This window comes from Salvelinus sp. IW2-2015, linkage group LG13, assembly GCF_002910315.2.
Source record: "Salvelinus sp. IW2-2015 linkage group LG13, ASM291031v2, whole genome shotgun sequence".
NCBI classification, from domain to species: domain Eukaryota; kingdom Metazoa; phylum Chordata; class Actinopteri; order Salmoniformes; family Salmonidae; genus Salvelinus; species Salvelinus sp. IW2-2015.
In genome coordinates this window covers 38,878,852-38,980,903 of record NC_036853.1, presented here as the reverse complement: position 1 = coordinate 38,980,903, position 102,052 = coordinate 38,878,852, and the positions used below count along the sequence as shown (strand labels likewise).

At 43.2% G+C, this 102,052-nt stretch overlaps 5 protein-coding genes across 10 annotated transcripts in view; 3 read left to right on the top strand and 2 right to left on the bottom strand.

Annotated features, from left to right (window-relative positions):
- Positions 1-3,665, top strand: part of LOC111971512 (transmembrane 4 L6 family member 1) — a 23,745-nt gene extending 20,080 nt beyond the window's left edge. The window contains exons 2-6 of one of the 2 annotated variants that reach the window (XM_023998325.2): positions 869-1,071; positions 1,269-1,445; positions 2,292-2,363; positions 2,963-3,105; positions 3,429-3,665. In XM_023998325.2, the coding sequence (XP_023854093.1) occupies positions 1,269-1,445; positions 2,292-2,363; positions 2,963-3,105; positions 3,429-3,627 (591 nt within the window). In that variant the 5' untranslated portion in view covers positions 869-1,071 and the 3' untranslated portion in view covers positions 3,628-3,665. Of the gene's footprint in view, positions 1-868; positions 1,072-1,263; positions 1,446-2,291; positions 2,364-2,962; positions 3,106-3,428 lie in introns of both variants that reach the window. The other variant, XM_023998324.2, reaches the window with a different exon arrangement.
- Positions 3,666-17,186: 13,521 nt separating this feature from the next.
- On the bottom strand, positions 17,187-41,447 carry hps3 (HPS3 biogenesis of lysosomal organelles complex 2 subunit 1). Its single transcript, XM_023998205.3, has 18 exons — positions 40,859-41,447; positions 39,385-39,740; positions 39,029-39,203; positions 36,278-36,455; positions 35,818-35,900; positions 35,461-35,650; positions 35,263-35,344; positions 34,169-34,323; positions 24,843-24,951; positions 24,404-24,681; positions 23,998-24,175; positions 23,637-23,870; positions 19,913-20,098; positions 19,595-19,789; positions 19,015-19,122; positions 18,659-18,865; positions 18,375-18,465; positions 17,187-17,925 (listed from the first exon to the last, which is right to left on the bottom strand). Exons 1-18 carry the CDS (start codon positions 41,073-41,075, stop codon positions 17,798-17,800), a joined length of 3,150 nt encoding a protein of 1,049 aa, XP_023853973.1. The 5' UTR covers positions 41,076-41,447; the 3' UTR covers positions 17,187-17,797.
- A 649-nt stretch (positions 41,448-42,096) lies between these two features.
- On the bottom strand, positions 42,097-48,292 carry si:ch211-284e20.8 (CY domain-containing protein). The gene is given in 8 exon segments (XM_070446001.1): positions 42,097-42,241; positions 42,473-42,585; positions 42,818-42,984; positions 43,143-43,227; positions 46,681-46,756; positions 46,758-46,777; positions 47,257-47,269; positions 48,183-48,292. Coding segments are annotated over 8 exon segments (729 nt in total).
- Positions 48,293-53,720: 5,428 nt separating this feature from the next.
- On the top strand, positions 53,721-63,293 carry LOC111971429 (tripartite motif-containing protein 16-like). Of its 3 annotated transcripts, none has more exons than XR_011480796.1 (7): positions 53,721-54,327; positions 54,768-54,863; positions 58,155-58,388; positions 58,587-58,746; positions 58,864-58,923; positions 62,017-62,832; positions 62,967-63,293. XR_011480796.1 is itself a non-coding variant. In XM_023998201.2 (6 exons), exons 1-6 carry the CDS (start codon positions 53,746-53,748, stop codon positions 62,523-62,525), a joined length of 1,641 nt encoding a protein of 546 aa, XP_023853969.1. In that variant the 5' UTR covers positions 53,721-53,745; the 3' UTR covers positions 62,526-63,293. The 3 variants fall into 3 exon arrangements, 1 of the variants encoding a protein (XP_023853969.1); XR_011480795.1 differs by having other exon boundaries at positions 62,938-63,293; XM_023998201.2 differs by having other exon boundaries at positions 62,017-63,293.
- Positions 63,294-73,705: 10,412 nt separating this feature from the next.
- LOC111971427 (sentrin-specific protease 5) lies at positions 73,706-92,461 on the top strand. Of its 3 annotated transcripts, none has more exons than XM_023998198.1 (10): positions 73,706-73,811; positions 82,335-83,542; positions 83,624-83,729; positions 83,870-84,017; positions 84,177-84,224; positions 84,367-84,444; positions 88,211-88,348; positions 89,780-89,863; positions 89,952-90,002; positions 90,102-92,461. In XM_023998198.1, the coding sequence occupies exons 2-10, from the start codon at positions 82,645-82,647 to the stop codon at positions 90,210-90,212; spliced, it is 1,662 nt and encodes a 553-aa protein (XP_023853966.1). In that variant the 5' UTR covers positions 73,706-73,811; positions 82,335-82,644; the 3' UTR covers positions 90,213-92,461. The 3 variants fall into 3 exon arrangements, with proteins under 3 accessions (XP_023853966.1, XP_023853967.1, XP_023853968.1); XM_023998199.2 differs by having other exon boundaries at positions 73,747-73,816; XM_023998200.1 differs by lacking the exon at positions 73,706-73,811 and adding an exon at positions 73,823-74,216.
- Positions 92,462-102,052: the final 9,591 nt, after the last annotated feature.

Below are 102,052 nucleotides of genomic sequence, written 5' to 3'. Positions count from 1 at the left end.
GGGACCTTCAATACTGCAGAAATGTTTTGGTACCCTTCCCCATATCTGTGCCTCAACACAATCCTGTGTCCGAGCTCTACGGACAATTCCTTTCGACCTCATGGTTTGGTTTTTGCTCTGACATACACTGTCAACTGTGGGACCTTATATATAGACAGGTTTGTGCCTTTCCAAATCATGTCCAATCAATTGAATTTACCACAGGTGGACTCTAACCAAGTTGTATAAACATCTCAAGGATGATCAATGGAAACAGGATGCACCTGAGCTCAATTTCAAGTCTRAWATGAACGGGTCTGAATACTTTTGTAGATAAGGTTTTTTCTGTTGTTAATGTGTAATACATTTGCAAACATTTCTAAAAAACTGTTTCACATTGTCATTATGGGGTATTGTGTGTAGTACATTGATGTAGATTTGATTTGATTTGATCCATTTTAGAATAAGGCTGTAACGTAACAAAATGTGGTAAAAGTCAAGGGGTCTGAATGCACTGTATATTCTTTGTGATGGTCAGTTGACTTGTTGGTTAACGTTGCCAGGTTGTTTGCTGCCCCTGCCATAGGGGAGTAGGCTCATAAGGAAGGGTGGATGTTGAGTGCAGCGTAATCCAGAAAATTTTTGTGCAGATTCTTCACAAAACATGGAAAGAGACTCTTTTGTCTCTGAAGTAGCAGGTTTTGAATGCAGTCTGGGGCCCAGCTGCCCAGCCCAACTACCTCTGCCTCTCAGATTGGGGTGGGTGTGGAAAATAGACACACATACTCTCTATCACTATGTGTATGTGTCTGTCTTTCTTACTCGCGCCCTCTCTTTCTGTCCCTCCCCACTCTCTCTTTCTTTCTCCCCCTCTCATCACCCCTCCCAGTTCCTGAGGGATTTGTCACCGTTTTTCTTGCTGAATCACTTGCAGGCCCTGAGGGATTGGTTAGGGCTCAAGACACTCACCTCTCACTCTTCCTGTGGCAACCCCTCCACTCAGCCCCTCGCCGTAAAACGGAACTGGTTGCGTGATCAGCCTCAGTGTGACTGGCAGGAGGTGGAGGGTTTAGCTAAAACCCTACACACTAGGTAAACCATTCAGTTTCCTTCCTTGATTAAAGCTGTGAACAGACCCCAGACCTTCATATCTCTCTCTCTCTCTCTTTCTCTCTCTCTCTCCATTGTTACTCTCCATTCCTCTCCCCCTGGTGATACCGCTCCACTCCTCTCTGGTGCTCCACACCTCTACTTCTCTCCATTCCTCCTCATCCTGTGTGGTAGGGCAGATGTGCTCCATAGGTTTTGCGCGGTCGCTGGGCTTTGCCCTTCTGCCCCTGGCTGTGTGCTGTATCATGGCCAACATCCTGCTGTTCTTCCCTGGAGGAGAGATCCAGTATGTCCAACAGGAGAGACTGTCCAGGCTGATCTGGTTCATGATGGGAATCGGAGGGGGAGGTGTGTTGGTGAGTAGCTATATGTTACTCTATTGTTACTACACAGGCTACAGTAGTATTATCGAGTTGATGGTTTATGGGTCAGATTTACAGGCTGTTCAGGGAATGAATGGTTGATTAAAATATAAATATAAAGAGAACTTTCAATGGTCAAACCAGTTGGTCTTGTAACAGTTAGTCTTGTGTATATATATTCTTTTGGTCTTGTATTTCCTTTCTGATAATAACAGGTGGTAATCTGACACAGGTGCAAACACTGACAATGAATGTATCTTGTGCTGTTTTTGTAAGAGGGCAGTTTGAGTGTGTGGCTAATCTGTATCCTGTATGTGTGTGTGTTTACCTTTCTGATAATGGGGACTTGCCTCATGGCTGTTTTCCTTACTGTGGAGATACTATAGGAGACAAAGGAAAACGGTTGTCAGCTCTTCCTCCGACATGCTACCCCAGGAGTTTTACTTTCTTCTTTTGGAGGATTTTTCCAGAAACCCATTGTAGGAATTAGCCACCATTTTATGAAAATGCTCTACGGACCATATTTTTGTTATTCAGCGATGGTTGTACAGTGCTACAACCACAGAGCTCTTGATTGATTAGATAATTAAATGTTCGCATTTAACATCGCACACACAACAAATTATTGAAGATAAAAACACTATAAAGCCTGTAGGCTTATTTACATTGTGGTCCACATTGCGCAGTGCGATACTGGGCAAGACTGACACTTTAGATGCACTCAACGTGATTAAAATCAACACATAGCAGTCTCGAGGATATTGTTTTATATAGATGGTATACTCTGAAATGTCATACTGTGACAGACCCTGAGATCTCCCGAATTGTGTGTCTCTGTAGATGTTCCTGCCTGCTGGAGTGTTCATCAGCCTGGGGAAGTGTACAGGCTGCTGTTGGAATGAAAGCTTCATGGTGAGGACTGATGCTTTGGTTACTTATTGTGATTTCAGCCAGTGATTCTATTACTGTGCAAAAAGCAACGGTGACAGGTCCGCCTTGATGTGTTCTTCAGCTCAGGTTTTTTTGTTTGTTTTTMTTGTAAACCGTCAAAGTAGGTTAGTGGATGTTATTTGGTTTGTTACACAAGGCTTTGATCCTATTAATAAAAGTACAGATGGTACAAAGGACTATTCTAACACTGTGAGGGACTATGCTAAGCTAAGACTCATGAAAGGTAGGCTATGCCTAGCTAATCATACAAAGGGGCCATTGTAACACTATTAGGGGGTACACTATGTGAAGGATATGTGAAGGAGGCTTCACCATCAGGGAGTACAAAGCGTCTGGGCCAGGGAGAGGAGCTGAACCTTATCTGTGTCGGTTTGTAACAGTGATAAGCCAACATTTCTCCTCACACAACCACACACTACTCCCAGGGGGATTGTTATGCTGTTGATCTGGGATTAACAGGCAGGCTTGAACCGTGTGTGTGTGAGAGTTTTTTTTTTAAGGATAGAGAGTTTGTGAGTGTGTATATTTATATACTAATGTACAGTATGTGTATTATATAGATGTGTGGGTCGGTAATGGCAGCTCTAGTGGGTCTGGCCGGCTCGGGATACTGTTTCATCATCTCAGCCATGGCCATGTTGGAGGGACCTCAGTGCTTCACTGCTCTGGGATGGTCTTATCCCTTCGCCAATGAGGGAGGAAGGTTAGTTTCACCCTCTTCTCACAGGAAATGCTAATTGTTCTGGAAATATTCTAGCTATGTAGGTTTCTTTTAGGTGCCAAAATGCATTGGAAACAAATCCTCTGTGAGTGTGTGTGTCTGTGCTGTTCTGTTTTTGATTTGGAGTTAATTTTCTGTTGTGTGTGTGTGTGTCCATTACCTATTGTGTGTGTGTGTGTGCGTTATGAAATAACATCCTGTCGAGTGAGTCACAGCTTCTTAACCCTATTTAATATCAAACTGCAATACAGACGGCAATATACACAACTTTAATTGAATTTCCCTCTTTCTGTGTCTGTCCACAGGTACCTAATGGAGAAGCACACGTGGTCTAAGTGCCTGCAGCCTGTCAGCGTTGTAGAGTGGAACGTGACCCTGATGTCCATCCTGCTGGGCCTCAGTGGGCTGGAGTTCATCATATGTGTCCTGCAGGTCATCAATGGGCTGGTGACAGCTGTCTGCAGACCCTGCTGCTACAAGCAGGACTACACCCTCAATGCCTAAACACACACATAGATGAGACACACACACACACAAAAACCCCCCCAACCGGGGGGGGGGGGCGCGCCAGGAAGGGGAAAAAAAAACAAAAAAAAAAAAGGAACAGACACAACACACACACACACACACACACACACACACACACACACACACACACACCTGCACACACACACAAAATTTGACACACACGCATGTAAATTATACATACACACGCATGCATATAACATAAGATTGATGTGCATACACATGATATGACACATAAGACACATGCACACACATACGATACACGCCAGGAGCGTGTACAATGCCATCTGTTTAACATTGCTTTCCAAACACTCCTGGGGGCGCATCTCAATAGTTCAACTTCCTCTCCTCGTATCCTACATAGTCCCTGGGCCAGTTTGGGGCCAGTTTCTAATCAGAAAGTGTGATTAATAAGCGAATGCTGTCTCATCCCTGTATGAGGGAGAGATACCTGTCTGAAAGTTCAGTTAATTTATAGTATTCATTTCAAAGCACTGTATTAGAAATACACTGAATGAATGTGTGTATAATACAGACCGGAACTGTAGTATTTTTTATGTCTTAAGTCTACATTTTACTAAAGCACAAAAGTATATATTTTTTTGTATGAGAGTTTTGTCTTTTGTATTACTGTTTTCATTTTCTGAAAATTGTTGTCTCGCAGATGCTAAATTGTTAAGGCCATTTTATATATTTAGTGCATTTGTCATATATTTTAGTGTTTGTGCTGCCTTAAATAAATACGTATTTTCCATTTTAATTGTTCTGATTATAATTTTTTGTAAACATACATTTGTCAACGCTGTATACTTTGATACGGGTTAACGGGTTGGTTGGTTAGCAACAAAACTGACACGTGCGCAACTATGGGGCAAAACAAACAGGGTTGGCTTAGATTGTTGAAAACATGTCAATTATATTTTGTCTCTAATGTTTATTGAAAACCTAAATATACTGAACAAAAATAAAAACACAACATGTAAAGTGTTGGTCCCATGTTTCATGAGCTGAAATAAAAGATCCCAGAAATGTTCCATATGCACAAAAAGCTTATTTATCTCAGATTTTGGCAACAAATTTGTTTTCATCTATGTTAATCAGCATTTCTCCTTTGGCAAGACAATCCATCAACCTGACAAGTGTGGCACATCAAGAAGATAATTAAACAGCATGATCATTACACAGGTGCATCTTGTGCTTTGGACAATAAAATGCCACTCTAAATTGTGCAGTTTTGTTACACAACACAATGCCAGAGATGTCTCAAGGTTTTAGGGAGAGTGCAATTGGCATGCTGACTGCAGAAATGTCCACCAGAGCTGTTGCCAGAGAACTGAATGTTAATTTCTCTACCATAAGCCACCTCCAACATCGTTTTAGAGCATTTGACAGTAAGTCCAACTGGCCTCACAATCGCAGACCAGGTGTAACGAGGCCAGCCCAGGACCTCCACATCCGGCTTCTTCACCTGCGGGATTGTCTGAGACCAGCCTCCCGGACAGCTGATGAAACTGTGGATTTGCACAACTGAAACATTTCTGCACAAACTGTCAGAAACGTCTCAGGGAAGCTCTTCTGCTTGCTCGTCGTCCTCTCCAGGGTCTTGACCTGACTGCAGTTCGGCGTTGTAACCGACTTCAGTGGGCAAATGCTCACCTTCGATGGCCACTGGCACGTTTGAGAATGACTCTTCACAGAAGAATCCTGGTTTCAATTGTACCGAGGCAGATGGCAAACTGCGTGTTTGGTGTTGAGTGGTTTGCTGATGTCAACGTTTTGAACAGTGTGCCTCATGGTGGCGGTGGAGTTATGGTATGGGCAGGCATAACATTGACAACGAACACATTGTATTTTATCAATGGAAATTTGAATGCACAGAGAAACCGTGACGAGATCCTGAGGCCCATTGTCATGCCATTCATCCACCGTCATCGCCTCATGTTTCAGCATGAWAACCGTATGTCGCAAGGATCTGTACACAACTCCTGGAAGATGAAAATGTCCCAGTTCTTCCATGGCCTGCATACTCACCAGACATGTTACCCATTGAGCATGTTTAGCATGCTCTGGATCGATGTGTACGACACCGTGTTCCAGTTCCTGCCAATATCCAGCAACTTTGCACAGCCATTGAAGAGGAGTGGGATAACAATAAAGCTTCCTTTGTGGATATGGTTAGACAAAGTAACAAAGGGTAGAATGATGTACACGGTGGCCTGTGTGTGTGTGTGTGTGTGTGTGTGTGTGCGTGTGTGTGCGTGCGTGCAGCAGCAAAATAGACAATGTTACTACATAACGTTTGGGGTAAATAGGTAATGACTTTATCCCCAGGTCAAAGGTCTGTGGATGTTTGTGTGTGGGGGTCTCACTTTGTGTTTGCATGAAAGTCAATGAGGTCACACTTCCTGTCTGTGATTGGCTGTGTGGACCCATCACCCCAGTATCTATAGGCTGTGTGTCTGTCCAAAAGTTTTCTGACTGACTGTGCCAAAATGGCAGCTCTCCAGCGATCCTGTTCCTTCTACTGGGGTGTGCCACTACTGTGTCCTGTATCACACAGGAATATTTCATTGGAATTAAGGAGATCCAGTGGGATTATGGTCCAGCTGGGGAAAACAATCCTCATCAAAACGCTGAAGGAAGATGAGTGAGTAATTAAGTACAGCTCTAATTTACCTGTCATGTTTTGGGAAATTATAACACGAATGTGTAAGGAATTATTTGAACACAGAATTGCCCGTGTAGTCCAGCAGATAGATAAATAATTGTGCATTTTATGGTAGAATTATCAAACTTAGAACACAAACACTAGCTACTAGGAACATTTTATCTATTGGAGGCTGGGAAGCATGTCAGTCAACCAGATTTGGATTTCATGTTAGAAGAAAATAGGGTAAAATAATTACAAACAATATCAAAATTATTTGTATTGTTATCTACCCATTAACTAAACCKCACAGATAATATAGACAACAACTGAGTACAACAGTATGAGTCATAATACCCATKAAATCTAATGGTAAAACACAGAAATGGTTTCAATTGTTTTTTCTCTATTCATTTTTGCGTCAGGGATTTTAGAACTATATCAGTGTAGGCTTACCCTGGCATGACAATTTGATAACCACATTCGCCTGCAATCACCCTCCAAAAATGACTGTGGTTAGCTCGGTGGGTATGAAAATTTGTTAGATAACCACCAACTGTAGTTAAGTATACAACACACGTTACCTTCCTTTCAAGTAAAAATAAAACCTGTATAGGCTAGCATAATGACTGTTGTTACCTTTTTATTGACAAGTTCAGTGAGCTAGCCAGCTACTTTTTCACGTGGTGACATGCTAGTTAGCGTTAGCCCACCAAATCAAAGTTTATTTGTCACGTGCACCGAATACAACAGGTGTAGACCTTACAGTGAAATACTTACTTACAGGCTCTAACCAATAGTGCAAAAAAGGTATTAGGTGAACAATAGGTAAGTAAAGAAATAAAACAACAGTAAAAAGACAGTTTATATACAGTAGCGAGGCTAGAAAAGTAGCGAGGCTACATGCAGACACCGGTTAGTCAGGCTGATTGAGGTAGTATGTACATGTAGATATGGTTAAAGTGACTATGCATATATGATGAACAGAGAGTAGCAGTAGCGTAAAAGAGGGGTTGGCGGGTGGTGGGGGACGTGACCCTGTGGATGGACAAGTCAGTAACTTTTGAAATGTGATACAACAATGAATTTGTAGATTTATCTGCGCATTATGTTTGTCGTGTTTGTGTATGGTTCTCATGACTTAAGATTGGGTGTTGAGGGACCACTTGTTACATTGTCCAAGGTGTGTTTGTGTTATGATAAACAATATGTTTTCTGTTCAGATAAAGATGGTATTACAGCTTTGAAAAAAAACTACCACTGACTAAATGTCTCTTTGTTTCCCAGTCCAACAGAAGTGCATCCCTCAGACAATTCTGTGCATGGACATCCTGTGCCAGTGTGAACAGAGCGCGAGCGTTCACTTGTGGAGACTACAGCACATCGAGCCTGTGGATGGACAGGTCAGTAACTCATCAAATATGATACAATATGGTGTAAAACATAGAATTTGTAGATGCGTCGACATTTTGACTTTATGTCCCCTTTTACCCATGTTTTAGACATGAGGAGTGACATGCGGAACATCAGGGTCACCCCACGAGAAGCAGTGCATGATCAACACCACCCTCAGCAAGGAGATCTGCTCTCTCACCCTCTCACTCTGGGGGTAAGACATCATTTAAACATCACAAATATAAATTCCCACTGTGCCCATGATAAAATGCAATGTGAATTGTGTTGTACTACTGAATGAAACTGAGGAGATGCACTCAGACCAGCCTTTGTGATTGAACTTATGTTAACTACATTACTTTAGTTGGCTGCTTTGAGCAAAACTTGAATGTAATATCATCTATTCTAGGAGCCTATTGTTTGTGTGTGAGGATGCTCTTCACGGAGGCTGTAAGACCCTCCCTCCTTGATATAGAAATCCTTCGACTTCACTGCCTCTTCAATGGTAAGGTCCCTTGCACCATAGGGACACTTGACTTCCACCACTGCTGTAGTGCACACCAGACCATCCGGTAAGGCACCCAGGATCCCTGACCCAAAGCACTGACTCCTGCACATCCTTCCCTGTAGCCATTTGAATGCCTTGATGCCCTCTTCTTAGTTATGTGCCCCACTTTACAGACAACACCCGATCCAACGACTGTGATTTGAGGACCATTTTTAGCAGCGATGGAGTAACCACTGCTCCATAATTGCTGGCCATCAACCTCCCTCTCCTCATCAAATCAAAATCAAATCAAACTTTATTTGCCACATGCGCCGAATACAACAAGTGTAGACTTCACCGTGAAATGCTTACTTACAAGCCCTTAACCAACAGTGCAGTTCAAGAAGAAGAAAATATTTACCAAGTAGGCTAAAATAAAAAGTAATAATAAAAAGTAACACAATAAGAATAACAATAACGAGGCTATATACAGGGGGCACCGGTACCGAGTTAGTGTGCGAGGATACAGGCTAGTTGAGGTAATCTGTACATGTAGGTGGGGGCGAAGTGACTATGCATAGGTAACAAACAAACAGCGAGTAGCAGCAGTGTACAAAAGTGGGGGGGGTGTCAATGTAAATTGTCCGGTGGCGATTTTTATGAATTGGCTTGTGGGTAGAAGCTGTTGAGGAGCCTTTTGGTCCTAGACTTGGCGTTCCGGTACCGCTTGCCATGCGGTAGCAGAGAAAACAGTCTATAACTTGGGTGACTGGAGTCTCTCACAATTTTATGGGCTTTCCTCTGACACCGCCAATTATATGGGTCCTGGATGGGAGGAAGCTTGGCCCCAGTGATGTACTGGGCCGTTCGCACTACCCTCTGTAGCGCCTTACGGTCAGATGTCGAGCAGTTGCCATACCAGGCGGTGATACAACCGGTCAGGATGCTCTCGATGGTGCAGCTGTAGAACTTTTTGAGGTTCTGGGGACCCATGCCAAATATTTGGCATTCTCTGAACCAGCTTCATGAGGTAGTCACCTGGAATGCATTTAAATTAACAGGTGTGCCATCATTTCCTTCTTAATGCGTTTGAGCCAATCAGTTGTGTTGTGACAAGGTAGAGGTGGTATACAGAAGATAGCCCTATTTGGTAAAAGACCAAGTCCATATTGACAAGAACAGCTCAAATAAGCAAAGGGGAAAGACAGTAGATCATTACTTTAAGACATGAAGGTCAGTCAATCCGGAACATTTTAAGAACTTTGACAGTTTCTTCAAGTGCAGTCGCACTTGAAGCGCTATGATGAAACTGGCTCTCATGAGGACCACCACAGGAAAGGAAGACCAAGAGTTACCTCTGCTGCAGAGGATAAGTTCATTAGAATTACCAGCCTCAGAAATTGCAGGCCAGACTCCCAAGTGGCGCAATGGTCTAAGGCTGGACTGCATCGCAGTACCACTAGAGATCCTACTTCGAGTCCAGGCTCTGTCGCAGCCGTCCGCGACCGGGAGACCCATGGGGCGGAGCACAATTGGCCCAGCGTCGTCCAGGTTAGGGAAGGGTTTGGCCGGCAGGGATGTTCTTGTCCCATCGCGCACTAGCGACTCCTGTGGCCGACTGGGCACAATGCACGCTGACATGGTAGCCAGGTGTACGGTGTTTCCTCCGACACATTGGTGTGGCTGGCTTCTGGGTTAAGCGGGCATTGTGTCAAGAAGCAATGGGTTTTGGCTAGGTTTTGTTTCAGACGCACAGCTCTCGACCTTCGCCTCTCACGAGTCCGTACGGGAGTTGCAGTGATGGAACAAAACTGTAACTACCAATTGGATACCATGAAATTGGGGAGAAAAAGGGAAAATAAAATTAAAGAAATTGCAGCCCAAATAAATGCTTCACAGAGTTCAAGTAACAGACACATCTCAACATCAACTGTTCAGAGGAGACTGAGTAAATAAGACCTTCGTGGTCGAATTGCTGCAAAGAAACCACTACTAAAGMACACCAATAAGAAGAAGAGACTTGCTTGGGCCAAGAAACATGAGTAATGGACATTAGACCGGTGGAAYTCTGTCCTTTGGTCTGATGAGTCAAAATTTGCGATTTCTGGTTCTAAACGCCGGTCTTTGTGAAACGCAGAGTAGGTGAATGGATGATCAAACCAAATTTTATTTGTCACATGCGCCGAATAGGTAGACCTTACAGTGAAATGCTTACTTACAAGCCCTTAACCAACAATGCAGTTCTAAGAAAATACAAAAAAAAAGTAACAAATAAAAATAACAAATAATTAAAGAGCAGCAGTAAAATAACAATAGCGAGGCTATATACAGGGGGTACCGGTACAGAGTCAATGTGCGGGGGCACCGGTTAGTTGAGGTAATATGTACATGTAGGTAGAGTTATTAAAGTGACTATGATAGATAAGACTTGGCTTTCCGGTACTGCTTGACGTGCGGTAGCAGAGAGAACAGTCTATGACTAGGGTGGCTGGAGTCTTTGACAACTTTTACGGACTTCCTCTGACACCGCTTGGTATAGAGGTCCTGGATTGCAGGAAGCTTGGCCCCTGATGTACTGGGCAGTACGCACTACCCTCTGTAGTGCCTTGCGGTCGGAGGCCGTGCAGTTGCCATACCTGGTTGTGATGCAACCCGACAGGATGCTCTCGATGGTGCAGCTGTAAAACCTTTTGAGGATCTGAGGACCCATGCCAAATCTTTTCAGTCTCCTGAGGGAGAAAAGGTTTTGTCATGCCCTCTTCACAACTGTCTTGGTGTGCTTGAACCATGTTAGTTTGTTGGTGATGTGGACTCCAAGGAACTTGAAGTTCTCAACCTGCTCCACTACAGCCCTGTCGATGAGAATGGGGGTGTGATCGGTCCTCCTTTTCCTGTAGTCCACAATCATCTCCTTTGTCTTGATCACTTTGAGGGAGAGGTTGTTGTCCTTGCACCACACGGTCAGGTCTCTGACCTCCTCCCTAAAGGCTGTCTCGTCGTTGTCGGTGATCAGGCCTACCACTGTTGTGTTGTCGGCAAACTTAACGATGGTGTTGGAGTCTTGCCTGGCCGTGCAGTCATGAGTGAACAGGGAGTACAGGAAGGAACTGAGCATGCACCCCTGAGGGGCCCCTGTGTCGAGGATCAGCGTGGCGGATGTGTTGTTACCTACCCTTACCACCTGGGGGCGCCCTTCAGGAAGTCCAGGATCCAGTTACAGAGGGAGGTGTTTAGTCCCAGGGTTTTAGCTTAGTGATGAGCTTTGAGGGCACCATGGTGTTGAACGCTGAGTTGCAGTCAATGACTAGTATTCTCACATAGGTGTTCCTTTTGTCCAAATCAAATCAAATTTTATTGGTCACATACACGTGATTAGCAGATGTTATTGAGGGTGTAGCGAAATGCTTGTGCTTCTAGCTCCGACAGTACAGTAATATCTAACAAATTTCACAACATATACCCAATACACACAAATCTAAGTAGGAACGAATTAAGACTATATACATACGGATGAGCAATGTCAGAGCGGWACGGAATAAGATACAGTAGAATAGTATAGAATAGAGTATATACATATGAGATGAGTATTGCAAGATACGTAAACATTATTAAGTGAATGAGATACCGTAGAATAGTATAGAAAACAATTTATACATATGAGAAGAGTAATGCCAGATATATAAACATTATTAACCTCTCTAGGGTATGTGGGACGGTAGCGTCTCACCTCGTCAACAGCCAGTGAAACTGCAGGGCGCCAAATTCAAAACAACAGAAATCCCATAATTAAAATTCCTCAAACATACATGTATTTTACACCATTTTAAAGATACACTTGTTGTAAATCCAGCCACAGTGACTGATTTCAAATAGGCTTTATGACGAAAGCAAACCAAACGATTATGTTAGGTGAGTGCCTATTCACAGAAAAACACAGCCATTTTTGCAGCCAAAGAGAGGAGTCACAAAAAGCAAAAACATAGATAAAATGAATCACTAACCTTTGATGATCTTGATCAGATGACACTCATAGGACTTCATGTTACACAATACATGTATGTTTTGTTCGGTAAAGTTCATATTTATATCCAAACATCTCAGTTTACATTGGCGCGTTATGTTCAGTAGTTCCAAAACATTTGCAGAGAGCCACATCAATTTACAGTCATCATAAATGTTGATGAAAATACAAGTGTTATACATGGAATTTTAGATCCACTTCTTAATGCAACCGCTGTGTCAGATTTCAAAAAAACTTTACGGAAAAAGCAAACKATGCAATAATCTGAGTACGGCGCTCAGACGACAAATCAACCCAAAGAGATATCCGCCATGTTGGAGTCAACATAAGTCAAAAATAGCATTATAAATATTCACTTACCTTTGATGATCTTCATCAGAATGCACTCTCAGGAATCCCAGTTCCACAATAAATGTTTGTTTTGTTCGATAATGTCCATCATTTATGTCCAAATACCWAATTTTMGTTCYCGCGTTTAGCCCAGTAATCCAAATTCATGACGAGCGATCACTAGGTGCAGACGAAAAGTCAAAAAYTTCCGTTACAGTCTGTAGAAACATGTCAAACGGTGTATAGAATCAATCTTTAGGATGTTTTTAACATAAATCTTCAATAATGTTCCAACTGGAGAATTCCTTTGTCTTCAGAAATGCAATGGAACGCAAGCTAACTATCACGTGGCCATCGCGTGGCCAGCTCGTGGCTCTCTGGCAGACCTCTGACTCATTCCCCTCTCATTCGCCCCTCCTTCACAGTAGAAGCATCAAACAAGGTTCTAAAGACTGTTGACTTCTATTGAAAGCCATAGGAAGTGCAATATAGACACTGTGTATTCGATAGGCAAAGYMTTGAAAAACTACAAACCTCAGATTTCCCATTTCCTGGTTGGATTTATTCTCAGGTTTTTGCCTGCCATATGAGTTCTGTTATACTCACATACATCATTCAAACAGTTTAGAAACTTCWGAGTGTTTTCTATCCAAATCTACTAATTATATGCATATTCTAGCTTTTATGGCTGAGTAGCAGGCAGTTTAATTTGSGAACGCTTTTCATCCAAAATTCCAATGCTGCCCCCTACCCTAGAGAAGTTAAGCTGACAGTCCCCGATAAATCAAGCAGTAGATTTTTTATTTTATTTTTTAAAGTGTATGTTTACTTTACTTATTACCCATCATTTTATAAGTAAGAAGACAACAGCCTTCCAAACCGTTTTAGGACCATGTGAAGAATCTCTGTCGAAGAAGCTTGTATTTGCCTCCCTCTGGTGGTCGGCTTTATATCATATAGATTTATATCACTTCACTTCACTGCAACCTCAAATTAAATTCAAATAAAATGTTATTGGTCACATACACATGGTTAGCAGATGTTAATGCGAGTGCAGCGAAATGCTTGTGCGTCTAGTTCCAACCGTGCAGTAATATCTAACAACTAATCTAACAATTTCACAACTACCTTATACACACACAAGTGTAAAGGAATGAATAAGAATATGTACATATAAATATATGGATGAGCGATGGCCGAACGGCATAGGCAAGATGCAGTAGACGGTATAGAGTACAGTATATACATATGAGATGAGTAATGTAGGGTATGTAAACATTATATAAAGTGGCATTGTTTAAAMCCAATAGTTCTTCCCAGCTGTATGTAATAAGACTTAAGATTTCCTGGGGTAWCAGTGTAAGAAATAATACATACAAAAACAAAATACTGCAACCTTATGACAAAGGAGCGAGCAGGCAGATCTAAATACTTAACTTTCATTGCTCTACAATAAAGAATGTGACCTAAACACTTCCTTAAACCTAAAATAAATAATGAAGTAATTTTGTGTGGAAGTCAAACATTTGTTTTACGTCAGATGCAGACACATTGCATACGCTCAGAACGACAAAATCGAGACCTTTACATAGCCCTTCTCCCTTGTCTATAAGAGGAACGCACGCTGTTTAAAATGGCACAAATGTTGATTTAGACATTAACACATTTTTACTATCACTAATGTCATGATATGTTTGGTAAAGTAATATAGAAAGTGACATATAGATAGATGTTCCGAAAACAGATTGTAACTATATATGGATATATTATAAAGTATGAAATGGCTTATATATATATTTTATCATAACATCATATTTGTATATGTTTTATTATACTTTTATTGTGTACTAGATCATATGGATTGAAAAGTGTTTTTTTCCTAAGACATAAATAAACAATTCCAGGCGAAAGCCAAAGGTCATAGCTTCTAGGTGGGGGTGGGGGGGACAATAATACATTGATAAAATATTGCCCTCTTGCTAGTTTGATGACTAAAGTCATCATAGCGAAACAGTGCAAAACGGCTGTCAGTTAAACTTGAGTGTTGCCTGTCTTCCCAGTACCCTACTTGATGTGTGCACTGCTGACTGCACATAAATTGCTGATGATTGTTGACACATCAACCAGGATTTATGGGGCAGGGCAATTTGTGACTTGTTTTGATAATCAGTGGCTGTATTGGAGGCGGAATGGTCTCTCCTCTCCTAGGCAATCAGCAATTAGTAAATGGAGGCATGCTCTTCACCTCTACTAGGCAATTAGCAATTTGTGTTACTACTTCAGTCTCTCCTGGTTTCTCGTTGGCAAAACTAAAAACGTCGCTGAAAACAAAGACAGTTCTGCTGAGTTGCTTGAGGAAGGAAAAAGAAGGCCCCTCTCACTTGAGTATCTTAGCAAGTTATTTTCTGATTCTCTTTTTGCTCTTTTGTAGCTTTGTCAACTATGTGTGTGTTTTCTATATCTGTTCACTCCTCTCCCAGTTGGCTTTACAGTCACTCCCCACCCCTTGGCTGCAACCCTTCTAATTTAGTGTACCCTGCGCATACAACCCATGTGGAATTCCGAGTCTCTGGCAGCGTTTGGAACTGACAATCTGCTGCAGAGAACGCAGAGTTCATCTCAGCCTATGCTGCCCTTCAGTCCCTTGACCTTTTGGCCCTGACAGATGTGGATCAACCCAGAGAACACTGCTACTCTCGCTGTTCTCTCATCTGACTACATTTTCTCAAAGTCCAAGAGCTTCTGGTCGTCGCGGTGGCAGCACACTAATTTCTCCTAACTGGAGATTTTCTATTTTCTCCCTCTCACCTGTCCATCTCCTTATTTGAATTCCATGCTGTCACTTGTCCATTCAAGCTTAACATTGTCATCTATCGCCCATCTGGTGCCTTTGGAGTGTTCCTCCATGAGCTTGGACACCTTGATACTATCATTTCCTGACGATGGCTCACCGTTCTTTGTACTTGGTTACTTCTACCTCCCGACGTCTGCCTTCCAATCATTTCTTTCCCTCCTTGCTTCTTTTTGACCTCAACCTTTTCCAATCCCCTCCAACTCACAAGGCAGGCAATATGCTTGACCTCCTCTTTACTAGAGGCTGTTTGCCTACTAATCACACTGAAAACCCCCTCCAGGTCTCTGATCACTACTTTGTTTCATGATTCGACCCTACACTCCTCCCTTCCTGCATCCTATGATTCATACTGTCCCCTTTCATCCTGGCTGGCTCGGACTTAACCTCCTGCTCCGTGGCTGAGTGACTCAGAGCTTGCAAAACGGGGCTGCAGGCAGCTGAGCCAAATGGAGAAAAACTAAACTGCCGGAGGACCTGTCATCCTTTCATGCCCTCCACCTTCTCTTCCTCTTCTCTTCCTTCATGCTGCTAATGCCACTTTCTATCAATCTACATTTCAAGCTTCTGCTTCTAACCCGAGGGAACTCTTTTCCACCTTCTCCTCCCTCCTTAATCCTCCCCCCTATCTGCGGACGACATTGTCAAGCATTTTGAAAAGGTTGACGACATCCGCTCCTCATTCACTCAGCCTACTGAGTCACTAGTCCCACTCACGCAGAATTACCTGACGCCCTGACCTCTTTCTCCCCTCGCTCTCCAGATTAAATCCTGCGACTAGGGAGGTCTGGCCGCCGACAACCTGCCCGCTCGACCCCATCCCCTCTTCCAGATCATCTCTGGAGTCCTTCTCCCATTCCTCACTTCCCTCATCAACTCATCCCTGACCACTGGCTGTGTCCCCTCTGACTTCAAAATGGCCCGAGCCACTCCCCTCAAGAAACCAACACTCGACTCATCTGATGTCACCTATAGACCTGTATCCCTTTTATTTCCAAAACACTTGAGCGTGCGGTCTCTGCTCAACTCTCTCGTTATCTCTCTCAGAACTATCTCTTGACCTTAACCAGCTTCAAGACGGGTCACTCAACTGAGACTACTCTTCTGTGTCACGGAAGCTCTTCGCACTGCCAAAGCGCACACTCTCCTCTGTTCTCATCCTTCTAGATCTAGACGCTCTCTTCAACACAGTGAACTATCAGATCCTCTCCACCCTCTCAGGGCTGGGCGTCTCATGCTCCACTCTTGGATTGGGTCCTACCTGGCAGGCCACTACTACCAGGTGACGTGGAGAGGATCTGTGTCTGCACCACACACTCTCACTTTTGGTGTGTCTCTCCATCACGGTTGACAACTCCAGTATCGCCCTCCCGGAGTGCAAAGAATCTTAGCGTGACCCTAGACAACCATCAAAGCTTGCGTCCACTACAAGACCATGGTGCTTGCCTACGGAGCAGCAAGAACTGCCCCTCCCTACCTTCAGGCTATGCTCAAACCCTACACCCCAACCCAAGCACTCCGTTCTGCCCCCCCTCCTTCCAAAAGCACCTGAAACCCTACCTCTTTAAAAAAATCCCCCTAGCTCTGACTTTGCTGATATACTTTGAGGAAAAGTGTCTTGACTATGCCTGTGACATTTGTCCCACCTAGAACATGAATGCACTAAGTCGCTCTAGATAAGAACGTCTACTAAATTACTGAAATGTTGATGCTTGTCTAATGTCAATGCTCTAAAATTAGTTTTGAAAATATAAAATCCTTTTGTTTTTGGCAACATTGGCATATATACACTTGGTGAAAGGAAGAATGCAAATTAAATATTTTTATTTTTTTAGAGCATTTATTAATGCCGCAAGCAAAACATCACGATTTARACAGCGAGGTCATAGCTTTCAGAGAAGCTCCCTTCATTCCAAGTTATTGAACCACCTTTTCTCTTCAACCAATGAACAGTCCAGTGTGTAACTTAACATCAAGTTCATAATACTCTGTCGTAAAGAAAAGGTCTCGCAGTGTATCAGGGGAGTCTACATAGAGGACTAGTACCACTGCAGGGTATGACTAGGGACGCGGCATCAATACTTTGGAACAGAAAGACAGAATTGAGGTCGTAAAATCAGTGTCTCTGCACCTCAATTAACTAATGACTATAAACATGGTTGTTTTTGGTATGTGGGCCATTTTCATTAGGCTCTACAGTAGTAGCTAGTGTTTGAGAGGCTCACTCCACACTAAGTGGTTGATTGTCCAGTACGGTCCATGTTTAAGACCCTCTATTGAATTYGAATCGTTAGGGAAATTCCCATTCAAACCAGCATACCGTTTGATTAATGGACACTTGTTCAAAAGCTGTCCTAGAATTTGGGTGGACCATGAAATGTTTTTTAAGAGCTACTGTATATCCATTCCACACGGTTCTTACGTCATGAGATTTCTCTGGCTGCACTCCAGCAGGTGAGGCAGGAAGAAGTGTGCCGTCCCATCATCAGGCAACAGGTCCAGGAACTCCAGTGGGTTCAGCTCCATGGCAACCACCACCAGCGTTTCTGTTGTCAGGGAAAATACAGATGTTACGGCCCAAACTCTCTGAATATTAAAGGGGCAATCAGCGAGTTCTACATATTTTGTATTAATGATATACCGATTTGATTCTTGAGGAATAGAACTTATACATGCCTCATGATCTTAGTTCAACTGTCGTACCCCATCAGAAACCAAAAATATACGCTTGTTTTAGTCCACTGTGTGTAAACAATGTAATTGTAAACAAAAACTCTATAGCCTCAAAAAATAGTTTAAACTATAATTTTGATATCATGGATGGTCAATCCTTGCATCCATAACACTGTCTAATAATTTAGGACGGGTTACATTTCTCCAGCCCCATCCCTCAGCTGTTTACCAAAACTGCAGATTTCCCATTTTAAGTACAGCAAAGGAGGTGACATTATGGAGTTAAACCCTATGCTTGAATCACAGGCTAGTCTAAGTGTACCTTTGAGTGCAGACAGTAAGATGGTGTTCTCTCCCCCTGCTGCTCTGGTTCTCTCACACAGCTCAGGAAACAGTTTCTGCCACCACAGAGTCTGAACAAAATCACATGAATATATATATATAGAAATGTTATACAAATGTTAGAGTTCAGACTTTAGGATTGAGGTAAGGGGTTATGAGGATTTAAGGTTGTGATAAGTACTATGAGTTCCGCAGTAGGGTCAGAGGAGTTGGGGCAGTGCGTTTCACAGTAGGGTGAGAGTTACAGTGCATAGCAGGACCCACCATTTTGTTATTCTGCAGCTCGTGGTTAGCATAGGGGATGATGGCCTGAGGACATCGGTCCAGAAGCCTCTCGATGGAGCTCTCGTGGCGGTCCAGCTTGGTGGCACAGAGCAAGTGCACACTTAGCCCCGCATTGTCCCCGTCCGGCAGCTGCTCCAACAGGGGCAGGATGGACGACACATCCAGGGTGGGACCGCACAGCAGGGACTGGGGAGGAGGGGACATTGAGGGTTTATTGTTTGTTCGCCATATTGGTGAATTTACATATCCTACATATTTACAAGTAAGGCTTAACAAAGCTTTATTTTTACATGTTGATTGGTTGGTTAACTGATAGACAATGTAGAGAGATTGACCTGTAGTTTCTGGAGGTCCTCCTGGTGATCTTGAATGATACTGAAGTAAGCTGGAGTCAGGATGCTGACCCAGGGATACGGCACACCATAGTGAGAACATGAGTTGATCTACAACACAGAAACATTTACATTTACATTTAAGTCATTTAGCAGACGCTCTTATCCAGAGCGACTTACAAATTGGAAAGTTCATACATATTCATCCTGGTCCCCCCGTGGGGAATGAACCCACAACCCTGGCGTTGCAAGCGCCATGCTCTACCAACTGAGCCACACGGGACCGAAACAATGTTGTTGTGGTCCTGAACTGGCTCACCTGATGCACCTAATAAATGGCTTGATGGTTAGTTGACAACTTGAATCAGGTATGCTGGCTGCGAAATAGTTAAAATGCATGGAACATCTGGGGGTCTCCGGAGGAGGTTTGAAAACCCCTGATCTACACAACAGATACACAACCGATACTTAGACAGTCTTACTGTAGGACTACCTCTCCACTACCTCCTAGCTAGGCTATAACCCTGGGGAACATCACGCCATAGTGACAAGAACACAACAAACTACAGAGACAGAAACACACCAGGTCGTCTGCGGTCTTGAGTGGTTTCATGCCGTGGCTGTCTCGGCGCGTGACGCGGTCAATGTAGACAGAGGTGAGGCGGAACAGCAGCTCCTGGATGACAGCTTCCTGTGACGAGGCCATCAGCAAGGCTTCCCAGAAGTCAACCAGCAGCTGAGGGCCTCCCTGGGGCCCCGGCAGGTTCCCACAAAGCTTCTACAGGACACACATTTCAATACATTCACAATGACACATGAACATTTTAAAGATCATACTTGGGATCGAATCCTACAGAAATCCTTTTAGGAATGACGTACACACAAACACTGTAACCCTAACCTGGAAGAAGAGGTCAGCCTCGTCCAGTTTGACCTTGTTATTCTCGTGTAGCGCCACCATGGCTGCTACCAGCAGACCTTCCTGGCTGTCCCTGAGGTGGCGTGCCAGGGGGGTGGGCACCACCGTGTGCCCTCTGCCATGCAGCAGCAGTTTGTGCTCCTCGATGAACCCATATACCTGCAGCATCTGGGTAGGTATATAGTACATAGACAGTTAAAGCTGCAATATGTAACTTTTTAGGCAACCCAACCAAATGTACATAGAAATGTGAGCTATAGATCTGTCCTTCTCATTGAAAGCAAGTTTAAGAAGCGGTAAATCTGTTTTATGTGTGCTATTTCTATGCTTCCCGTTCTTAAGTTTATTTTTTTGCATCTTTAACTTTAGTTTTTTGGTTATGGAATATATTTCACAGCGGTTTAGATGGTACAATGATTCTCTACACAATGACTGCTTGTTTTGTCACATAAATGGAATTAGTTGAACTTACGACGTCGCTGGAGGGGAGGGCTGCCGTCTTATCGGCTCTTAACCAACCATGCTATTTTGTTTGTTTATTTCACATTGTTCGTAACTTGTTTTGTACATAATGTTGCTGCTACTGTGTCTTATGACCGAAAAGAGCTTCTGGACATCAGAACTGCGATTGCTCACCTCAAACTGGAAGAAGAGTTCTTCAATGAGTCGGACGGGAGGGATATACTACTACAGACACCCGACCAGGCCCAGATTCCCGTGATTCACTGGAGAAGGGAACTGATATTTTGTGGAAAAAGATCAGGGTGCCTTGCGAGGATCAGGCGACGAGAGGCTAATCTGCCCTTGCCTTCCGTCCTGCTAGCTAATGTTCAATCGCTGGAAAATAAATGGGACGATCTGAAAGCATGTATATCCTACCAACGGGACATTAAAAACGGTTATTTCTTATGTTTCACTGAGTTGTGGCTGAACGACGACATTAAGAACATACAGCTGGCGGGTTATACACTCCATCGGCAGGACAGAACAGCAGCCTCTGGTAAGACAAGGGGCGGGGGCCTATGCATATATGTGAACAACAGCTGGTGCCCGATATCTAAGGAAGTCTTCGAGGTTTTGCTCGCCTGAGGTAGAGTATCTCATGATAAGATGTAGACCACACTATCTACCTAGAGAGTTTTCATCTTTTTCGTTGCTGTCTACGTACCACCACAGARCGACGCTGGCACAAAAACAGCACTCAATGAGCTGTATACCACCATAAGCAAACAGGAAAACGCACATCCTGAGGCAGCGCTCCTAGTGGCCGGGGACTTTAATGCAGAGAAACTTAAATCAGTTTTACCTAATTTTTATCAGCATGTTAAATGTGCAACCAGAGGAAAACAATTCTACACCACCTTTACTCCACAAACAGAGACACGTACAAAGCTCTCCCTCGCCCCCCTGACCATAATTCTATCCTTCTGATTCCTGCTTACAAGCAAAAATTTAAGCAGGAAGCACCAGTGACTTGGTCTATAAAAAAGGGGTCAGATGAAGCAGATGCTAATCTACAGGACTGCTTTGCTACCTTATAAGAAATCCCACTATGCCCTCCGACGAACCATCAAAGAGGCAAAGCGTCAATGCAGGACTAAGATTGAATCGTACTACACCGGCTGTGGCAGGGCTTGCAAATTATTATAGACTACAAAGGGAAGTACAGCCGAGAGCTCCCCAGTGTCACAAGCCTACCAGACGAGCTAAATAACTTCTATGCTCGCTTCGAGGCAAGTAACACTGAAACATGCATTAGAGCATCAGCTGTTCCGGACGACTTGTGTGATCACGCTCTCCGCAGCCAATGTGATTAAGACCTTCAAACAGGTCAACATTCACAAGGCCGCAGGGCCAGACGGATTACCAGGACGTGTACTGCGAGCATGCGCTGACAAACTGGCAAGTGTCTTCACTGACATTTTCAACCTTTCCATGTCTGAGTCTGTAATACCAACATGTTTCAAGCAGACCACAGTAGTCCCTGTGCCCAAGAACACTAAGGTAACCTGCATAAATGACTACACATAGCACTCACGTCTGTAGCCATGAAGTGCTTTGAAAGGCTGGTCATGGCTCACATCAACACCATTATCCCAGAAACCCTAGAAACTCCAATTTGTATACCGCACCCACAGATCCACAGATAATGTAATCTCTATTGCACTCCATACGGCCCTTTCACACCTGCTCAAAAGGAACACCTATGTGCGAATGCTATTCATGGACTACAGCTCAGTGTTCAACACCATAGTGCCCTCAAAGCTCATTACTAAGCTAAGGACCCTGGGACTAAACACCTCCCTCTGCAACTGGATTCTGGACTTCCTGACGGGCCGCCCCCCAGATGGTAAGGATAGGTAACAACACATCCGCCACGCTGATCCTCAACACGGGGGCCCCTCAGGGGTGCGTGCTCAGCCCCCTCCTGTACAGCCCTGTTCACTCATGACTGCACGGCCAGGCATGACTCCAACACCATCATTAAGTTTGCTGATGACACAACAGTGGTAGGCCTGATCACCGACAACGATGAGACAGCCTTTAGGGAGGAGGTCAGAGACCTGACCATGTGGTGCAAGGACAACAACCTCTCCCTCAATGTGATCAAGACAAAGGAGATGATTGTGGACTACAGGAAGAGGAGGACTGAGCACGCACCCATTCTCATCGACGGGGCTGTAGTAGAGCGGGTTGAGAGCTTCAAGTTCCTTGGCGTCCACATCACCAATAAACTAACATGGTCCAAGCCCACCAAGACAGCCGCGAAGAGGGCACGACAAAACKRATTCTTCCTCAGGAGACTGAAAAGATGTTGCATGCGTCCTCAGATCCTCAAAATGTTTTACAGCMGCACCATCGAGAGCATCCTGACGGGTTGCATCACTGCCTGGTATTGCAACTGTTCGGCCTCCGACCGCAAGGCACTACAGAGGGTAGTGCGTACGGCTCAGTACATCACCGGGGCCAAGCTTCCTGCCATCCAGGACCTCTATACCAAGCAGTGTGAGAGGAAGGCCCTAAAAATGGTCAAAGACTCCAGCCACCCTAGTCATAGACTGTTCTCTCTGCTACCTCAKGGCAAGCGGTATCGGAGCGCCAAGTCTAGGTCCAAGAGGCTCCTAACTACCTTCTACCCCCAAGCCATAAGAATCCTGAACAGCTAATCAAATGGCTACCGACACTATTTGCATTGCCKCCCCCTCTTCTACGCTGTTGCTACTCTGCTTTTATCTGTGGATAGACACTTTWATAACTCTACCTACATGTACATATTACCTCAATACCGGTGCCACCACACATTGACATTGACTCTGTACTGGTACCCCCTGTATATAGCCCCACTATTGTTATGTACTGCTGCTCTTTCATTATATGTTATTCTTATCTTTTTTTCCCCCCTGTATTTTTTTCAAACTGCATTGTTGGTTAATGGCTTGCAAGTAAGCATTTCACTGTACGGTCTACTATATGTTCTATACCTGTTGTATTCGGCACATGTGACAAATAAAATTTGATTTGAACTATTAAAATTTCAGCAACCAGGAAATGGCGGGAGCGATTTCTGCCTATTGCGCCTTTAATGTACACACATCATGGAAATACGCAGTAGTACGTATACCACATCTACATACTAAACCACTTCATTTGGATCCACAGTAAAACATCACAGTATAATATAATCTACATTTCAATACACACTAACCTCTGTGTGTCTGTCCATGTGTTGTCTGTAGAGCTGCAGGTCTCCCATGCGGAGGGCCAGGGCAGCCATGGAGAGAGTGAGGGGTACAGAGGGGGCTCCGATGGACTCTAGGCGCTCTAGGTGGGCCAGGCCACTGTCAGGACTGGCTCTGACCATGGAGGGGCTGGCTATAACATGGGGGAGCTGGGACGGCTCGGCCACACCGAAGATATCCAGCACCTTGTTGGCTGTCTCCTACAATACACACACAGGCAAGAACCCTCGAATATCAACATTCAACACTATTGAATCAGATGTGCTAGTGTTGGAATTTAACAAAAATGTGGAATGGCTGGAGGTCTCCAAGGACTGGTGTAGCTACCTCCGTGAGCTCCTCCATGGTCTCCTCATAGAGTGAGTGTTTGAGGAAGAAGAGGAACCCCTTCCCATAGCCACAGGGGCTGCTGGACAGACACCTGTTCCTGGAGATRACCTCWGTCACAGACAGGCCTGACATCTTATAGTAGGGCAGGGCCAGGTGGCAGTCACGCTTATCAAACCTACACATCAGTGGAAGAAACAGTCACACTTTACATTAAGTGTCCAGTGACACATTTGAAAAATAGTTGTTGACAAAGGTGCAAACCAGTCAAAAAAATCCACAAAATCAATCAATCAATCAGCTAACATCTAAATCAATAAACTAGCATATTAATCAACTAACATACTGTATCAATAAATAACATATCAATCAACCTTGATTTTAATGTGACCCCGAACCAACTGACCTACTGAAGCAGTCTCCTAAATGGGCACAGCTCTCCTGGAAGGCCTGCTGCAGCTCCTGTCTGTCTGTGGTTCTGTCAGTGGTGCTGCCTATTTTGTCTGTTGCTGTATATCCCAGGGACTGGGCTAGGTTCTGGTCACTGCTCTGAGGCTGCTCCACGGGATTTCCCACCCGGGGGTCSAGGAGCGTGGCTCTCAGGAGGAGGTGGGCCTCACTGAGCAGGTGCAGACAGCTCTGAGACAGAGGGTTGGTCTCCTCATACTTCTTACTATACTCCACCTAGCCCAGAGAAAAGGTTCATTGTTAAACGCAAGGGTAAACAGCATAAATGCATCATTCAGCACAACAGACCCAAAGAAAAATGAATGGTAAAAATGAGTAACGTCTCGTAAACATTAAGGCTTTGGTTGACATGTTGTTCTGGTGTTGAGGTGCTGTACCATCTCATTGTAGAGTTGGAGTGGGGGGACGGTGTTGACCACGTATAGATTCCAGCCGTGACTCATCTCAATGGGATCCCGGTGCTTGGTGAAGGATGACTTCCTATTCCTTGGATCAGAGGTCAGGGAAGCAGGAAGTACAGTCAGCTCATCTCCATAACGCCAGTCACTTCTGTAACACCGGTCATTCTGGCCCACAGATGGCTGATATTACAGCTTCTAGGTCAGAAACTACAGCTCAGCTCCAATGACATTAAACACAAGAGGTTACAGTAAACCCCTGGTGTGGACCATGCAGAACGCCAACGCTCTAGCTCAATTTGAGTTCACATGAATGGCACAAACCTATTCGGTAAAAGACCACCAAACATTTAGTTTCAGTTCCAGTTTAAATGATCCAGTTTAACTTAGAGGTTAGTTTAAGGAACTAGCGAGCATGACTACCTACAAATCCAAAACAATCACCAGTGGAAGTTATTGAGGGCAGTGTTTCTGGAGTTGATGTGAATCAAACATGTTGCATGTTTTTCTTCATGACTCCACAAGTTAACACACAAGGCTGAACTCATTGTGCACACCATGTGCTGAACCCATTGTGAGTGTGTGTTCTATATGTCCTGTATAGCCTCTAGCAGCTACAGCTAATGACGGACCGGACACTATTAGCCAGTTAAACACTCCCTCTACTTCTCCTTCCTAAGTAGCTTATGGCTATAGTGCCAAGCACTCTCATATGATATTAAAGCCCCCTGTGTGTGATTTGTGTGTGTGTGATTTGGAGAAAGGGTCAGCTTGGTGGAGGATAGGAATTGCCTGCATGTTTCCCTACTTCGCTTKTGTGAATGCCTGGCCTCACTTCTTAATTCTAGTGGTCATGTGGTGCCTGTTGCACATGACTTGATCACATAAATAAAGTTGAGAAATAAGTTCTCATGAAAATATCAGATATAGTTCTTTCTTCCGACCTCTGGATCCTTCATGCTCTCTAGAGCAGGGGTGGACAAACCACAGKGTGCGGGACATTCCAGGGCAAACTTGAACTTTTAGAACTAGATAGAAAGTATGTAGAAATGATAATGGACCTACACTACAGGTCAAAAGTTTTAGAACATAGTTTTGATGTCTTCATCATTATTGTACCATGTAGAAAATAATCAAAATAAAGAAAAACCCTTGAATGAGTAGGTGTATCCAAACTTTTGACTGGTACCGGACAAAAATGAAGTTTCAGAATGTCCCCAGTGAAAGTTGCGCCCGATTGTATGTGTGGGGTACAGATATGAGGTAGTCATTCAGAAATGATGTTAAACACTATTACTGCACACAGTGAGTGGGTTCATGCAACTTATTATGTGACTTGTTAAGCACATTCTTCCTCCTGAACTTATTTAGGGTTGCCATAACAAAGGGGTTGAATACTTATTGACTCAAGACATTTCAGCTTTTCATTTTTTATGAATGAGTAAAAATGTCTAAAAACATAATTCTACTTTGACATTATGGGTTATTGTTTGTAGGCCAGTGACACAAAATCAACATTTTATCAATTTTTAATTTAGGCTGTAACACAACAAAATGTGAAAAAMTAAAGGGGTGTAAATACTTTCTGAAGGCACTGTACATGGAACATCATGTACATCATGTACAGTGAACATTAACGTTTAATAATCCCAGTGCGCCTGACTCTAGAGCAGGGGTGGGCAAAGTTTTTGGCTTGAGGGCCACATCAGGATCTCAAAATTCAACAGAGGGCCGCACAGATTTCTTTTAGACCGATTTGGTTGCCCATTTTGCGGATAGAAAAAGGGCAGTTATTTGAAAATATACGGATCAAAAGTTTTAGAACACCTACTCTGGGTTTTTCTTTATTTTTTGTTGAACACTTTTTTGTTTACTACATGATTCCATATGTGTTATTTCATAGTTTTGATGTCTTCACTATTATTCTACAATGTACAAAATAGTAAAAATAAAGAAAAAACCTTGAATGAGTAGGTGTGTCCAAACCTTTGACTGGTACTAATAAATATATATATTACCAATTATATGATGTCCCCCCCACTTCTAAAACCAAAGTTGCACCCCTGCATACAATTATCTGTGAGGTTCCTCAGTCGAGCAGTGAATTTCAAACACAGATTCAATCACAAAGGCCAGAGAGGTTTTCCAATGCCTCAAAAAGAAGGTCACCAATTGGTAGATGGGTAAAAAATAAAAACAATCAGACATTGAATATCCCTTTGAGCATTGTGATGTTATTAATTTGCTGCATCATGTTATGGGTATGATTAGGGCTGTTGAGGAGACCCTATTACTGACACACCGGAGGTCATGAGTCAGGACTACAGTAAAATTCCATGTGACCGTTGAGTCACGGTAATCTACTCTTACGCACTCTGGACATGCGTTGACAGTACCCAACTCACTAACAACCATCAGGTCGCCAATGGCCTGGTACTCAGCGCTCTATTGTCCCTCTAACCACTCTGACATCAATGCAATTGAAAATCACATAAAACATTTACCATCAAAATAGTATTGTGCTTTTAAAACTCATCTTACTGCGATGATCAATCTGTAGAAAGAAGTCCAACAACAGGTTGAAACTGAGTGGAGAACACGGTCATTGTTGATGTTGTTTCAAAGCCTAACAAAACAAAATGTAAAATGTTCTAAGGGGATTATTAATTCAAAACACCCATACGCATATTAGAGCTTATGCATACAGTGCATTCGGAAAATATTTTGTTATGTTACAGTCTTATTCTAAAATTGATTTAAAAAATACTCACCAATCTACACACAATACCCCATAATGACAAAGCGAAACGGGTTTTTAGAAATGCTTGCAAATGTATTAAAAATAAAAACAGAAATACCTTATTTKCATACGTTTTCAGACCCTTTGCTATGAGACTTGAAATTGAGCTCAGGTGCACCCTGTTTCCATTGATCATCCATGAGATGTTTCTACAACTTGATTGGAGTCRAGCTGTGGTAAATTCAATTGATTGGACATGAAAAGGGATACACCTGTCTGTATAAGGTCCCACAGTTGACAGTGCATGTGCAAAAACCAAGACATGAGGTAGAAGGAGTTGTCTGTAAAGCTCGGAGACAGGATAGTGTCGAGGCACAGATCTGGGGAAGTGTAGCAAAACATTTCTGCAGCATTAAACGTCCCCAAGAACAAAGTGGCCTCCATCATTCTTAAATGGAAGAAGTTTGGAACTACCAAGACTCTTCCGAGAGCTGGCCGCCCCGCCAAACTGCGCAATCGGGGGAGAAGGGCCTTGGTCAGGGAGGTGACTATGAACCCGATGGTTCCTCTGTGGAGATGGGAAAACCTTCCAGAAGGACAACCATCTCTGCAGCACTCCACCAATTAGGCCTTTATGGTAGAGTGGCCTGACAGAAGCCACTCCTCAGTAAAAGGTACGACAGCCCGCTTGGAGTTTGCCAAAAGGCACCTAAGGACTCTCAGATCATGAGAAACAAGATTATCTGATCTGATGAAACCAAGAATCGACTCTTTGGACTGAATGCCAAGCGCCACGTCTGGAGGGAACCTGGCACCATCTCTACGGTGAAGCATAGTGGTGGCAGCATCATGCCGTGGGGATGTTTTTCAGTGGCAGGGACTGGGAGACTAGTCAGGATCGAGGGAAACAGAGCTTTGATGAAAACCTGCTCCAGAGCGCTCAGGACCTCAGACTGGTGCTAAGGTTCACCTTCCACCAGGACAATGACCCTAAGCACACAGCCAACACAACGCAGGAGTGGCTTCGGGATAAGTCTATGAATGTCCTTGTGTGGCCCAGCCAGAGCCCGGACTTGAACCCGATCGAACATCTCTGAAGAGACCTGTAAATAGCTGTGCAGCAACGCTCCCCATCCAACATGACAGAGCTTGAGAGGATCTGCAGAGAAGAATGGAAGAAACTTCCCAAATACAGGTGCGCCAAGCTTGTAGCGTCATACCCAAGAAGACTCGAGGCTGTAATCGCTGCCAAAGGTGTTTCAACAAAGTAATGAGTAAAGGGTCAGAATACTTACAGTTGAAGTCGGAAGTTTACATACACTTAGGTTGGAGTCATTAAAACTCGTTTTTCAACCACTCCACAAATTTCTTGTTAATTAAAACRTCTTCAGGCTAGGTCCTTTTTTCTGAATTTCCGCCTGACTGATGTAACCAAAGTAAACCAGAAGCCAGGATATGCATTTAATTGGTACCATTGGATAGAAAACACTTTGAAGTTTGCAGAAATGTTAATAATGTATGAGACTATAACACAATAGATATGGTAGGAGAAAATACAAAAAAAAAAAAAATCAGAATACATTTTTTTGAGAGCCCATGCTCTTTTAATGGAAAGTCTTGGGGCATATCCAAATCCAGCTCCCAGATTGCAATTCCACAAGATCTTCCACAAGGTCTTTGTTCAAGGTTTCAGGCTTCAGAGTTTTAGTACTGGGACTCAGAGTTGGAAATCAGTCTGTGTGCGCGCGATGAAGAGGACGTGCACCTGCTAATATCGCTTTCCTATTGAACATACCTTTCCGTATAAAATATTATAGTTTAATTACATTTTAGGGTACCTGACGATTAAATAGAAACTTATTTTGACTTGTTTTAACTTCTCTAGGGTAGGGGGCAGCATTCGGAATTTTGGATGAAAAGCATGCCCAAATTAAACTACTTGCTTCTCGGGCCCAGAAGATATGATATGCATATAACTGGTATATTTGGATAGAAAACACTAAAGTTTCCAAAACTGTTAAAATAGTGTCTGTGAGTATAACAGAACTGATTTGGCCGACAAAAACCTGAGAAAAATCCAGGAAGTAGGCTTTTTTGGGGTTTTGTAGTTTTCTATTCAATGCCATTACAGTATCCATTGACTTAGGACTCAAATTGCAGTTCCTATGCCTTCCACTAGATGTCAACAGTCTTTAGAAATTGTTTCAGGCTTGTATTCTGAAAAATGAGTGAGTAAGAGCAGTCTGAATGAGTGGACCCTGCCGTGTCACAGAGCTTTTTCATGCGCGCGGCCGAGAGAGTGCCTTTCATGTTTACCTGTTATATTGACGACGTCATTGTCCACTTGAAATATTATCGGTTATTTATGTTAAAAACAACCTGAGAATTGAATATAAACATCATTTGACATGTTTCTATGAACTTTACGGATACAATTTGGATTTTTTGTCTGCCTGTTGGAACATTTATTGAGTAAATGAATGTCTGCTGAGTGCAACCATATGAAGATCATCAAAGGTAAGGGATTCATTTAATCTCTATTTCTGACTTGTGTAACTCTTCTACTTGGCTGGTTACTGTTTGTAATGATTTGTCTGCTGGGCTATGTTCTCAAATAATCGTAAGGTATGCTTTCGCCGTAAAGCATTTTTTAAATCTGACACCGTGGTTGGATTCACAAGAAGTTAATCTTTAAACCTATGTAAAATATGTTTTGTTTTCTGAATTTTTATAATGAGTATTTCTGTATTTGAATTTGGTGCCCTGCAGTTTCACTGGCTATTGAAGAGGTGGGACGCTACCGTCTCACGTACCCTAGAGAGGTTAACAAAGTTTTGCGGTAGCTTTTTGGATTCCTTTCTCTGCACGTTGAATGAGTGGATTACTCAAATCGATGGAGCCAACTAAACCGACTTTTTGGGATATAAAGAAGGATTTTATCTAACAAAACGACACTACATGTTATAGCTGGGACCCTTTGAATTGCAAATCAGAGGAAGATTTTCAAAAAGTAAGTCGCTATTTGTGATTTTATGAAGCCTGTGCCGGTGGAAAAATATGTTGAAATGGGGCGCCGTCCTCAAACAATCGCAGGGCATGCTATCGCTGTAAAGRATATTGTAAATCTGACAATGCAGTTAGATGAACAAGAATTTAAGCTTTTAACCAATATAAGACACTTGTATGTACCTAAATGTTTAATATCCATTATTTATTTGAATTGCGCGCCCTCCAATTTCACCGGATGTTGTCGACGGGTGTCCCGCTAGGCATTGACTGACCTTCATGTCTTAAAGTAATGATGGACTGTCATTTCTCGTTGCTTATTTGAGCTGTTCTTGCCATAATATGGACGTGGCCTTTTACGAAACAGGGCTATCTTCTGTATACCACCCCTACCTTGTAACAACACAACTGACTGGCTTAAATGCATTAAGGAAAGAAATTCCACAAATTAACAAGGCACACCTGTTAACTGAAATGCATTCCAGGTGACTACCTAATGAAGCTGGTTGAGAGAATGCCAAGAGTGTGCAAAGCTGTCATCAAGGCAAAGGGTGGCTACTTTGAAGAATCTCATCTCAAATATATTTTGATTTGTTTAACACTTTTTTGGTTACTATGTGATCCCATATSTGTTATTTCATCATTTTGATGTCTTCACTATTATTCTACAATGTAGAAAATAGTAAAAATAAAGAAAAACCCTGGAATGAGTAGGTGTGTCCAAACTTTTGACTGGTTCTGTATATACTTACAATGCAATCTTTTGAATACCAATGTGAAGAAATAGAGTGTAGTTTCAGTGCTTCATAAATGATGGATGTGTGTAGTGACAATGTTTCCATAATTGTGCTACACACCAAGTTGTTCTATGGGTAGGATCAGATTTTGTCTGGGTGATTTGGCCAAAATATCATATCACAATATTAGTACATTTTTGACAGTATTTTATGTTTCTGAATAATATAAGGCAACAAATGAATTCTAAGTGGTTTAAAAGGGCTTTCTCCATACTGATTGTTTTATACTCAACCAAACTAGGTCAAAACTGACAGTGAAGTAACTTTTCATTAATTTATCTGTATCAAAATACCATTATAAACTCAGCAAAAAAGAAAATGTCCCCTTTTCAGGACACTGTCTTTCAAAGGTAATTCGTAAAAATCCAAATAATTTCACAGATCTTCATTGTAAAGGGTTGAAACACTGTTTCCCATGCTTGTTCAATGAACCATAAACAATTAATGAATATGCACCCGTGAAACGGTCGTTAAGACACTAACAGCTTACAGACAGTAGGCAATTAAGGTCACAGTTATGACAACTTAGGACACTAAAGAGGCCTTTCTACTGAATCTGAAAAACACCAAAAGAAAGATGCCCAGGGTCCCTGCCCATCTGCGTGAACATGCCTTTGGCATGCTGCAAGGAGGCATGAGGACTGCAGATGTGGCCAGGGCAATAAATTGCAATGTCCGTACTGTGAGACGCCGAAGACAGCGCTACAGGGAGACAGGATGGACAGCTGATCGACCTCGCAGTGGCAGATCACGTGTAACAACACCTGCACAGGATCGATACATCCGAACATNATATTGTAAATCTGACAATGCAGTTAGATGAACAAGAATTTAAGCTTTTAACCAATATAAGACACTTGTATGTACCTAAATGTTTAATATCCATTATTTATTTGAATTGCGCGCCCTCCAATTTCACCGGATGTTGTCGACGGGTGTCCCGCTAGGCATTGACTGACCTTCATGTCTTAAAGTAATGATGGACTGTCATTTCTCGTTGCTTATTTGAGCTGTTCTTGCCATAATATGGACGTGGCCTTTTACGAAACAGGGCTATCTTCTGTATACCACCCCTACCTTGTAACAACACAACTGACTGGCTTAAATGCATTAAGGAAAGAAATTCCACAAATTAACAAGGCACACCTGTTAACTGAAATGCATTCCAGGTGACTACCTAATGAAGCTGGTTGAGAGAATGCCAAGAGTGTGCAAAGCTGTCATCAAGGCAAAGGGTGGCTACTTTGAAGAATCTCATCTCAAATATATTTTGATTTGTTTAACACTTTTTTGGTTACTATGTGATCCCATATSTGTTATTTCATCATTTTGATGTCTTCACTATTATTCTACAATGTAGAAAATAGTAAAAATAAAGAAAAACCCTGGAATGAGTAGGTGTGTCCAAACTTTTGACTGGTTCTGTATATACTTACAATGCAATCTTTTGAATACCAATGTGAAGAAATAGAGTGTAGTTTCAGTGCTTCATAAATGATGGATGGACAGCTGATCGACCTCGCAGTGGCAGACCACGTGTAACAACACCTGCACAGGATCGATACATCCGAACATCACACCTGCGGGACAGGTACAGGATGGCAACAACAACTGCTCGAGTTACACCAGGAACGCACATCCCTCCATCAGTGCTCAGACTGACCGCAATAGGCTGAGAGAGGCTGGACTGAGGGCTTGTAGGCCTGTTGTAAGGCAGGTCCTCACCAGACATCACTGGCAACAACGTCGCCTATGGGCACAAACCCACCGTCGCTGGACCAGACAGGACTGGCAAAAATTGCTCTTCACTGACGAGTRGCGGTTGGTCGGATTCACGTTTATCGTCGAGGGAATGAGCGTTACACCGAGGCCTGTACTCTGGAGTGGGATCGATCGTCATGGTCTGGGGCGGTGTGTCACAGCATCATCGGACTGAGCTTTTTGTCACTGAAAGGCAATCTCAACACTGTGCGTTACAGGGAAGACATCCTCCTCTCTCATGTGGTACCCTTCCTGCAGTCTCATCCTGACATGACCCTCCAGCATGACAATGCCACCAGCCATACTGCTAGTTCTGTGCGTGATTTCTGCAAGACAGGAATGTCAGTGTTCTGCCATGGCCAGCAAAGAGCCCGGATCTCAATCCCATTGAGCACGTCTGGGACCTGTTGGATCGGAGGGTGAGGGCTAGGGCCATTCCCCTAGAAATGTSCGGGAACTTGCAGGTGCCTTGGTGGAAGAATGGGGTAACATCCCACAGCAAGAACTGCCAAATCTGGTGCAGTCCATGAGGAGGAGATGCACTGCAGTACTTAAAGCAGCTGGTGGCCACACCAGATACTGACTGTTACTTTTAACCCCCRCCCTTTGTTCAGGGACACATTATTCAATTTCTGTTAGTCYCATGTCTGTGGAACTTGTTCAGTTTATGTCTCAGTTGTTGAATCTTGTTATGTTCATACAAATATTTACACATATTAAGCTTGCTGAAAATAAACGCAGTTGACAGTTAGAGGACGTTTCTTTTTTTGCTGAGTTTAGATGGTATTGAAAGAAATCATACCGGCTTACCTTAAAATATGATATCGGCCAGCCCTAGATCAGATGTCTTACCATAGATCTATAACATTCTCATAATTTGAATTGGTCAGATTTTGAAGCAGTATTTAGTTTGGTTTGAGTCAATTGCACAGGTATATTTCCTTTCTAATTAAGTGCAGCTCTAGCTATGACTACAGTCTCTGACTGTGTGTGTGACTTACAGGTTCCTGCGAGCAGCCCTCTCTGTGTCCTCCCTGGTCTCCACGTCTGCAGCGGTTAGCAGGACGATGTGGTGGCGATCATGACACAGAGCCTTTAGACCAATGAACAGCTGGATCCGCAAAGCACACACCTCCATGGTGATGGGAGGACAGGCCTGCACACAACACAACAGCCAGTTACACTTAAGCGACTTTTATTACCTGGTGGTTGTTTATGTTTAGTTGGTGAAATTGTAATTACCACTTTTGTATCTTTGGGATTCATTKAAAATAATCACATTAATGCTACATGTCAACCGTTTCTTGCAGATGTTATGGTCTTACACTGGGAACTGAAGGTAGGCCTAAATGGTTTTGTTTGAATATGGGTCACAGGGCAGTGTAAATAGTCAAGAAACACAAAGACAAAGTCACACTTTAGTAGCCTTTCGGGTAAATTCGATCAACTTCTATGCCTGTGCGCTTCTAAAAATGAATCTTTCAGCACTTCACTCACGGTGGGCACAGCACCCCAGGCACAGTTGCTGCGTGAGACTCTGGGATATATGGGACTCTTCGTAGTTCCTTGTGTGATTAGCTACCAGCTATGAAACAAAATGTCAGAAATACTTTGAAAATAGCTACAGCAGCAATTCTTTGCACATGCACTCATACTTTACTTTTTCAGTTCGCACACATCTATTTTTTAGGCGCATATGCGAGTGTGCTGCTCTGATTCCACTGTGTAACTGTTTGGCACGCACACATGTATAGACACAAACTGCAACTGTGTAAGTGGTTGTCATTTTGATCCCTTTCCAGCTCCTCCATCTTTGTGAATGTAACACACTGGTCTTGAGCCAAGCAGCCATCTATCTGTAGTTCTGCAGAAGCTCTTATCCACTTTAATGGCTTCCTGTCTCATTGTGTAGCAGGGCCAATCAGAGCACAGCCAACCGAGGCACAGCCAATCACACACAAGAAGGGAAGACACAGTCAAAGCATCCTTCAGATCAATAATGAGGAGGTCTAAGGCATAGAGGTAGGTGTAAGCAGTAGGCGTAAGTGGGATTGATCTGTCTTCCATTAGCTAAGGGCAGTGGAGTGATCCTCACCTTCATGGTGGTATCGATGTAAGGGTCCTCAGCTCTGGCTGCCACTGCAGAACACCTCACTGAGAAACACTGGAGAGCATTCCTGACAAACACACAGGTACTATTACGTTTAGAAGAGGTAGATGAGACCAGTCTCAAATAATCAATCAATCAGTACTATCAGTCTCATGAACTTCGTATTCTTTCTCCTGTCCTTACTTGGTGATGATGTGGAGGAAGAGGTCAGTGAGGACGGCCTGCTGGGCTTTCTCTGGATACTGATAGACTGAGACCATCTCCACTCRGCCCCTCACGCTGTACACGTAGCCCGTGTTGGGCAGCGAGAAGAAACAGAACACACACGTCGGCTCCACCCCTCTCCTGCCCCCAGCACACACTTCCTGGTTACCTGGTTGTCAGGGAGAGAAGACCAATAGAAAAGAAAGGGATGAGGAGTGAAGGAGAGAATGTAGAAATAGGTCCTACTTTACAATATGTGTGCCTCCTACCTACCTATGTATTTACAGTACATGTTAGTTCCATAGGCAGGGACAGCGTAAGGAAGTTATGACTCACTGGTGAATACAGGGTGGAACTGCAGGGAGTGCAGGCGGGTATCCTCCACACTGCAGCCTTGGAAGAAGTCTGGAGCAAAACGTCTGGAGGGGAGAGCCAATAGGATCAGACCAACCTCTAGTTCACACACACACACACACGCACGCAAACACACATACAGAGAGACAGACAGACTGACAGACAGACAGACTGACTGACTAGGGCTCCCGAGTGGCGCAGCGGTCTAAGGCACTGCATCTCAGTGCAAGAGGCGTCAATACAGTCCCTGGTTCGAATCCAGGCTGAATCACATCCGGCTGTGATTGGGAGTCCCATATGGCAGAGCTCAATTGGTCCAGCGTCGTCAGGGTTTGGCCGGGGTAGGCCGTCATTGTAAATAAGAATTTGTTCTTAACGGACTTGCCTAGTTGAATAAAAATACAAAATAAAAAACACGACAACAGCTCCCACACGTACACACCTGTATAAGATATAGGTGATAGCGAGGATACCCCTGGCCTCACTCTCCATGCCTGTCCACTCCAGAGAGACCTTGACCCCACAGTCCTTGGCCCTGTCCCCCAGCAGCTCCTGGTGCTTAGGGAATATGAAGAAGTCATCCTGATCAAGGTGACCAGCAAGACCCTCTGTCCTCATCTCTGGGGAATACAAAGACAAGATAAACACAACCCAATCAGACAGAATATACAACCATACCATTTTCGGTGCAGTTTGTAGTACAGTGTATTCAGACCCCTTTACTTTCCCCACATTTTGTTACGTGCCTTATTCTACCACCGTAGGGATGGTGCCAGGTTTCCTCCAGGCGTGATGCTTGGCATTCAGGCCAAAGAGTTCAATCTTGGTTTCATTAGACCAGCAAATGTTGTTTCTCATGGTCTGAGAGTCTTCAGGTGCCTTTTGGCAAACTCCAAGCAGTCTATCATGTGCCTTTTACTGAGGAGTGGTTTTCCGTCTGGCCACTGTACCATAAAGGCATGATTGGTGGAGGGATGCAGAGATGGTGAGAAACTTCCAGAAAGACAACCATCTCCACAGAGGAACTCTAGAGCTCTGTCAGAGTGACCATCAGGTTCTTGGTCACCTCCCTGACCAAGGCCCTTCTCCCCCGATTGCTTAGTTTGGCAGAGCGGTCAGCTCTAGGAAGAGTCTTGGTGGTTCCAAACATCTTAAATTTAAGAATAATGGAGGCCAATGTGTTRTTGTGGACCTTTAATGCTGCAGAAATGTTTTGGTACCCTTCCCCATATCTGTGCCTCGACACAATCCTGTCTCGGAGCTCTATGTACAATTCCTTCGACTTCATGGCTTGGTTTTTGCTCTGACATGCACTGTCAACTGAGGGACCTTATATAGACAGGTGTGTGCCTTTCCAAATCATGTCCAATCAATAGAATTTACCACAAGTCGACTCCAATCAAGTTGTAGAAACATTTCAAGGATGATCAATGGAAACAGGATGCACCTGAACTCAATTTTGAATCTCATAGCAAAAGGTCTGAATACTTATGTAAATAATGTATTTGCTAAAAAAGCACAATCGTTGCACGAATGTACCTAACCATAAACGTCAATGCCTTTCTTAAAATCAATACACAAAAGTATATATTTTTTAAACTGCATATTTYGTTAAAAGAAATTAATGTTTACAGGCAACATTAACTCGGGAAATTTTGTCACTTCTCTTGCGTTCATTGCACGCAGAGTCATGCAACAGTTTGGGCCGCCTGGCTCGTTGCAAACTAATTTGCCAGAATTTTACATAATTATGACATAACATTGAAGGTTGTGCAATGTAACAGCAATATTTAGACTTAGAGTTGCCACCCGTTCGATAAAATACGGAACGGTTCCGTATTTCACTGAAAGAATAAACGTTTTGTTTTCGAAATGATAGTTTCCGGATTTGACCATTTCAATGACCAAAGGCTCGTATTTCTGTGTTTATTATATTATAATTAAGTCTATGATTTGATAGAGCACTCTGACTGAGCGATGGTAGGCAGCAGCAGGCTCGTAAGCATTCATTCAAACTTTACTGCGTTTGCCAGCAGCTCTTAGCAATGCTTGACCCACAGCGCTGTTTATGACTTCAAGCCTATCAACTCCTGAGATTAGGCTGGCAATACTAAAGTGCCTATTAGAACATCCAATAGTCAAAGGTATATGAAATACAAATGGTATAGAGAGAAATAGTTGACGCGTCATAATTCCTATAATAACTACAACCTAAAACTTCTTAACTGTGAATATTGAAGAACTTGGAATATTGAACCACAAGCTTTCATATGTTCTGAGCAAGGAACTTAAACGTTAGCTTTTTTAGATGGCACATATTGCACTTTTACTTTCTTCTCCAACACTGTGTTTTTGCATTTTAACCAAATTGAGCATGTTTCATTACTTATTTGAGACTAAATAGATTTTATTTATGTATTATATTAAGTTAAAATAAGTGTTCATTGTTCATTCCGTATTGTTGTAATTGTCATATTTACAAATATATATATAAATAAATAAATCGGACYATTAATCGGTATCGGCTTTTTTAGTCCTCCAATAATTGGTATTATGATTATGAAAAATCATAATCGGTCGACCTCCAGTGTATACATACGTCAATGTTATTCTTAGAGGCAGCCCATCCTATCCCAGTCCGCGTGATCAAAACAATCTTGAAGCATGGATTCCGATTGGTCAGACCAGTGTTGAACGGCCCTTACCACGTGTACTTCCTGTTTGAGTTTCTGCCTATAGGAAGGGAGGACAGGATGGAGGCATGATCTGATTTGCTGAAGGGAGGGCGGGGGAGGTCCTTGTAGCCGTCCCGGAAGGGAGAGTAGTAATGGTTGCGAGTTTTTTAAGCACAAGTGGAGCAGGAAATGTGTCGATAAAACATTGGTCATGTTTTCTTTAGATTTGCTTTATTAAAGTCCCCAGCTACAATAAATGCAGCCTCAGGATATGCGGTTTCCAATTTACACAAAGTCCAGTGTAGTTCCTTGAAAGCCGCTGTGGTATCGACTTGATGGGGAATATACACGGCTGTGACGATAACCGAAGATAATTCTCTCAGGAGGTAATGCCGTCGGCATTTGATTGTGAGGTATTCTAGGTCGGGTGAACAAAAGGACTTGAGTTCCTGTACATTACCACATCACACCATAAGTAGTTAATCATGAAACATACTGTGTAGAGCTAGTCGTGTTACCTATCTCATTGTTGTGTTCTGCTCCAGTGATCATATCCTTGGGGACTAGACAGTGGTCCTGGGACTTCTTGTCAGCTGACTTCTGGGTAGGGGCGGAGCCAGGAAGTCTCTCCAGCTTGAGCACCAGCACTTCGAGCTCTGCCTGCAGGGCAATGTACCCCGCACAGATTGCCACCTGCAGGCAGGGATGGCAACGTTAATAAATACTCTATTAAATAATATCTTGTATGCAAAGTTTGCATTACAGAATTAACTTCCCAAACCCTAACCTTGTCCTCCCCTGCCTAAATGCTACCAAATATAACAGGRTCCACAGAAAGAACTGGCTGGTAGATTACCGAAATCCCAACCCCTACCTGTTGGGGCGACAGTCCTGGGAGGTGGAGGATCAGACAACGCTCAAAGTCCAGGATGGAGAGCTTATCGTTGAGGGCCTGTCTCTTGAGACTGAACAGCACCAGGCTCTTAGGACACCCCACCAGCAGGTCCCCTGTCACCCCACAGCACGCTACACACAGTGGGCGCTCAAACAGCGGAATCTCAATGATCTCCATCTGCTCCTTGGGAGCTCCACGCATGGATGAGCCACGCAGGAAGTGGCCCAGCAGACGCACACCCACACGGGTCTTCTCGGCCACCTGGTAGCGCCAGTTGGTGTAGGTGCGGAGGTAGGTGACATTGTTCTTCTCCTCGATGGTCACCAGGTAGTCCCCTGGGGTGAGGAGGGCAAGACAAGGGAGGACAGAGGAGAAAGGATTAAGAACACGGATGAGGAGATTGTCATGAGTGGAGAGTTATTTAATTATTATATTCCAAATTCATTCATTTATATTCTGTGTATATTCTGTGGGAAATTAGCCTGGATGAATTTTCAATGTAAGACACTTTTTACAAGGGATCCAAATTAGTCTACTGTTTTTTTTCTTTGATTGCATTTACAAACTATAGCTATACACACATGCTGATGCACCTCACTCCCTCAGAAGTTTACCAAAGACAGTACAATATGAAAATAGGCTTAAACTGCTTCTCCAATAGAAATCCCCGCTCAAACTTTCCGGTGATGTCATGGCGACGTTGGCTAGCAAAGCTCATGCGTAGAAACACGTCATCGGTTCTAAGTCTCGATCCGAACGGCGCATTTGCACCCATCCCATTTTTCTTTTGCAGTTTTGAAACTGCAGTGAAAGTGCAGTAACTGCATCGGACTGTGGTATTTTGGACACAGTAATTGCAGCACACTGCAGTTATACTGCACTCTAACTAAAGTTATATTACAGTGTACTGCAGTTATACTGCATTCGAGGGGCGCAACTTTCACTGGGGACAGGGAGGCTAACATTCTGAAATTGCATTTTTGTCCCCACCTGTTTTATAACAAATGATGCAACGTTGTGCTTTAGGACCATGCGGGCGCTTCCGAGCAGCCGGGTAGGTTGTTTTGAGTATTTATCCAACTGGATAAAAACAAAAAATAATAATAATGTCCCCCCCACTTCTAAAACCAAAGTTGTGCCCCTGCTGCAATCTTTTTCTCGCATGGGCAGGCCATCAAATCAAAGGTACTCCTTCGATATAAAAGTTGTTTTTGTCGAAAATGAGGGGGTGGGCGTATTAACATGTTCAACTACTTAAGACATTGGCTCGAATCGAGGTCGTGCCTTTAGATTCCGAGAAAACTAACAACTAAGGAAGAATGTTTCACTCATTGACTTCTCAAACCCCTAACCCCGGCCTGGTCTGTTTGCTGCGCCTCTGGGTTAATAAACAATGTGAGTAAACAACAGCGCAAAGACAGAATGGCGAAGTGTGATTAAGAAAGTGACACACCTATCTCGCTGTGCAAGATGCTCTGCACAGTCCCCATGGTGGCGAAGCGGCAGATAAGAGGGCACCCCTCCGCTTCCAGTTGAAATGCCTCGATCTTGCATCCTCCCGCGGACTCCACAAACAAGACACCCCCGCCACAACACACTAACCCAGGCTCCTGTTCGGTTTGCACGATTTGCTGGGAAGCGAAGGGATGGCAGTTGTATACGTGAACCATCTTCACTTTTTRCCCGTAATTTACGTCGAGAAACACGATGTGTACATCAAGGTAGATACATCGTTTCTGTCCGGATAATACAGGGCTTTGTTTTCACTGTGTATGTCGAGGTTAGCCAGCTACACCCAGAGGCTAGCCAGCTAGCTAGATAACTTGATCATATCACATGCCCCCACCTTCTTGTGATGAGCAGGCAGAATTCGTTAAACTTGAAAATTAGTTGTTTTTTTTACCCAGTCCCTGGTAAGTTTACTCCACTTGCTCTTTTCTACACAGAAATCCTAAGTATACYCTAATTATATCTAAAAGGGAACACAGTTTGAAGAATTCATGCGGTGCTAATGGTGAAAGTGAAAACTAAGAAACAACTCCTTCTCCAGCGATGATTGGTTGATTTCTCTGTCATTAAGGCGCTGTCACTTTCATTTGCTATTGTGCACCACAACTCCATCTACTGTAAAACTACAGTGCCAGATTGCGAAATATTTGTGAGTCATTTGTTTGACATTAATCATGGTTTTGAAACACACACAGTTGCCCTTCACGTCAGATGAGAACATGTTTAATTGTATAAAAACATCTGTCAATGTCACCTCCAGGGKTCCATATGAATTGGCTACAATTGCACAATAAATTATGACCATTGAAAATATATGAATTGTAAACTATTCATTTATTGCTCTGATACACACACGTCATAGTTCATATTATCATACAGTACAATGTTGTGGAATTCTTTYSATCTGTGATCCAAAATAGCAAAAGAAACATCCAGCCAGGGCAAAAGAGGGGAAGTATTGGAGTCATAGTGCCCTKGTTACCAAATAGCTTTGTATCTCATAAAAGTGTTAATATACATTATGCCCCCCCCGAGATCAACCCCTTCCTTTCCCCTACCCCTAGACCTAGTCTTGGTCTTGAATTTAGTCAGATCTGGACTGGAACAAACACCTGCATTGTGGGGGTCTCATCTGCCCAATTTCTGAGGTTACTGCTGTGCTGTCTCTATGTTACTGAGGTTTCATCGTGGTATGGCAGTGATGGCACTGTTGTGGAAGTTCCCTACCTCTGGTTCAAAGATTTCACACTWGAACTTGATGGGAAGTTTGWTCTCAAACATGCCATCATCCAGAGTGGTGTGAGAGCCTGTGCAGAGCCCTTGTGCAAGGGGACAGAACACAGAATATTATTGGGCAAACAGAGAAACAGGATATGATGACATAGTGAAATCACTGAGAATGGTGTGATGCTGATGTGGGTCTACAGTAGGCTACCTTCTTCCATTGAATAGTTGCCAGCTTGTCACATACAAATCATWATTTTGACCAGTTGGTTTTCCCTTTTTACCTATTTCAGAATGTGATAGACAGTGTGTAGCTGTAGTGTAGTACTCCATTGAAAAKTCACAGTCCATCATTTTACATTGGGTCAGATCAACGTCAGAATTGTCCTTAGCAGAGACCGTCTCTTGAATGGTGAACTCCACAAAGTAGGACGGACACTCAACCCACTGTGAGGATGACAGCAAAGTGATTTTAACTTGAAATAGTTGTTACAACATCAAGTTTTGTGAGCGAGAGTCACATCTATTCCCTTAAAATGCTTTTATGATTTTTGGTTGCACCTCATCTCATGTTGGTTAAGTGCCTCCTACTCCTCTCCCAAGACAATAGAAAAGTAACATTTTATTTCAATAGCAAAATTGTCATATTTGCCATACAACATAGAATGAACTCACCGACCTGCATGCTAGCTCCTGTTAGGTTGAGGAGGGTGTAGTAGTTGGTGAGGCGACTCTTTCTGTTGTATGTCTGGAGGGACAGATTGGCCGTCTCCGCTATGATGGGGTCATCCAGGCGCTCTACTGTTGGACAGTCTGGACACGTGTCGACGATGAGGTAAGGGCTCACTACTATAGGTCATTACTACAGGTTAGTCAAACTAAAGCAACAATACACCAGTAMGTCATTCAGCTGAAGGGGTTTTGTGGTTACAGTGCATACTGTATATTTTTCCTGACCTATTGACCTGACCAGGAAAAACAAAACCCTACTAGCCAGACTCTACCTTGTTGGATGGTACATTTTATTGCTGCGGAGTTCCACACTTTTCCCAACGTACAGTAGATAGATGCCATACACTGCCCATACAACTGTTTAGTGGTAAGAGAGTTTCATTCAAAAATCATACACCCCACACCCTGTAAGCCAACCTGTACCCAGGGGTAGATGTAACATAGTAAACGAAAAATCTGGGACYCTCAAATATGTTACATTTGGTATGGTATTTCTTAATTTGTGGATATCCATCATCCATTTGTATGATAGGTTACGAATTGCAATTCGTAAGTAGTAGTTGCTAATTAGCTAAAATGCTAAAGTTGTCCGTGATGAGATTCCAACACTCAACCTTTGGGTTTCTAGATGTTTGCCCGACCAACCACCCTCCTTTTGTTTTTGCCTTGTTTTTGCCTTAAGTAACCTCTCTTATCCAAACATACCAAACATAACATATGGCGCAGTGGTCTAGGGCACTGCATCGCAGTGCTAGCTGCGCCACCAGAGTCTGGGCTGGGTTCGCGCCCAGGCTCTGTCGCAGCCGGCCGCAACCGGGAGATCCGTGGGCCAACGCACAATTGGCATAGCGTCGTCCGGGTTAGGGAGGGCTTGGCCGGTAGGGATATCCTTGTCTCAGTATGTAAAATAAAAAATAAAAAAATAAATAAAAATAAATAATATATATATATATATATAAAAAAAAAAGTAATAAAATGTATGCACTCTACTGTAAGTCGCTCTGGATAAGAGCGTCTGCTCTTGGCCGGTAGGGATATCCTTGTCTCAGGATGTAAAAATGTAATAAAAATGTATGCACTCTACTGTAAGTCGCTCTGGATAAGAGCGTCTGCTAAATGACTAAAATGTAAATGTAAATATGGGCCGGAGGAGATAGCTGCCGTTTTACACGCTCCTAACCAATTGTGCTATTTTGTGTGTTTTTTCGCGTTGTTTGTAACTTTTGTACATAATGTTTCTGTTACCGTCTCTTATGACCGAAAATAACTTCTGCATATCAGAACAGCCATTACTCACCTCGAACTGGACAAAGATTTTTTCTTTAACGAGTCAGACGCAAAGGATTTACTGCTGACATCGGACCAGGCCCAAATCCCTGTCATTCACATGAAGAAGAGATGCTGATATAGGGGACACAGGTCCGGGTGCTTTGTGAAAAGTCGTCGGCGAGTGGGTAACCCGCCTCTAACATCTGTCCTATTGGCCAATGTGCAATCTTTGGAGAATAAACTGTATGAGCTCCATTCGAGTCTATCCTACCTGCGGGACATTAAAAACTATAATATCTTACATTTACATTTAAGTCATTTAGCTGACGCTCTTATCCAGAGCGACTTACAATTTGGAAAGTTCATACATATTCATCCTGGTCCCCCCGTGGGGGAATGAACCCACAACCCTGGCGTTGCAAGCGCCATGCTCTACCAACTGAGCCACACGGGATCTTGGATAATATAATATACGACATGGATAATATACAGTTGGCTGGGCTTTCCGTGCATTGGCAARACAGAACAGCTGCCTCCGGTAAGAAAAAGGGTGGTGCTCTGTGTCTATTTGTCAATATGAGCTGGTGTGCAAAATCTAATATTAAGGAAGTCTCGAGGTTTGGCTCGCCTGAGGTAGAKAATCTCATGATAAGCTGTAGGCCACACTATTTACCAAGAGTTTTCATCTATATTTTTCGTAGCGGACTATTTACCACCACAACCCGATGCTGGCACTAAGACGGCACTCAACGAGTTGTTTAAGGCCATAAGCAAACAAGGAAGTTGTTATGCGGAGTGGAACTGGGGAACCCAACGGCTGACTCAGACGAGGAGACTGGGTTGAAGTAACCAAGGTATTTATTGAAACACGGGGGAGATGGAGTGCAGGTTAGGGGAAGATCGGGGGGGGGTTGCTGGAAACCAGGTGCGGAGGCTGAGGCTGGAGCAAGAGTGGTTGAGAAAGGGTAAGCAGGTCCAGAGGGGAATCGAAGGGAGTAGTAGAGTGGGGAATCCAGGACAGAGTGCAGGATGACGAGACGTGGGACTGGAGACAGGGACTAGAGTCAGAGAGGGCAGAACTGTAGCAGAGAGGAAAACAGCGCCAGGCAAGGAAAACAGGGACAATAGGATAACTGGATCTGAATAGTAACAAACGGCTAGAAACGTAGACTGACTGAGCAGAGATTAATATCTGGCAGCGTGGAAGTGGCAATCACACACACACAGAGAGGGAGAGAGTACTGGGGGAGTGGCGGCAGGTCAAGGAGACACAGGATGAGCAGTAGAGGGCGTTGCAGGAGCAGATGTGACAGAAGTGCTCATCCAGAGGCGGCGCTCCTAGTGGTCAGGGACTTTAATGCAGGTAAACTTAAATCTGTTTTACCTKATTTCTATCTATGTGCAACCAGAAGAAAAAAACTCTAGATGACCTTTACTCCACACACAGAGACCGTAATTCTATCCTGCTGATTCTTGTTTACATGCAAAACTAAAGCAGGAAGTACCAGTGACTCGCTCAWTACGGAAGTGATCAGATGCTAAGCTACAGGACTGTTTTGCTAGCACAGACTGGAATATGTTCCGGGATTCAATCGATGGCATTGAGGAGTATACCCACATCAGTCACCGGCTTCATCAATAAGTGCATCGATGACGTCGTCCCCACAGTGACCGTACGTACARACCCCAACCAGAAGTCATGCATTACAGGCAACATCAGCACTGAGCTAAAGGGTAGAGCCTCTAACCCAGATGCTTATAAGATATCCCGATATGCCCTCAGACGAACCATCAAACAGGCAAAGCCTCAATACAGGGCTAAGATTGAATCCTTTACACTGGCTCCAACGCTCATCGGATGTGGCAGGGCTTGCAAATTATTACGGACTACAAAGGGAAGCCCAACCGTGAGCTGCCCAGTTACATGAGCATACCAGATGAGCTAAATMACTTCTATGCTCGCTTCGAGGCAAGCACTGAAGCATGCATGAGAGCACCAGCTGTTCCCGACGACTGTGTGATCACGCTCTCTATAGGCCTTTAAACCTTCAAGACTGTTGGAAAAGCATCCCAGGGGAAGCTGATTGAGAGAATGCCAAGAGTGTGCAAAGCTGTTATCAAGGCAAAGGGTGGCTACTTTGAATGATCTAAAATATAAAATAAATGTTGATTTGTTTAACACTTTTTTGGCTACTACATGATCCCATATGTGTTATTTCATAGTTTTGATGTCTTCACTATTATTCTACAATGTAGAAAATAGTAAAGATAAAGAAAAACCCTTAAATGAGTAGATGTGTCCAAATTTTTGACTGGTCCTGTACATATTACCTCAATTATCTTGACTAACCTGTAACCCCACAAATTGACTCGGTAACGGTACCCCTTGTATAAAGCCTTGTTATTGTCTACACCTAAGGTCTACACCTGTTGTATTTGGTGCATGTGACATAACATTTGTGATTCTAATTTGAGTGTCCTGGATTTTCGTTTACTATATTACGTCTAGTCTTTGAGACCCCTACATGGTATACTTCTTACTGGTATGTCAGCTACATCCTTCACTTCACATTTCTTCCTGCTGATCACGTGACATTTTGTCTCTAGCACATCTATGGTTAAATATCACCTCTCCTTCCTGGGGAAAGAGGTGGAGGTAGGGAGGGAGTTAGTCCAGTAAATGCATGCATATTTGGCTTTCTTCCCAATAGCCATTTGACAGCTTTGCCTGTTCACTTGACTTAATATTAGGAAGACTTTGCTCTCATAATTGACTAATAAACGTATTTACTGTAGGCTGGTAGTGGAGGATTTCTCAACACTTCAAAACTTACCTCTCTTGGGCACGAGAGGGAATTTCCACAAGAGACAAGAGAATAATTTACTGATAGAGTAAAGGATATGCTGTTGTGCTTTGCAAAAACATACATTATACAACTATTCACTGTACCTTTACTCTCCTCTATCTGTTCTGTAGTTTGTGCTCAAAAGAAAGGAAAATAAAAACTCTTGTATTGATCCTTACACTCAATCAGCAAAGAACCCAAATAACTAGAAAATAACAACCTTGAAACAGGAAGAAAAGAACAGTTCAATACAGTAGTTGATTAGCCTCACCCCTGTCTGCTGGCTGACAGAGTCAATTACTCAGAGCATGCGCAGACCAGCTGGCTGGTGTGTTTACAGATATATTCAATCGCTCCCTATCCCAGTCTGTTTGCACATGCATCCCCACCATTGCTTCTGTACCCAAGAAGGCAAAGATAACTGCACTAAATGACTACCGCCACGTAGCACTCACTTCTGTCATCATGAAATGGTTTGAGAGACTAGTCAAGGATCATATCACCTCCACCTTACCGCCCATCCTAGACCCACTTCAGTTTGCATATGCCCCCACAGGTCCACAAATGACGCAATCGCCATCACACTGCACACTGCKCTATCCCATCTGGACAAGAGGAATACCTATGTGAGAATGCTGTTCATCGACTACAGCTCAGCAGTTAACACCATAGTACACTCCAAACTCGTCATCAAGCTTGAGACCCTGGGTCTCGACCCCGCCCTATGCATCAGGGTACTGGACTTCCTGACGGGCCGCCCCCAGTTGGTGAGGGTAGGTAACAACATCTCCACCCCGCTGATCCTCAACACCCTCTCCTGTCCCTGTTCACCCACGACTGCGTGGCCATGCACGCCTCCAACTCCATCATCAAGTTTGCAGTGGTAGGCTTGATTACCAACAACGACGAGACGGCCTACAGGGAGGAGGTGAGGGCCCTCGGAGTGTGGTGTCAGGAAAATAACCTCACAACGTCAACAAAACAAAGGAGATGATCGTGGATTTCAGGAAACAGCAGAGGGAGCACCCCCCTATCCACATCGACGGGACTGTAGTGGAGAGGGGAGTAAGTTTTAAGTTCCTCGGCGTACACATCACGGACAAACTGAATTGGTCCACCCACACAGACAGCGTGGTGAAGAACCTCAGGAGGCTGAAGAAATTTGGCTTGTCACCAAAAGCACTCACAAACCTTTACAGATGCACAATCGAGAGCATCCTGTCGGGCTGTATCACCGCRTAGTACGGCAACTGCTCCGCCCACAACCGTAAGGCTCTCCAGAGGTTAGTGAGGTCTGCACAACGCATCACCGGGGGCAAACTACCTGCCCTCCAGGACACCTACACCACCCGATGTCACAGGAAGGCCATAAAGATCATCAAGGACAACAACCACCCGAGCCACTGCCTGTTCACCCCGCTATCATCCAGAAGGCGAGGTCAGTACAGGTGCATCAAAGCAGGGACCGAGAGACTGAAAAACAGCTTCTATCTCAAGGCCATCAGACTGTTAAACAGCCACCACTAACATTGAGTGGCTGCTGCCGTACATGTAAAAAATGTATCACTAGCCACTTTAAACAATGCCACTTAATATAATGTTTACATACCCTACATTACACATCTCATATGTACAGTGGGGAGAACAAGTATTTGATACACTGCTGCAGATTAATTACTTAAAAATCATACAATGTGATTTTCTGGATTTTTGTTTTAGATTCCGTCTCTCACAGTTGAAGTGTACCTATGATAAAAATTACAGACCTCTACATGCTTTGTAAGTAGGAAAACCTGCTAAATCGGCAGTGTATCATATACTTGTTCTCCCCACTGTATATACTGTACTCGATACCATCTACTGCATCTTGCCTATGCAGTTCTGTACCATCACTCATTCATATATCTTTATGTACATATTCTTCATCCCTTTACACTTGTGTGTATAAGGTAGCTGTWATGAAATTGTTAGGTTAGATTACTCGTTGGTTATTACTGCATTGTCGGAACTAGAAGCACAAGCATTTCGCTACACTCGCATTAACATCTGCTAACCATGTGTATGTGACTAATATAATTTGATTTGATTTATACAGCTGTGATTGGATCAGGGTAGGTGTTGTGGTGATGGCTCTAGATCTGTCTGTAATCTCCAATCCTTCTAGTATCTGTGGTGCCATGGTGAAGACAATTGGACTAAAGCAGGGAAAACGCTGCATCAGGTACTGCATGTGTATCTCCATAGACGCTATACTATAGCCCACCATTTCCCAAACTCTGTCCGCGGGACCCTAAGGGCTGCACATTTAGATTTTTGCCCTAGAACTACACAGCTGATTCAAATAATCAATTAATCATCAAGCTTTGATCATTTGAATCAGCTGTGTGGTGTGAGGGCAAAAACCAAAATGTGCAGCCCTTAGAGTCCCGAGGACCATAGCATCTATGGAAATACACATGCAGTAGCTGATGCAGCGTTTTCCCAGCATTGTCAGAAAAGTACTGTGTATCTTGAGAACTTTGTATCTTGGGGTCATGATTTAATAAAAAAAATTATAATAATGAGTCAACCTGCACACGCTTGATAAAACAGGTTCGAAAGTTCATTCCAACTCACCAGCGCACACACATGACACACAATATCAGTTATTCTCCTGAAGGCTCACTATAATTTATTACCACTTTAGCAGACAACTCAAGATAATGGAAGACCTAAAAAGTTACTCACTGCCTTATCTAAACATCTCAGGGCTAAGTTGGGTCAGTTCAACCATAGTTTAACGACCCTTTTTGCTTACTTTATAACCCACAGCACAAATCTCTCTAACTAAGTTGGAATGGTGTTTATTATGTTTTAATTCCTCCTTGTTCATACTACATAATCCCTTCCTTATGAATTAACATTATTAATCAGATATAATAATAATACCTTGCAGAGTTCAATATAGTTTTATCTAAATGTAGACATTGTTTTAGTCATTATTCATAAAATTCCTAACACATACCCCTTGACTCATTCGAAGTTTTGTTGTGTTACAGCCTGAATTCAAAATTGATGAAATATATTTGTTTCTCATCCATCTACAAAAAATAATACCACATAATGACAAAGTGAAAACATGTTTTTAGCCATTTTTGCTCATTTATTGAAAATGAAATACATAAATATCTAATTTGCATAAGTATTCACACCCCTGAGTCATGATTTTGTAGAAGCACCTTTGGCAGCGATTACAACTGTGAGTCTTTCTGGGTAAGTCTTGAAGAGCTTTCCACACCTGGATTGTGCAGCATTTGGCCATTATTCTTTTCAAAATTCTTCAAGCTCTGTCAATTGGTTGTTGATCATTGCTAGACAACCATATTCAGGTCTTGTCATAAATTTTGAAGTAGATTTTAGTCAAAACTGTAACTCGGCCACTCAAGGAACATTCACTGTTGTTTTAGGTTATTGTCCTGCTGAAAGGTGAATTCATCTCCGAGTGTCTGGTGGAAAGCAGACGGTTCCAATTTTTCCTCTAGGATTTTGCCTGTGCTTAGCTCCATTCCGTTTATTTTTTATCCTGAAAACGCACTAATCCTTAATGATTACAAGCATACCCATAACATGATGCAGCCACCACTATGCTTGAAAATATGGAGATTGAAACTCAGTAATGTATTATATTGGATTGTACCCAAACATAACAGTTTGTATTCAGGACAAAAAGTAAATTACTTTACATTATATCTTTAGTGCCTTGTTGCAAAAAGGATGCATGCTTTGGAATAGTTGTATTCTGTACAGGCTTCTTTCTTTTCCCTCTGTCAATTAGGTTAGTATTGTGGAGTAACTACAATGTTGTTGATCCATCCTCAGTTGTCTCCTATCACTCTGTAACTGTTTTAAAGTCATCATTGGCCTCATGGTGAAATCCCTGAGCGGTTTCCTTCCTTTCCGGCAACTGAATTAGGAAGAACGCCTGTATCTTGTAGTGACCGGGTGTATTGATACACCATTAGAAGTGTCATTAATAACTTCACCATGCTCAAAGGGATATTCAATGTCTGCTTTTTAAATGTTTTACCCATCTACCAATAGGTGCCCTTCTTTGCAAGGCCTTGGAAAACGTCCCTGGTCCTTGTGGTTGAATCCCTGGTCCTTGTGGTTTGAAATTCACTGGTCGACTGAGGGACCTTACAGATAATTGTGTGGGGTACAAAGATGAGGTAGTCATTCAAAAATCATGTTTAACACTATTATTGCACACAGAGTGAATCCATGCAACTTATTATGACACTTGTTAAACAGGGAGAGACAAACTGGAACAGGGAGGCACTAACTGAAAAGGATGGACAAACTGAACTAAAGAAAATGAACTGAAACAGGGAGGGACTAACTGAACTGAAGAAAATGAACTGAAACAGGGAGAGACTAACTGAAACAGGTAGGGACAAACTGAAACAGGGAGGGACTAACTGAAAAAGGGAGGGACTAACTGAACTGAAGAAAATTAACTGAAACAGGGAGGGACTAACTGAACTAAAGAAAATGAACTGAAACAGGGAGGGACTAACTGAAACAGGGAGGGACTAACTGAAACAGGGACGGACAAACTGAACTAAAGAAAATGAACTGAAACAGGGAGGGACTAACTGAACTGAAGAAAATGAACTGAAACAGGGAGGGACTAACTGAACTTTAAATTTCTGTTGTTGAACGTAAGAAAATAGAAGTTTGTTTTTCGTTTTCTGTTGCTAAATGTTTTACTACACTGTGCCCTAACGAATACAACCCTGGATTCAAATACTACATGCAATTACCCTGTAACGTCTTGTATGATCTTATCAGGTAAAGGTGTGTCAAATGGAAGGGCAAGTCACTCTGCTGAGAGGAAAACATCACTGGTCCACCTCTGCATCAGGTCAACTATGTTGATCAGCACTGTCCCAGGATTGCTTGGAGCAGAGATGAACTTCCTCGACCTGTGTCATGACGTTGGCCTGTTGGGGGAGGTTTATGATCCCCATAAATACCTTTCCCCTTTTCTCTCTCTCTACTTTATAGAGTTGACTCTTGTAAAGCCTTTGTAACATAGAGAGTCTGGTAACTTCAAAAGGTGGGAAACGGAACCCTATTTCGGTAATCCAACCAGTTGAAAATAGGCGTTGGTACTTAATGAATATGATCTCAGGTCAGTTATTGTCTGAGACATTACTACTAATGACAGGATGACATAAACAGCATCTTGGAAAGTCGACACATTCTAGTTATCAGATTCACATGGAATTGTTGTGCAATTTAAATGTTTAAATATGAAACTATTTATGAAAAGATAAAATGTAATTTTAGCTTCTTAAAAGAGAGTACGGTTTGTCATAGAGAAACTCTGCTCACTCAGAGGCCCCACCCAAGTGAACAGACATTGGCTGTAAACTATGAAACACTCCCTTCTTATACCACTATATAAACCCGTTGACAAAAATTCAGCTTTCTGTTCCAAGGACGTGAGGACGACATTCCTACTTTAAAAGGGCTCAGATAATAACGAAATTAGCATCGTGTTCAATGTGACACTCCGAAAGGATGAATTTCGACTATACCAGCCAGAATATAGCACGAGCTATAGTTGTATACAAGCTATATATTGTATGGCAACTTTGTATGAACTTTGAACTCTTATTCACGCCAGAAGTGAAACCTCCTAGCCGTTGAGTTAGCAGCAACCGCTGTAAACGTGGGCTAGGAAAGGACGGACGACGTATCCAGTCTAACACACACAACGGTACTACAACGTATTCAGTTTACCACCAGAGACATTCTTCAGAGGACAAGAGGTCCATGCTGGACAACCCGGCCTTCTATCTACGTCCAATCTACCGAAGTGCAGCTCAGAGTAAGTATTTATTGCATTTTCCTTTTCAAATGGGCGGTTATTTAGAATGCATAAGATACTGTATTTACGATAGCATAGCTGCTTATGGCCCGATAGAGACACAAAATCTTTTTGTTCCTCAGTCTTCCCGCTCTTTCATTCAAAACCCAACCCCCTTTCTTTGTGTAACCAGCCGTCATATCTGTTCCGTCCGCTAGGGACGTTTTCCTTTATGACATAATTTGTAATTAATGTATGATCCATTCTGTGTAGATGTAATTCTGTGTGATTATTTAGGTATTTAGTAAATAAATAATTAAACCAAATGTTGTATTGCTGATTCAACTTGTTAGCCAGGGTTCGTGAAGATAACCAAGAATTTACAACTTTCAGATGAGACGGAATAAGGTGATGATTAAATATTGACTGCTATTGATGTAAAAGATTACCAGGTCTTTAAGAGTTTAGTCGGAAGATAACAGCTTTATAAACATTCTTTCATGGTGCCCCGACTTTCTAGTTAATTACATTTACATGATTAGCTTAATCAGGTATTATTAATTACAGAGAAAACAAATGGAAAATGAAAAGTGGATCGATGATGGCTAATAGACCGGTGACGCCGACCTCCGAAAGTCGCCCGAACAAGGAGAGGAACCGACTTCGGTGGAAGTCGTGACAGTAATTAAAATACGTATTTCAAATACATGTAACATAAATACTAACCATCTCTGCCTACTACCCAACACTCTGTTATACTTATTTTTTAAAGAAACCACATCCCCGCGACATACAGAGAACACAGTCCAGTAGGAAGACACTCCCTGTCCTCTGGTGTAGAGTTACATGAAACAGAAAGTAATCTTTCACACTGCCATTGTTTAACCTACAGGAGAGAGCACCAAAATGGCTGAGAATCAGGAACTGTTCTGTTGCTCCATCTGTCTGGATCTACTGAAGGATCCGGTGACTACTGCCTGTGGACACAGTTACTGTATGGGCTGTATTAAAGAAAGCTGGGATCAGGATGTTCTGAAAGGGGTCTACAGCTGTCCACAGTGCAGACAGACCTTTACCCCAAGGCCTGTTCTGAAGAGAAACATTGTGCTGGCTGAGGTGGTGGAGAAACTGAAGAAGACAGGACTCCTGGCTGCTCCCCCTCCTGCTCTGTGCTATGCTGGACCTGGAGATGTGGCGTGTGATGTCTGCACTGGGACCAGAAAGCAGAAAGCCCTCATGTCCTGTCTGGTGTGTCTGGCCTCTTACTGTGAGACTCACCTGCAACCTCACTATGGATCTCCTGCTTTGAAGAAGCACAAGCTGGTCAAAGCCACCTCACAACTACAGGAGAAGATCTGCTCTCATCATGACAAACTGCTGGAGGTTTACTGTTGTACCGATCAGCAGTGTATCTGTTATCTGTGTACAATGGATGAACATAAAGGCCACGATACAGTGTCAGCTGCAGCAGAGAGGACTGAGAAACAGGTAAGACCAAAACAACTTGTTGGTGACTGTCTGATAAACAAAGAATTAAAGATACAGTAGGATCTAAGGCTATTTGAATATGAGATCATTCAAATGAAATCGATCCACGGCAGAACAAATATGAACACAAACCTTGAGTATATAGATATGTTAACCCAGATTCTCCAAAAGTATCACCATTTTCGAAAGTCAAACACTATCATTCTGAACTTTGGACTCATGCCCTTTAATGAGTCGAAAGTTCAGTCTCAACTCCTTGATACATGTAGGCCTACCATAAAAACTATAATCATTCACATAGCAACATAAAAATATAATATTGAAAATGGACTTTCAATATTTTAGAAATTCCTCTCTATGGGCCCTATGTCACATTACTATACTATTGATCTACTGGACAAATAAAGCTTGATAGCTCATTGAAGAGTGATTCTCCACAGAGGCAGCTGGGGATAAGTCAGCAGAAGGTCCAGCAGAGATTCCAGGAGAGAGAGAAGGAGCTGAAGGAGCTCCAACAGGCTGTGGAGTCTCTCAAGGTGAGTATTGTTGACCAGAGGGGAGACACCATTTCACTTCTCTCCTCCAGAGAGAGAGAGAGGGGCCCCTCTCCAATCCCACTGACCCCACTGCTGGGAACAGGCTGTCTGGACCCCTTTCAGAGAATAGACTGCTTAATGTAACTGACGGGATATGAACCCAGGTCTACTGCAGAAGAAACCAACATCTTGACCATTACACCAAGAGGACATTCCCTATTGGGCCGACACGGATTTTGAAGTCGCATAGTGGCTGTTTCAGGTGCAACGTTTATGGTGAAGTTGCAGAAGTTTGTAGGAGGGAGATTCCAAGATGTGGGAAGTGTGCAGGAGGTCACGGGATAGAGGATTGTGTAGTTTTAGTGGATAAAGTTGTGTGTCAACTGTAGGGGTGTCCATGTTGCTGGGGATCAGAAGTGTCCGGTGAGAGAGAGGCAGGTTGAGGTGGATAGAGTCAGAGTAGTGCAGAAGGTGTCGTATGCTGAGGCAGTGAAGAAGTAGAGGAGGATGGGTCAAGGGTGAGGGATCCTGAGAGGATCCCTGTGATAGGGCTAGGCCAACGAGTGATATATGCTTCAGTAAGGTTGGCTTCTTAGCGTTCATAGCAATGGTTATCAACTGTACCACAGAAATGGAACGTAAATCACAGAKAATAGATGTTGTGYTGGCAGCTGCAGAYAAGTATTTGMTCARACYASATTTGARTTCAGAKGAGTTKCAGGGTGTGTTGAGTGGTGGTGTCCRGTCCTCCCAGGTCGTTGGCATGGTGCAGGAGCAGATAGGGTCAAAGTAGTGGAATGGGGTAGTGGGTTTTTAATGAGTGTAGGGTTAGTTGGNTCCTCCCAGGTCGTTGGCATGGTGCAGGAGCAGATAGGGTCAAAGTAGTGGAATGGGGTAGTGGGTTTTTAATGAGTGTAGGGTTAGTTGGAAGGCTGTTTTTCAGTATTATATATATTTTTTTTATTAAATATTCCTTTCCCATTTTCCCATTTTGAATGACAAAGTAAAATGTATTTATATTTTTGTCCAGCTGGGAGCAGTAATGCAACATATTGGATGCCAACCGCAGTTAAACTCCAAAGAAGAAGAAACGTTATATTATTATTATTAGAAGAACACGTTTAGAAACTATTTTAGTAATAATATTATGTTAGGAAATACCATTATAGTACTAAATAGTGTTTAGATTATTTTGTTAATCAATACACATCTAAGCATTTTGTAGTTTTGTTATTAGTTATTTTATTATATTTGTTATTGCAAGGCAGAACACTTGATAAACAAGATACATTTGTTTATTTTTTAAATGTGGTTTGAACTGGGTGACCTAGTAACCTCTATGTGAAGTCCAGCAATTGGTGTGGGATAGGTGGGGCAGGTTTGAGACTGATCTCTGGAATGAATAAGAGAAATGCACTTTATTTCTCAGCTGCCTCACCAATGTCTATACGTGAATTAATAACTTTTAATTGGTAAATATTTCCAATAGATGGCAGCATAAGACCATGAAGCATCAGTTATAGGCTACAAGCAGCAATATGATTGACATAAAATAGCATGCAACCAAAGACTATATATCCCATGATTTTCTAAAATGGTCACTCATTACTTTACAGTTAGCTATATGTCTCGTATTAGTCCTGTGTTGCTTTTGGGATAGCAAAACAATATTAACTATAGCAGGTATTGAACCGCGGTCAAATAATCACTAGTCAGATGTGCTAACCTCAACCTTAGTAAACATGCATTATAACATCGTGTTAATATGTCATATTGGGAGTAAACAGCCTCGGAATAGAAAATCATGCATCATGCAACCCTCACGGTTAGTAAATTAACCTCAACATGCCCCTCTCTTGTGGGAGAAGGCAGAGCGCTCGCTGCTGGTTGATGTTTTTGACAATGAGTGTATTAGGAAAATATGTTTTTTTTTGACCAGAGGTGACTGATTTAATGTTCAGGCTTATTGATAATCGTTGTAGTAATGAAGTGTAATTTTAAAAAGACTGGTGTTAAACACTAAAAGGTAAATGGTAGTAGATAAATGGTAAGCTGGTTAAATAAAAGACTGCTGTTATAACTCTCAGACTGCCTTTGTTTTGGGGAAATAGGGACATGTCTGTCTATTTCTCCAATTATCTCTAATAGATGTATTTATTTTAATGGTTTGAAGTTCTACACCATTTTAATCAGGATAACCTATTATTTCGAATGATGTTAGTTTGGGCAGTGTACAATGCTGTGACCAATTGATGGTAATTAAAACCTAAAACAAAAAATATTCAATACAAAGAAATGACTCCTAGAACTCTGTCGTCTCATTGTTTCCTAAAGGGCACCAACAATGGCACCAATAAGGTGCCATATTTTTTCCAGTTGGTTCTAAGAACAGATTGTAGTGGTAACATAAAAAGGTAGACATTTTTTGGTGCCATTTAGGGAAGATTGAATTTTGTGGCTGGATCAGCAGCTCTTCATCATGCGGCCAGAGAGACTTAATACAGCAGGGGTCTCTGATTTCTATGCTGCAGTACTGAGGGCCTGGCAGCTGCTGAGACCCACACGAGAMGGGGGTGTGGTGCCTGGGCCGTGGGTATGGGAGGAGACCATCGTCCACAACCCACTGATCACTGGGTTTGGTGGACCTGGAGAACAGGGTGGCAGCGTTCTGACTCAAAGCAGCACAGAGGCTACTGTACCGTACGGAGGTGGGCTTAGCGGGAGTGAAGGGGCATCAGTGGCAGGGGGTTGTGGGGTCTGAGAGCATGGCAGGGTATAGGTGGAGGGTGCTCTATAAGCTCCTAGTGCTGGAAAGGTCAGGGGTCGTCCAGTGGAGGGTATTACATGGAGCCCTGGACACCAATAGCTGGTTGGCTCGGGTTGACCTGGGAGTTGGGGAGGGGTGTCCGTTTTCTGCAATGACAGACTGTTCATCATGTTTTTTCTGTGTTGCCAGGGTAATGCCATTACCGTTGACGCCTTAGGGTTGAGTTTGAGTTTTACAAAATTATCAACAGTGTGGAGATGTTTCAGGAGGTATGGGGGCTCAGCGGGGGCTGTCTGTACGGCTGGAGAGGAGGGGTTGGATGTACGGTTGGAATGTAGTGCTGGATGGTGTATTGTGCTGTGGTGTTGGGTACTGTATAATGTGATTGTGTGGAGGTTGTGGTGGCATGCAATGTGTTTGTAGGAGGGCGGGGGGGGTGTTAGTGTAATACGGATGGCAAGTGACTCTCTCGCGATATCTCGCTCTCTCTCGCACTCCCTCTCTCCATCTCTCTCTCTCAACAGCACTCTGCCCAAGCAGCAGTGGAGGACAGTGATAAAACCTTTACTGAGCTGATCCGCTCCATTGAGAGAAGGCGCTCTGAGGTGAAGGAGCTGATCAGAGCCCAAGAGAAGGCTCAAGTGAGTCAAGCTGAAGGACTCCTGGAGCAACTGAAGCAGGAGATAGCTGAGCTGAGGAAGAGAAGGACTGAGCTGGAGCAGCTCTCACACACAGAGGATCACATCCATTTCCTCCAGGTAACTAAACTGCCTTGTTACATGTGATATGAAATTAACCTAATGTGAAACTATTCATCTCAATCATTATGTTGCCCCCTCTCCCTCTCTCTCTGTCCCTTTCTGTCCATCTCTCTCTCTCTCTGTCACTCTCTCTGTCTGTCTCTCCCTCTCTCTCTGTCTCTGTCACTCTCTCTCTCTGTCCCTCGCTCTCTCCAGACTTATCAGTCTCTCTCCAGTATCAGTGTATCTTCAGACTTACCCAGCATCGTTGTCCTTCCTCTTCAGTACTTTGGAGATGTGAGTAAGACTGTGTCTGAACTGAGAGAGAAACTGGAAGACTTCCTTAAAGGAGAATGTACTAAGATCTCCACTACAGGTGTGTTGAAAATAATAAGAACATCAACTTTAGACCATTGAAAGTGCCCTACTAGTCATATACATGTGGAATATGGTATGATGATAACATTCCCTCTCTCTGTCAATGTGTCTGTAGTGAATATAGTGGATGTTGTACTGCCTCCAGAGCACAAGATCAGAGAACAGTTGTTACAATGTGAGTCAAATCAAATCAAGTTTTATTTGTCACATACACATGGTTAGCAGATGTTAATGCGAGTGTAGTGAAATTCTTGTGCTTCTAGTTCCGACAATGCAGTAATAACCAGCGAGTAATCTAACCTAACAATTTCACAAAAACTACCTTATAAACACAAGTGTAAAGGGATGAAGAATATGTACATAAAGATATATGAATGAGTGATGGTACAGAACGGCATAGACAAGATGCAGTAGATGGTATCGAGTACAGTATATACATTTGAGATGAGTAATGTAGGGTATGTAAACATTATATTAAGTGGCATTGTTTAAAGTGGCTAGTGATACATTTTTTACATCAATTTTTAAATTATTAAAGTGGCTGGAGTTGAGTCAGTATGTTGGCAGCAGCCACTCAATGTTAGTGGTGGCTGTTTAACAGTCTAATGGCCTTGAGATAGAAGCTGTTTTTCAGTCTCTCAGTCCCTGCTTTGATGCACCTGTACTGACCTTGCCTTCTGGATGATAGCGGGGTGAACAGGCAGTGGCTCAGGTGGTTGTTGTCCTTGATGATCTTTATGGCCTTCCTGTGATATCGGGTGGTGTAAGTGTCCTGGAGGGCAGGTAGTTTGCCCCTGGTGATGCGTTGTGCAGACCTCACTACCCTCTGGAGAGCCTTACGGTTGTGGGCGGAGCAGTTGCCGTACCAGGCGGTGATACAGCCCGACAGGATGCTCTTGATTGTGCATCTGTAAAAATTTGTGAGTGCTTTTGGTGACAAGCCGAATTTCTTCAGCCTCCTGAGGTTGAAGAGGCGCTGCTGCGCCTTCTCCACCACGCTGTCTGTGTGGGTGAACCAATTCAGTTTGTCTGTGATGTGTATGCCGAGGAACTTAAAACTTACTACTCTCTCCACTACTGTCCCGTCGATGTGGATAGGGGGGTGCTCCCTCTGCTGTTTCCTGAAGTCCTCAATCATCTCCTTTGTTTTGTTGACAACACACTCCGAGGGCCCTCACCTCCTCCCTGTAGGCCGTCTCGTCGTTGTTGGTAATCAAGCCTAGTGTCGTCTGCAAACTTGATGATTGAGTTGGAGGCGTGCATGGCCACGCAGTCGTGGGTGAACAGGGAGTACAGGAGAGGGCTCAGAACGCACCCTTGTGGGGCCCCAGTGTTGAGGATCAGCGTGGTGTAGATGTTGTTACCTACCCTCACCACCTGGGGGCGGCCCGTCAGGAAGTCCAGTACCCAGTTGCACCGGGCGAGACCCAGGGTCTCGAGCTTGATGACGAGTTTGGAGGGTACTATGGTGTTAACTTCTCTAGGATAGGTGGAACGGTAGCATCCCACTTGGCCAAAATCCAGAAAAATGTAGCGCGCCAAATTCAAATATATTACTATAAAAATCTAACTTTCATTAAATCACACATGTAAGATACCAAATTAAAGCTACACTCGTTGTGAATCCAGCCAACATGTCTGATTTCAAAAAGGCTTTTCGGTGAAAGCATAAGATGCTATTATCTGATGATAGCACAACAGTAAACAAAGAGAGTGTAGCATATTTCAACCCTGCAGGCACAACACAAAACGCAGAAATAAAATATAAATCATGCCTTACCTTTGACGAGCTTCTTTTTGTTGGCACTCCAATATGTCCCATAAACATCACAAATGGTCCTTTTGTTCAATTAATTCTGTCCATATATATCCAAAATGTCAATTTATTTGGCGCGTTTGATCCAGAAAAAAACAGCTTCCAATTTGCGCAACGTCACTACAAAATATCTCAATAGTTACGTGTAAACTTTGCCAAAACATTTCAAACTACTTTTGTAATACAACTGTAGGTATTTTTAAACGTTAATAATRYATCAAATTGAAGARGGGACTATCTGTGTTCAATACAGGAAGATAACAAACTGACGCTACTTTTCGAGTCATGCGCCTCTCTCAAAAAGTACACTTCAAGTGACACTCATTCAAGATGGCCGTACTTCTTCATTACACAAAGAAATAACCTCAACCAATTTCCAAAGACTGGTGACATCCAGTGGATGCGGTAGGAACAGCAAACAAGTCACTTAGAAATCTAGTATCCCAATGAAATCTCATTGAACAGACAGTGACCTCAAAAAAGAAAAATCTGAATGGTTTGTCCTCGGGGTTTTGCCTGCTACATAAGTTCTGTTATACTCACAGACATGATTCAAACAGTTTTAGAAACTTCAGAGTGTTTTCTATCCAAATCTACTAATAATATGCATATTTTATATTCTGGGGATGAGTAGAAGGAAGTTGAAATTGGGCACGCTATTTATCCAAAAGTGAAAATGCTGCCCCCTATCCTAGAGAAGTTAAATGCTGAGCTGTAGTCGATGAACAGCATTCTCACATAGGTATTCCTCTTGTCCAGATGGGATAGGGCAGTGTGCAGTGTGGTTGCGATTGCGTCGTCTGTGGACCTATTGGGGCGGTAAGCAAATTGGAGTGGGTCTCTAGGGTGTCAGGTAGGGTGGAGGTGATATGGTCCTTGACAAGTCTCTGAAAGCACTTCATGATGACGGAAGTGAGTGCTACGGGGCGGAAGTCGTTTAGCTCAGTTACCTTAGCTTTCTTGYGAACAGGAACAATGGTGGCCCTCTTGAAGCATGTGGGAACAGCAGACTGGGATAAGGATTGATTGAATATGTCCATAAACACACCCGCCAGCTGGTCTGCGCATGCTCTGAGGACGTGGCTGGGGATGCCGTCTGGGCCTGCAGCCTTGTGAGGGTCGGCTGCAGTGAAGGAGAGTCCGCAGGTTTTTGTAGCGGGCCGTGTCAGTGGCACGGTATTGTCCTCAAAGCGAGCAAAGAAGTTGTTTAGTCTGTCTGGGTATCTTTATTGTGAAGTAACGAACAGTCTCTTTTTACTGACACTACTAACAATCCCTCTAGAAATATATATCAATAGTAGATCTAATCAAAGACTGGGTATCTATCTGACTCCTCATATTTCTCTGATTTGATCTCTGCTGTGCTCTAATCAAAGACWGGGTAGATACAGTATCTGACTTAACTTGTTGTTCTAACTCCCGTCATTGGTCTCTGCTCAGCTCTTCTCCCAGATTCCTGTCAGCTCACACTGGACCCAAAAACAGCACACACACTCCTCTCTCTGTCTGAAGGGAACAGAACGGTGACACGTACAGGCAAAGTCCACTCATATCCTGATCATCCAGACAGATTCACCAACCAGTGTCAGGTTCTGTGTAGAGAGGGTCTGTCTGTACGCTGTTACTGGGAGGTGGAGTGGAGTGGTAATGTTGTTACTGCAGTCTCATATAAAGACATCAGCAGAACAGAGACAGGTAATATATTTGGATACAATAACAAGTCCTGGAGTTTACTGTGCTCTAGTGATGGTTATTGGTTCAGACACAATAATGTTGTGACTAAAGTTTCAGGCCCTCAGTCCTCCAGAGTAGGAGTGTACCTGGATCACAAGGCAGGAACTCTGTCCTTCTACAGTGTCTCTGACACAATGACCCTCCTCCACAGAGTCCAGACCACATTCACTCAGACCCTTTATCCTGGGTTTAATATCTGTGGTACTGCTGAGCTGGTTAAACTGTAGTAGGGTCCACAGAGATACTAGTCATGCTGGTGGTGATGGTCCCCAGATATAATGGTCTGTTGTTCTGTACAATTATTTGTCTGACTGTATAAGTCACTTAAAATGTAATGTACTTATTTTTTTATCAAATACAATGTTTTAATCTTGTACATGTCCATGAATCATGATGTATGGTGTTGATGTATATTGGTTGTCATTCAGAACCATTGATATGTTTTCTCAATTGGTTCTCTGTCTCTATGTAGTTTTCCTCAGTGGCATTGAACAGGTAGTATCACTTACTAACTAACTAAACTATATGGGACAGGTACTATCACTAACTAACTAAACTATATGGAAGAGGTAGTATCACTAACTAACCTTCTAACTAACTAAACTATATGGACTGGTTTCCTGGACATGGAACAGATAGTAACTAAACTATATGGTCTGGTTTCCCAGACACAGATTAATCCTAGTCCTGGACTAAAAAGTATGTTCAATGTAGATGTCCAGGAAACTTTCTTTCTCCCATACTGCTCAGTCAAGCAACATTTAAACCTGTCCAGAAGGTGGTGCTATTGACCAAACAATAAAACCAGCAGATATCTTGACTTGCCACTCAGTATATCAGTAATGTTCAGAATAGTACTTTAATATCATTGGAGATTGATGGTCTTTTTAATCCACTATCCAGAGTCAGGAACAGATGAAGTTAGGCCTGCTACTGTTCAGTGATTAAATATGATTTTTGGTGATGGGAAATAAAAAATACAACACTAAACTTCATCTTGTAATAGTTTTCCTTTGTTATTTATTCCAAGGTGTGTCTTTAACTTCTATTTGGATTGTGTGGAGGTGAGCTAGTGGTGTGGCTGATAGAATAGAATGAAAYGGGAGGATGGGAGGGGAAATGGGCAGATATATCAGATGGATGAAGAGAAAGATTTTCATACAGGAGTTAGTGTCTCTGTTCCAAATAGCTCCCTATTCCCTGCGTAGTGCACTTGGCTTCTTTTGACCAGATCTAAAGTAGTGTTCTGGATGTTAGATTGTTTCTCCCTGTCATTAGAACATGACAATATGGTAATGACTTTAGTGGTTTCCTCCCCCTTTGTTTTTAATTGTTATGTGTGTTGTCAGGTTGTTCCTCTGTGTTCCTAATTGAAAATTCATTAACAATGAATCACAAACTAATGATATTCCAGTTGTGTTTAGACAACTTCATGTCTGACATCCCCCAGTTCTGTTCAGACCCATTGAACTCGGTCACATTGTAAATGGTCACTTGTATTGATAGTCCATACTGGACCTAACTGTGGTTAACCAGACTGGAGGGGTTCTGATCACATATTCCCTCATCTCCAGAACTTTACCTGACGTTCTCTCTCTCGCTCTCTCTCTCTCGCTACCGTATAGAAAGCAGACACCCTCAATATGGTTTAATTCCTGTAGTTATCAGGACACATGGGGTGTGTCCCAATTATCTCTCCTTTCTAATTGTGAACTTGTCCACTCCCCTTCATGGATTATAAAGGAAATGACTGGTATATGTAAACTCCCTCTACCCCATGCCAACACCAATCCAATGCTTTTACATTTGTGAGGAGTAGTGAAGGATTGCTCCACTTCAGGAGGAAGGAGAGATTATTGGGACGTCCCCAAGGAGTGATGATAGAGGGATGTGAAAGAGGAGAGAGGTAATGGTTGTTCTCCCCCATGGAGTGATGATAGAGGGATGTGAAAGAGGAGAGAGGTAATGGTTGTACTCCCTCGTGGAGTGATGATAGAGGGATGTGAAGAGGAAGAGGTAATGGTTGTACTCCCCGTGGAGTGATGATAGAGGGATGTGAAAGAGGAGAGAGGTAATGGTTATCTCCTCGTGAGTGATGATAGAGGGATGTGAAAGAGGAGAGAGGTAATGGCTGTACTCCCCATGGAGTGATGATAGAGGGATGTGAAAGAGGAGAGAGGTAATGGTTGTACTCCCCATGGAGTGATGATAGAGGGATGTGAAAGAGGAGAGAGGTAATGGTTGTACTCCCCCTGGAGTGATGATAGAGGGATGTGAAAGAGGAGAGAGGTAATGGTTGTACTCCCCATGGAGTGATGATAGAGGGATGTGAAAGAGGAGAGAGGTAATGGTTGTACTCCGCCATGGAGTGATGATAGAGGGATGTGAAAGAGGAGAGAGGTAATGGTTGTACTCCGCCATGGAGTGATGATAGAGGGATGTGAAAGAGGAGAGAGGTAATGGTTGTTCTCCCATGGAGTGATGATAGAGGGATGTGAAAGAGGAGAGAGGTAATGGTTGTACTCCGCCATGGAGTGATGATAGAGGGATGTGAAGAGGAGAGAGGTAATGGTTATACTCCCTCGTGGAGTGATGATAAGGGATGTGAAAGAGGAGAGAGGTATGGTTGTACTCCCCCATGGAGTGATGATAGAGGGATGTGAAAAGAGGAGAGAGGTAATGGTTGTACTCCCATGGAGTGATGATAGAGGGATGTGAAAGAGGAGAGAGGTAATGGTTGTACTCCCCCTGGAGTGATGATAGAGGGATGTGAAAGAGGAGAGGTAATGGTTGTACTCCACCATGGAGTTGATAGAGGGATGTGAAGAGGAGAGAGGTAATGGTTGTACTCCGCCATGGAGTGATGATAGGGGATGTGAAAGAGGAGAGAGGTAATGGTTGTTCTCCGCCATGGAGTGATGATAGAGGATATGAAAGAGGAGAGGGGTAATGGTTGTACTCCGCCATGGAGTGTGATAGAGGGATGTGAAAGAGGAGAGAGGTAATGGTTGTTCTCCCCCATGGAGTGATGATAGAGGGATGTGAAAGAGGAGAGAGTAATGGTTGTACTCCGCATGGAGTGATGATAGAGGGATGTGAAAGAGGAGAGGTAATGGTTGTACTCCCCCGTGGATGTGATGTAGAGGGATGTGAAAGAGGAGAGGTAATGGTTATACTCCCTCGTGGAGTGATGATAGAGGGATGTGAAAGAGAAAGAGGTAATGGTTGTACTGCCCCATGGAGTGATGATAGAGGGATGTGAAAGAGGAGAGAGGTAATGGTTGTACTCCCCATGGAGTGATGATAGAGGGATGTGAAAGAGGAGAGAGGTAATGGTTGTATCCCATGGAGTGATGATAGAGGGATGTGAAGAGGAGAGAGGTAATGTTGTACTCCACCATGGAGTGATGATAGAGGGATGTGAAAGAGGAGAGAGGTAATGGTTGTACTCCGCCATGGAGTGATGATGAGGGATGTGAAAGAGGAGAGAGGTAATGGTTGTTCTCCCCCATGGAGTGATGATAGAGGATGTGAAAGAGGAGAAGGTAATGGTTGTACTCCGCCATGGAGTGATGATAGAATGATGTGAAAGAGGGAGAGGTAATGGTTGTACCTGACTTATTTATTCCCTCATTACTGACATTCTTTTTCAACATAATTTCATAAGACAAATAAATAATGATAAATAATGCTCACTTCCATAAGAGTCATTGAAGTGTTGGATGAGCTGGACCCTGCCTTACCGGGGATATTTGTTGACAGATCACAACAGGTGACGAGGGCCTCATCCTCCAGCTGCACAAAGAAAGTCAGGGACTGCAGTGTGCTCTAGTCTCCAGCAGGGGGCAGTAAAACCCAATGGACCTGTAAGGAAAGTGAGGAGTAAAATCAAAGGTGAATTTACATTGATGTTTCCACAGAGACCTGAGTCATATTCACTAGCACCAAACAGAAGAAAATCAAATGAAACGGGAGGGACTAACTAATTGTCTATGTCAGGTGTGTCCCAACTTTTGACTGGTACTGTAGTTTCTGTAGGGTAGAAAGAATGATGCTGTCCTAGTTGTGCTCTATGTGTTCCTGCTCCAAGGAAAGACTCATCTCTGGACACTCTCACATCCCTGTTACCTGCTGCACTGCTCCCCGCTGCTCTGGTCTGTCTCCCAGTCTGGTACGGGGTCTTCTCCTGCTCTGGTCTGTCTCTCCCAGTCTGGTACAGGTGTCCTCTCCTGCTCTGGTCTGTCTCTCCAGTCTGGTACAGGTTCCTCTCCTGCTCTGGTCTGTCTCTCCCAGTCTGGTACAGGTGTCTTCTCCTGCTCTGGTCTGTCTTCTCCAGTCTGGTACAGGTGTCTTCTCCTGCTCTGGTCTGTCTCTCCCAGTCTGGTACAGGTGTGCTCTCCTTCTGGTCTGTCTCTCCCAGTCTGGTACAGGTGTCCTCTGCTCTGGTCTGTCTCTCCAGTCTGGTACAGGTGTCTTCTCCTGCTCTGGTCTGTCTTTCCAGTCTGGTACAGGTGTTTCTCCTGCTCTGGTCTGTCTCTCCCAGTCTGGTACAGGTGTCTTCTCCTGCTCTGGTCTGTCTCTCCAGTCTGGTACAGGTGTCTTCTCCTGCTCTGGTCTGTCTCTCCCAGTCTGGTACAGGTGTCCTCTCCTGCTCTGGTCTGTCTCTCCCAGTCTGGTACAGGTGTCTTCTCCTGCTCTGGTCTGTCCTCTCCAGTCTGGTACAGGTGTCTTCTCTGCTCTGGTCTGTCTCTCCCAGTCTGGAACAGGTGTCTTCTCCTGCTCTGGTCTGTCTCTCCCAGTCTGGTACAGGTTCTCTCTTGCTCTGGTCTGTCTCTCCCAGTCTGGTACAGTTGTCTTCTCCTGCTCTGGTCTGTCTCTCCCAGTCTGGTACAGGTGTCTTTTCCTGCTCTGGTCTGTCTCTCCCAGTCGGTACAGGTTTTCTTCTCTGCTCTGGTCTGTCTCTCCCAGTCTGGTACAGGTAGATCTTCTTTGCTCTGGTCTGTCTCTCCCAGTCTGGTACAGGTGTCCTCTCCTGCTCTGGTCTGTCTCTCCCAGTCTGGTACAGGTGCCCTCAACTGACTGAGTGACCCACCAAACATTTCGCTCCCTACTTTTACATGACCATCCATTCTGGTCTGGATTTTAGTGATTATTAAGCACATTTTTACTCCTGAACTTTAGGCATTGACTCAAAATATTTCAGCTTTTCATTTTTAATACATGTGTGGGAAAAAAAACATAATTCCACTTTGACATTATGGGGGTATTGTGTAGGCCAGTGACCCCAAAAAATCTAAATTTTATACATTTTAACTTCAGGCTGTAACAAATGTGGAAAAAATGGAAAATACAAAATGTAGAAAAAGTCAAGGGGTATGAATACTATCTGAAGGCACTGTATATATTTTTAAAGAACATTCTGAGACTGTTCTCTGTATGTTACTAAAGGTTTCTTGTGTTTTTTAATGACATTTTCCTTAACGTTCTCAGAACAATTTGAGAACAGGACTTTAAATAGAACCTACTGACATTTTCACAGAATAATGTTTCTTAATGTTCTATGAACTATTTGAGAGCATTCGCAATTTCAAACCAGTTGGAGAACGTTCATAGAACATTACCAAAATTGAAATGAAATGTAACCATGTTTAAACTTCTAGGAAACGTTCTGTTAAAGTAATAAAATAACAAGAAACAAATGTTTTGAGAATGCTCCAAAGCCAAGCAACTATCCTGCACCTTTACCAGAAAGTTGTGGGAAGGTAGTATGCAAAATAACCATATGACAACCACGCTCTCACCAAGCTCTAAGAAACATATGGTTCTCAGAATGTTATGTACTAGGTGGGTAGGAATCCACCTTGCATAGTTTGTTCTGTCCAGTGCAAAGAACCTGGGTGCCCAGGTCTCTGTTTCAACATAAATACCAAAATCTCTAGTTCTGTGTGTACATACAAAAATCATCAAATTCTTTAAGATTCAAGAACAATGTTCCTGTCACGATCGCTGTCTTCAAATTCCCTGTCAAGGCGCAGCGTGCATGTAATTCCACATCTTTAATCGAAGTGAAACCTTCACAAAAAAACAGGTAAACAGAAACCGAACGTGACGCAACCGTCGCCGGAGGCTCCGTGCCCTGGATTTTCACTGCAGGCTCCGGGCCATGGATTATCACTGGAGGCTTCGTGCCATGGATCATCACTACAGGCTCCGGGCCATGGATCATCACTGGAGGCTTCGTGCCATGGATCACCACTACAGGCTCCGGGCCATGGATCATCACTACAGGCTCCAGGCCATGGATCATCACTACAGGTTCCGGGCCATGGATCATCACTGGAGGCTTCGTGCCATGGATCATCACTGGAGGCTTCGTACGTGGAGCCGGAACAGGTCTCACCGGGCTGAGGAGATGCACTGGAAGCCTGGTGCGTGGAACAGGCACCGGATACACTGGGCCGTGGAGGCGCACTGGAGGTCTTGAGCGTAGAGCTGGCACAACCTGTTCTGGCTGGATGCTTACTTTCGCCCGGCAAATGCAGGGCACTGGCACAGAGCGCACCGGCCTGTGAATGCGCACTGAAGACACAGTGCGCATCACCGCATAACACGGTGCCTGACCGGTCACATGCTCCCCACGGTAAGCACGGGGAGTTGGCTCAGGTCTAAACCCTGACTCCGCCAATCTCCCCGTGTGCCCCCCCGAAAACATTTTTGGGGAGCTGCCTCTCGGGTTTCCATTGTTGACCTAACTTCGCTGCCTCCGCCTGCTTCCATGACAGGGTCTTGTCCCCTGCCATAATCTCCTCCCCGGTCCAGCTCGTCTTCCAAGTTGGCGCACGCTGCTTGGTCTTTTTGTGGTGGGTAATTCTGTCACGATCGCTGTCTTCAAATTCCCTGTCATAAATGAGCCAAGGCGCAGCGTGCATGTAATTCCACATCTTTAATCGAGGTGAAACCTTCACAAAAAACAGGTAAAGAGAAACCGAACGTTACGCAACTGTGGCGCACACAAACACTCACAGAAAATAAATAATTACCCACAAACACAGGTGGGAAAAAAGGCTGCCTATGATTCCCTATCAGAGACAACGATAGACAGCTGCCTCTGATTGGGAACCATACCCGGCCAACAAAGAAACAGACAAACTAGAATGCCCACCCAAATCACACCCTGACCTAACCAAATAGAGAAATAAAAAGGCTCTCTAAGGTCAGGGCGTGACAGTTCCAGAACTGGAAGGTTGGATACCTGCCTTCTGTTAACATGTGGACTCCAACAGCCAAGGAACTTTCAGGAGTTTTGACGATGAAAGCAAAGTAACTTGATGACTGTGCCTAGTTTTTGTCAAGTGCACTGCCTTAAATAATTTGTCTGCTGTCCCTGAAGTTGCCACCCCAGCATATGCATACCCAGCACCTTACAACGTTCCCTGTTGGTCCCTTACCATTTCCCCTCAGGACGTCCTCTTAATAGCTTGGTAGCTAGCTAGAATTTATATAATATGTTGACTGTTGTATACCTTTAGCTAGCTACAAGAAAAAACATTTTAAGTAAAGAAAAACTATGGCTAGCTTTTCTTGACATGTCTAGGGTTTAATTTAATTTAATTGTTAAGTTGTATCATCATGTAAAAGCCTGTTAGAAGGACCATTCATTTTCTCAATCAATTAGCTACATAATGTACCTCCTATGGCAATTTTTAAGCTTGATAACATTGTTTTTAACCTTTTAAAGCCTTTTGTTAAGGTGATTCATGTAGTACTTCAACAAAATTTGAGTGGTTTACAGGTATATTTCTGGTGTTTCCAGGCCATTTCTGCCACGCCACTGGGCAGATTACCTATGAAATATAATGGCATATTGTTGAAGACTGGTCCACTAATCACAAATACACAATATTTGTATGAACATAAAAACCGCCACCACCATTCTGTACAGTCCATTCTGTCTGGTCCAGTTTTCCACCAGTGCACCAGCAGCATGAGAGAAGTTTGGACGTGATCTCTCACCATGCTCACTCCACATGCACGGTCTCAGGACTTATGCTGCACTCCTGCCGCTCGTACACAGGTTGCTGGCTCGGACTCAGGTCTCAGTGGAAGTGGTGCAGGACAGGGCTGTAGTGAACGCCATTATTTCAGTCGGTTAGGGGGGTGAAGCTCACACTGTTCATGTCATATTATTCTTTCCATGCATATATGTAGATGCCATCGGTAGTCACTATCGCCATAACATTGAGAGAGGACAGACCAAAAAAACAGTTTAAGGCATTTCTGACTCAGAAAACTATTTACCGTATGACAAATTATTATCTTCCCAATTTTATTTTTACAAAATTCCTCAGACAAATGTCAAAGAGCATAGCAACACATTGTTGACACCATTTCCAAATTGGCTTATACTCCCTTATCATACTGGTGACCACAACTCAGAGTTATAGGGTCAGGTAGTTAGAGGGCTAACCCTTAGGGAGAAACCCCGACCGTACAGCAGACCCAATCTAGTTAAATTTGTATCGAAACAAAAACAAATACAAAGCAACAAAAACCAACAATTATTATCCACATGAGTGACATATGGTATCACTGGGCACAATGCATCACTGGGGGCAAACTACCTGCCCTCCAGGACACCTACACCACCCGATGTCACAGGAAGGCCATACAGATCATCAAGGACAACAACCACCCGAGCCACTGCGTGTTCACCCCGCTATCATCCAGAAGGCGAGGTCAGTACAGGTGCATCAAAGCAGGGACCGAGAGACTGAAAAACAGCTTCTATCTCAAGGCCATCAGACTGTTAAACAGCCACCACTAACATCGAGTGGCTGCTGCCAACATACTGACTCAACTCCAGCTCACTTTAATCATGGAAATTGATGGAAATTGATCAAAAATGTATCACTAGCCACTTTAAACAATGTCACTTAATATAATGTATATACTGTACTCTATATCATCTACTGCATCTTGCCATCTTTATGTAATACATGTATCACTAGCCACTTTAAACTATGCACTTTTATGTTTACATACCCTACATTACTCATCTCATATGTATATACTGTACTCGATACCATCTAATGCATCTTGCCTATGCCGTTCTGTACCATCACTCATTCATATATCTTTATGTACATATTCTTATCCCTTTACACTTGTGTGTATAAGGTAGTAGTTGTGGAATTGTTAGGTTAGATTACTCGTTGGTTATTACTGCATTGTCGGAACTAGAAGCACAAGCATTTCGCTACACTCGCATTAACATCTGCTAACCATGTGTATGTGACAAATAAAATTTGATTTGATTTATCAAGGGCCATTGCTTACTGAACTGTTAGTTGTTGATGAACAAGTTGTTGATGAACAATTTGAGATGTTACAATGTACAACTTCCCACCAGTGACATAGATATAGATTATCAGTGTGTGGTGTCCATCAAGGTGCCATAACGAGTTTGGTACAGCAACATGGTATGACCTTCTATGCAGCCTCTGCGACATGGTTCTGAGGGCAGCCGCCCTTGGCCTAATCAGACTTACACTATTAGTGACACATAGGCCGAAGTTACTTGCACTGCTGTCTCGGTGTCTGATATTCCAACATAACTGCATAGCCATACACAGATCCGTCCTCTGTGTTAGCTAGCAGATCAACTTTATGATTAAGTAATAATAGTATTTAATCAGAATCAACCTTGTTAACGTGGACTGAAGGGCATCAAGTCTAGGATTATCGGAGAGCAGAAGCCAAGTGCAGCCATTTACGGTCTGTTTGCAGCGGATATGGAAGTTCCTTCTCGCCATCTTCAATTGTGGTGTTGTTGCATCAAACTGACTGTACACCGATTTAATGAAAGGAGGAGCTAGGGAAATTGCTGGTACAATTAGCATATTAAAGAACGCGTTAAGTTAGCGTGTGTAGGTGTTTATTTAGCAGCTGCAGGCGTTAATTTGAAGTGTACAGGACCGCGTGCAGCCGTTTATTTAGCACATTTGCACGCGCTTATTTGACTCGTGTAGACCTTAATTTAGCGAGTGAAGACGTTAATTTAGCGCCTGCACCTGCTTACTTTACACACGCAGCATTAAAAATATTGCGTTTTCACCACGTGCTTTAGGACCCAAACGGCATTCCATAGAAAACACAGAATCCTACTCATTACTCCACGTGCTAATTAGGTCACTTTTGTTTTGAACCGATTTCGCCATTGACTATGAACAGGGCACCTGTTTTACGCCTGGGAGGCAGGAGGGGTTCCAAAACGAATGCCAGATTAATCGAGTCCCCTCAATGAAGGGAAGCGAAGTTGGAGGATGGTCGATTTTCACGTGGAGCTTGGCAAAAGGGGGCATGGTTTGTTTACATAATTGTCATCCAAACCAAACCTTCACTCGTTGTGACGCACTGAAGTTCCAAACTGTTTTAAACGAGACTGACAAAAATGATTCTATTTACACTTTGTATTCACTTTTGACACTAGAGTAAATGTTTCTGACTCATATTGATGCCACACAGGCCGTTTTCAAAGGGATTACTTGCTTTTTGGGGCAGTCGTTCTTTAAATGAAGGGTTAGGTAAGGGTTTAAGATTAGGGTCAAGTTAGGGTTTAGGGTAGGGTCATTCCAAAAATTCCAGATAGTACTGACCCTTTCGATACACCTTTCCACACGCCCACTATTTTCCTTTTGACATGTGGTCGCCAGATTGGGCTGCAGCATAGAGATAGATAGAGGGCTCATCTTTGTTTGCCTGACATTTCAAACTGAATTCTTCTGCTGCTCTCGTTCGCTACATACTTCAGTATGAGACTGCCATCATTGAAGTCGTTTGTAGTGATGTCAAAATGAGAGATGTTGTACAAAAACAAAGTCAGCGATTGGATKATCTTTAACCAATCAGAGTATCAAAGCCAATGACGAATTTTCAAACTCTGCTTTACCCATGTGTGTTCTGGCTCTGGCCCAACCCATTGGTTTCTGGGATCAGATCGTCTAGAATGGATTTCCATCTAGAAATTGTCGGGGAGGTACTCAGATCCAGACTCATTGTGGAGAAGAAAATATTGTCTGTGGGCGTAGTGTAGTGTTTGGCAAGAACAAGGAGTTTGGGTAGCCAGGCAACATCTTTCTATCTGTGCCACTATAGCAACTGTGACAGTATAGGCAGCGCCATTGAGGCTATCTCCATCTTTAAGTAGTCATTTTTCTTTTTCACAATTGGTTGATCCCTCCTGATGACCCAGTTGTACATGACTCCAACCGGGTCACCAGGAGGGTTCAGCCAATGAAGTTGGAAGTCCCACCCAGTTGACTACATTAGAATGGTGGACGCTCTCAATTGTGCTTCCCATGCTAAAACGTCATTTTGGCCACTGGAGACCTCTATAATTCTCTATGGTATAGTGTTTGCGCTTAAATATGACGCAATCAGTAAGCGACAGCAAACAATTGAGACCGATTGTTTGACATCGTTGTAGTAGCGGTGCAACTTGTTTCACTATTGCGGTAATGTATGTGCTTTTATGTGTTTCTATTGGCGAGTTATCGTTACTGGAAGAACGAGTTAAACTAGTGTTTCTGCGCAGACCGATCGCTTTTTCAGCCATGGAAATAACAGGAATAACCATTTGTGTTGGTAGCTAGTCAGCTTGCAATGCCAGCAAGCTTGTTCGCCCCTCCTACGTTATCGTGGCTCTTCTGTGTTTTGATACAACATTCACAGACATGACGACAAACAGTAGAGAAATAGCCTTGCCTTATCCAACACGCAAAAGTAGTTCCAAGTTATATTGTATACATGGCTGAGCGCCGAAGACGTGGATGTCGATTATGGCACCGCTCTGATTGAGGGGCTGGGTTAAATGCGAAGACACATTTCATTTGAATGCATCCAGTTGTACAGCTGACTAGGTATACCCCCTCCCCCCTTCCCTTCCCATACTAGCTAGGTAACTGGGGCGGCAGGTAGACTAGCGTTTAAGAACGTTGGGTAACCGAAAGGTCGCTGGTTCGAATTCCCAAGCCGACTATGTGCCTAATACGCCCTTAAGCAAGGCACTTAACCCTAATTGCCCKTGTAGTCGCCCTGGATGAGACCGTCTGCAAAAAAAAGACATATGTGAAACAAAATAAGAGTTTGCCAGTTTATAGTCCCATAAACGAGGTACCTCTGGTTGTCATTCATATGGGGAAACGGTTTTGGGATGAACGCCGAAAATAAGGTCTGAGGTTTAGATTAACACCGGTTTAGGAGATCGTATACGTTTTTTTCTATGAGAAGTCAGTTAACATGATCGTGAATTATGAAGCCATATGTGCTTTATGTACTCTTTTTTTTCTTTTTTTTTTACATACATGCTTAACAATTCAAAGTGACGTTAGCTGATTGATGATCTCTTGGAACAAAATTTATACGATCTCCTAAACCTGTGTTTACCTACCTTATTTTCAGCGTTTATCCAATAACCCCTTATCCAATAACCCCCCCCAATTTTACATTTATTACCCATGAAAATCTTTGTCCAACGAACCATGACGGAGTTAGTGCCTAGACGCCATTATTATTGCTCTCTCTATACCCCATGTCCCGGACTCAAGGTGCATATAAGTATGCCCCCAATCCACACCCACAGTGCGATTTCAACTTTTTTGTTGTTGGTCAGATTAACTTTTGTTTTTGTTGAATTTATATAACAACCTTGTTTAGCATTACTTTGTCCAAATATGGCATGATTCCACTATTTGTAGCCGTTTGCATCACTTTTAAATTGCGGGGCTTTTTTATTTTGAAAGCCAACAGAAAATTCCACTTGTGGCTAATCCTTATTGTGGCTAATTTCACATGGGCGGTAACTTGCTTGCAAGCTAACGTCCAACAGCAACTGAACTTGTCAGTGAGATGTTTTATTTCTTAGACATAATCATTATTAGTTGTAATACATGTTACTTTAGGAAAGGATTAGCCCTATAAATGGTATGCCAATATTAATTATAAACATTTATGTTTGAATATTGTCTTTATTTACGTAATATTGTCTTTATTTACATTAATGATAGACGGTAAATGTCAGAATCGTAAATATAAATGTCACATCAGTATCCTAGTTGTAGTGGAAGCAAAGAACAGATTACCTCAGACCTAACATGACGACCAAAATGGCTCCGCTTGTTGACTTTGTCTATTCCACCAGACATGATCAGGACAAGCAGGTTGAAATATCAAAACGAACTCTGAACCAACTATATTAATTTGGGGACAGCTTGAAACATTTATCTAGCCAGCTTGCTATTGCTAGCAATTTGTTCTGGGATATAAATATTGGCTTGTTTTACTTGAAATGTACAAGGTCTCTTTTTGCTGGATCTTTGTAGAATATCAACCAATTTTTAGTCACAAAGTTGTGTGTTCTCTACTCGGACAATGAGTCCACAGATAAAGGGGAAACCTATATKGTTTCTAGTAATCTCTACTAGTTCAGTCTTCTGTGGATTTATATGGTGGCGGCTGGTGAGGGGACAGGCTCATTGTAATGGCTGGAATGGAATTAATGGAACACTATCAAACACATATGGAAACCACATTTTTTTTACACTGTTCCATCTATTTCACTGCAGGAGCTGAGACTAATGTAGCTGCCTGAATGGCCCTGCATCCTCCCCCTACCTTCCAACCTCCACCTCTCTCCCTGATTCTGTCTCTCCTTTCATAAAACAAAACGAAGCCATAGACATGGATTGTTAACTACTGCATGTGTGTCATGGATAAAGAATGAGAAACATGGATTCGATTTACGTTCTTCTCGTCCTCCATGCTTCGGTTTTGTATTTTTTTAGCCCCTGCAGACAGGAAATTTGAGACCTATACGGGATGCTACCCTTCACAGCATAACCTTCACTCCAGATCAAAAATCCAAACCTACAACCTAATTTTGAACAAAATGACCTGGAAGGATTAAAGCTACCATCCAACCTGGAACTGAGACAGACCAGATACAACTTCAGTTAGCACTGGCGTGTGAGGTGAGGTGTCAAAGCCTTTGAGCCCAACAAATGGCAGGCTACCCCACCCAAATTCCAAGGCCTTGAAGCCCCCTCCTGCTGTTCAGAGACCATATATTGGCATTTTCTACAAGAGATCTGCCTCCAGAAAAAAGCTTCTTCCAAGTAGGTGTGACACCTACTTCCGTTGCCTGCTGCACTGCTGCTTGGATTCCACCTGGTGATCTGTTCACCGTCTGCCCTGGTTGTCTCCCCCTGGTACAGGTACCCCCCTGAGCTTTCGCTCGCCTCCAGCACACAGGCACTGTTGGGGCGAGTGACTCTGACCTTATAATGGCTAGCCCCAATTCGTTTATTTTTTTTCTTGTGCATTTTGCTATTTGTCTCATGACTCCTGCATGCTTTGTTGARTGAACTTTCTTGTTTACCCAACCGTGGGTCAGACTGTTTGTTCCCGCACTCGGGACTCTGACTCTCTATTGGTTACACGGATTCTTGGCCTCCCATCCTATTCTAACCACCTCTCGCCGGCTTTGTATTCATGTTACCGGATGAAATTGCTGTGTAATATGATTTTGTCTCCATCTGATGCACATTCAAATGTAATAAATCATCACTGCAGAGCTCTCCCTGTCCTATGCCGTTGATTGATTGTATTACTGTTGATATCTGGAAATGTGCATGTACACCCTGGCCCATCTACTTGTTGCTAGCCCCAATTCTGACTTGTGCTCTGATATGTTTCACTGATTTCTGCTCTTGTAAAAGCCTGGGTTTTCTGCACATTAACTCTAMAAGCTTCTTACCTAAAATGGATCAATTGAAAGTGTGGGTTCACAGCTCCAATCAAGGTTTTTGGTCATTACTGAGACGTGGTTAAGTAAGCGTGTTTTGAATACTGATGTTAACCTTTCTGGTTATAACCTTTCTTGGCAAGACAGATCTTCCAAAGTTGGAGTGGCAAACTTTACCAAGGATCACCTTCAGTACTCGGTTGTTTCCACCAAATCTGTCCCCAACAATTTTATTTGCTTGTTTTTAAGCGTTAAACTTTCAAATAGCTCTGACTGTTGACTGTTGCTGGGTGCTATCATCCTCCATCAGCACCGGCCTGTACCCTACCTGCACTAAGCTCTCTCCTGGTCCCTTACACTAAGTCTGAATTTGTACTGCTAGGTGACCTAAACTGGGACATGCTTAAACCACCTGACCAAGTCCTAAAGCAATGGGACTCCATAAATCTTTCTCAGATTATTACCAATCTCACAAGATATGACTCCAAACATCCAGAAAAGGCTACTCTCCTTGATGTTATCCTCACAAATAATCCTGATAGGTATCAGTTTGGTGTTTTTTGTAATGACCTTAGTGATCACTGTTTTACAGCTTGTGTTCCTAATGGCTGCTCAGTGAAACGACCTGTCCTGATTTGTCATAGACACTTGCTAAAAAAACGTTAATGAGCAAGCCTTCCTTCATGACCTGGCCTCTTTAAATTGATATAGAATCAGCTTGATTCCCCCCCCCCCCTTCTCTGTCGAAGATGCTTGGTCCTTATTTTTGGATCATTTTAGTGATATTGTTAACCTCTCTGGGATATGTGGGATGAAAGCGTCCCATATGGCCAACATCCAGTGACAATGCAGAGCGCCAAATTCAAATAAATTACTAGAAATATTTTACTTTCATGAAATCACACATGCAATACACCAAATTAAAGCTACACTTGTTGTGAATCCAGCCAACGTGTCAGATTTCAAAAAGGCTTTACGACGAAAGCACACCAAACGATTGTTAGGTCAGTACATGGTCACAGAAAAACACAGCCATTTTTCCAGCCAAAGAGAGGAGTCACAAAAAGCAGAAATAGAGAAAATTAATCACAAACCTTTGATCTTCATCAGATGACACTCTAGGACTTCATGTTACACAACACATGTATGTTTTGTTCGATAAAGTTCATATTTATATCCAAAAATCTGTMTACATTGGCGCATTACATTCAGTAATGTTTTGCTTCCAAAACATCCGGTGATTTTGCAGAGAGCCACATCAATTTACAGAAATACTCATCATAAATGTTGATGAAAATACAAGTGTTATGCATGGAACTTCTCCTAGATCCACTTCTCCTTAATGCAACCGCTGTGTCAGATTTCAAAAAATCTTTACGGAAAAAGCACACCATGCAATAATCTGAGTTCAGAGCCCAAACAAGCCATACAGATATCCGCCATGTTGTGGAGTCAACAAAGTCAGAAATAGCATTATAAATATTCACTTACCTTTGATCTTCATCAGAATGCACTCCCAGGAATCCCAGTTCCACAAATGTTTGATTTGTTCGATAAAGTCCATTTATGTCCAAATACCTCCTTTTTGTTTGCGCGTTTTAGTACACAATCCAAACTCACAACGCACGGGCAGGTCCAGGTGAAAGTTTAAACGAAAAGTCATATTACTGTTTGTAGGAACATGTAAAACTAAGTATAGACTCAATCTTTGGGATGTTTTTATCAAATCTTCAATAATGTTCCAACCGGAGAATTCCTTTGTCTGTAGAATTGCAATGGAACGGAAGCTACGTGAACGCGCATGACCAGCTCATGCCACTCTGGCAGACCTCTGACTCATTCAGCTCCCATTCCCCCCTCCTTCACAGTAGAAGCATCAAACAAGGTTCTAAAGACTGTTGACATCTAGTGGAAGCCTTAGGAAGTGCAATATGACCCCATTTCCACTATATTGGATAGGCAAAGACTTGAAAACCTACAAACCTCAGATTTCCCACTTCCTGGTTGGATTTTTCCTCAGGTTTTTGCCTGCCATATGAGTTCTGTTATACTCACAGACATCATTCAAACTGTTTTAAACTTCAGAGTGTTTTCTATCCAAATCTACTAATATATGCATATTCTAGCTTTTAGGACTGAGTAGCAGGCAGTTTACTCTGGGCACCTTTTTATCCAAGCTACTCAATACTGCCCCCCTGTCCCAAAGAAGTTAGCAAACACGCCCCCATAAAGATAAATTAGCATTAAAAACAATTTCAGCCCTTGGTTCGACTGATCTTGCAGATTTACTCCACCTCAAGAATTGCATTTGGCGAAGGCTCGACACATGCATACTCAGGCTGTGACAGGCTCTTGTTCAGGCAAATGAGAAATAAGTGCACTCAGGCTATCCGGAAGGCCAAAGTTAGTTACTTTAAGGAGCAGTTCTCTCTCTGTGGGTCTAACCCCAAAAAGTACTGGAAAAATGGTTAGACCTGGATCCTAACTGTTATAGGCCTATTTCTATTTTGCCCTGTTTATCAAAGCTTGTCAATAATCAACTGGCTTTCTTGATGTCTATAGTATTCTCTCTGGTTTCGGCTCAGGTTATGGATGTGTCACTGCAACCTTAATGGGCCTCAATGATGTCACCATTGCCCTTGATTCTAAGCAATGTTTTGCTGCTATTTTTATTGACTTGGCCAAAGCTTTTGATACGGTAGATCATTCCATTCTTGTGGGCCGGCTAAGGAGTATTGGTGTCTCTGAGGGGTCTTTTGATCTGGTTTGCTAACTACCTCAAAGAGTGCAGTGTATAACGTCAGAACATCTGCTGTCTCAGCCACTGCCTGTCACCAAGGGTGTACCCCAAGGCTTGATCCTCAGCCCCACGCTCTTCTCAATTTACATCAACAACATAGCTCAGGTAAGAAGTAGGAAGCTCTCTCATCCATTTATATGCTGATGATATACTTATACTCAGCTGGCCCCTCCCTGTATTTTGTGTTAAACGCTCTACAACAAAGCTTTCTTAGTGTCTAACAAGATTTCTCTCCCCTTAACCTTGTTCTCAACACCTCCAAAACAAAGGTCATGTGGTTTGGTAAGAAGAATGCCCCTCCCCACAGGTGTGATTATTACCTCCTGAGGGTTTGGAGCTTGAGGGAGTGACCTCATACAAGTACTTGGGAGTATGGCTAGATGGTACACTGTCCTTCTCTCAGCAGATGCTGAAGCTGCAGGCTAAAGTTAAATCTAGACTTGGTTTCCTCTATCGTAATCGCTCCTCTTTCATCCCAGCTGCCAAACTAACCCTGATTCAGATGACCATCTTACCCATGCTAGATTACGGGGATGTAATTTATAGATCGGCGGGTAAGGGTGCTCTCGTGCGGCTAGATGTTCTTTACCATTCGGCCATCATATTTTGCACCAATGCTCCTTCTAGGACACATCACTGCACTCCTATACTCTTCTGGTAATCTCTGTATACCTGTCGCAAGACCCACTGGTTGATGATTATTTATAAAACCGTCTTAGGCTTCACTCCCTACTCTTTGCTATCTGAGATTTCTACTGCAGCGGTCATCCTCCACATGCAACACCCGTTCTGCCAGTCACATTCTGATGAATGTTCCCAATGCACAGACATCCCTGGGTCGCTCATCTCTTCAGTTCGTTGCAGCAACGAACAGCACAGTTTTATCTCAATCTCTTCATTCAAAGACTCCATCACAGATACTCTTACTGACTGTTGTGGCTGATTTGCGTAATGTATTGTCTCTACCTTCCTGTCATTTGTGCTGTTTTTGTTCTTAATTGACTTGCCTAGTTAAAGAAATTCCATTCCAGCCGTTACAATGAGCCCGTCCTCCTATAGCTCTTTCTACCAGCCTCCACTACTGGTTGGCAACCAACTTCAAGGTGCATTACTGCAACTAACTGGACTGGAGTCTGGACCGCTCATCTTTCAATCACCCACATGGGTATATGCTCCTAAAAACCAATGATGAGATGGTGAGGCAGGACTTGCAGCGCGTCAAGTGTCTAAAATAGAACAAAATACAACCCAAGTTATATTTTAGTGGCTGGATATAGACGCTCGCTTAAAATGATTGAATAACATGTACGTGTACATTTATTTTGCAGCGCACGCAATGCGTCCGGTATGGTCAGCATGTAACTAGTGTGTATTGAAGTATCTTTTTTCCTGGGGGACTTTTGTTTTGAAGAGCCCCGATGCTCATTCTGAACGTCAACACGCATCACTTGCGGTACTGTTTTGGAAACATGAGTTCCTTTCATATTAGCAATAAATAATTTTCAGAACATGATGTTAAAGCTGTAATGTGACTTTTGGGGGACCCGATCAAATTCACCTAAATGTGTTTTATAGATCTGTCATTGAAAGCAAGTCCTAAGAAGCGATAGATCTGTTCTATGTGCGCTATTTCTATGCTTCCCATTAAGTTTATTTTTTTGCCTCTTAGTTTAGGTTTTGAACACCAGCTGAAAATACAATATTTTTGGTTATGGAAAAGATTTCACATGGTACAATGATTCTCTACACTACACTTGCTTGTCACAAACTAAAATCACTTGGTCACAAACTAAAATTACACAATCTATTAGATTTTTAGCAACCAAGAAATAGTGGAGCGATTTCTGCATAGTGCATCTTAAATTACTACACATGGCCATATCTCCATGTTACAGCGGGTGTTTACTGAAGACTGAGGCGGCACCTGTGCGAATTAGCTACGTAGTATGCTCAACACTTGTGTAGCGGAAGAAGGCCTTTTCACAAAACCGTCTGCTGCAGCGCAGCTGTGACAAAGCCGGTTAAAACAGTGTACAGAAAGTGTATATTTTCCATTTGTGAAATTATTTTGATGTGATATGAAAGTAAAGGGCTTTATGCTTCGAACTGTTTTTCAATTGAGAATCGATTCATGTTTAGATGGAGTTTTTGGCTGCCAGAGCCAGTCTACCTCTGAAAATAACCTATATCCTTGGACCTAAAGAAGTAACTGTCTGCTCTCCTACACTCCTTAAGAGTACGTTCTTGAGCTAGGAAAATATTAGATATCTGTGATGGGTGCAACGTTTGACAACGCAGYTCATACCACTTTCTTCTAATATGCCTAGCTATCTATCTACACAGTACCGTTGTCATCAAATTGCACAGTAGTACATTCATTTCACACATTGTTCATTTTACACATTTAGCCTAACACGGCTCTTTACTTGAATGCAGCTTCTTCCTAGGCTCCTAAGAAGATTTGTCCGAGCAGGTTGTGAGAAGACAACCCAAGGAACTGAACGCTTGTTGTTACGGTGTATGTTCACAAATCCGCCAATCRGGAGTACTGCTTAGGGAAGCATAGGCGGAGCAGCAAGGCCTAGTCCCTGAGAATCTACATTCTCCACCCATCAGAGACTGGGGTGACTCATCTAGAGTCCATCCACTGGGGAGCTCCATGGTTCAGGGCCCCTGAAGGGCTGGGACCAGCACTGAGGGCCAGAGGCAGCTGTGGTGAGATGGGGTAGGGGCTGAGGACAGAGGCATGGTTCATAACGGCTCAGGTGGGCACCTGCCGGCACAGGTGGGCACCAATGGCCGCTCTTCTGAGAGGAAGAGGACACCGAAGGCATGTGACTGCTGTGGGCCCAACTCTAAGCTCCATGATGGGAAGGCCCCACATGGGAAGAATCCGGGTGACAAGTCCCGACAACGCAGGGCCCAGCCGGGCAAGGGCCGGGCACTGGGGGAGACCCCTAAGAGAAAGGGTGGTCGCCCATCTTATAAGAAGACCCTGATGACAGAGGAGCAGGTAACAGCCATCCGAGAGGAGCTGAAGAAAGACTCTGCTGTGGAGCAGGTAACAAACTCTTTGGCTTCACCTGTAACCAACTCTGTTGGTCAACCCTTATTGAACTCTATGGGTCAGAAGTTAACGTACACTGTGGTTAAACTGGTGAATAAGTCTGTGGTTCAACCGGTAATGAAATCAGTGGTTGAGCATTTTACTGATTCAATGATAGAGCAGGAGAGAGCCTGTGAAGGGGCTGTGAGTGAGGGGGAGAAGGCCCCTGGTTCTGGTTCAGTCAAACAGCAGGTTATAGACCCTAAGATGGAGGTCATAAAGCAGCCCCAGGCTGGTGACCCAGCTGTCTTCCTTTCCAACGGTACATCAGCTGTCCCCAAAGAGGAACCAACAGACTGTAGCGCCCCTATGGAGGTGGAWCCATCAGCCATAGCCTGTGTTTCCCCAGGCATTATTCTGTGCCACACCCTCCACTCATTTGCCCTGTGGGACCACCGAGATTACTGCAAGATAGGAGTGTGGGCTCCAAGACCAGAGCAGGGAACTGCCACAGACCCAGCACAGCAGTCCCAGCCATCACCACAACAACCCAAACCAGAAGAGGGCATCCATGAAGGAATCAGAGACCTCATCCATGGTACTAGACTTTTATTATAACTATGATTTCAAATTTCACTGGATATAACCTTTTTACTTAAGGTGCCTGTCTCTCCCTCAGAGTTCCTGGAGCTCTTCTATGTGACGTACGGGAGTTTCATCCCCCTCAGTGAGACTGATGTCTTGGAGCACCTGAAGAACAAGTGTAACACGGACTTCAATGACAAGTATGAATCATGAGATGCCCCACAAACCAGTTTTACTTTCACCACTGATTTCCATTGTTATGCTGATTGCATCTGTTCTTTTGTCTACTTGTTATTCCATTTGACCTTTTGGTTTGACCTGTTTCATCGCTCTGTACCAGGAAGCTAAACATCCATTTAGAAGTTTTGAAGTACAAAGCGGGTCTAGCCTCCATCCCTATGAACTGCTTTAAAGTGGACTACAACAAGCACACTCTGACCCTGGAGGACCTGTCCACACTGGACGATCAAAACTGGGTCAACGACCAGGTAGCTATGGCCCATAGAAAACTGTGCTTGCTGCTTATAAACCTGATTCACGGTTTTATCTAACCTGAAATTCCAAAACTTTAGTACAGGCCCTATGTTCCACCAAGAATGACAAGGATTTAGTAAACATTTTCATTTTTCTTTGTCTTGTGTGTCTAGGTGATAAACATGTATGGCGAATTGATCATGGAGGCTACAGAGCACAAGGTGGGAGTACATTCCTAAGTGCATTCATTTTGGATCCTTGATCAGAATGTTCAACAAAGGGTTATTGGTAAAAGGGAGTTGTTAGGATGGCAGTCTTATGTTGGGTTTCCAAGGTTACTGAATTTTCTGTTTTCTCCCGCAGGTTCATTTCTTCAACAGCTTCTTTCACAGGCAGCTGGTGGCCAAAGGCTATGAAGGGGTTAAGAGATGGACCAAAAAGGTAAGCTGATGGTAGGTCAGATCATAAGCTCTGTAGTGCTGAGTGATTAACCAAAATTATTTATTTTGGTGGTTATTAAACAACTAATTGACTGATGTTAGATCAATTAATTGTGAGCCCAATGTGCCATTTCTCTAGAGAAATGTAATTATTAACGAGAGAAACCATGGACTCTGGGCTGAAGCAAGTTTTAGTTTTATTAAGCAAATATTCAACATAGTTCATTGCAGAAATGTGGTAATTAACAAAAATATAAATGCAACTATTTCAAAGATTTTACTGCGTTACAGAAAATCAGTCAATTGAAAAACTCTAATCTATGGATTTCACGTGACTGGGAATACAGATATGCATCTGTTGGTCACGGATGCCTGAAAAAAAAGAAATCTCGTCACAGTATTTTTGTGCGTTCAAATTGCCATTGATAAAATGCAGTTGTGTTCGTTGTTTGTAGCTTATGCCTGCCCATACCATAACCCCAACGCCACCATGGGGCACTCCGTTCACAATGTTGACATCAGAAAATTTCTCACCTACACGTGGTCTGCGGTTGTGAAGCCGGTTGGACGTACTGCCAAATTCTCTAAAATGACGTTGGTATGCTTATGGTATAGAAATTAATATTCAATTCTTTGCCAATAGCTCTGGTGGACATTCCTGCAGTCGGCACGCTGATTATTTGCTCCCTACAAAACTTATGACATATGTGGCGTTGTYACAACTGCACATGTTAGTGGCCTTTTATTGTCCCAGCACAAGGTGCACCTGTGTAATGATCATGCTGTTTWATCGGCTTCTTTATATGCCACACCTGTCGAGTGGATGGATTATCTTGACAAAGGAGAAATGCTCACTAACATGGATGTAAACAAATTTGTGCTTAATTGGTGAGAAATAAGCTTTTTGTGTGTTTGGAGCATTTCTGGTATCTTTTATTTCACCTCATGAAACACATGAAACATGGGACCAACACTTTACATGTTGTGTTCATTTTTGTTCAGTGTACAGTCGTGGCCAAAAGTTTTGAATGACACAAATATTAATTTCCACAAAGTTTGCTGCTTCAGTGTCTTTAGGTATTTTTGTCAGATGTTACACTGAAGTATAATTACAAGCATTTCATAAGTGTCAAAGGCTTTTATTGACAATTACATGAAGTTGATGCAAAGAGTCAATATTTGCAGTGTTGACCCTTCTTTTTCAAGACCTCTGCAATCCACCCTGGCATGCTGTCAATTAACTTCTGGGCCACATCCTGACTGATGGCAGCCCATTCTTGCATAATCAATGCTTGGAGTTTGTCAGAATTTGTGTGTTTTTGTTTGTCCACCCGCCTCTTGAGGATTGACCACAAGTTCTCAATGGGATTAAGGTCTTGGGAGTTTCCTGGCCATGGACCCAAAATATCGATGTTTTGTTCCCCGAGCCACTTGGAGCACCTTGCCATAAGGCAAAAGTGATAACTATCATACTGGAAAAGGCATTGTTCGTCACCAAACTGTTCCTGAATGGTTGGGAGAAGTTGCTCTCGGAGGATGTGTTGGTACCATTCTTTATTCATGGCTGTGTTCTTAGGCAAAATTGTGAGTGAGCCCACTCCCTTGGCTGAGAAGCAACCCCACACATGAATGGTCTCAGGATGCTTTACTGTTGGCATGACACAGGACTGATGGTAGCGCTTACCTTGTCTTCTCCGGACAAGCTTTTTTTCTGGATGCCCCAAGCAATTGGAAAGGGGATTCATCAGAGAAAATTACTTTACCCCAGTCCTCAGCAGTCCAATCCCTGTACCTTTTGCAGAATATCAGTCTGTCCCTGATGTTTTTCCTGGAGAGAAGTGGCTTCTTTGCTGCCCTTGACACCAGGCCATCCTCAGTCTTCGCCTCACTGTGCGTGCAGATGCACTCACACCTGCCTGCTGCCATTCCTGAGCAAGCTCTGTACTGGTGGTGCCCCGATCCCGCAGCTGAATCAACTTTAGGAGACTGTCCTGGCGCTTGCTGGACTTCCTTGGGCGCCCTGAAGCTGCCTTCACAACAATTGAACCGCTCTCCTTGAAGTTCTTGATGATCCGATAAATGGTTGATTTAGGAGCACCCCCCCCTAGTACAACTGAACTTGCACTTATTTTATCGATATGAGTGGGGGGAAAGGTGCTTGTGCGTTGACAAGGGGGATACCTAGTCAGCAGTACAACTGAAATGTGTCTCCTGCATTTAACCCAACTCCTCTGAATCAGATAAGCACACCAAAGACTGAAATACCGATAAATAAAATGAAGATGGCACTTCTAATCAAATTTTATTTGTCACATACACATGGTTAGCAGATGTTAATGCGATTGTAGCGAAATGCTTGTGCTTCTAGTTCTGACAATGCAGTAATAACCAACGAGTAATCTAACCTAACAATTCCACAACTACTACCTTATACACACAAGTGTAAAGGGATAAAGAATATGTACATAAAGATATAGGAATAAGTGATGGTACAGAACGGCATAGGCAAGATGCAGTAGATGGTATCGAGTACAGTATATACATATGAGATGAGTAATGTAGGGTATGTAAACACAAAAGTGCATAGTTTAAAGTGGCTAGTGATACATGTATTACATAAAGATGGCAAGATGCAGTATGTGGTATAGAGTACAGTATATACATTATATTAAGTGGCATTGTTTAAAGTGGCTAGTGATACATTTTTGATCAATTTCCATGATTTAAAGTGAGCTGGAGTTGAGTCACTATGTTGGCAGTAGCCACTCGATGTTAGTGGTGGCTGTTTAACAGTCTGATGGCCTTGAGATAGAAGCTGTTTTTCAGTCTCTCGGTCCCTGCTTTGATGCACCTGTACTGACCTCGCCTTCTGGATGATAGCAGGGTGAACAGGCAGTGGCTCGGGTGGTTGTCCTTGATCTTTATGGCCTTCCTGTGACATCGGGTGGTGTAGGTTTCCTGGAGGGCAGGTAGTTTGCCCCTGGTGATGCGTTGTGCAGACCTCACTACCCTCTGGAGAGCCTTACGGTTGTGGGCGGAGCAGTTGCCGTACCAGGCGGTGATACAGCCCGACAGGATGCTCTCGTTTGTGCATCTAGAAGTTTGTGTGCTTTTGGTGACCAGACGAATTTCTTCAGCCTCCTGAGGTTGAAGAGGKGCTGCTGCGCCTTCTTCACAACGCTGTCTGTGTGGGTGGACCAATTCAGTTTGTCCGTCATGTGTACGCCGAGGAACTTAAAACGTACTACCCTCTCCACTACTGACCCGTCGATGTGGATAGGGGGGTGCTCCCTCTGCTGTTTCCTGAAGTCCACAATCATCTCCTTTGTTTTGTTGACGTTGAGTGTGAGGTTATTTTCCTGACACCACACTCCGAGGGCCCTCACCTCCTCCCTGTAGGCCGTCTCGTCGTTGTTGGTAATCAAGCCTACCACTCTAAATGCCTATTTCACATGAGTCTGCTGAATTAGCAATAACTTTTCTTTAATTTTGATTTCATCACAAATTAAAATGTGGCATGGACTTGCCCATGAATTTGTTTCAGCATTGTCGCAATGAAGAGTTTGACTAGCCACACACGACATGCATGCACAGTTACAAACCTGCTAGAATTGGTGGCAGGCGGAGGAGCAATATCCATGGTCGTAGTATGGACGAAGCCTGAACTAGAATGTGACGCTAACTGAAACTGGCTAGCTTTTAGGAAACCTGAGTAGATATTGCTTGCTTCGGTGTATACCACTCGGCTCTCTCTCTCCGTTTGGCAGGTGGATCTGTTTTCCAAGAGTCTGCTGCTGATTCCTATCCACCTGGAGATCCACTGGTCCCTGATCACAGTAGACATGGCCAACCACCACATCCACTACTATGACTCGCAGGGCATCGTCTTCAAATACACCATAGAGGTAGGCTCACACACTTTACAGTCCTCTGCTGCTCAATGAAACTCACGCGTCTCTGAATTTCATCCTAGACTTGAGGAACATTGATTTGATAAGCATGGAAAATATTAACATTGGTCTACCTAGGCCCGCTGATTACTTTTTTTTGGGGGGGGGGGACTCAGTCGGGGTCTCAACTTAATGTTGAGTACAATTTAGAAATTTGGTTGTGCATCAGATGTCAATCAATTAGCCCATGACAGCAATTTGTTTGGGGGATTGGTAAATTAGTCTAGTCTAGTGGCCAGCGATATACATTTACGCTAAGCATGGTTGAATTACATCCAAGGTGGAGCCCATTGATCATCAGTTATCATAAACTCAGCAAAAAAAMAAGTCTCTTTTTCAGGACCCTGTCTTTCAAAGATAGTTCGTAAAAATCCAAATAAATTCACAGATCTCATTGTAAAGGGTTTAAACACTTTCTCATGCTTGTTCAATGAAACATAAACAAGTAATGAACATGCGGAACGGTCGTTAAGACACTAACAGCTTACAGACAGTAGGCAATTAAGGTCACAGTTATGGAAACTTAGGACGCTAAAGAGGCCTTTCTACTGACTGAAAAACACAAAGAAAGACCCCCAGGGTCCCTGCTCATCTGTGTGATTGTGCCTTAGGCATGCTGCAAGGAGGCATGAGGACTGCAGATGTGGCCAGGGCAATAAATTGCAATGTACATACTGTGAGATGCCTAGGACAGACAGCTTGTCCTCAGTGGCAGACATCCAAACATCACACCTGTGGGACAGGTACAGGATGGCAACAACAACTGCCCAAGTTACACCAGGAATGCACAATTCTTCCATCAGTGCTCAGACTGTCTGCAATAGGCTGAGAGCGGCTGGACTGAGGGCTTGTAGGCCTGTTGTAAGGCAGGTCCTCACCAGACATTGCCTGTGGGCACTAACCCACCGTCGCTGGACCAGACAGGACTGGCTAAAAGTGCTCTTCACTGAGGAGTTGCGGTTTTGTCTCACCAGGGGTGATGGTCGGATTCGCGTTTATCGTCGAAGGAATGAGCGTTACAGAGGCCTGTACTCTGGAGCGGGATCGATTTGGAGGTGGAGGGTCCGTCATGGTGTGGGGCGGTGTGTCACAGCATCGGACTGAGCTTTTTGTCATTGCAGGCAATCTGAACGCTGTGCGTTACAGGGAAGAAATCCTCCTCTCATGTGGTACCCTTCCTGCAGGTTCATCCTGACATGACCCTCCAGCAAGACAATGCCTGTATTGCTGTGGGTACAGACCTAGCAGCCAATGCGGCCTCATGAGTTCCCTTTTTTTGTGTGGCCCCCATCAGTTGCTCATCCCTGGTCTACCTAGTCCACATTTTGTAACTCAACCTTTTTTGTGAACTAAACCCTTGTTTTCCTCCTGTTATCGGCCCGACAGAACATCATGAGATACATCCTGGCTGAGGCGAAGGAGAAGAAACAAGCTACCTATCAGAATGGCTGGAAGATGATTATAAACAAGGTATTGTTTCAGATGGCACCATGTGACTGTTCTCTCTCAATTTCCAATTGGCTCTGTTTTGACTACTGTCTCTGGTTCTCACCCTCAGAGAATTCCTCAACAGAAGAACGACAGTGACTGTGGAGTCTTCGTATTGGAGGTGAGTAAAGAATTTCCCTCGTACTGCAAATTCCCCACACACACTGCTATGGTGAGTTTTTTTTTTTATTGAATTGTTTTATCTCTGCTTCTCTCACAGTACTGCAAGTGCCTGGCTTTAAAAGAACCGCTGCAGTTCACACAGGACGACATGCCCAACGTCCGCAAGAGGATTTACAAAGAGCTCTGTGACTGTAAACTGAGTGACTGACTGACCACAGCTGAGAAAGTACACCTGCCTTTCCAGTGAACCATGGGTTAACAACTGTTTGACCGTTATTGTACAAGGGCCATTAACYCTTTAAAAACACTACTGGAGCCAAGGAGAAACTGAAGGAACTGCTGTAGAGACAAGACATTTGACTGGTGACAGTCTTTTCTTCAGAGGGCCAGCGGTGCATATTCTGCAATAATTATTATTATTTTTTAATTGCCCTGTTTTTAACATCTTTAACGGGAGGGAGGGACCTGAGACTTTGAATTCCTTTGGGAGTTGAAGTCCACAAAGTTTCCATTGTTGACTGACTGACCTAGGTCTGGAGCTAACGCTGCTACTATGTTTCAGATGCCAGTAACGGACCTGTATGTGCTGATACCGTTTCCTAACTTCAGTTCTTGAAATGTAAACGGCAGATTATATGGGACATTAGGTGAAATTTGAAGGTTCTTGTTATATCATGTAATCTCCGCCTGACTAGTGCGGTACAGAACAAGAAGACTCATCAAAGGCTAGCTTTTAATTGAATGTACTGTTTTGTTACAACTTAATCTCAAACCGCTCTCTTGGGCTAGATTCAATCTGTATCACAGAAGATCCGCATTTTTAAAGGTAATTTCCAATTGAGCTGACATGCCGCATTTTACGTGATTGCAGTCTCTGCGAACGTAGGAACATTGCCTTGAAATGTAAATCGAGCTATAACGTGGATCTTTCCCGCTAGGGATTGAATCCAGCTCTTAGTTCTTGTGAAACTCCTTCGCATCAACAGCAGTTGAGACAAGGGCTTAGATTCAATGTGGAAGATCCGAACTATAGGGAGACTGCCTTTTTAAAGTTCAATGTTTCCGCATTCGGTAAACATTGCATCTGTCGGCTCAATCAAAATTACATTTACGTTGCGCCATTACATGGATCTTTCAGTAGTTAAGTGGGAAATATTTAGTTCCAGTTGGCCATGCTACTCCACTGAAAATGGCTTCATAAACACTGCTCTTTCTGCGTCTGTCAAATACTGTACACATTATTGTTTTTGAACAGCATATCTTGTGTACTGAGGAAGAAGTAATGCCTTTTTTTTGTATGAGGGGCTGGCAAGCTATGGTTCTCATTGGAGGACCACCAAGCACTTGCGCTGACTCAGTTGGTGTCAGTTACCCATCTGAGGGAGCTGGTCCACAGACTGGGTGTAGTTGGGGAAACGCTGCTGTAGAACATGCTGAATGAATCCCATCTATACCGTCTCATCCATTTCATTCAAGCACACTAGGTACCATTAGAGATCATGTTCACAGCACTCTCTGTACTAGGGTTAAATCTGTTTAATCTTCGTTGAGAGAGACTTTTTGGTTTTTATTTGATGTTCTTGATTTAAGCTGCTGTGGTAAAACCTAAAATATTGTATTGCAATATCTTGAAGTAATACAGGGTTATACTTACAAATAGATACCCAGAGGGGTTAAATTGGGATTCTCTAGATGTGAAAACTGTCCTCAAATTTCATTTTAATGGAAGTTCCCAATGTATGTGTCTCATCCTAAGCGGTGGCACAGTTTCCTTTCTAAGTTGACCCCTGAATACATTCATACACATGATGTAGCTTGTATGACTCAGGCATTCATTTTCTCTACTTACTCTATTACTCTGGGTTGTTGCATGAGGAGGATGCAACAACCCAGAGGCCCAGACACACCAAACTGAGGGGTATCCTACGACACAAGCTAGATCTACTCAGGGTTTTCTAAAGCTAACCAGCTTGTGTTAGCTTCACATTCCAGGTCTGGCTTTTTCTGTACTAGGACGGTGGATATTGCTTGTCCGCCTGCGGCTAACTCTAGCAGGCTTGTAACTGCGCGGGCTAGTCGAATGCCGAACTCTTCATTGAGACACTGAAACTTCAATCCATGGTGCAATCCGTGCCACATTTTTCATTTGTGCCAAAATTAAATCATGCAAATTCAGCAKGCTATACGCTCAATCCGAATGGTGTGAAAAGGCTTTTAGAAGTGCTGGCTTAATTGTATTATCGTTAATGCTGTCTTTGGTGTGCTTATCAATGCATAAGCACCTTTTTCCTTCCCACTCCTATTGCTAAAATAATTGTATCAATTTTATTTATCATACTAAACTTTTACTGTGTTAAGTTCAAATGCATTCTGTAAATACAAAATAATTTGATGGGTATTTTAACATGTTACTATAAAAAAATGGATTAATAAAATATTTAATCAGTCTTTTGCAAATTAAGGGGATGATAATCTTTGCGCAGGGGAGGGAATTTGATTTCAGTGGTCCTCAACTCGCTGCTCAGACACTTCATTCAGGATAAATGGAGTTTGCTGTGGAGCAGGTTAGTTTTGACGGATTTGTTGCCATAGAAATGTACCTGACTGAAAGGTGAGCCACATTCTTATAACTAGTTATCAGGAGTTGAGCTTCGAGTTGACAAGTTACCCCGCTAACTCCTCAAACCTGATTCGTAGGATAGCCGTCTGGAGCGATGGCCTTATGCTTTTGTATTTTTATTCTGTAAAGAAAGTAGTACTACTATTGTGACCGTGGCACTGTGACCTTTGTCAACTCAGCATATTGGTGACTGGATGGATCTCTGTTAACATTAACTGCTTTAGCAAACAGTGTCCCATGTGAGGATGTTTAATGATCAACTTATGGGCGGTGATGGGGTGGTTTGTAAAGTTACTTGAAGTGTAACAACTGTTTCTCTGACAGGAGTCTATGGGTGGTGATTCCATGATTCTCGGGCTGTTATTCAATCTGATCGCATGTTAGGCATTGTCTTTTTTTAAAGCAATTATCCCCCAAAAAATGACTTCTCATTTAGAAAAAAGCCTATGTGGCATTGATATGAGTTAGAAACATTTATTCTACTGTCAAAGTTGACTACAGTGTAAATAGGATAATTGTGGTCTTGTCTAAAACTTGAGTTTTGTGAGACTTGTGACTGTGTCACCACCTAAATGAAGGTTGGGTTTATTTCAATCCTGCCCACTGCTGGCCGCACACAAGTAATRATTAATTTGGAGTGCAGCTGCACGTGACCCGATCGTAATGACTGTGGTACATTTGGGATCACTTTGGATATCCCTATGGTGTTTTAGGGACCATTGGCAAATTACAAAATGTAAATGGTTAATATGTAAAAATTCCAATAGCTCTAAATTACAATGACTTAACCTCAAACCATCTATAAATTGTAGAAATTCATATAGTACTTCTGTACTGTTTACCACACTTGCCAAATATCGGAACTGAAATCACACTGATTGTGCTATAAAATATGCTTTTGATGTATATTGGATCAATTTCACTCATCTTGACTACTTTGAAACGTCATCCCCAGAGCTGCTGGACTGATCGGCACCATTTGATATATAGCATCTATATACACACACATCTTCAAATGCAATATTTTCCAAGACAGCTGGAACAATATGGCATCTGAGCTTGCATGAATGTTTATTTTATTTTATTGTCAACAGTGCCACAATGTGGCCAAACTCAACCATACTTTACAGGTTAGCTGTGTGCCAAATTGAATAACTGAGACAAATGGATCAAGATATAATAGTGCCCTTTATAGTGCCACCGTGGGGTCGACATGAATGTGCTTGCATATGTTGAGTGGTGACTGTGCTTGCAACATGAGTACCAAATTTGGTTACAATACGAATATCCTTGACTGAATTTTATATGCATTTGTGACAGACCARGCCCACACGAATGCTTATTGGTCACTATTGTTTGCCGTACTATCCTGGAATATAGTGTTTTTACAGACCTTGGTCCATAGATGCCATATCAGGTTTGTGCAGATTGMTCATTTGGTGCCAGAGGACTAGCGTTTTAAGTGTTTCACAAAATTCTAAATGGCAGAATATCCATCATTGTGGACCTTGAGGCAAATGTGTTCCTTGTGAAAAGGACCTATGTACCAAATTTCATGACTAGGTCACACAGATGTGACCTTTCAAAATGTGCATCTTCAATCGCTTTATTTGGCATGGCATTTCAAGAGGGGGTGTGGCCATATAAAGATGAGTCCTATCTCTATCTGTGCCATTATAGCTTCTGTGACAGTATGGGCAGTGACATTGAGGCTACAACCCATAGGAATTCCCACCCAGTTGACTACTTTAAAATGGTGGAAGCCCTTAATGGTGCTGCTGTTGGTCACAGATACCTTAAAAAAAAGGTAGGGGGCGTGGGTCAGAACCAGTCAGAATATGGTGTGACCCCCATTTGCCTCATGCAGTATGACACATCTCCTTCGCATAGTTGATCAGGCTGTTGATTGTGGGCTGTGGAATGTTGTCCCACTCCTCTTCAATGGCTGTGCGAAGTTGCTGGATATTGTCGGGAACTGCAACACGCTGCCGTACATGTCAAGCCAGAGCATTGCAAACATGCCCAATGGGTGACATGTCTGGTGAGTATGCAGGCCATGGAAGAACTGGGACATTTCCAGCTTCCAGGAATTGTGCACAGATCCTTGCAATATGGGGCTGTGCATTATCATGCTGATATACGAGGTGATGGAGGGGGATTAATTTTACGACAATGGTCCTCAGGATCTTGTCACGGGCATAGGCCTGGCTCCCCAGTGTCCCCACCTTAAGATGGCACTGACAGAGATGATCGCTTCGAGTTCTTAGGAAACTATGCAGTATTTAGTAGTTTTTATGTATTATTTCTTAGTGTTACCCCAGCAGAAGGGGCAGACGACGCGGCCACCTGGTCAGGCTCCGTAGCCGTGCACATTGCCCACCGCTTCCGAGTATTCTACTAGCCAATGTTCAGTCTCTTGACAACAAGGTAGATTAAATTTGAGCAAGGGTGYCCTTCCAGAGAGACATCAGAGATTGTAACATTCTCTGTTTCATGGAAACATGGCTCTCTCGGGATATGTTGTCGGAATCGGTTCAGCCATTGGCTTCTCCATGCATCGCACCGACAGAGATAAACACCTATTGAGGAAGGGCGGGGGTGTATGCTTCAGGATTAACGACTCATGGTGTAATCATAACATACAGGAACTCAAGTCGTTCTGCTCACCTGACCTAGAATTCCTTACAATCAAATGCTGGCCATTTTACCTACCAAGAGAATTCTCGTCAGTTAAGTCACAGCTGTGTACATTCCCCCTTAAGCAGACACCGAGATGGCCATCAAGGAACTTCACTGGAATATATGCAAACTGGAAACCATASATCCTGAGGCTGCATTTATTGTAGCTGGGGATTTTAACAAATACAATTTGAGTACAATTTGAGCTACCTAAAATTCTACAAGCATATTGATTGTAGTAACCGGGCTGGCAACACTGGAGCACAGCTACTCTAACTTCTGCGATGCATACAAGGCCCTCCCCTGCCCTTTGTTTGGCAAATCTGACCACCACTCCATTTTTCTTCTCCTTTCCTATAGGCAGAAACTCAAACAGGATGTACCCATGACAAGGACCAAACCGTTCAACGCTGGTCTGACCAATCGGAATCCACGCTTCAAAATTGTTTTGATCATGCTGACTGGCACGTTCCGGGTAGCCTCAGAATAATATTGATTTATACGCTGATTCTGTGTGTAAGTTTATAAGGAAGTGCATAGGAGATGTTGTACCCGCTGTGACTATTAAAACCTACCCAAACCAGAAAACGTGGATAGATGGTGGAATTCATGCAAAACAAAGCACAAGCCACCGCATTTAACCATGGAAAGATGACTGGGGATATGGCGGAATACAAACAGMGAAGTTATTCCCTCCCCAAGGCAATCAAACAYATGAAAAGTCCYTATAGGGACAAAGTGYAGTCGCAATTCAACGGTTTAGACACGAGACGTACAGTGCCTTGCAAAAGTATTCACCCCCTTGCCATTTTGCCTATTTTGTCATATTACAACCTGTAATTTTAAATAGATTTTTATTTGYATTTCATGTAATGGACATACACAAAATAGTCCAAATTGGTGAAGTGAAATTAAATAATTACTAATTTCTACAAAATAAGAGTGGTGCGTGAAGAATATGTWTTCACCCCCTTTGCTATGAAGCCCCTAAATAAGATCTGTTGCAACCAATTACCTTCAGAAGTCACATAATTAGTTAGATTGCACACAGGTGGACTTTATGTGTCACATGATCTCAGTGTATATATACATCTGTTCTGAAAGGCCCCAAAGTCTGCAACACCACTAAGCAAGGGGCACCACCAAGCAAGCGGCACTATGAAGACCAAGGAGCTCTCCAAACYGGTCAAGGACAAAGTTGTGGAGAATTACAGATCAGGGTTGGGTTATAAAAAAATATCAGAAACTTTGAACATCCCACGGAGCACCATTAAATCCATTATTTTAAAAAATGGAAAGAATATGGCACCACAACAAACCTGCCAAGAGAGGGCCGTCCACCAAAACTTACGGACTAGGCAAGGAGGGCATTAAACGGATAACCCTGAAAGAGCTGCAAAGCATCACAGCGGAGATTGGAATATCTGTTCATAGGACCACTTTAAGCCGTACACTCCACCGAGCTGGGCTTTARGGAAGAGTGGCCAGAAAAAAGCCATTGCTTAAAGTAAAAAATAAGCAAACACGTTTGGTGTTCGCCAAAAGGCATGTGGGAGACTCCCAAAACATATGGAAGAAGGTACTCTGGTCAGATGAGACTAAAATTAAGCTTTTTGGCCACCTCACGTCACCTCAAGAACACCATCCCCAGCCTCATGCTGTGGGGATGTTTTCATCGGCAGGGACTGGGAAACTGGTCAGAATTGAAGGAATTATGGATGGCGCTAAATACAGGGAAATTCTTGAGGGAAACCTGTTTCAGTCTTCCAGAGATTTGAGACTGGGACGGAGGTTCACCTTCCAGCAGGACAATGACCCTAAGCATACTGCTAAAGCAACACTTGACTGGTTTAAGGTGGAAACATTTTAAATGTCTTGGAATGGCCAAGTCAAAGCCCAGACCTCAGTCCAATTGAGATTGGTATGATGAAATGATACAAACCCCCCAAAAATCTATTTTAATTCCAGGTTGTAAGGCAACAAAATAGGAAAACTGCCAAGGAGGGGAATACTTTCGAAAGCCACTGTATTGTGGCAGGCTCTGCAGACAATAACGGACTACTAAAAGAAAATCGGTCACGTCACGGCNCTGCCAAGGAGGGGAATACTTTCGAAAGCCACTGTATTGTGGCAGGCTCTGCAGACAATAACGGACTACTAAAAGAAAATCGGTCACGTCACGGCACCGACATCTTGCTTCCAGACAAACTAAACGACACCTTTGCCCGCTTAGAGGATAAAACAGTGCCACCAATGCAGCGGGCCCTCCCTCTCCTTCTCTGTGGTCGACGTGAGTAATACATTTAAATGTGTTGACCCTCGCAAGGCTGCCGGCCCAGACGGCATCCCTAGCCACGTCCTCAGAGCATGCGTAGATCAGCTGGCTGGTGTGTCTACAGACATATTCAATCTCTCCCTATCCCCACATGCTTCAAGATGGCCACCATTGTTTCTGTACCCAAGAAGGCAAAGGTAACTTAACTGAATGACTATCGCCCCTTAGCACTCACTTTTGTCATCATGAAGTGCTTTGAGAGTCTAGTCAAGGATCACTTGACTCACTAACTTGCCCATGGATTGATGTTTCAGCATTGTCTCAATGAAGAGTTTGGTGTTCGACTAGCCACGTGCGACCTGCACACYCAGTTACAAGTCTMCTAGAGTTAGCTGCAGGCTGATGAACAATATCCACCGTCGTAGTACGGATGAAGCCTGAACTGTAATGGGAAGCTAACAAGCTGAGAAGAGCGTGGGGCCTAGAATKAAGCCTTGGGGTACACCCTTGGTGACAGGCAGTGGCTGAGACAGCAGATGTTATACACTGCACTCTTTGAGAGAGGTAGTTAGCAAACCAGGCCAAAGACCCTTCAGAGACACCAATACTCCTTAGCCGGCCCACAAGAATGGAATGGTCTACCGTATCAAAAGCTTGGCCAAGTCAATTAAAATAGCAGCACAACATTGCTTACAATCAAGGGCAATGGTGACATCATTGAGGGCCTTTAACTATTGCATACAACTCTCTAATGCAGTAGGGGAAGCAGAGAGACAAGTAAAAGAGGCGTGGGGAATAAGTCCCGAGGGGGGACATGACGTAGTACCAGGACAGTGGGTGATGGTAAAAATATTTTAACAGAGACATTCGGGCCAAAATGGGAAGGTCCTTTATAAAGTTTTGCTCKTAATGAGGTCAGCAATAAAAGTCCAGGGAAAATCATAATGGATACATGTCACTCATTGCAAGGTTGTCCATTTTGATGACAAAGCGGAGCCTGGAGAATAAAGAACTGATTGATTAGCAATCGGGGGGCCAGTCTCGGGTGAAGAAGCATAGTAAGATGGTCAGAACCTGATAAGCTTCTATGTTGTACACCGCAGTCATCATATTAGGGATATGGTTCAAATATTTTTTTTATTGAACACACACAAGAATGGTGTATAGGTATAAAAGACAAGTATACAATTCTTATCTTAACATAAAAGAGTAGACAGAAACAAGACCCAGAGTTCTGGGTACAAAACAAATAATACAAATATAAACACGACATACAGAACAAGGACAGGTAGAAAGAAAGAGGGTAGATGTAACCCCCCCCTGTTCCCCTCCCGACTGCTCGAGTGGCGGGGCCAGCACATGCTGCCCAAAGGTAGATTTAAAATATTACAATTGAGAGTGCGTTAAAATGTACAAATTCACAGCGCCGACTGATCCAAGTAAGAGAGGAAAGGCTGCCAGATTTGATCAAATGTTGATCATTTATTGTTCAGAATATATCTAATTCTTTCTAAGTGTACAGTGTTTGTCAATTCTCTGAGCCATAATTTGGTAGAGGGTGCTTCCCTCCTTTTCCAAAACAACAAGAGAATTTTTTTTGCCGAAATGAGACTGTAAGAGATGAGTTGTTTTTGGGGGTTGGTTAATCCGTTTAGGGAATCAGACACTCCCAGGATTATCAGAAGCGGGTCTGGGTCTATTGAAGTCTCCAGAACTTCAGAGAGGATCCTAAAAATTCCAGTAGTGTACCCTGCGCAGCCTGACATTTATCACACATAGGATATTTCCTGATACATCCCCTATGCAGTTTAGTTCTGGAATAGTGTAACACCTTGAATTGTATGAGACGATGTCTTGAGTTAATGGAACATGTGTGGATATACTCCAAGCTATCTTCCCAGTCTGCCACAGAAATGTCAGTCCCTAGTTCTTCCTCCCATTTTGCCTTAATGGCATCTGTAGAAGGTGTGCTAACAGATTGAAAAGCGTCATATAGACGAGATATCAGTTTGTCTGAGGTGGGGCATATTTTTATGCATCCGTCAAACATGGAAGGTTTAGCATTCCCAAGTTGGGAGGTGTTTTCTAACAGTCTCCAATTTGTAGTATCTGAAAAGTTACTTCTGGGAAGATTATAAGTTCTCCTCAACAACTCAAAGGAAGCGAAGGTCCCTTCTATATATAAATCCCCTATGGTACTTATCCCTAAGTTACCATAGGGGATTTAGAGGGGCAAAGGAGGGATTCCTGGCAACAGGGAGCATGAATGATATTGGTCTAAGCTCAAGTGGACTTTAATTTGCTTCCAGATTCGGACTGTGCTATGTATAATAGGATTGTTACGATAAAGTGTCATCTCCAGATTGACAGGCGACAAAATCACAGCACAATAGAGAAGGGGTGACACTCCTCACGCTCCATACTAAGCCAGCTGGATGACGGAGGTGCGTCATCCAGCAAAAACGTAACAGCGCGGAGGTTAGCGGCCAATAGTAAAATATAAAATTTGGGAGAGACAATCCTCCTTCCATCTTGGATTTACAGAAGTGTTTTTTTACATATCCTGTGTGTTTCATAATCCCAGATGAAAGGATTGATAATTGAGTCCAGTTGTTTATGAAAGGATTTAGGTAAGAATACTGGGATGTTCTGGTATAGGTAGAGCAGTTGTGGGAGGAAGACCATTTTAAATGGCATTCATTCTCCGGCAGAGAAATTGGGAGATTTCTCCAAAATTGTATGTTTGCCTTGAGTTTTTGCATCAGAGAGGGAAATATCTTTAAATAGTGAGGAGTTGTTTGGTAACTACAATTCCTAGTAGGAACATTTTTCTGAAGATAATTTAACTGGAAGATGTTCTAGCCAAGAGGTGTTTTGCAACCGTATGGGCATTAATTCGCTCGTTTCAATTTATTCTGTATCCCGAGAAGGTACCAAAAATGAATCACATCAAAAATAGCTGGATTACTAGCTTGGGGTTCTGTTACATAGAGGAGAATGTCATCTGCGTATAGGGAAATCTTATTTAGAGTATCTTTAGRATTATAGCRGTGTATTGCTGCATGAGATCTGATCGCCTGAGCGAGAGGTTCAATAATTAGGGCGAAGAGCATAGGCGACAGCGCACAACCCTGCCTTGTCCGTCTGTAAAGGTTACATCTGGGCAACAATGATTGGTTAGTGAGTATTCTCGCACTGGGGTTCCTATATAAAAGCTGTATCCAATTTATGAACCCATCTCCAATATTACATTTCTGTAGGACCTTGAATAGATAGGACCACTCAACTTGGTCAAAGGCCTTTTCGGCGTCAAGAGATATAACGGCAAGGTCCACGTTGGGTAACCTCTGAGAATACATAATGTTGAAGAGGCGCCTGAGATTGAAGAATGTGTTTCTGTTAGGGATAAAGCCGGTCTGGTCCGAATGGACCAATTAACGTGCTAAGCCTGTTAGCCAGAGTTTTTGCTGAAATCTTTTGGTCTGTATTAAGGAGGGATATTGGTCTGTATGACCCTACCTCTTCTGGATATTTACCCTTCTTATGTATAACTGTAATGAACGCCTCATCCAAAGTAGATGGGAGAGCTCCATCCTCATTGGCCTGAACCAACATTTTGTGCAGGTAGGGAGAGAGCATGTTGCTGAATGTTTTATAGAATTCCCCAGGGTATGCATCTGGGCCCGGGGTCTTGCCACTCTTTAGAGATTTAATTGTTTCTCGAATTTCTTCAAGAGATATTTCCTTATTCAGGAAGTTAGAATCTTCCTGGTTCAGGGCAGGAAGATTACAATCCTCCAAAAAGTGTTGCATAATTAAGGGGTTAGGATCCGCTTTAGATGTATATGGAGTCTCATAAAACTGACGGAATCTGTCATTGATGTCTTTGGGGGAAGAGAGTAATTCCCCAGATGCAGATTTAACTTTGTGAATCATTCAGTCACTCACATTTTTTCGAAGTTGTCTGGCGAGTAATTTGTGTGGTTTGTCACCAAACTCAAAATATTTTTGCTTGGCATAGAGAAAAGATTTAGCAATTTTAGCTGAGAATCTGATTATATTCACATTTTAAAGAGGTAATTTTTTTATGTTTCTCCATAGATGTATGGCTAGTATTCTCCCTATCCTGTAAAAGGAGTATTCCCTACCCATAGGGTTAGAGATCCTCCATATCAAATAAGTTAGCATTTTTTTTTATGTAGGTATTCTAGAATTTGCTTGAATAGGAGGTAGGGGTTCGCCGGGTAGAGGATCTATCCAAATATTGGTCTAGCACACAGTTAAGGTCCCCTCCAATGACCAGGTTATTAGTATGGGAGATATCTGGAATCAGGGCAAGGACTCTTGAAAAAAGAGGGGTTATCACTGCTAGGCCCATAGATACAGTGGGGCAAAAAAGTATTTAGTCAGCCACCAATTGTGCAAGTTCTCCCACTTAAAAAGATGAGAGAGGCATGTAATTTATCATAGGTAC

Excerpts from the sequence above, each read along its gene's own strand:
- LOC111971429 (XM_023998201.2), top strand. The coding sequence starts at position 53,746 with ATGGCTGAGAATCAGGAACTGTTCTGTTGCTCCATCTGTCTGGATCTA. Across the intron at positions 54,328-54,767 it reads CAGAGAGGACTGAGAAACAG|AGGCAGCTGGGGATAAGTCA; the intron begins GTAAGACCAAAA and ends GATTCTCCACAG. Across the intron at positions 58,747-58,863 it reads TACTAAGATCTCCACTACAG|TGAATATAGTGGATGTTGTA; the intron begins GTGTGTTGAAAA and ends ATGTGTCTGTAG.